The 141,522-nt window shown below is 40.8% G+C and overlaps 2 protein-coding genes across 2 annotated transcripts; one reads left to right on the top strand and one right to left on the bottom strand.

The window, feature by feature from the left end:
- The first annotated feature begins 3,731 nt into the window (after positions 1–3,731).
- On the top strand, positions 3,732–76,505 carry ncor2 (nuclear receptor corepressor 2). Its single transcript, XM_088299804.1, has 46 exons — positions 3,732–3,994; positions 21,481–21,682; positions 22,243–22,358; positions 25,179–25,356; positions 26,549–26,731; positions 29,951–30,064; positions 33,303–33,359; positions 33,839–33,891; positions 35,393–35,459; positions 36,633–36,805; positions 36,918–37,011; positions 40,916–41,094; positions 42,220–42,274; positions 42,359–42,457; positions 43,778–43,935; positions 45,245–45,405; positions 47,172–47,234; positions 51,383–51,525; positions 51,631–51,769; positions 54,854–55,277; positions 58,842–58,962; positions 59,574–59,835; positions 60,332–60,496; positions 60,591–60,727; positions 60,999–61,098; positions 61,238–61,342; positions 61,750–61,841; positions 63,769–63,919; positions 65,183–65,332; positions 65,425–65,517; positions 65,719–65,936; positions 66,033–66,378; positions 66,567–66,767; positions 67,038–67,286; positions 67,802–67,954; positions 68,047–68,271; positions 68,366–68,540; positions 68,660–69,027; positions 71,002–71,132; positions 71,222–71,400; positions 71,615–71,749; positions 71,921–72,063; positions 72,137–72,190; positions 72,735–72,941; positions 73,880–74,059; positions 74,412–76,505. Exons 2-46 carry the CDS (start codon positions 21,578–21,580, stop codon positions 74,600–74,602), a joined length of 7,092 nt encoding a protein of 2,363 aa, XP_088155930.1. The 5' UTR covers positions 3,732–3,994; positions 21,481–21,577; the 3' UTR covers positions 74,603–76,505.
- A 2,577-nt stretch (positions 76,506–79,082) lies between these two features.
- rflna (refilin A) lies at positions 79,083–88,846 on the bottom strand. The gene is made up of 4 exons (XM_088299814.1): positions 88,696–88,846; positions 88,270–88,625; positions 80,390–80,499; positions 79,083–80,319 (listed from the first exon to the last, which is right to left on the bottom strand). The coding sequence occupies exons 2-4, from the start codon at positions 88,492–88,494 to the stop codon at positions 79,986–79,988; spliced, it is 669 nt and encodes a 222-aa protein (XP_088155940.1). The 5' UTR covers positions 88,495–88,625; positions 88,696–88,846; the 3' UTR covers positions 79,083–79,985.
- Between the last annotated feature and the right edge of the window lie 52,676 nt (positions 88,847–141,522).

Consider the following 141,522-nt stretch of genomic DNA (forward strand, 5'->3'; position numbering starts at 1 on the left):
TAATAAAAGCAAGGGGAAAAAATGACGGAAGAGCACACGCTGGCTGCCAGCCAGGTGCAGACAGACTCAGGAAGTTAAGCCGGAATTCCAACAATGCAGGCAGTTGTTGGACTTTCATACATTCACTGCTCTCAGAGATGTCTTTATTGAGGTAAGGTGGCAGAGAGATGAAGTCCAAGTGCTAGCAAATATATCGTGGCCCTGACTGCAGAGGAAACCTTGACCCAATTTGATATGACTTGCATCCCCCTTGCTGCATCTGATATGTAAACTAATCTTCTTGGATCACTTGACTCAAGCCTGCGTTTGACAGTAACAAATGCCAGTGTCGGTAGAGTGTATTATATAGCCGCTAAAATATACAACACAGCCAGAGCAAGAACTTGGCATGTAATTAAACCGGTATTATAAATGGCATATTGTTCCAGTTAAGCTCGATGACTTTCATACAAACACCAAGCTCATATATGGGATCAATTAGTTCTTTTATGAATGAATTATACATTGATTTTTAGCTCTTGGATTTTACAGTGAATCAAATTCAATGACATTGCGCCGATACTAGCCATGAAGAAAACAATGGAGTTTCATCCACAATTTGGTTTTTATCAGCCACATGTATTAAATGTGACCATGGCAAAGACGCTATGGAATGTGGCACTATTTAATTTGAAATCAAAGCCAATCAGTCTCATAAACTCCATTAATCTGCGACACCCTTTTAAGATTCCTGTTTTGATTAGGATGTTCCCTCCAGCCATCTCAATGTTCAGAGAGATTTTCGGCTTTTTTCCCTTGTCAGAACTATAATGAGTGTGAGCGATACACATATCAACCGGCAGCCTTTGAAATCTCTGTTGACTGCTTAGATGCTGCCGTCGAATGCTCAGAGGCTCCTTTTTATTTTTAACACAAGACTCCGGTGGAACACATCGTGAGAAACATTTGTGTCTTATCATCGAGTTGACAATTTACCGTTGCAGCAATGTGGGATCGATTATTCTGAAATGAGCTGTTGTTTTTGCTGCCTTGCGACGGCTGGATGAAGAGAAGGCGGATGCGCTGATGGTTAGAGGGGGTCTCCCAAACCACAGAGCAGAAAGAAAAACACAGAGAAGAAAAACAATCCCTGACATCACAGTCAGGTCTGCCGCACCAAAATTTCGGTCATGATATATGGCCTGCCGGAAATTTGTCATCGTTTCATTGTAAAGCCAGTTGGCCAAAGTTATAAACACCAACACAAAACAAAATCATTCTGCCATTCTCATTGGATAGTTTGAGATGTCATTATCTGCAACGTGTGTGGTGTTTTTGGGAGTGTGACACGGAATGGTTTCACACCATTTAGTGGCACACTCATCAACTATGTACACAGCATGTGGCGCTCTGTCTGATCTCCAAAATACATCCTTCAATGTTAAGTCGCTGTAGTCACAGCTTGTACTTCTCAGTGGGCATCAAGCAGCACAGATGTATGCACCCTGGCCTAAAAGGGCTTGTTTTGAACCCCTTTTGGAACCTCGTGTTCAGACTGTTGTGAGAGTAAATACACAGGGAGGTGAACCAAAGACTGGGTCACTGATTGTCAGAGTAAATGATGTAAAACTGTTTTATTGATGCGCCCGCAAGCGCACATTTTCACTGCAAACATTTTTTTTTTTACAAATAAATGTGTGTCAAATTGTCAGATTATATTTATTGTCCTGTAATAAATTATTTTGTGACGTCAGAAAAATTAATATCCCCAAATAGCAAGTCCTCAGTTTTTGACTATCATACAGTTTTTTTTTAAAGTTACATGTGGCAGTGGCAGGTGGACATGGTGGGGTTGGCCCACAGGAGATGCGGAGAAGGACAGATTTGAAAACAATACATGACTGTGTAAATGTTTAAAGTCAGAATTCGATTTGAGGATTTATTTAACACGGAACACAAACATATAAATAGAAATATATAGACAATGTATAAAGTGTACACAAAACTGCATGCAAAAAAATAATAAAATCACTGCGCGACCGTAAACTCCCCTTCTACCTGCATTGACACAAGATACATTGGAATACATTTAATTATTAACTGAGGCAAATGACATGACTTTGACTCACAGCACAGTAACTGTTAGCTCCCAAATACTTATGAAGTCACGGGGATTACATTTTGGAATATGTGACTAAATTGGGTGAAGGAAAATATTACTCAATGACCTCTAAATCAAATACCGAACAAAGTAATATGAAAGTGTGAATACTTTTAAGTCAGGATTAAAACCTATACTCTTCCTCATGCCTGTGATGAAGGTGATTTTTTTAGTTGTTTTTTTTTCGTAATTTCAAGCATACCTAAAAATGAAAAGTTTACATCTGTATTTTGTTTTTAAGCATCTTTTTTTCTTTGCTTTTTGAGGGAAAGTCACCCCTCCCCCAAAAATATATATTTGCAACTATATGTTCTATGTAAAGGACCTTAGAGTGTTAATTCAAGTATAAAGTTCACTTTAAAACCCACTACATCTTTATGTGACCGCCCAGGAGCTTCACGTGCAATGCGGACTAATTCACAAGCTATTATTGATTTACATGGATGGGACTTTCTGCTGTAAGATGACAGAACGGCTGAGTTAGTTGATGTTTTTATCAGTTAATTTTAGATCAATCAGCATAAATTTCAAATCAAACAGTCAAAATCATATCAACAAAAGGAATTAATAGCGGACTGAAAAGGGTTACGACTGAAGCATTGAAGCATCAATTTAAACTCAATTATGAATAGAATGTATATTTTTCTTACAAAAATACAAAATGAGCCCATGATTTATAGTGAGCCATTTTCAAATATTTCATTCTTGAGCTTTCATTTGAAACTTTCAAGACTTTTACTTTCTTCGATGGCCACTAATAAACAATTCCATAAACTGATAACGCCTGCTTTCCAATGTAGTACGAAATTTTAGTTAAAAAATTTATTTCTTCCTTAAATTGTTAAATTTCATTCATCAGAGTTTTTTTTTTTTTAGTTTTTTTTAATTCAACCAAATCATTTAGAGGATCTTAACAACATTTTAGGGATGCTTCAGCCACCCCCCCCCCCTTAAAAAAGGCCTGATCACGCCACTTGTCAATTTAAGTATGAATGCTGGAATAATGATGCTCTCATCGTGATTTCAAGACAATGGACTTCCTCTGTGTCTAATCCGGGCCTGTGCTCTTTAGAATAACGACATTCGATCTATACAATAGAACTTTATTATGTAGCACACACACAAACCCCTATACACAATATAGTGCGGCACAACCAGTTCAGGGTGTCCCCCGCCTACTCCCCAAAGATAGCTGGGATAGGCTCCAGCACCCCCCCGCGACCATTCTTCAAGGATAGGCACATCTTAAACCATGCTGAAGTATATTGCACACTGCAACTGAGTGACGTCAAGCTGAAAACAATACGGCCCACTGTTTGAAGGCTTAAGACATGGTCATGACTTGATAATTATCAGCTTGTTTGTGTTGTGTGTGCGTGTGACTGTCTGTATACACATACAAATGGGACCATTTAAGTGTACAGTACATGTAAGTGGAACTCTAATGACGAGTGACATGAGGACACCATCACTCGCTATCACATTTTGCTCGGATGCGCTCAGAGGAGGGGAGAGAGAGCATGCGGCTTTATTGAGAGAGCAAGCCAGAGAAAGGGAGAGAGAGAGGGGGTGGGGGGTAGAGGGAGGCGGTTCATTCCCTGCGTGGTGTGTCGGCCGCAGGGAGCAGCAGATCGGCGCATTGTGCAGGACCAGGCACGACATAGCTCAACCTTCAGCGGAACAAATGACAAGGAAAACTACTCTTTGGTGTGGAGTAATTCAAGGGGGACGCGCACCATCGAAGCGAGAAGCGCTCTAAAAGCGACACCGGACCGCGTTGACGCGGATTGGGACGTTCGCCGACTGTACAACAACGCCATTGAACGGACGGTCCCCGTTTACTCCGCCGCTGAGGTTAGTTAGCCTCCATTGCTCTGCTCTCAGTCCGCGGGTTTGGGGGTGGTCTGTCTCTTGTGTTGTTGGGCGACAGGGTCGAGCCATTCTTTGGAGGAGAAACCTACATAGCAGAATTGACCTTTTCCACGCAACGTAAACATCGCAGCTACTCGTTTTAGCAAACGATTGAGGGCGAGGGGGCGTCGCGTCGGTCTGCTTTCTAACGTCACCGCGGCATTCTCACTTAGCCGGCCATTGTCAGATCCAGTTGATTATTTTATAATTCACAAACACGTGCTACATGGCTAGGCTAAGCCTGCTAGTGGCTAAAGGTGCTAGCGGACCAAGCTAGCTGTCAGAGCTGCGCAGTGGCTCGTTAACGTCAGCTTTAGCCCACTAAATACGTTCTTCAACCATGTGTCCGATTTGGAAATCACGGCGGCACACGGCATTCTTCAAGGACAGGCACATTTTGAACCATGCTCACCATTTATCTTCCGTCTGTGCCATTGTGTTTGTCTAACTTTGCTAGCCTGCTCATAACTACTGTAAGCACAAAGCTCCCGGTTTGCGTATGTAAACACTGCTTTGAAATACGGCGTGTAATATATTAGTTATAACATGCCGTTTACAGAATGCAGTTTACAAATAAACCAACATACTGTGAGTTGAATGTTCACTTTGAGACACAAATAATCTAGACTGTATAGTCTAGTGGCAGCGATTATAGTATTTACGTAACATTTGGACTTGACTCAAACTAGGTTGTTGGGTGAGCTGTAATGTTGTATTGCCGTTGCCAGGCATGCTACATGTGGTTTGAACGTGATCGTTTTACTGCTATCTCATCATCTCTATTGGAAGACTGTGTGCTACCGTGTGCTTCCAATGACTTGTCCAAATACAGTGAATAAGCACAATATATTGGTCATAACAGCCTGTGAGATTCTTTAAAGATGTGTTCAGGTTTCTCAGTGTAACAAGGTAGTAATTAATGATGATTGAATGCCAGATCTTAAATCTAGAAAGTCTCATGATTGCATTTTGCTGAAGGATTTATTTACGAAAGATTTACAATTCAGTTGACGGTATTGTCACTGTACCATATATTCAATGTCAAGTCTATGTACTAGAAATGTACAGTATACCAAAACCTTGAATTTATATAACATTATGCTCTGTAACACACTTGGAACTTTTTAACAGTTTAGCAAAATTCATAAAAAGGTAATTGAATACATATTGCACTTAATAATTTAGGTGTAATATGGGCTCATCGTAATTAAATTTAAGTAGTCAACATGTAGGGTGACGACTGGTTAGGACGATGGCCTCACAGTGCAGAGGTTGTGGGTTCGATTCCGGCTCCAGCCTTCCTGTGTGGAGTTTGCATGTTCTCCTCCTGCCTGTGTGGGTTTCCTCTCACCTTCCCAAAACATGCATGACAGGTTGATTGGACACTCTAAATTGCCCCTAGGTATGAGTGTGAGCGCGCATGGTAGTTTGTCTCTATATGCCCTGCGATTGACTGCCCGAAGATGGCTGGGATAGGCTCCAGCACCCCCGCGACCCTTGTGAGGACAAGCGGTTAAGATAATGGATGGATAGTCAACATGTTTTTGAGCCTCAATATAGCTATAAACATTTGTTAGAATTGACTGTCCATCTATGACTTCAAAATTGCAGTGTACTGAATTGATTACGTTTCCTTACGCATAGGTAAACTTCCAACTTGGTTTGACACAATCATTGTGGCCCAAAAAACAAAGCAGTATTTTCTGATGGGAGCAAACTGACAAAAACAACACGCACACGGACGCACGTACACGCACACACACACACACACATACACATCCTTCTTCAAAGGTCTTAAACTTGTATAGTATATTAAGAGTGATCAAGAGCAATATGGTAATATGGTGCCACCTCACACTCCTCCCAGCTGATGTACGCCATAACATAACGTAATTCGTTTCTGGTTTCTGTCCTGTTTAGCTGTGTTGCGTAATGTATAATTTTCTTTCCCGACACTTGAGTTGCCTGCTGTTTGCTGCTTAAAGTTGTATATTCTCCGCTTCAACAAGGTTCCAGCGGTTTTAATGGTTGCAAAAAATGTTTTCTTGTCGTAATTGTGTAACATATTCAAAACTTCCTTGCGTAGTGGTTAAAATAGTTGTAGCTGTGTGTAGTAGGCCTGCAGCTATCACATATTTTGGGATTTTGATATCCTACTGACAATTCTCTTGAAAAAAAAAAAGTTATTCGGATTTAAAAAAACAATCTTGGTTCTGTTCCGTACTGAAGACCAAAAAACATTTCCACTTAATGAACGACCAACTGGCTTTATTTTTAGATATTCAACATTTTCTGCTTTAATTTAAACTGCATCGCGGCACACCATTTTCCTTTCTAGAAACATTGGTGAGATTTTAGACAAATCTCTCCCTATATTTTTTGGGGTATTAGCCGCAGTCTCTTCAGAACCACAGTAGCAATTTATTGCGGCTAAAATAAACCCTCCAGCCAGCCTGGTTTTCTTAAAAAGTGATCGGTTGGAGGGGCGACTACGTCCGACTTTCAGCATCAAAGTGTGCATAGTCATTTTCGTCTACTGCCTTTGGAAACTAATCAGATGGCTCTCGCCAGCCTATATGGGGCACTTGAGTGCTGCTCGCGCTTGCTCGTGCTGTTAGTGCTTGTTACTCAGCCGTTCTGCCACGACACGCTGATGGGAACAACTTCCAAATAAAAGCAGACCAAGATATTGATGTCCATATACTTTTATTTGGTAAGATAAGGTTTATTATGAAGTGTTACTGTCATGCAGCGCATGAACGGTTGTGGTGCGGTTTTCTTGTCTACTTCTTCATGCCCATATTCATTTGAAAATAAGCAGGTACTCGAGGCAGAGAAAATGCCTCGGGCATTTTTTTGTAACCTAGGTATTCAATTTACTCGAAGATTAGTTTAAGCACTAATATACATCCAAATCAGGTGAAAGTGTACCTCCACCTTTTTAAATCACTAAAGGGAATTGGACAATTGGCTACTCAGCTGTTCTATGGCCAGGTATGTGTCATTCCCTCATTGTTTCGCTTACAAGGAGCAGATAAAAGGCCAAAAGTTTATTTCAAGCGTAATATATTCATTTTCAATATGGAGTCGAAGCAAACCAAGAACTTAATTAAAAAAACGTTTTTTTTGCTTTTACTACTTTTTAAAAGGCTGAACTGTATTCGTATTCGGCTTTTGACCTGAAATGCAAATGTCTTCAATATACAAGAAAAACAAAAGAATTTACCTTGCTCAATACTCTTAGAGGAAACTATATTTTGGTTCTCAACTTGTCCAAGGCGTCAAGACAAAATCCCTCTTTAAGTTTGGCTCGTGTTAATGCGAAAAGATGATGCAAGGTCTACTTGCAACATTTTCAATGCTTAAATGTCATCAGGGGGAGGGGTGATAATGTCAATGTGTTGAAATAGAGATTTGCGATCCAACGATATACAGTATATTGTAGTGTTATATAAAAGTCATACAACATAATTCTCTCCTACCAGGAGATTGTGCTATCTGTCCTGGGATGTTGAAATCACGGTGAAAAGTCACTAGAAATCATCAATTAATCTGTACCGTGTAATCCAATGTTGATTAAATCCACACGATTATAGTATCCAGCAACGCAAGTGAAAATACAATTAAAAATGCAAAATAGCAACTCTTGTCGTCCAAGCTTTCTGGAGGCTGCCAGAAGCAGGCTGCCCCCGAGGTGGTGCCACGGTCATCGAGCCAGGCCGTAATAACTGCGCATCTCGCTTAAGTGAATAAGACGTGCTGCATGCATGCGTGAACATTTTTATCCCAAGTATCAATATTCCTAATACATTTTAAAATCTGGGAATTTTAGGCTGGTTGTATGTAATCACCATATATTTTTTTTTAAGTTGCCACAAACTTACACGCAGCCTAGATCCCTAGTTCAAATAAACCATTTTGTGAAAACTAAATAAGCCGTGTTAGTCCCAAGGCATTGTCAGACCAGCAGTCCCTCAGGTTTGAGGATAGCTCTTGTGACAGGTCAACCAGCAGTGGGTCAGACACAGCAACTTTTAACAGTACGTGATCATCTAATGCCGGGGGAGGGACAGTTTTACATCAAAACCTAAACTATCACCCAACATCAACTGAATAGCATACTAGCAATCAATGAAACAACCAAAACAAGGAACAAAGAAATACACAAAACATGTATGTCATGCCATTCATATCCCAATTGCTGCAAAGCATTCTGGTCGTGCAATGGTCAAAAATTTGCCTTTTTTCTGACGTGGACCAAACGAGTAACTAAATCACAATCAGTCAAATCAATCAGTCTTTATGTAGCCATTACACAAACAAAATCTTTGTAGACTTGATTATGCTATGGAGTATTCTTTCGATTAATCGAGTAATCTGTGTTAATTTACTTAAAAACACCAATCACAGACTCTGTTGTTGTTACCTCGAGCAGCGAAGAGCAGCTGCTGGCTCGTTGTCATGCGGGTCACATCCCGTGTTCAAGTCTCCAATCTCAGCCAGCGCCGCTTTGCAGTCATGTATAAATCCATAATTTTCTCCCTTTTCAGTCAATAAGGACCACAAACCTTTGGCATCTTCATCTCTTTGAACATATGTTGCCAGAAGACAGTGTCGAGCCGTCTACTACTACAAATGTTCGCATGGAAACTCGAAAGTGGTCAAGCGTGCTGCAAAAAAAAGACTAACAGTTTTGATGCGTGTATTTTTGTTTCGACTCATTTTTGTGTCTGACACAACCAAATATGTCCACTTTTTTCCCTTACTCCTAAGGATCATTATTTGCAGCTGTACTATAAATAACTTGTAAGTGGTGTAGTTGAATCTCAAGTAATAGAAGCCCTTCATATTAGTCATTGCCCAAGTATTTCTCACTTTCAAAAACATTGTTCAATGCGTCACTCCATCGTGTGGGAGATTGCTTAATTGCTGTTTATTTTTTATTTATTTCATCACTAAACAATATCAAATAAACAACACGGACTCCTCCCTAAGCCCACTTTGAGTAATGCCTCTCACGCTAAGCGCTGGACTCACCTCTCATTGTAAAAATGTTTCTTAAACAAGGAAGTCTATAAGCCGCTAGACGTAATATTCTTTCCACATGATCCTATCTATTTTGTGAAGTGCACCCGTCCTTCCTGTAGCAAAACAACAATGGGATGTTGTTCTCAGGCTTGAAATCTTTCCCCATTTCTTCTAAATGTAATGACGCTCATTATGGCGAAACAGTTCAATTTTAATTTCGCCAGACCACAGGTCATGCCTTCAAAAATTAAGATCTTTGTCTCTGTGTGCATTTGTAATCTGGCTTTTTGTGTCTTCTGGAGTAATTGATTTATCATGGCAGAGTGACCTTTCATCCCATGTCAGGAAAATACTTGTTTTCACTGTGGATGGCGACAAACTTTTCCCAGCTTCAGCCAGCAACCTCACAAGATCTTTGAATTTGGCTCTTATTTGTAGAAGTGGTTGTCAAGAGCCCGACCCTAACAGATCAATCAGTCTTGAATGTACATTAGATGAGAACACGTGAAATTCATTTGCCTTCCATGTCACAGCACTGTCAAACTGACTCTGGATGACTACTGCCGTCAGACTATTGTGCATGTGTGTATATATATATATATATATATATATATATATATATATATATATATATATATATATATATATATATATATATATATATATATATATATATGATAATTGACAATCTTGATATAAATCACACTGGGCAGTACTTACTTTCGGATCAGCAATACAGTCTTGCTGTTGAAGTATATAATAGGGTTATATATGATGTCATTTTCAAAGAAAAAAATAAGGCGTAGTAAAGACATTTTTTTTTCTTCATTTGAAACACTATCAAAGTATCGAAATACATGTTAAGACCGGTACAGATACCAAAATGTTGGCATTGTAACAACCCATTGTGTTAGCGGAACTTCCGGCTGAAACACGACTGCTATTTTCTGCGGCAGGAGACATCGTTTTATGTGCGTTTCTGGGGCGTTTACAGGCAACCATAATCTTTAAATCATTCTGAAGTCTAATTAAAAGTAAAATAAGGGGGGGGGGGACCAATGATGGGTAAATTGCGCGGGACGCACAGCACTGATCCGTCCGCTCATCCTTGCTGAGACGGTTGACATAATGAAACACAAAACTTTTGTGCGTAACTTTAAAAGTTCATAAAATTATCGTTTGTTATTTGAGGTTTCACTGTCTTAATATATAGTGTATGTAAACCTCTGGGTTCCACTGTATATATGCCCGACTACTGTTTTGAGAATCGATTAATCTTTAAAGACATTGTTTAGCTTAATATTGTCCACGTCCTATGAATTATAGCCTCTCATTTGTAAATGTTTTTGCGTTTTTGTAGTCATCCATGAAAGCAGACTGTCATCTAAATTTGTTTGTTTTGCCTATTTTCTGATATTTTGGACTAAACCTGTCATGGGCAAGAGTACAACCTGACCGCAGACCCCGCCCCATAGTAATTGTTGGCAGTCAGTTTCATGGTCCACAATCTACTGGTAGCACAACAGGAAAACGATGTGATGTCATTCAAGCACATCATCCAACAGCCACGGTGACAGGTAAACAGAAATCAGGAGAGGCCAAGGCAGAATTCAAAGTTGGGAAGAGAAAGCTTAGGTGGCGGATGTTAGTTTTCACCAATTGGATCTGCTAGATTCGTACCAGTGGTACCTCACGACTGACGACGTGCAATGACTGCAAAGTGATAGTCCATATTTGTTACCAAAATGTTATGTCTAATTATGCACACACAACAGTTGCGTGCTAACCGGAACTTACAGTAAGTCATGAATCATAGAAGTTGTTTGCTACAGCACACACCTACATCTCGACTGTTTGCTTTGTCACAGGCCGGCCCGTGTGTGTGTGTGCGAATTTTCAAAAAAGAGAACTGGTCCCAAATTATTCTGTCACTCTACACATTGTAATTCCCCAAGTAAAAATGCAGAAACTAAAGAAGGAAATATGAGGCTGTGTCATGGATAAATGAGCACAGCTAACTCATCTTTCTTACCGATTGAGAAAGAGCAGCCGTCTATTTTTTGCAGAGCTCCGAGTGGATTGTTTCTGTTTTGGTTTGAGAGCGTTTCCTCTAACTTCCGTGTGGTAACATTTTATGGATTACTCACAGTCAAAGTTCCATTGAAATGGGCATTATCCCACTTGGCTTTCTTTGGCTATGATCTGGCCAAGTTTTAGCACTTTCCTATTTTCAAGGATTACCCAATGGAAGAAACAGTCACTGTTGTTGAAAACATCTGTTCTCAGATTTCCATGACCGCTAAGCAAAGTGACCATACTTGTAGTTGAAAACTAACTTTGAATGGTGTCCTCTTTAGGGATTTCCCCCCGAGTCCTAGTCCGAGTCTCCTCTTCAAAACACAATATTGGACAATCGGACATTACACTAGGCTGCAATATCGGTACTGGCTCGAAAGTGGAAAATGTTGTATTGGGACATCCCTAGTTCTGGGGGGCCTACTTTGTGATCGTGGGCATCGTGGTGTGGTGGATTATTTGACACTTACACAAAACAACACAACACAATAGGATGATTTTATATTATCATTCTAAACAGTAAACTAAAAATAGTTAACTTGTTGAAGCAGAAGGGACTTAGATTTCGCCACGATTAAACTGTTACGTGAGGCCCACATTACAGTGGTATTTGGTTTATCTTTCACACAAAGCTTTCTATTGTGATGTTCTTGCCTGTGAATTTCAGTTGCCGTTAAAACCAGTCACCCCTTTTTAGGAGAGCAGACAGCGCATTAGCAGGGATTAGAAATGGCTCTGTGGTAAGTGATTCACTTGACTCTGTTGCGCAACACAGATGACAGCATGTTATAGGACATTACTCTCATTTGTGTCCATGCTGCAGCTGTGGGTGGCAGTTGCAATGTATTTATTGCATTTGATTAGCTGGACTTTTCTGCTTGGAATGTGTTTTACAGCATGGGTTGTATGTTATACTGTTCAAGGCACGTGTTTAAGGGCAGTCCAGGACATGGCAGTAATCTCTCGTTTATCATGGTTAATGGTGACTAGAACTCCCCCGCCACCAAAAGGTGAAAAAGTGCAATGTTGAGGTTGAATTTCTATTATTTATTTATTTTTTAATTAGAGGCTGTGAGAGAAATCATGATCTACAAGCCTAGCTTGCTGAAGCTAGCTATAACTTTATTCATAGCGGAAAACGCCATAATAACTTGGCCTTGAGTGATTTCCCTGACAAAATGCAGAAAAGCTATAACATTTTGCATCTTTGCAGCTGCCTTTTTTTCTCCTCAAACCTCAATTACTCACTTCTTCAACTCAACAAAATTAAAGTGGATATTGTAAACTTCAGCAAATTTCATACCCTGCAATTGAATATACCACACACCCCTAGCGTCAAGACATCATAAAGAAAAATAAAAAGCATGGAATTGCCTATCATTAGGCCTCTTCCAAATATGGATACAAATATGAGTCATATTGAATATGCCTATGTGACTGCAGCGTAAATAGATTGGATATACCCGGTTAATGCAAGCTTGTCATAATCAAAATGCACAGATCGGTGACGCATACCCAGCAGCATCTGCCCAAACAACACAAATTAGACATTAAAATTCATGCGCTGTCAATCTAATCTGCCGCCAAGGCACACAGTTCTTTATATAGTACAGATTTGTCATCAACTAAATACAGTGGAACCTTGATTTGACACAACCGGAACCAACTCGCTCCAGATTTAAAAGACAGAACACAGTGTCCAGTTCACTCAAAACATCCCTTTTGTACAGTCGTTGTCAAAGTCTGGCGCTCTGTCTTTAATCAACAGACAGACCGGTACATATTTCCTGCTTGTGCTGCTCATAGATATACAGTCGTCAAGAGCAGGCCCACAGACTTGCCTATGTGGTGGCCATGTCAGCACGGCCAACTGTCCCATCAAAGGTAATGGAATGCGTGGGCGTGATGGTAGTGACGCAGCGCAAAAAGCAGTGTGTCATATCTTCCAATTCATATCTATGGCTGTTGTTTATTGGAGTGAGTTCTCGTTTTGTAGTACGTGTACACGTCTCCCGAACATGCTATTTTTGGTTCAGTATACACTACAGTTGTTTTGTTGTCAACAAGCCCTTATCTGTGAAATCCAATCTTAACAGAGGTGAGCGCACAGACATCGTGGCTGGATTACAAAACCTTTTTTATAGAAGTAGTTCCCATCATTTTGTACTGCAGTGGGCATTTCTAGGCCACCAAAAAGTACAAAACGATAATGTTGTACTATATTGGGTGTTTTTCTGGCTAAAAAAAAGTACAGTACTTCAATTTAATGGACAATCTAGCGGACAAGCCCTCTCCTCAATTAGTCCATTAAATCAAGGTTCCACTGCACCAGTCAAGTAAAGGACAATAGCAGCCAGTTGATGAATGTGTTGGTTGCCCTCAATTAAATTAATAGCAAAAGAGCCAGACCAAGCTCGCTCTGATGTTGTCCCATCAGTGGTCGCCATTCGCATCATTTGTAATACTTAATTATTTATTATTGCTTTCTTGTTAATTGTAAATGTGTGGCGTTGACACTTGTGGAGTTATGTATGTACGATTTGAACCCTTCACAAAGAAATCTTTCCTGTGTTTTGTGAATGGAAACAGCCGTTATCGACTACGTGTGATTTGAAACGTACATGTAAAACAGAAATTCATAAAAAATAATTTGGATATTACTGGAAAAATCAGAATTGGGCTCTTGGATCTTCTGTTTAAACTCAGCCCTCCAAACACATTGCGCACACTCGAAGCCTCTTATGCTTAAATAGAATAACAGCGAGGCTGCTTCAAGAGGGGCAAATAACCACTCGGGTTGCATGCTTCCACACAAGAACATTTCAAAGCTCCTGAATAATTAAGTAGCATGAAGAGGAACTAGGTCAGCCCAGAAGACAAGTGCACCCCTCAGTTTTAATTCCTGCTACTTGACTTAAAAGCTTGAGTTGCAGGTGGGCTTTCATAACTCTGCTAATATGCAAAGGGAAGCTCTCATCATTTGAGACCGCAATTTTCAGCGTGTTTTCACACCAGGTCTTCAGGGGGGGGTCAGACTATTATGCATGCAATTTTGTGCCTCACTATTTCACAAGTAGCCACAATGAAATGACTATTACATTCTGGAGTTAAATATAGAAAATGAGCCCAGTGAAAGAAATATTTTATAATATACTTTATTACAGTTGGATTTTGTCTCCTGTGGGGACGACCATGAACGAATGTTTTTTTTATGCTTTGGTCAAGCTAAAATTCAATTAATTGATTTGGGTGCAGCAACATGCAGCAGCGCAGCACTCTTTAGGTTTCGCAGCTTTTTTTGTTTGGTTTTAGCAGTCACACAATCTACCTGATGCCTGGGCCGACCGGCTCTTGATTCAGGTGAGCAGCAACGACTGTACCCTGAGGTCTCTGCTGCTACTTTATGATAATATGCACCTTGATGTAGAATCATTTTGGATAAAAGTAATGGGGTAAAAGCTATGTTAAACTGTCGTCACAGTAGTTTGTTGTCATGTAGTGCCTCCATGGCTATAGGGAGTTGTCCTTTGAGACTCATACAGAAGGGGAGGGTTGAGTCTTGTAATTTCACCGTGTTGGCTGCAAAAGAAGCGGCAGGAAATGCAAGAGCTACTCTGCCGTCCACTACCATCTCTGAAATCCTTTCTATGCTTTAGAAAACATGAGACGCTAAATCTGAAGTAATCATAAACATTTATTGTATTACAAGACTCGAAATAAGCAGTTTTGCATTGCAGTTTGCGAGTTTGAGTTTCCATTGGGCACCTCATCAAAACACAATGAATGGCAAAACCGAGAAGCACACATTTATGTTTTTACGATTAAGGAACAGCAGCGACTGTCCCAAAAGCTTCACTGGGCCAGACATACTGTACGCGCTACTTACGTTGCTGCAGCTAGCTAGCAACACGCTTCGGCTGACAACTACTTCCACTAAACATGTTGCAAAGTCGCTCCAAAAACCATAATCATCGCCTCCACGGCTGCGATTAAGCAACACTTCTGACTGTATTTGTTCTCACGACGAGATGAGAAAGACATCGTAATTCACAGAGGACCAGCCATGATAATTGCTAAGATAACCGAAGATTGACATATAATCTTTTAGCACTGAAAATAATTGTTTTGGTGATTGAGTAAAACTTTTCACAGAAGTCAGGGGGCTTTTTGTGCCACTAATCACGGAAGTGTCAGCGTGCCCCTTTCTTCTTAAATAACGCTCGTTCGAACTATAACAAAAAGTGAATTTCATACACTAAAGCTACATTTTGGACATTAGTAACTCGTAACTGGTGGCGTTCCCTCCACCGTTCACCCACTAGGAATTTTAACCCGCTCCACCACCACATAACTAGCTTGGAAGCGGATCACACAGATTTATTAGCTCAGTGGCCAGGACTCCTTTTGAAGGGTCTAATGTTATACGACCAAGTAGTATTGGCAAATGGCGGATAAGAGTCAGTATCACCGTTATTGGCCAAGTATGTAAAACACACAACTAATTTGTTGCTACCAGTATGAGCTGCACTTGAATTACAGTTACAAGCAACTACGAAAACCAAAAACATGACATATAAGGAAAGAAAGTCTTCCTGTAACGCAAGGGTACCATTGTGCAGTATTACCACTCAGTGATTTGGAGAGTCATAAGAGCAGACTGATCAGTGGCGCAGTACTGACAATACTATGACTGTTGTGCATATGATGCAGATAAACGTTGCACCGTTTTTAAGTGACCAGTAGCAGGACATGTAATGCAATTTTGGGTGTGCTTTAAAGTGTCAGTGCTGTGGAATATGATCGACAGTCATCCGCTTATGTAGAGAGCTGAAGTTACAATGATCTGTACCCGAATAATAATGCCCACGGGGGTGATCAAAGTTGCAACATTTGCAAAGTGTCATTATAGCGTTTGAGTCAACGGTTGAGGAGTAAATGGCAAGAGGGAGGAAGCTGTTTGAATGACACAGTTTGGATAGAGACAGAGACATATATGCGTGCATATAAGTCCGCCCGTCTGGCGCGCAAATCACCGTTAATACACAAGCGGAGGTCAACAAAATAACCATGGCGATACTCACGGAGCCGCACGATTTCAGAACGTGGAGAAAAAGGACAGCTTTATATCTGTGGTGACTGACATGAATATAATGCGGTTGTGTTGTTGTGTTTAAAGTAGTGCTGTCAAGTGATTACATTTCTTAACTCATAAATCACAAAGAATTCCCATGATTTATTGCAATTAATCACATTTTTCCACTACTATTTTTTGTGAAACTGTTACAAATATTTACTCGAATGATATCTTGGGATATATGCAAAATCACCAAATGTAAAGTATATTTAATTCAAAGACTAAATAATAGAATATGTATATAATAATAATATAGTAATAAAAAAATAAATAACAAAGTATCGTAATGAGCTAATCTTTGATTCATGAATACGATCTAAACGGAGAAATTTGTACAGGCATTTTTCTTCTAAACATTTCCCAAAATTGCCCGCAAGCACCACACTCCAGCAGCGTTGGTTTGCAAACCCGAATGGTGACTTGAGCACAGAGTTTTGTTCTGAAATGATTTGCTAAAGATGTATTGCTAATATGGTGCAATTTTTAAAGTAAATCAAACTGAGTTAACTGAGTTCAAATATTTAACTGTGTTAATTTTTTTTTAGATTAATCTCCAGAGTAAATGCTTTATTTTGACAGCCCTAGTTTGAAGTAACGCGAATTATGTCCTTTTGCGTCACAACATTGTCCATGTGTCGCTGTTGCTTTACTAACTTAGTCCGCTCGAGCATTTAGTACGATTATGTTTCCGGATGTTTCAGAAACCGGAATTTTGACCTTAACCCGAATATTGACTGCATGTAAACATATTTACTGTATGAGTCACAGAAAGGAATACTAGTGGACGTCCATAGAAATGTTTTGTTGATGAACAAACCACTTGTTGTGAATTTTTCCTTTCAGTTTGTTTGTAGAGAACAAGTTGTGCAAAAACAAATATATAAGAGGAAAATACGATCATTAATTAATACTTAGCGGTTTGACCTTATGTCATGTTTTTTTTTTTGTTAAACCATTTCATGCAAATTCCATCTTTTATGGTTTGAATGTATTTTATTTTATTTACACTTGAAAGCCTTTTTGGGACGTTTTTGAAGTGCAAACAAGACACCGTTCTTATTTGTAAACAGAAAAAACAAGCCTTAGCTCCTTCACCTACTGTGCGCACCCCCCACTTGTATTACCTCGGCCATTCGACAATCGATTGTGAAGGTTGCATTGGTGGCGATGAGGTCTTGACAACTGAAGACCAAAGCCCACTCCAGTCTGCGAAGAGCCCCCAGAAGTGGCTAAGTAAAGCGTGCTAGAGTGAGAGAGTGAGGTGACTGAGTTCATCCTCAATGTTGGCTGTGAGCCAGCGGCTTGCCTGTGGGTGTTTGTAGCAGTGCCAGTGCATGTGTTGAGCCTCTCGTCTGGAAGGCCCCATTCGCTTCAGAGTTGATGTCAAAGACCTTTCATTGTGCTGGTCCCTTTTCTTGATTCAGGTTTGTTGTGCTCGGCAGCTCTTGTGACTGACGTTCTTATTTTTGTCCTTCTGGAATCTCTGTGGAATCGCCATGCATCAAATACTGTTTGGTTCATTTAAACCTGATTTTGCTGGGCCTTTTAATATCTTAGGAAGCTCTTTTAATATTATGCATTTCAACAACAGCAGATTCATTCCAGGACTTTTGAGTACCCGTCTAAGGAGGTACAGCTGTACTAGTTATTTTCAAGATGCAGTATGAGTTCTTGGACTAATAAAGGACATCTTATCTTATCTTATCTTATATTTGAGCTTTTATAATATTGAGCTTCAATGATAGTTAATGCCATTTTGATAAAAATGTGTTTTCTTTTAATCAAATTGCTCAAAAACACACAAGCAAACTCTGTGAAGCTTACGTTTCTCTCAAATGTAACTTTTTAATGTGCACAACCAAACGTTGTTGAAAACGCAAACTTTTATTGCCCATGATGCTTCACTCAAATATAGCAATCCGTTTACATACGATAAAATTTTGTTTAAAAACATAAACCACAAACAACAACTTGGAATACATTTCATTCAAATATATTACTTAATGGTGAAGTTTGGAGTTTTACATCCTACTAGCAAGCTTTGAATGTAGCCTTACTTTAAATAAACAAAATATTGATTGCCATTGATATAGAAATAGTGATTGATTGATTTTGTGAAGGGAAGTTGACATGGTGATTTTGGGTGTGCCAGCTGCATGCATCACGGACTGATCTGCACACAAATTGACAAGTATATTTGTTGGCTTGATGAAGTGCTTACTCAACAAGTCAAAATACAATTGATGACGTCTTGGGGGCTTGCATTTGTTCGCACTCACTTTTTACACTCTGGGCTCACAAACTAGCTGTGTCCTTAGTCATCATCATTGTAATGAAAGCTCGTTACGTCGTTAGAATAAACTAATTTCCAGCGCTAAAAAAATCATGGTCCACCTAATCTTTAAAATATTTTTTCCAGTTACATACCACATTTTAAATGTGTAGATTATATCATGCATACCAGAGAAGCAAAACAAAATGTTTTGTATTAAGGTTAAATTAAAAACAAAATTCTAAATAAATTTAGGTGGTTATTTTAGTTCTGTTTAGGACAGGACATTTCCCCATTTTTACTCGTGTGATTTACTCCCTTCTGTATTAAAAAGCCCAAGAAAAGTGAAATATGTTTATAAGTCTTTCTTTTAGTATTTATAGGTAGTTTCGTAGTATTAGTGCAACTCATCATAGTGTATAGTTATTTGTTCCATTTAAAATGCATTAAACATTTACTCGCTTGCACAAAACATTGTTTGTGATGACTGCAGCACCTCATGAAGGCTCAGACAAACATGGTAGCAATTAAAAGAATGTAATCAAATTGAAATCGGAAACTAAAAATAGAGAATCGAATCGTTACATGCCTAGCGGAACTGAATTAACTTCTTCTCTCTTTATATATTTTCATAAGAATGTAGTAACAATGCTCCTTTGAAAATATTATGAGACCAAAAATTAATACTTGCATAAGCGTGGAAACTTGTTTTGACTAGATCAAATGCGACCAAAAGCATGTTAACTCAATTATGTTCTCTTTTTCTCTGCAATTGGCCTCAGAAATCTCAGCTTTCAACTGCACAACATCAAGAATATATTTCATTATAAAAGAATCTTAGTTAAACGCTTCCCAACCCTTATTGGCTTTGCGTACCCCTGAACCTTTTTGTTATAAAGAAAAAAAATGGGAATCAAAATAGGAAAAAAAGTTCCTTTGTTATATGTCACTCATCCTCACGAGAGTCAATTAGCCACATAAAACGGGCGCTCCTTTGAATAAGTTCCCTTTAAACAGGCATTTCAACTTTAGATATCAGTAAATAAAACATCAGACCCACTATAGCAGTTTTAGTTGCTTTTCATCCGCCATCTGCACTTATATGAGACTTGAGCTTGTGATTTTGGCGTGGCTGTGCCACAGGTTATTAATCTTGGACAGAAATTATTGAATTGTTCATGTACCTCTTGCAAAGTGCTCAAGGATCGCGAGGGGTACTCATCCCCAAGGCTTTGAAAAACCGCTCTCGAGGATCTAGTCTGAATCAGTGCTTAGGGACCAGACTTGATTGATTATGATGCTAGGGAGGATGTGGGGCTGTTGTTTTCCCAGGTGTAGAGAGTTAGGAAGCCCCATTATAAGAGTTGGCCCACAAGTTGAACAAAATAATATTTACATGAAAGCAAAACAGATTTTTTCCCCCTCTTTTGTCTTCATTTAGTATTATCTCAAATAATGGACCTGTTTTTTCAGCCACTATTGCAAACTTTTAAATTAAAATATTTTTGCAATTATTATTTCTGAAGTCACTGTCAATCGTTATGTAATACAAAACAACGCTATGCCATTTTAAACAACTATCCATAAGCAAATATGATCAAGTTGTACCTCCTCAAAAAAGGGTGCGACCAAATCTTGTGCGGTGCAACCAATTGAAAAAGTTGGTCACACCAGTGCTACCAGTATAAAACTTAGTGTAAAGCCCCGTTTGTCATTTCTACTTAAAACAAATTATCCGCAAAGTGTCACACGTCTGTGACGTGTACACGGTGCGCGTGTACACACTTGCTCGTGTCCTATGCGGGAGCAGCAGCCAGCCAATCCTATTGTAGCAGGTAGTGTTTAACTCAAATACAAAGGGTACATTTGGAGAGGCGTCATTATTGCCGAATGCATCCTGTGTTAGAACCAATCATCAGTTCGTGCTTGAACTGTTTCCATCTGTACTGCCTGATGCACTGGGCGCCCTTCGGCCCACTTTGAATCGGGAGTGTGCAGGAGGAGGAGACTGGCTGAAAAAGATGGCGTGTGTCAACTATGTTGTAAACAGTGAGACTGCAGAATGAGCATAAAAGCATGCACTCGCGCTGTGACCGGTTAAAATATTTACCCGCGCACACTGAAAAATTGTGAGCATTTTTGGCTGCAATCTGCAGTCCAGTATGATGTGAATAGTAAACTTAAACACAGACAAACTCCGTCTGACATTTTATAGCTGCCAGAGTGTACACTGCCTGTCAAGCACATCCCAACCTGGCCAACTTCACGATGTTCTGTGTTTGGGTTAGATATGATTTGTTGCATGAACTCTCACTCAGGCCATTGAAAAGTTATAGAGGAGGAACCTGCAGTTACTGTCTCCAAATTTGTAAATGACAATCTCCTGGTAAAATCCTTGCTGCGAAAAAACTGAAAAATGTTCTTGCACTTTACCTGGAGCTATCCACGACACTCGCTGATCCCATGGTGCACACACAACTCACAGCATTCTCAACAACCTTAACCTTTTCACATTGTTCTTTTCTGTAGACGCATACCATCATGGGGAAGACCTATAATGGTCATACCTTAAACTGAGCTGTAAATAATTCGTGTGACGCAACGACTCAAATGCTGCCAAAAGTATTTAAACATACTCTCGCTTGCGGTGGAGTGTTTTGCCATTGAAGTGCATGAGGGATTTTCATAGCAACAAGTGATAGATTTCTTTGCTATTTAAGCGTTCCAGTACGCATTAATGTTTTCATTTCACATTAAATAAAATTAAAGCTGCAGTTACATATACTTGCGTTATTTGCCATGTTCATCATAAATAATTGTTCGTATTTTTCTCTTTCATCCTTGGTATGTTATTTTTTTCAGCTGCTGTATTTGAAATGATCTATATTGGCTACATATTTTTTTTTCTTCCCTTTACAGTGTGCTGGCTTAAAGGAAGACCCCATAATGCACATAAAAGCCATCTGCTTTGCAACCACACCTACTTCCTGTCTGTAGAGGAAGAGGCTGTGCCAGGATGTCCTCACATCCCCAGTCTGTGCCACCAGGCCGGAGGACCATGGACACACGCCACCTGCCAAACCCTGCCACCTTACCATTGCAGCTCCAGCGGGCACACACAGTAAGAAACCTGCCACAAAATGCATTTCATGCCATTTCATCCCATCCTTATCTTTGCAAGATAAACCTAAATAAAGGATTTATGACTATTGTGTTTGATACTTGCTGCTTGATGGACATCTTATTATAATAGTTTAGTCATTACTCTAACCTGTTGGAGAGTCCACGACCCCAGCGACCCCCACTTGTGGTTTTCTTTAGAAACAATGTTGTGCGCACAGCTCAGTGTCCTCATTAGTTGTTTGAAGTTCATGTTGTCGTTGTAAAGAGGATGGTGTCCACCCACACCCCGTAATTATCAAGATTATGTCATAGATATCAGAGGCGCAATAACCCGTAGTGTTTCTCTATTTGTACTTCTACGTTGGGGTAAGGCAGTTTTTTTCCCCCACATATTTGCACCTGTGGTTAATCCTTAGTTTTTGTCTTGACATTTTTGATAAATTGTGTTCACATGTAGTAAGGGCTTGTTATGGCAAGATATTATTCATCATTTTACTTGGTGAATAAATAAATAATAATAATGACTAAATAAAGCATTTGTTGGATTTCCTTCACTAGGAAGTTGGAATGGTTGACTACCACTCCCATCATGCTAGAGACTACAGCTCGCACTTGGCTCAGCCTCATCGCCGTCGGCCCTCCTTGCTTTCCGAGTTTCAACCTGGAAATGAAAGGTAAGGTTAGCATGATAAACTTACAAATAAATGACATGGTATAAATGAGGGAGCTGACTGGTTATTTCTGGGGGGATGAAGTCTTTTTTTAAATCGACTTTTTCCTTATGAACTTTAATATAAATTTCTCGAAGGTCAATTTCTAACCAGTATATCATGAATCCCATGTACTTATTTTTTTCCCCAAGAGAGCTTTTTGAGAACCTCAAGAAAATACAATATTACAGCAGATACTAAAAACATGCTACTGAACACCTGCTGATGGCCTAATTTGGAGTTGATGTTTGCATTTGAAGGAGACGCAGCAAAAACGTATATCTAATTTAAGCAGTCTACAAAAACATGCCTATATGTGCTTCATGTATCTATGCTATGGACTGGATATTAACAAACCATGAGCATTTGTGTGAGACACACTGTTTTAATTCCAATTTAACTTGTTGGCTTAAAGTTGGCATATGACATATTTTACTGGTTTACTTTAGTCTGACTTTGGTGTGATATCAGGCGGAGGAATCGGAGCTCAAGCAAGAGACAGCACAGGAAGGTCAAAGACGGGAAACTCTATCAACTTTATTTTGTGTATCCGGAAGTGTTTCATCATATTTGAGTTGCAACCTCCTTTTCATGATATTATTGTGTGGCACATGTTCCACTGAGCAGAAGAGTGGTCTCCCCCCATAAATCCTCCACCCCCACCCCACCCCACACTTTTAGTAAGCAGCCTCTGTGCCTTGTGCTGTTCTGGAGCTGTTCCCCTTTCGAGTAGCAAAGACATTGGCAGGCACACAAACATTGTCGTGCTTTCACAGTCACGGGCTGCTATCGGCACACATAATCTCTATTCTTGCCCTAATCAGAGCCAAGCCAGTGCGAATCTAATGGAGCTGGTAGTTAGGTGTTGGTGTTGGTGTTGTTTTGCACTCTCTCCTCCCCCATGCCTACACGCATCTCGTTCTCTCATCCTCCAGACAAATCCTCCCCAGAGATCAGATTATTCTGCACGCTCACCAGAGGAAGAAGGAAAATAGGGACAGAGAAATGGGTGTGTGTGTGTGTGGGGGGGGACTTGAGCTTGATGTGATTATGTAAGTGCCAGCCATCTATGAAGATGAACAAGAATGGGAATGGATGCGGGGGGGGTGCTAGGGGAAGTTTAACCATCTGGCCATGTGGCGATGAATTTTGGTCGTGTTTTTTTTCAGCAGTGGTTAGATAAGAGTGATAAATGTCCAACCTTAATTGTTCTTTCTCAATTTATACATTTCAAGTTGCAATTTGTAGGCTTGGCAGAGGATAGTGTTGATCGCACCACCCCACTTGCACCCATCATGGGATGTCGACTGTGGGTATATGAAGCCCTTTGGGACTTTCTGTGATTGAGGGCTGTACAAATAAATTTGACTTGACTAGACGGAGAGAATCCACACTTCTTGGTATGTACACAAACCACACACTAGGCCATTGTGGGCCTAGGCCATCAATTATGGTTGTGTATTCCCCTATGCTCTTCAAAAGCCACTTCCATTTTGACACTGGCAGCAAAGTTACTCACATTCTGACATCTGAGAGTAGGCCAGATTTGAGGTCATATTTTGTTAAAGAATTGGAAGTGCAGTGGGTATGTGTGTGCATATACGCACACATACTGTATACTTTACTGATGTACTTAGCTACTGATGGGTTGCTTTCCTTCAGAGCATAGGTGTCAAACTACCTGCTACAACACACCTGATTCAAATGAGCAGGAGCCAGAGCTTGCTGATGAGCGGTTTATTTGTGTTGCGGTAGGGAGAGACGGAAAACAAGCAGAAAAGTTGCCCGCCAGGACCCGGCTTTAGAGTAATCACAAACTTTGAAATTGTTACGCATTCCAAGACAGAATATGTTGTTTCCTGGGCAATTTTGAGGTCTAAGGTTTTATTGTTGTTTTCATGTCTTGTCAATTCCCCACTTAGAGTAGATTCAGAATGCAGGCAAATGTAACCCAAATCTGCATTTAGTTGTTTTTTTGTTTATTTAGCACAATTTAAAAACATTGCTATGAGGGAATGAAGCAAAAATGGCTTGTATGTGATTCTACTCCAGTTCAAACAAATCAAATGAAATTTTTTTTGGGGTGAATAGTACAAGCGAGAAGACAAATTAAAATAAGTAGATAAATACAGAACACTGAGATTTCATTCTAATGTCAATGAAAAGGAAAAAAAAATACAAACGAAAACTTAAGATAAGATTACCTGCAGTGTCAGTGACTGAGCTGTATAAGAGGATATAGATCCTAAATCCAAGTTGTTCTGAAGTTTAGGGTTTCTGAAAGAAATAAACTGATGGCAAGATGTCCGACAAAAAGCTAAATGAAAATTGTGATCATGCCTAGCTGGGTACTTATGAAAGGATGGGTGAAATTGCAAAGAAACTTTGAAATGTGCCATGGAGATCTTACATTTGTACTTATGCATAAAGAAGTAGGAATGGTAAGAATTGATCTTATATAAGGATAATATTGAATATTTACTTAAATAAATGAATAAATAAATTGACAAATAAAAGGCGAAGAAGAATCACATGTGCCATATGAAGAAATCACCCTCAAAAATCTCCCATCTCAAGGGTCATGTTGCGAGATGAGTTTGAAATTTTAATGAAGTGTTTGGGAAACGTACATTGTGGTGCGGGTTAACTCAAACGTGATGAAGTTAATTATAACCATTTTTTGGGGGGGAGCTGTTTAGTGGGAATTGTAGGTTTATCCTTTTGTCTTTCCTTAGTTTAAAGCTATTTTCATTTTTGTTTTACATAATTGTGTTGCTGTTGCAGAGGACAAGAGCAGCATATCCGCTACGAGCACATCTACTTACCGGAGCCAAGCAGTCATTCAGAGATGGACTTTGGAGAGATCAAACGGCCTCGTTTGGAGATGGGACCAGATTCTCTGATTAGACCCTCATCCCATCGACCACAGTTCCCTCTTGGAGGACCGGAGGAGCTTGCTAAGGTCAGTAGCCTCTGTGAAATAAACAATTTTGTAAACTCTCACATCTCACTTGATCACATCTCAATTTGTTACAATAATCAGTAGCTACAACAATTCTTCTTTGAAAGCCCTTTTCTAAGTACCTGTAATTGCACGCTGTATGTCTATTATATATATATCTCCTTTATGGTGGACGAATTAACATTACCTAGCCATTACCAGTAAAGGCTGGAAAATCCTATATTTTATGTAATTGTTTTTGTTTTGGACTATAGCCGACCTTGTCACTTGGGTGAGCTTCATGGTTGTCCACTCGACATACTTGTAATAAAACATGCTGGGTTATTCTCCTTAATTATCTTCCATCCCAAAATTGAAAAATAATAAATAAATGGGTTTCCCTACTCTATACACACGTCAGTCCTAATAGACTCAGTCACTCAGGCCTGATTGTAATTCCTTCGGTAGCGTCACAAGATTCAAGTCAAATTTTCTTCTTGCCTTTCTCTTTTTCTTTCATCGCATCTTTCGCCTTCAAAACAACAGATAATAATTGTATTAGACATACCCCACGAGGAATCATAAAATCGGAATCTCCGTCATATTATATGTAAAACTGTAGTCCGTGTATTCTCAGGCTCAAGGAGCTGGGAAACATTAATTAATTAATAATAGACATGACCTAAATTCCAAAAGGCTGGGGATGAAACTGTAGATCAAAACATCCCACGTGCACTGTACTGTAGAATTGCTAATTCTGTGGTATTCCTGACACCAGTTTCCAAGTTACCCAGATGTATGAACTTGAATCACAAGTACCAGCAAATAACGAACAATTTAGAGTTGTCAGTAATGAATGTCAGAGCAATGCAGGGTGTAAAGTCAATGCGCAAGTTCTGTCAAATACAATCACTAGTTGAAGTGCACAATTGATGGTGGACTAAAGGGGGCCAGCATAAGGAAGACAAGTGTAAAACAAAATAAAGGGGTGTGATTTGAGATCTGTACTGAAAAGACAAACAAAACATGTAGGTACAGTAAATTAACAAAATTTTACTGTGCACCCTTTGCTAACATATGACACAATTTGTCATGCATGGAAATATACACAGGAGAAAGCAAAGCTCATTTGAGAGCAAACATCAGCAAAATATAAATTAATATTATTTTTTCAAATCCTTTTTTTTACACTTAACTATGTTCCTTTTTATAGGATCGTGGAAATGCCATGGGGAAGCTAGAGCCAATCTCCCCTGTGAGCCCTGTACACATGGATCCTGATTTGGATCTTGTGCCAGCCCGTTTTTCCAAGGAAGAACTGATCCAGAACATGGACCGTGTCGACAGGGAGATCACTATGGTGGAACAGCAGATCTGCAAGCTTCGCAAAAAACAGGTTGGCACTTGAATGTAACTGGACTTTCACTTTGGTAGCTCTTTTCTACCTACAAGGTACTGAAAGCGCTTTACAATTATTGTGCTGTTCGTGTCAAGAAGTGTTTGGTCTCTTAAAGGGGCACTTAACCACCCCAACTGGTTATAGTTTGGACATTTAACTACGCTAATCTTTCGTTAAGTGGGAGGAGGCAGCCAGGCATCCATGTTTCCACCTCCCACGGGTTACAAAAGTATGTTCTTAATTAGCTTTTGGTAGCTTAACAGATGACGTTAGCACAACAAATTTATCTTTGTACTGGCGACTTGGTGCTGGGGGTCGCGTCCACCACTGCTTGCAGCCAATTCATGTAGCTGTCAGCGTGAAATTGGCGCGATTTCGGATAAACTCCGAATTCCATAAAACTTGGGGGTGGTCTTCTTGAACGGTGCGCATCGCAGGGCCGCTTCGGGAGCGTCAGTGTTCGGCGAACAAAAAGTTCCTGCAAGACTACGCATAGCCCGGAAATATTACGTTCCAAAGAATAAAACGGCGCATTGTTGCGTCGCCTAAGGTTGAAAAAAAAATCATTATCCAAATAAATGTGCATGTCTAACTCCGTCCCACGTCCCACTTCAGTATCTGTAAATCTCCCGATTTGTGCGTACTCACCATGATCAGCAAAGAAGAAGTGTGCAGCGTCCTAACAGCATAATCTACGTACATCTGCTCATTTCTGCATTTTCTCATTCTCATTTAAATCAGACACTGAGAGGTTAATCCTTTTGATATGTTGACGTGGTCACAGGTAGGGATGCCCACATGAATTTTGGTGCCAATTTATCACCGTTTTTGGACGTTATAAGCAATGAAAGTACGATGATTTCCAATGGAGAGTTCGTAATCTGTCCCTTTACTGACTCTTGTAGTACCGTGGGGGGAGCGGAGGAGGGCGCGGCCATATTCCTCATTTAAAGTTGGCGTTTTACAAGATGACATTTATTTGCTAATTTCTCCAAAATGAATAGATAAAAAAAGAATGATTACTAGTTTCAGTGTCCTGATTAAAAAAATTACAAACTTAGCTAGTTAGTGAAAAATTGGCCATCTTGGGTATGTCCTCCTTTCTTGTTTTAGTCGCTTATAATATTATTGAGGTTGAAGCTATGTCACAAAGCATATTTCGAGACCGGTTGTGACAGAGGTGTTTATGAATAAATTATACATGCATGTATAAATGTTACTATTGAATTTAATGAACACCTAATTAGCTAGGGAGTCAACACCTCTGTACTGTCACTGCAGTCTCACATCTCTTTCTTGTTTGCATACTTGCATGTGATGTGATGAATTGTTTTGGTGTGAGATGTAAGCATGCACAAAAATATCCAGCACGGTGCTGAAAATTGATCTTTTCAGTACTAAAACAGTATTCTTGGATTTAAAATGTGAAGTGTGTTTGAACCCTGTCTTCAAATGAATAACGTTTGACGAACCTGCGACTTTGGCTTGGTTCTCACGTCAAGGCCGCGATGCAAGAAAAATGTGACTTCTTATGTGAACGGAATGCCTTCCTGATGTGACACGCTTACGCGCAAAGCACAGCGCCTAGAGACGTGCGCCCACCCCCCCCACACAAAAAAAAAGAAAAGCTGTCATGAGGCACAGTGCTTACAAAAGTTAATATGTTGAATGGATTGTTGTTCATGCTGCAGGCGTATCGGTTACATATCAGATATTTACGTACGAAAGAGGCTCTGGGTCTGATTTGGGGGAAAAAAAATCTGAATTGTATTGTTCACACTGCATAAAACAAGCTTTGAGTTAAGTTTGGTTGCTGGTTCAGTCCACACAGTCCCTCAGGCAGCTACATTCCTTTCTGCTTCTGTCTTAACTTTTTATTTAGGAGAAGCGTAGGTTAAAAATACATACAGCTATAAATAACATCTTCCCCAGGGGAGGGGTTGGATTATGGCAGAGGTTTTGGGACTGTTAACACACTCTCATCCCTTCCACTCTGTCTTCCTTTTGGCTGCCTGCCATGTTTCGTAGAGAAACGGTATGGCCGACTTAGGCATGCCAACATACTGTGTCCTATTTTTCACCTCATGCAAATCGCACAAAATTTCTTTCCCTCAGTTACCATTTTTGAGCAGCACATTGTGTCCACCCTTGTCGGTCAGGTGGTTTTTGATTTGTACTTGGGCTGCCACAAATCGGATCATATGTAAATTGTGGCTTGTCGCTCCAGCAAGCGGCTGCTCTTATATAACAATAATTAGTTTATAACTTGAATTCTTTAAGGTATATTTAAATTAATAGGATGATCCAACATTTGACTTTGATTAAACTTTGCATTTTGTACCAGCATTTCTGAGTTACAGTTGTATGCTATCCTGAATACATAACACCGGTAGATGTATTTCCTTAAACACGACCGTGGCCCAGAAGTCCTCTTTCGTCCGTTCACGGCAAAATAATGTGAGCAAGAGAGCAAGTTGATGGTCATTCAAAATAACCACTGCATTCATTTTATTATCAATTATGATAAATTTTTCCAAGGACGTTTACCAAACCGCCTGGGACTTATCGATACTGGTAGTATTACCAGGGCTTGGTACACATCCCTAGCTAGCAATATATAAACTTGAGCCATTCGACCCAAAAGACACACGCAATTAGATTAATTGCCAAAGATGAATACGAATTTCTCCAGTTATAGTTAGTTTTAGTTAGTTTTCTAAACATAAACTGTAAATTTTATTTTGTTAATGAAAATGTTTTTTCAATTTTAGTTTTTGTTATTTTGTTAATTTTTGTTACGTAACTAAAATAACCTCGAGGGGCTTGACATGCATATCTATCCATACTGTATCTGTTGGCTTGAGTGTTGACAGCCGAAACTGTTAGCAACGTTAGAGAACTTCTCTTTATGCAACAAATGTTTGTCTAAACACAAGAAATATGTAGTATATAGTATGCTGATAATACTTAAAATTTTAAACATGTAATACATGAGTATAAATGAAAATCTGCTTTTGAAGGTAAGATTCCAGTGTGTGTCAGTATTTTGAAATTATGGAATTTGGTTGACAAAGCTCTGGAGAGTTCATTGGTGCCAGAGACATCTGGTTTGTAACAGGCGCTCACATCTGAATTTTTCACCCTCTGAAAATCACAGGTTTTATGTTTTCGTATTGTTTAACTTTTTTTTTTTTTTTTGGTGTGTGTTTGTTACAGCAACAGCTGGAGGAGGAGGCTGCCAAACCTCACGAGCCTGAGCGGCCTATTTCCCCTCCACCAAGCGAGGCCAAGCACCGCAGCTTGGTGCAGATCATCTATGATGAGAACAGGGTCAGTAGAATAAACACCGCCATTACGTAACACCAAAAGTGAGAGAGTAGGCTTGGTTATTGATAGTGCGTGTGTCTCTTTGTATGCATGCAGATACGCATTAATAATCCATTCTATTGTTAAAATGTGATTAAGTCAATAGTAGATGCCAAATGATTCTTTGATCGTTTGACTATCCCATTAACAAGCTGTCCAAACTGGTTCAAGTTATATTTAAAGTCAAGTTTTGCGTTTCAAATAAGGTTTGAAATCAGTGAATAAACCTTTTCAGTTATTTCAATAATTTCAATACCAATAAAAATAATTTTGATTAGTATTATTTTTTCCATAATCGCCAAGCCCTAGCAATGATTTGGGACGAGCAGATAGGCTGAGTCAGCAGTGGGTCTTCTCCTCTAGTAGTTTTTTTCGGTTGAAAAAAAAGTCGTAGTCCAGGTTTTAGCCACATCCTGTAAATCACAACACCTGGCTCTAAATAAGTCCATATTAAAACATGTGTTTAACCAGTTGACCCACATGTTCCATGACTGTGCTCCCAGCAGTTTATTAATTCCTGTCCAGTATTGGGAGTGTGAGTGCCTACATGACTTCAGTACCCTCCCGCTGCACTCATTGAAATCACTGCACTTCAGTGGAAACTATGGATTGCTTCAGATTTATCTGAGATGATGGCGGGTGTAACACTATTGTTGTATTTTGACCTTTATAACACTTTACACTTCCCTTTTTTTTCATATCCAAGATACATTGTGGCCTAATGTCTCTCGTCACGGTGTATCCAAACGAGCCACGGCTCACGCCCCACTACTACAGCTATATTAAGGGATTCTAACATCTGTAATGTTTAATTCTCAAAAGGTACTGTTTATGGTGTTATTCGAGATTTTTGGATACTCTGAAACTTCCTCCCAGGGAGGAGGGAGTAAACCCCTCCGCATATCCAAACTGCAAGTGAGTTAGTTGTACTTACGCAAAGCCAGCGCAGGCTAATTTCCCCAAACAATTCCCCATTCCATCTATGGATCAAAGTGAAACATTTATGACGATTAAAAAGCAAGAACCTGTAAATATTCACTTGTATTTCCATTTGTGGAGGCAGCGCTAGACTTTCAAGCCGTTGATTTACGCTCGTCAATTAGTGTAGCATGTGTGCATTGTGCATATGGCTCATTCAGAGGACGCATCGCCAAACACAAATGACCCCCCGTCCTCACATCCAAAACGTAGTCGAACATTCATATTCAGGACTCTGATCGCCGTTTGAAATGTCACATCTTTGCCAAGCCAACTATTAAGTCATGAGACTATCATTTCACACACTTAATTGGAAATACAAAATTAATGAATCTTGACTTGATTGTAGGGCTGCAACTAACAATTACTTAAAGAATTTTTTCTTCTATCCATTGGTTGATGTATCAAATAAAATGTTTTAATTTCCATCCCTTTCTTCGAAAACAGGCAAATGTCTCAAATTAACAGTGGAGAAAAAAACTGACAAAACAAATTTATGATTCAATTACTGGTTTGGTCTGCAACATGTCAGAAAATAGTCAAAAATATTTTTCAAAACAAAAGCAGATGTTTGCAGAGGTCTCATTTTGAGTCAACACAAAGATTATCAGGTTTTCAGAAATATGTCTACTAGAGGCTGAAATTCTGGATTTAAAATCAAACAAGGTCTCTAAATGATTAATTGATTTTTAAAGTAATTATTGAATAATTAATGTGGGGTTGTCGATGTATTTAGCTATTTTAACGAGCTGAAATTTAGCAGTACCGTACGTTATTGTCGTTGTGTTAGAGTTCATTTTTTTCATGGACTCTGGGTGGTTAGTTGGTGATGGGGGGTCGAAAAGGAAAGGTTGATGTTCACATGTAGTGGCAGGTCTTTGTTCTTACCTTGCCTCACCTCGCTCCTAAAATATCTCTCACGGAGTGTGAACTCTTTTTCCTTTTCATCATTTACATGAACCATCATGTTACTCCTAATATTTTGGTTTCCTCATTAGCTACCTGAGCTACACAATATTAAACGCAGCTCTCAGAATGAAACATTACAGTTCTACACATTATATATTCTTAATAAAAATATTAAAGTGCCAATCAAAGCTAGCATTAATTTTTGAAGGCAGAATTTTTGATACATTTGGAGGCAATCATGAAATCGTGGCCAGTCAGTCAGTGCATTTATAAAAAGGAATGCAAATCACTTTTGCGTTCACCGAGGGTGAAATAACAAGAAGCTTCCTTTTGCAATGGTTTTTCAAAGGCTAGTTAAGTCTTTCCGGCGACACTAAAGGAGACTTTTTCCTTCCACTCTGTTGATTACAGGAAATGCCTCATCCATTAATCTATTTCATTGATGTAAAATAATTCTACAGTGGAAATAAAACAGGTCACATAAACCATTAATAGCCAGAAAACGAAAGTTTATGTACACGCTCATATAGTATCAAAAACAATTGACAGAATCAAGATCCCATTTCCTTTCAGACAAAACTCAGCAACATAACATGCCACAATCAGATAATTTGATGCATTGGTGTTAAACACACAATACTATACAAAGAGTTTGTTGCAAAACAACAGGGCAGGAGAAGTGAGTGTTAACATTTTCGCCCTTGTCTTGGCATTGTCAATTTTCCTTACACATAGATGGATTCCCGCCTTTGACACTACCTCTGAAAAAGGTACATTTAAAAATGTGGGTTTCCTTCATTTCCCCATTCTGTCAGTCCTTTTATGCAAAACAGTGATACGGAAAGAAATATTTCTCACTTCTACAGGCAGTGTAGTAGGAGTTTCTGAGTTTCATGTGTTGTAGATATATATCTTAATATTGCTATCATTCATCAGCAGGCTCTTATGAAGACAACAAAACCCTTTTAAAGGAAGCCTTCCCCCCGCCTGCTGCTTTTATTTGACTCTTTCGACTCCCACAAGCTCTTCTGCCCGCGTGTAACCTCCTCCCTCTCTGCTCTGGAAAAGTCAGCCTTATTTTTTTTTCTTCCCTGTCAGAGGAGTGATGGGCTAAGGCAAGGAACTATGGCCCAGCTTGGGCTAAAAGCTCTAATAATAGTCAGTGTATCCATCTCTCCATCGTTGCTTCCAGTCACCCAGCCGGCTCTAGTGGAGTCTAAGCGTTCAAGTGAGCGTGCTCACTGTGTTGTCATGGTGATGACTGAGGTGCAGGCAGCCGGCTAATCTAGTACTTCTGGTTGTGTTTTCTTTCCAGAAAAAGGCAGAAGAGGCACACAGGATACTGGAGGGACTTGGACCCAGGGTAGAACTGGTGAGTTGTATCTGTCATATACCTGTTTCTATATTATTATTTTATTGCTTTTTTGTTTTTGATTTTTCTTTTTAAATGCGTGAATAAGAAAAGGTAATTGAATTGCATCATTCTTGACGATCAAGGCACAAGCGGTTGTCCAGTTGTAAAGAGGCTCTCCAAAGCTACGCGATGAAATTCAAAATCAAACACATTAGATCTTTTCTGCCAAATAGTTTGAAAATGCAATTTCTCTTGTTCCTATTTCGGTATTTAATTTTTTTTCTGAGCAGAATCTATTGTTCATGCATATTCTACTGAACATCCATCCATCTGCATCAGTCTCATACATTTGGGGAACTATAATGCTGTGTCCCTACTTTTTTTTAATTAAGTCTCTCATCTATTTACAGCAAGGCAACAGATCGATCCTGGTTTATTCTGATGCTTTCATGTTGCTGCAGAACTGAACGCTGTGAAACTGTTTTATTTTCTTTCAGCCACTGTACAATCAGCCCTCTGATACCAAGCAGTACCATGAGAACATCAAAATGTAAGTCAACCCTTGTGCATACGCCTTTTTTTTTTTTTTTTGCAAAAATCTGTTACCTTTTCTTTGAAATGCTGAGGACTTCACTATATATATATATATATATATATATATATATATATATATATATATATATATACTCCTTAACTTGTGTATTTTTCAACAGTTAATCTTGATTACAACAATATACCATTTCATCATTAAACATCTGTTTTGTTTCGAAACAGTTGAATTCATCGTCTTAATATTTGACTGCTTGACGATTGCACAGATGCGTTTTGATTTGTCGGTGCTCAAGTAGAAGTAGAAGCGTTTCTATGTGTGTGCTCAAACTTAGAACACTGTAAATCAAAGTCTAGCCTTTACAACTGCGGCACACATCTGACAGCCATCAGAGACTTCCTCACACACACGGCCCATTTTGTCTTCCCCACACGTGGGACGTTATAACCATTCAAGGTGTGCGTGTGTGTGTGTATATGTATATGCATGTATGTATGTATGTATCTGTGTTAAAGTACGTAAAATGTTGCGTCCTGTCCCTTAAGATATGTTCGAGCTGTGCCGGCAGCCCAGAATTTTAGATCATTGGTCAGCTCTCTGCACTCCCAAACCTGAAACGGGATGGCAGCACGAGTTCGATCTCTGAGTTGGCTGAATGCCCCTAGAGTAAAATGCCACCGATTAAACAGATCCGCTGTCAATAATGGATGAATAACCAACAACCTACCAGCACCAGTCTGTTGACACAAAATGGTCGATTGCGGGAGATTGACTGACTGAAAAATACATCTTGGGCCAAAAACGGTTGGGGACCGCTGCGTGTTTCTGTACCTCTGGGATTTATTGCCTCATTTTAAGTCTTAATGCAAGATTATGGCAGCTGTTGGTATCTGTCGAGCTGTACCTAGATTAATTCGTCATAGTGTTTGCTTGTGTGTTTGGTAATTTTATTCATGTTTATGTGTGCTTTGGGTAAGGTCTTTGGGATTTCTCAAGTCGTATTGCAGATATCTTGTGAAATGGAGAAATTATTGTCTTCTGTTTATTTTTTCAGAATTATATAATGTCATTTTGCTGTTGCGATAGTAACACCCTTTGTAGTCTCCTTTCCTTGCTTGTAACACCGCCGCTCAGTTAAATTGACTAATGTGGAATAAGATTACATTAATCAGCGGCAAGTGTAACCTTACAACTGACAGATTAAGTGTCAAGAATAAAACTCTGTCTTGCAGCAAAGAAAGAGACTAACTGAGCGGCTGCCTAAGGAGATTACTGGCCCTGACCTTTGTTTGAAGAACTGCGAGACAAATTTATTCTCTTGCTCCCCATGCTGTCCTTTCAATCCGAAAGCATCGACAAAGAAAGTTTTTTTTGTGTGTGTTGTAGGGTAATCCAGAACCTATAAATTTAGTGAGAAATCAAGTGGCATTATTGTATTTTGTTTTTTATCCTCTGCATTATTATTATATTTTCCTAATCCCTGTTTGTTCAACCTTTTTAGAAACCAGGCGATGAGGAAAAAACTCATCTTATACTTCAAGAGACGAAATCATGCTCGTAAGCAATGGGTAAGTGTTGAGAACTCAGTATGTTTTTACCCTGCTGGGACTCAGCCAATGAGGGATGATGAGTGTGAAACTGGGTCAGCAGCTCCTTAAAGTGAGTGGCCATTTTAGGATGACCATATATGAGACAGGGCTTGGGTGTCATCCGTTTCAATATAGTTAGTGTCCTGCCGGATGATTATGGTTTTATAAAGAAACAATATTGATCAGCCTAATTGTGAGGTATTTTTTTCCAGTCAGAAATTAATCTTGAGGATTTCTGTTGTTCAGCCTTACACTCAGAGCAACAGAGCCAACTATCTTAGATATTAGTTAAGCAGGGACCAATGGGGTGTGCCCTGTAGTATTGGTAGCTGAAATCTTAAATTCAATTGACTTTGCGTAAAAAAAAAAAAAAAACAAGTGTAAAATTTGGCTCTAAATTTGATTGCATATAAATGTTTCCATCTTAAATGGTAATGACGGCAGAATGTAAATATAATGTCCGAACGAACAGTTTTTGTGTGTGTAGTATGGGCTTTGCATTGAAAATTCAAGTTAAACGTTAACATCTGCACTACAATTCTGGCTTCCAAACAATTCAACTGCATTCGGTCTGTATTTTCCAGACTATAAGGCGCACCTGTATATAAACCGCAGCAATTATTTAAAGAAAAAATAAAACAGTGTCTTTTAACATGGAAACAACTTTGCTAATTAAAACAGAACAGACCCAAGAGAAATAAAATCAAGATTTATTTAGCGTATTTTCTGAACTATAGAGCACCCCTACCGGTGAAAGAAAAATCCACAGAAAACCCGCACCGTTGTATTAGCCCCATGGTTCAAAATCTACGAAATAATTTGCGGCCTATAGTCGGGAAAATACGGTATATAAAATTGAAAAGCAATTCCTGAACTATTAACTCATACTTTTTTCTAAGCTTTTCGGGCCAGTATGTTTGTAAATAGAGATACTTGAAAATGTCTCATTAGAGCATCATGAGCTGAGCTGTAAGCGCATGGGCTTTGGGATGAAATGGTTGTGCTCCATGCATGTCTGCTTGTGCGTTATTTGGCTCTTTGTGTGTGTTGTGCAACAAAATATATACAGCACCTAACAGAGTATGTTATTAAATAAAATTATGGAGTTTTTAATTAAAAATAAAATGCCTGCCTTTTTGTGTGACCATAAAGGAGCAGAAATTCTGCCAGCGTTATGACCAACTGATGGAAGCCTGGGAGAAGAAGGTTGACCGCATTGAAAACAATCCTCGGCGCCGAGCCAAGGAAAGCAAGGTACGGGAGTACTACGAAAAACAGTTCCCCGAGATTCGTAAGCAGAGAGAGATGCAGGAACGAATTCAGAGGTGAGCTTCATGGTTTCAATCCCAGTGACTACAACTGTCTTATTCCCCTGATGTTATAATTACTGTAAGAACTCAAATGGTGGAATAAGTTATGTATTATTTGTTTTTGTAGCCGCGTTGGGCAGCGAGGGGGTGGATTGAGCTCTTCTGCTGCCCGTAGCGAACATGAGGTCTCCGAGATCATTGACGGAATATCAGAGCATGAGGTAATCTTTTCTGTCAAAATTACGTGTTCCATGCCTCACTCTATGTTCTCTGTTTAATTATCCAAGAATCAGTCGCGGCTCGTCAATAGAGAACACCAGGGTCCAGCCCTCTCGCCCAGCTAAATCACAGTGAAAGGCACAAAAATTAAATATTGAACATTTTATATTGCAACAAAAATACACCAAACATATCCATTATCTTTACCGCTTCTCCTCACTAGGGTCGCGGGGGTGCTGGAGCCTATCCCAGCAATTTTCGGGCAGTAGGCAGGGTACACTCTGAACTGGTTGCCAGCCAATCGCAGGGCACACATAGACAACCATCCGCGCTCACACTCATACCTAGGGGCAATTTAGAGTGTTCAATCAACCTGCCATGCATGTTTTTGGAATGTGGGAGAAAACCGGAGTACCCGGAGGAAACCCACGCGGGCACGGGGAGAACATGCAAACTCTGCACAGGAAGACCGGGGCCGGAAATAAACCCACAACCTCAGCTCTGTGAGGCCATCGTGCAAACCAGACATCCACCGTGCCACCCGACCAGATATATGTACCGTATATCTGTTCTTTATATGAGCAGGTTAAAAATTATACATCTATTGATGAATAAAATTAATTCTCTGGCATCTCAAACGATGACGTACTTCCAGTTTGGGTGCTCAGAACATTGTGGCTACACCTTCATAAAAGTCTTCAGATGCATAGTGGGTCCTCATGTAATACGCACGTATTTTGCATTGTTTGGCGCTGAATTCCACCGCCCACAGCCAATAACGTTTAAACGGAGTTACCGTTAAAGCCATCATTTCCTGTCCGTCTCCTGCCGATCTCTTTGACGGGAACTTGTCCCATCCAAAAATTTATGCGGGTCAGCCAGGCGTCTCAAGTATTCAAGGAATTTTATTGTCATACCAACACACATCGCCACATGATATGAGGCAAAATAGGATACCCATGTTCAACAAAACAACTTATCTAGTTATGTCTTCATATTCAACTCAGTGACTCTCGTAAACGTGTTTTGAGAGGAGAATGTGAAGCCTGGGCCAAATTGGTAAGAAAAGGTATGGTAGCTTTATGAACTTTATGAAATGTTTCGCAACAAAATTGGAGACATGCTACTGAGAGGATTACCTGTCAGTCTTACTGGCTGTCTTGAGAAGGCATTGGCTGGGTATTGTGTATAGTAGGGGTACCTCACTTTTCCTCACTCAAGATCAACATTTCATTTCATTGCGGCATCCATGGATCGAACCTGCACTTCCAACAACTTCCCCGGTTTTGGAGCGCTTAACTAAAATTCCAGGCAGCCGGCCGAGCATAGCATATTTGAAGGGATAGGAAGTAAGATTGACGTTTTTTTGTTTGTTTTTTATGTGGGCTATAGCATAATAGGGTGGGCAGGTCGTAGCGTTCACTAGAGCTGGCTGATATTACAATATATATCGCAACAACGTGTCATTTTTATCGTGTCTATCGCCATTTGTCATCTGCAGCAAACTGCGTGTAATAAGAACGTCAGTGGAACCTTGATTTGATAAGCAAAATCTTTCACTTATCACGCTTATGCCAATTAGCTGCCACCAGATGGCAGACTGAGCATCATTACCGGAATGTGAATTATACACGGTCATCCTACATTACCAATTTACGGTGCAAATTTAGATTAGCAGTCAATGAAAATGAATTAATAATGAGGTGTATAAATGCAAACCATGAATATGACTACTTTGGGACAGAATAAACATGTTCTTATTAATAACTATTTACAGGAAAAAAAACCAAGGCATGCTGGGTAGTGTGTACTCATCGCTCCACACACACACACATAAAATGTTCATTTTGAACATCACAAAGAATAACAAAACTGAGAATTACATGTAATTTTTCCAATACTGAAAGCTTTGTTGGAGTGCTTTTGTCACCTATAGCCGCAAAGTCGGCTGGTCGAGGGAAGATGCACCGCAGCTAGCAATGGCAAATTTAGCACTGAGCTTTGTCAGGCTGCTAAACATGTTGCGGTTACGCTCCTAGCTCAGTAATCGCAGCCTCCGTCATCTCGCCTCCATGGCAGTGAATAAGCTACACTTCTTACAAATATCATTCTCACGAAGGGATTACTGGAATAATTAACGTCATGTCATCGGGAAAGACCGGAGCTAAAAGTACTTCGTGACTGAGTACCAGTCATAGAGGTCTCACTGGAACACCGTTAAAGCGTATCCATTATGATAAAACATGTAGGCTACTTTGCTTCTGCTTACATTTGATGAATGATTTGATAAATAGCAGCACTACTGGATGCATTCCTCATTTAATACAGATCTGTTGAATGTATTTTGAAAATGAAGTGAGAAAAGGTAAGCAGTCATAGTTCATTCATTATCCAAGCCACTTGTCTTCACCAGCGTGCTTGAGCCTATCCCAGCTGTCTTTGGGCATCATACTTAGTGACAATTTAGAGTGTTAAATTAAAAATTAATCCGGAGTACCCGGAGAAAACACACACAGGCACGAGGAGAACATGCTATCATGATATAAAATGGCAGTCAAGGGTGCTGATTTTTCTGGCGTGAGTTTGAGCCTCAGCCAGATGAACATTGCGTTTACATTTGGCTTTTTAAAAAAGAAACATGTCGTTTTAATAATTGAATAATTTATAACTCAGCTCAACTTTATTTATACAGCACTGCACAACAACCACGGCTGTAAGAAAGTGCTAAGGCAGCAATTAAAATAATAAGGCTAATGTAAATAACTAAATAAAACGTTATCTTTTAAATTAATCTAGCCATTTTGAATGGGAAAATAAAAATGAATTGCTTACCATAAAAAGCAGAATGGTTGAAAGTGAAGAGAGTGAGGTTTCATAGTTTGGCAAAGTATGATATGTGTGTATTATGTCACAATGCATACGTGTAGTTGTGTGCACACGTGGCATCTTTTGCTTTTACATGCTCACATATATGAACATGAATCAGGGCTGTATTTACTTTAGAGTGTAGTCTTCAATTGTGAAAATATTTCGTTGAATGTAATTTTCTCCTGAAATCAGGTTCTGGATCAGTTCATTGATCTAGAAAATGCCTTGGAACGCCAACCCCTACTTCTAGAATCACTACATTAGGATTCACTTTATCAAAGATGTGAACAAAGTATAATGCTCAATTTCACTCAGGAACAGAATGAACAGACTTACAGACGGCTTTTTTTTTTGCACAGAACTCACAATAACACCATTCACTCTTTCCCCTCATTGCTCCTCCTTGTTCATTAAGAAATATCTGCTCCACTTCTTCATTACATGAGTGCCTGGTTGCCATTTAAACTGCAAATTTAAATTTTCTTACTTAACTATCCAATAGTATGACACAGCTGCCATTTTGCAGAAAAGGTGTGCCTTACTGCAATTTGCAATGCACAATTTATATTGCTTGCATATTTCATTCATTTTTCTGCACTATTTTTCCTTTCTTGAAACAACCCTGAGAATAACACCCCAATTACGGTATATATATGGTTGTATATGGACAACAAAGATTTTCTGTTCTGTTCTACACGTGGCAGTAATTTGTTCAGGTATTGCATGTAACTTTAGATGGACCTTTAATCACTGTCCCTGCTGTGTAGAATTATTGACTAAAAAGTCAGAGGTAAATGTGTGTAGAGTTCACATTTGGTGTGGAATTTGTCTGCAACAGCTGACATTTCTGAGGAAGCTTAACTTCCTATTCTGCCTGCTGACCTCTGTAGTGCTTTAAAACAGCTGTAACATTACTTCTTCATGACAACTATAAGCTCAGTCTTAGCTCCCTTCCCGTTTGTCTCATTCCTGGATGCTGATATATGTTCACTTGTGTTTGTGTGCGTGTGTCTTTTGTGTGGCACGTGTGAACATCAGAACACAGAAAAGCAAATGCGACAGCTGGCAGTTATCCCCCCAATGCTGTTTGATGCTGAGCAGCAACGCATTAAGTTCATCAACATGAATGGATTGATGGATGACCCTATGAAGGTGTACAAGGACCGGCAGGTCATGAACATGTGGAGCGAGCAAGAGAAGGACACTTTCAGAGAGAAGTAAGGTCAAGTTAGCATGGTGAATGGGGGTACACATATTTGGCACATTTTGGTGAAATGCTTGACAGTGTTGCATTGTCTCTCATTCATTCATTTACTGTTGGTGGAGGTTACCATGAAATGTGCCAGCCATCAAATCCTGGGCTAACCAGGTTTTAGTATCTTACGCAATTATGTAGAACAGTGTTCCTAGGGTCACTTGGGGCCAAAGCAATAACTAAAAATATGGCCACTATAACACCCAAGCATTGTGTCCTCGTGGCCCACAGCTCGTCATTACTGTTTTTTCGCAATTTCATTGATTAAAAGAAACTATCCAACTGAGGGGCAAACATTTGCAATTGTTGGCAAAGGTAGCAAAATGCGCGTTTGCATCAGAGCCAACAGTTTGGATGTTAACATCAACGTATACTGATGAGAACGCAACATTTGCTCTGCATTAATTGCCAAGCATGACCATCATTTAAGAATTCTCAGCTTCTTCTCAATCTGAAAACATGACACTAAAAACATTCCGATGACAAAACGGCACTGATGAAACTGTGTCAAATCAAGATACAGACACGGCATTGTTCCTAAATTCAGACAGCGTCTGAAATTAATCTTAACTAATTGCCAAAAATTACCGTAATCAATTGCGATTAATCACATTTTTCATTTACTATTTTTTTGTGAAGCTTGTTACAGATGTTTACTTGAATAATATCTTGGAATTAATGTAAAATCACCTAAAATGAAGTACATATTAATTCAAAGACTGTTCTAATAGCTTCCTTTGATCCTTCAATATGATCTAAACGGAGTCATCTTTTCAGGCATTTTTCTTAGAAACAATTCTCAAAACTTATACAGAACATTTAATTCTGCCCACAAGCACCACACTCCAACAGTGTTGGTTTGCAAGGCCCAGTGGTAACTTGAGCCGGGTGTTTTGGCTTTGCAAAGTATGCAAATTATTTTTGAAGTAAATAAAACTGAGTTAATTGAGTTAAAAAAAAAAAAAAAAAAAAAAAATATATATATATATATATATGTATATATACTTTTTGTGATACGCTTAGGTTTTAGAGCTCAGTGCTTAATGCAAATAATATTTAACATATTTCTTATGTTCTGCTTCCACAGATTCATCCAACATCCTAAAAACTTTGGCCTGATCGCCTCTTTTCTCGAAAGAAAGGTATGGCTCTTGTGTTGAACTGAGTAATCCAGTCTTCTCTGGACCTACCTTTTTCAGGAGAATCACATTTATTTTGTTTTGCAGACGGTGGCAGAATGTGTGCTCTTTTATTATTTGACCAAAAAGAATGAGAACTATAAGAACATTGTTCGAAGAAACTACAGACGCCGAGGAAGAAGCCAGGTATTGTCAGCTTTCAAGCTTTAACACTCTCAATCATGTCCTCTGCTCTTTCAAATAACACGTGTTATCTCAATGACAATATTACCTTTAGCTGATTACAGTTTCTGAGGTTGTAGTAGTCACGCACTGGGCAAAATGCCAGAACCTCTTGCTGAAACACGTCAGGCAGGAATAACCTATGCTAACCCTTCCTCTACTTTCTTTATTTATATTGAATGTTGCAATATCTTGTTTTATTTTTGAACATAACATTTTAAGATGATGAAACATTGAACAAAACTTGTCAAAATGTGGTTAATGTGAGGGTGGTACAAAGTGTCCCATAATGATCGCAATTATCACCCCTGCCACTGTCACAGCTGTATTGGGTTATCTCAGCAGTCAGTGTGTGTGATATTGATTGATAAATTGGCAAAATTGACACAATCTGGCAGTACGTTATTGTCACTGACTACAAAACTATCATATTAATGAAGACAGCTACACACAGAAATAGAAGCGCTGTTGCTCTCCAATTGAAGTGTGTATGATGACTTATTAGAATGTGTTTCCTCAATACACAGTAGGGGGTGTATGCTCAAAGTTCGGCCCATGAGGTATCGATAAAACATTTTTGGACCTCTCATCAAAATTGCTTATCCCTTACGTCATCTTTTTAACTCTGCCGTGTATTTCCTGACTGCCTCTAACACTTATTGTCAGTCCAGCTCGCACATTAAAGCTCCTGTATTGAGATCATCATCATAAAATGAATGTGTTGCTTTGGCCTAAGGCAGTAATGTCAAATGCATCACAAGTAGCAGTGGGTTGTCATTAGTGCAAGCATAGTTGTCAGCCTGGAGGTCTGTACTCATCTGAACTCTCACCCTGAAGCCCAGACAGGCAAGGCAATGGTGAGGAAGTAGTACTGTTTGCTTAAAAACTAAACGATATACAGAGCAGAACAGTTATTCTGTGGTTTCTGAACTTTCGTATCCTGTTTTGTTTTGCTTTGGCAGGCATTCTTTGTAGTTACGTGAAATTCAGTGAAACCAGATTACTTTGTGTGTGTTAGATAAACAATGGTGTTATCAAATAGATCTGTTTGCCATTTGTTGATGTCTGTAAAAGTGTATTTTATCTCAATTATGTTGTGTTGTCGCAGGTCAGTTTAGGAGTATTTCGACACCAAAAAAATTAAATGATAGGATTTTGAAATATGTAAATTATGATTTTGCCAAATTACTTAGCGAGAAAATTTTTTGGGCACTTGTCATTTCACTAATTACAAACTCAGACATGGAAGCTTCAAATGACAACTCTGACATTGATTCTCCATAGCATGGCCAGCAACAGCAGCAACAGCAGCAACAGCAACAACAGCAGCAGCAACAAGTCAATCGAAACAGCCAGGAAGACAAAGAAAAGGAGGAGAAGGACAAGGAAGGAGAGAGGGAGGAGGATAAACCGGAGGCTGAAGACAAAGAGGATGGAATGAAGTAAGTCCAAGCGACTATTAATTCAACAGAGAGAGCATTAAGTCAGCAATCGACTTTAGAGTCATCATCTTTATTACAGTATATGAAAAACTTTTGAAGAAGCAAATCTTTGTAACTTGCTTTTTTAAAATGTATTTATTTATATATTTATTATGCATTCGGGTGACGTTACTTCCATTCCTTGCTTTCTGTGTCAAACGACGGGGTGAAAGTATGTTTTAGAGAGAGAAAGTTCATCTGGAAATCCTATTGCTCTTTAAACTTAAGGCCTGGTGTCTCACCTCCAGCCAAACTTTCCACCAATGACAAGTTGGAATTGATTCGCTTTATTAAAACAGCTGTTTTCCTTGGAAACACCTTTGGAGGGCTCTTCTGTTCTATGGTATTGCTATTAACAATCTAAACGGATTATGTCTGTTTATGTGTGGGTGGATGGCTTTGTGCAATATTGTCAAACAGTAACGGATAAAAAACAGTTGGAATACCACTCTTTCTGTTCTTGGAAATCAATAGGTGAATGCACACAATATGTGTAGGCAGGCACTCTTATGATCTAATCTGAGGTTGTACTTTGAATTGTAGATGCAATGTACATTCTTGAGCATTTGTGTCAGACATGAAAATGCTGACAAGGCATTACCTCTTTTCTGTCTGTGCTGAGACATTGCCGGGTGATTCCAAGCAGACCCCGCTGTCTCACGGTCCTCTTTCGTACAGCAACAGATCAGCAAATTTGAATTGACAGTGTTTGCGTTCACATTTCAGTGTGTGGTATTCTGTAAAGTTCCAGTTCTCATGCTGCCCAAATTTGCCCAAGATTTGTTCTTTTTAGCCCCATTTCCATCTAGCAGTATTGATGCATTCTGTTTTCGAATTTTTTGGAATATTGTTTTCCGCTTAACAAATCAAATTACCATTTAACAATGCATTTTATTTACTTGGATTATCTTTGTCTTAATCTACATTTGTTTGATGATCGTAAACATTAAAGTGGGCAGACTGCAAAAAAAACATAAAAGAGAGAATTCGAGAAGGAGGCAAATACTATTTCATCACTCTCAACTACCATCTTAAGTAGACTCCCGGTGGTGGAAACAAAACCCGGATAATGGTTTACTATTACATATTGTGCAGTGGCAAACTCTGCTAAACTTGGAAACGTGACTTGTAATTGAATTAACTGAGCACAGACTGTATGTCAATATTTGTGGATCCATTGAACCATCTCCTACTTTTACCACTTATTATACATCACAATTTGTTTTTTTAAATGTTGTTTGAAAACACAATGCCATTTCTAAATTTGCAGAGATGAAACTTCTGGGGAGGATGCAGAGGACAAAGAACCTGCAGTGGCTGTCAAGGGTCGACGAACTGCCAACAGCCAAGGCCGGCGTAAGGGCCGAATCACCCGTTCAATGACCAGTGAGGTGGAGGAGACGACCACACCGCCTGCCAACAGTGAACTCGGTCAGTCTTGGTGGTTTAATATCAAATCACTTAAGCTAAGGTTGTGGGGTGATGGTAGCTCATCTGTTAGGTCTTTGCACCAAAGGGCCATAGTGGACGACAATGAATGAATTGCATTTCTCCATGTCATCCATCCATCCGTCCACCCATCCATTATCCAAATCTTTTCTCCTCACGAGGGTCGCGGACGTTCTGGAACTTATGCCAGCTGTCCTCTGACAGTAGGCTGGGTACACCCTTAAGTGGTTGCCAGACAATTGCAGGGTGCACATAGACAAACAAACATTCACACTCACAATCACACCGAAGGTCAATTATGAGTCTTCAATTAACCTACCATGCATGCATTTTGAAATGTGGGAGAAAACCGGAGTCCCCGGAGAAAATTTCTCCATTTCATCATTAATGTTTATTTGGAAGCCACATTAATGTTGTTCATTGTCCATTTAAAGATATTGTTACATCAATGCCCGTGAATTAATAAACAGTCGTTAATTGGGTCAGAAATAAAAAGATGAATACTGGTTTAAATCAAGGTTTACTTCCAATTTTGACATTGAAGTGGTTGGCCATTATTGTATTCAGCACATTTTTTAAAGTTGGGCCCCAGTAGTTCTGCATGTTACTTTTAGTGAATGTAGAAATGATCAGTAATTAATCGTCTTGGACAAACTATTAAAAGATTTGACAGGTGTTTGGACTTTAAGACCATGGTTGAACTAAACCAGGGGTAGGAAACTCTGGTTCCTGTTTAACCATATCCTGGCCGTTTTAAATCTCTCCCTGCTCAACACACCTGATTGAAATGATCAGGATCGTTTAACACCTCAACAAAGCTCGATGTTGCTGATTGTTTGAACCAGGTGTTTTTGGAGTAGCGAGATATCTAAAACAGGCAGGATATGGCTCTCAAGGAACCGAAGTTCCCTACCTCTGAACTAAACATTCAGCGGCAGCCATTGGGCGGCAGACATAACATTTTAACATATATTTTAAACATCACCCACCTGCAATATGACAAAAAAATAGCCAACTGTTGTCGGTGACTCACTTGCACTCCAAATAATGATATCTTGTCCCATACCACCAGAGTGCACTGTTGGCCCTTTAGTCCTCGTCACACTCAGTTATTGAAGGGCCTGCTCTCTCCCCATATGGAGTCCTTGCTCGTTGTCAGTTAGTTGTACTCACACCATTAATTCTGCTATTGATTAAATATATCACCTGTTGTGCGTACAGTATATTCTGCATGTTGCATTTGCAGTCACTTTAGTCACACAGACTTCCTCAGTGAGTCAAGCTGCTGGGACTGTGCACAGCCTCCCTCTTTCCTTGTGCTGTTGCTTAGAGCAATGCTTGGCTGGCTGCTTTGTCCTTCACATGTCCATATAGAGGACATACAAGTACAAGATCCAACTTCTCTGCGATGGGCAGGGCCAGGGTCACTCTGGCTAATAACTCGTGCAGTGAGGGAAAAGGCAGTTGTTGTCTATAATCATTAACTGACTTCTCTCCTTCGATTTCCTGCTTCCTCCATCTAAAACAAACAGTCCCTGGCGACCTAGGCAACGGTGCCTTTTTAGCAAGCTGCAAAAATACCCTCCCCCCACAGATACTTTTTTTTCTTCTCCAATTTGTCTTCGCTTTCTTCTTGTCAGTCACTCCCTAACTGACGTTGTCACTTGCAACTGCCCACTCCCCCTCCCTCCTTTTTCTTGCTTGTGTGTGGGTGTGTGTTTGTGTGTGTGTGTGTGTATCTGAGACAGCCAATCTAGAGATGAACGAGAGTTCTCGCTGGACTGAAGAAGAGATGGAAACTGCCAAAAAAGGTAACAAGCAACAAACTTTTCTTTCCTCTGTGGCTTTGTTTGCAGCATTATCGTTCATTATAGAGATGCCACACGTGGCTTTAAAAGCACACCAGACAAATGATGAGGATGTGCCTTCCTGTTAGTGCGGCAGCAATTGCCACATGCTTCGAAGTTTTCTCTGCGTGTATCAAGTGTGGACCGTGGCTGCTGCTCTTACTAGCCATTTCCTTTCTCCGGGTCAAGGCAGCCTTTCTTCTTATCGTGGTGGCTGTAAAGTCTGCCCCTTATCAGTTGACCTCTGCAAAATTGTAGCAGTCATTAACCTGCATGTGTATTATCTCTGACAGAAGATTACCCATCAGCCCATGGCTGATTCACATAGGTCTCTGATAGTGTGCTCACTGTCTTCACACTTTTACAATTGTAAGTGTTGTGCAAAGTACATGATTCTCATTAAGTGTGTCACTCGCAGTGGTTTATTTCTCACTCTTCGCAAGGGATTCCCCACAGATCATTAACACCAGTTTGACAAGCTTGCTGATATTATATTTTAAGAATGAGTAATCAGTGTTGCAGATATTGAAATGTTGTCGTGCATTCATACAAATGTAATTGCTAAGGGCTGTCTTTATATACGACTTGCTGTCTGCATAAAGATGATTTGGGTCAACTTAATGTGGCTTAATGTGATTTAACTTTTCATTCTTCCTTTCATCCTTCCTTTTAATCATAGTTGATTTGGGGCTATTTTTTCTAGTGCCCAATATGACCCCTGTAACCTCTTGGCTACATGTGCTTTGGCCCCAGCAATCTGGAGGTTTATTTGTACATAATTTGTCTGTTAAGGGGTTATTTTTCAATATCTGGCACTGCTTGTTTTGAACACAGGCCTGTGTAGTAATCCTGGTTAATGTCTTCAGTTCCATTCTCCTGCGGTGGGATTAGTGGGGTGCTCCATCCCAGAGGATTAGCCTGGTAGTTCAGTGGATGCAGGGCTTCTATGAAGTGCTTATGTAACCACAGAACCCCGGCGACAGCAGCCAGAGCTGAAGGACTAGTCTTTCCATTTTTCAGAAATTATAACAGCCCATCCCCCCACCCAAAAAAAAGCATCTCACCCTCCTGTCCTAAATGCACGAGAGTATTGGCCCAATTTGTTTAACCCCCACAACTACTATTGTACAACTTCATCAAGGTGCTCACCGCTCTTGGGTTCTTGACGTGTATCTGTTTGAGGCTTGGATGTCCACAATCTTAATTTGTTCTTCTTTAGTTAAACAGATCTAAAAATGACATTTTGCCACCATAGCATCAGCATAGTATCGCAACAATAACTTGTCTTCATTCCTGCTCAAACACCCGTAGCGCATACAAGAGTTGTTCTAAGGCTGCTTTTTAAATCCACTTACTCAACCTCTTTGTGTGGGCCTGTTTGTTAGATAGATGTCTTGTAAAGGTTGTATCGCTTGGATCTTGATCCAAGTTGTGTGTTTTGATGCGCACACTTCTTGGCTAGCTAGCATTCATGGAAGTGCAATAATCTGTAAGGCTTTGTCAGAGTGCAAGCAGCCACCTGGATAAAGGTCTCTTCCCTACTTGCTGGAATAACCCACACAAAGGAGCTGCAGGTAGAAAACCACAGATCAGCTTTCTTTTCCACTGTTGCTCGGTCTTTGCTTCTCTCCCCGTCCACTTTTCGGTTTGAGAGATGGCACCAGCCCAAGTTGGCAAGAGCTGTGGAAGATTTGGCAAGTGAGGGAACCCCTCCGCCCCTCCCTCCCCCAACCCCCCCACTTGCTCGCTCTCCTTACTCTGTTTTATTATAGACTGGAGAGGTCACATTCAAGATGAAAAGCAGGTCAGTTAGGAAAATTTGAACGCCTTGATGCTTTCTCATGGTATCAACATCAACTCTGTTGCCTCCCCTGTCCCCCCATCTCTTTTTGCTTACTCTCCACTTCTTTATCCCCTACTCAGACTCCTCTCTCTCTCTCTCTCTCTCTCTCTCTCTCTCTCTCTCTCTCTCTCTCTCTCTCTCTCTCTCCTCCCCCTTTCCTTACTTCCCTCCCCCTCCTCTCCACTCCCTCTGTGTTTACACTTGGGCTGCCTGAGTGTGTGTTTGTGTCTGTGTGTTAAAGTATTAACAGGAGAGAGAGAGGGATCGAGAGGGCTCGAGTTAGTGTGTACTCATGCATTTGTGTGTGCACTGGTCGATGGTGCCTGCTGGCAGAGTGAGGTAGGGGGAGGGATAGGCTGACGGAGAGAGGGAGGGGAAAGAGAGAGAGATAGAGGAAAGATCAGATGAGGGAGAGTGAGAAAGAGAAGAGTGAGTGAGCACAGAGCACAGCCTCATAGTCCCACTTTCCTGTGGAAGTCTTCCTTGACGGCCGCCATTGAAGAGAGACGCAGCAGAAGAACAAAGCTGCAATAACTGAAGCATGTGGAATAGCTGAGAGATGGGGAACGACCAGGAGCATGTGCTGTTTTGGAGCATGTCAACCTGACCCCAACTCAAGTATCAAGCCAGCTGGACGTAAGAGCGGAGAGATTGAGCTGTTTTCATCTGTGATCCGGATCTGAAGGCCCAGTGTTGACGAGCATTCCAGGCTCTCGCTGCAGAGATCAGATAGCCTGATCGTGTGATCCAGAAGGGCCACAAGACGACGGCTGAAGTAACAGGCATGTGACACAGTGACAACCACGTTCTGGCTACACCAGCTATTGATTGGACTTCTCTGGGTGGTGCTGAAGGCCTTTCAGGGTCCTGATTGGATGTGACGCAACCACCTGCTTCTGTATTGCTGCTGCTGATTGGATGTTTGTTGCACGTGTTCTCTCTGCCTCTAAGGCTTTGAGTGAACTGCAGCTACTTTGCAATGCGCTTTGTACACTCGCATAGAAGGATTAAACTAGGTATTGATATTTGTCATTACGTTTCATTCTGAGGAATTGCTTTCTTAAAACTTTGAATTCATGGAGTGCTTTTATAGGTTTTCTAAAATGGTGACTGACTGCAGTCATAGTCTTACCACTTAAAGTCCACAGGTTGTCCTGCAGTTTTTATATGAAGACAGGTCAGCTGTTGCTTGTTTAGTGTTGTCATTAATGTATGCTTATAAAGAGGAATACAAGTGTGGTGTTCTTTAACTTGCTAGATGATGCATGAGCTGCTTTGTATATGGAAGATTAGTTTTTAGTAGATTTCTTTTTAGAATCTCTGCCATTTACAGCTATATTTGTCAAAGGTGCATTGTTACTCGGAGAGATGTCAATGAATGAGTTTTAAGTATCAAGTATCATGACCACAATCTCAAAGTGTGTCTGCTTGTTGGCTTCCTTTCCTCATTGAATAACGAGATGCAAAGACCTCTGAACTATTGTATAAGGTTACCCCCTCTAGGTGTTGGCGCCGCACTTGTTCTAAACAACCCCCAAAACCCTCAGAGAGAGTGCCTTGCCAGGATCTGTCATACTGGCACAGGAAACAAGTGGGTGGTGTAGGTTAAGCCTCTTAGAACACACGCTGAAGGGGAACCACCACAGTAAATTCTACACTATCTGTCTTTGGGCCTCTCTTGCACAAACACGCTGACCGCTCCCTACAACAATTCTTTGAGCACATGTGATATGTGAATTTCATGACCGCTTTTTCTATCCTTCTCTGGTCTGGCGGGTGCATGTCAACTCTTGTGAAAGGCACAATCATGTGGTTGACTGAGTAAAGGACCAGGATTTCTTGGAACTGGGTCACATCAAAGTTAGTTAGAATATAACAGAGTGTGACCTCAGTGAGGGAGAGTTAGTGATGTCATTGACATAAGGGGTGGTTCAGCTGCCACATTACCACTCCTCTTACCATTTCTATGGTTTGCGCATTTCAGAATATAATGTCAGCTTGCCAATGCTCCTTTTACCCCCAGTGTCTATGATACTGTGGAGTCAAGTCCTAGTTGTAATATAGTTGAGGAAGGACAGCTATTAAGAGACACTTACATGTTATTGCTGATAAATATTATTTGACTGGCTGTTCTCTCAAAGTGTTAATCATACATACATTGGAATTTTTACAAGGCTACGCTAATATGTGTATTTTTTTTCTTGACTGCATTTGGGCTGGTGACAAGAATGTTACCTTGAATTTAAACATCACTGGGTCGTTGTTGCAGGTCTTCTTCAGTATGGTAGGAACTGGTCTGCCATTGCCAAGATGGTGGGATCAAAAACTGTGTCACAGTGTAAGAACTTCTATTTCAACTACAAGAAGAGGCAAAAACTGGATGAGATTTTGCAGCAACATAAAATGAAATCGGTAAGCAAAAAAAAAAAAAACTGGCAGAGGTTTTCAGAGATCACAAAGTTGTGGCCTATTTTGTGTTTATTTAAATAATGTTTTGTGTGTTTGATCTTAACCTAGGAGAAGGAACGAAAGGCTCGCCGCAGGGGCAAAACGCTTCAAAATGAAGAGACAACTGCACAGTTCACTGCAGAGGAAGAAGAGTTGGAAGGCTCAGGGGCGAGTGGCAATGAAGAGGAGGCACCTGAAGATGGAGAAGGTAGACTTAATTTAGAGAACGAATAAAAGTTTTAAGATAATATTGGCAATGTGACATTAGTTCCCAAAAATGAAACCACCACTTAAGGTGGAATGGCCACTTCAACCTGTGCGCTAGGAATATCGAAAATCGAGCGATGGGCTTGAAAAAATGTATTCATTTTTTTTCTGTGTTGGAAAAATATGACCTTTTTGAGGATTGCTTTTGTGTGACATCACTCATAGAGTATCTGGGCGAAAAAAACAACTTAATCTCTTCAACCCTTTCATTTCCTTTTCTACTCGATAACCACATTTTTTGTCTGGCTGGCATGGCCAGTACAAAATCATGGACTTCAGCTGTCACTTGTTGCCAATTACTTATGGAGGATTTGATTTTAAAGGCATTTGAAGTGTGCCTAGCATGTTATTTATTTATTTATTTGGAAAATTTCACAAATAATGGCTTGTCAAATTCCTAATAATTATACATTAGGTATGGGCACTATACTCCATTTCCTTGATTTGGATAATTGGTAACAGTAGATATTGATTAGCTTTACTTATTTTCCTTTTTTCCAACAATTTGTTTGTATTAATGATATATATTTATTATTAAGCCATACAATTGGGTCTCGACAAGTCCAGATTGTCCCCAGCCTATTGTACAAAGTCAGCGTGGGTAGGCACCAGCTCACCCGTGACCCTTGTGAGGACAAGCGGAACAGAAAATGGATGGATGGATGAATGTTGTTCTCTGAAGGAGCTTTGCCATTGGAGAGGCCCGCATTGAATTCAACTTCCCTTATCGCACGTCATTGTCTTGGTGACAGTAAATTAGTGACAGAATCAACAGCACCTATGCTGGCTGCAGCAAAATATTGTAGTGCATTCAATTTTGCTTTCATTGCTTTAGGATATGACTCATTATTTTCATACAATCAATCAATTTCTAGCCATGTGCTCATCAATAATTTTCATTAATACACCACATGCCTTCAAAAGTATTTATACCGCTTTAATTTTTTTTTTTACATTTTGTGAGCTTAACAATGACAAACTTGAATTCCTTTTGTTGACATTTTAGACTGACACAAAGTAGCACATAGTCGTAAAGTGGATGGAAAATGATATACGGTTTTCAAAAATGTAAGTCAATATAAATCTAAAAAGTGTGGATTGCGTTTGTATTCAGCCCCTTGTACTCTGATACCCCGAAATCCAATAGAGTGCACTGCTGTGTGGAAGAAAGGGCTTGGTTAGACCACGTTTATTATTTTAGGTATTTGTCTAAATGCAAGTAACAACTAACACTGCTCATCCACTCTGTGAAACATGATGTGGCAACATTGTTTTGGGGATGTTTTTTTATTCATCTCACAAAAACGGTTAAATGTGAAAAAAGTTCAAGAGATATGAACACTCGTTCAAGCCAGGCACTGCACTTACAGTATTCTTTTAAGATTGTTTTACCTCAGTCACACGATAGGTAAAACTATGTCGTTTTTACTTTTCTGGATATGACTAATTAGGCATACACAACAACTGTTTTTTTTCCCCCACTAATACTGATAATCAATAAATTATGCTTCTCGAAACCCATACCATTAATTGTTAGCATTTTTGGCAGGGTACTTGACTACAAATATATCTGTTGTTGCAGCTAAAAAGGATAAAACATTTCAATTCTGCTTCTTACTAATGTAGCGGGGTCAGAAGATGATGTAAAAAAGTGGTCAGCAGCAACGTACAGTGGCAAGTTTTGTTACATTTTGACCTCTTGCCACTTCAGACGATGAGGCGATGAGCAATCTCACAAGCTCAGAAGGGTATCGTTACTCACAAAGTTATTATTATTTTCTTATCTGTGACTTTTCAACAATGCACGTTACTCACAAATAAAGGCAAGCCCCCAAACATTTTAGCAGTACTGACTATTTTGCGAAGACATTTTGAACAACCAAAATTAAAAACAAATCATTAAAAATATCACTCCACATAGCTGCAATTCAATGAGCAGTCGCCCTTTTTATTCCTACAAGTATTAATTACTATTATGACAGAAGAACATAGTGCGGGGTCAGCATTTATTATCCATCCATTCATTTTCTGAACCACTTGTTGGCCATTAGCATTTCTTGGCTCAGTTGCCCCACTTTTGTTTACGTTGTCTCTGCTGCCAGACCCGACAACATTCTATAGATATTCCCACTGGTCGCACCATCTCGTCCGGTATGTTGAAAATGCGGTGAGAGACTTCGGCTTTGTGTACGTGTACAACTTAAAAAATATAAATAAATCAGTCGCCGCATCGTGAAATTTGGAACAATCACCAGACCAGTGTTGGTGTAAGTGAGGGGGCTTTCAATACCGGCCTAATTTATTGATACTGATCCGATACAAGTGATGTGATTTTTCTTTTCCTAATATCGGTCCAATAGTTATCATGCATCCCTAATTAAAATCTTTCACTTCATCTCCTCATAGAGCTTCATTGTTTCTCCCAATTTACCCTCCAGCGAGGCGCGCGTATTCTTCTTGTCAGAGGACATGAGATTGTTCTGTGGATGCCCAATTTTTATTTTTTGTGAACGTTGAAACATCTAGCAGCTTTTTCTTCATGTTGCTCTGCAGTGACGACAGCTGTAGCGTTCCCACCCTCTTTCCTTAATACTGTACCTTTCAGATCCTACCAGAAATGTCGATGTGAAATAAGGTTTTGTTTTTGAATAATTAAGAGAAATTTGGATATACTGCTTTTTTAATATCTGATTTGTCAATATAATCAAGCAGCTTATCCATGTGAGTGGCAGTGGAATAGGTACCGGCCGATTTGACTGAAGAAGGGTCAGTGTCTGAATAGTCAGCATAAAACCATGACTGAAACACCCCTAAGTTACAGGTAATAGATTTTAAAGGGTGGCACCGCATGATATTTCTGTTCCTGAGGGTGAAAAATGACGTCTCTGTTTGAATTACGGTCAGCATTATTGTATTCAAGTGGATGACAAATTCTAGCTGAGGCCACAATTTGACAAAAGTATTAACATTCCTGATTCTGTTTCACACCAACTCTCTCACAATTCACTGGCTTTTCTTCTGGTAGGTGGTGCCAACAACAGCTCAGACACCGAGAGTTTGCCATCACCACATTCGGCTGACGATACCAAGGCCAAGGAAGAGGGTTCTAATAAGTCGAAGGCTGGCTTTAATTCTGGAGATAAAGAGGTAGCTGGAGCAGACACAGAGCAAGCTGGAGATTTGAAATCTCCAGTAAAAGAAGATGCAGAGGTCTCCATCAAGCAGGAGATAAAGACTGAAACAGGAGAGCCGAACAAGGAACTGACTCAACCATCACAGAGCAGTGATGCAACAGACAAGAAACCTTTTACAGTAGAGGCTGAGGATGTCAAGACTTCAAAGAGTTCAAAGAAGGACCATGGGGCCAAAGTAGGTTCCCATGGGGACAGCGACTCCAGTGCCACTTGCAGTGCTGATGAAGTGGAAGAGGACAACACAGAAAAGAACAGGTAAAAAACACACAACAGGTTTTTAGAATTCATATATGCATATTCTAATTTGCCAATATATTTCAATGCATTGAACAGGAATCAAGAATAAATGTGGCCTACATTTTTACACCCCCCCACCAAAAAGAATTCTAACATGAATCCATGCTGCCTGTGTTCATTAAAGTCAATTCTAGGTGCTTAGTATTCGCTCTACAATACATCTTCATTTATATAGCTGCGGCTCTAAAATATGCTTATATTCGCTGCTACAAAGCCACGTAACGCTACGCACACATACATCCGCATTTCTCAGACGGGCCACATGTGTGTTCCAATTGCAATGGCTGATGAATCCGCTGTAATCTGTTCACTATTTTCATTGGTCAGATGCGACGAGGCTTTGGGTAAAGCGATTGATGGCTTGAAGCTTTTCAGTAAAAAATCAAAAATTGATACATGCATTAAAAGCCGCATGAGTCAAACATCAAAGTGTTTGAAAAAGTAGCGGCTAATATTCTGGTAAATACTATATCTGTTTTTGGGTGACTAGGAAAAATAATATACAGTTATTGATGAACAAAATTGATTCATTTATATCTGGCATCTCAAATGATGTTGTACTTCCAGTTTGGGTGCACAGAACACGGCTGATCAACTGAATAGACTCGTGTGACATGCGCCGTAAGATCCTCGTGCACTACACATGTATTAGGCACCACAGAGCGCTGAATTCCACTGCGCCCAGTCGGAACATTTAAACTGAGTTACCGTTCAAATCATTTTCTTTTCGCTCGTGAGTGGCCTCCACGTTCGTCCAGAACCACATTCAACATGGCTACCTCACCACCTTGGTATCAGGCATGTCGATGTGGTGGCCATATTGGATGTAGCTCAGCCAGGATGCTAAATTTTATTGTACCCAGTTTTGCCTTCAACTGTCTACTCGGTGAAGTCACTTAACAATATTTCAAGAGGGGAACGTGGAGACCAGACCACATGGATAAAAACAGATGTGGTGGCTTTATGGACTTAATCATAAGTTTCTCAACAACGTTACAGACACATAAGTGCAACTACTTCAGCAGTGAAGGGCTATGATTTTTCTGGTGGGAGTTCAATCCAAATTTCAATCCAAACTGTTTACTTTTGACTTAAAAAAATTGACATGCCTTTCTTCATTCAAATGTTATTTAATGGTTTAGTCAAAAGTGAACGCAGGTTTATTTATACAGCATGCACAGCTGTAAGAAACTGCTATACATAAATGATAATAGACAATAATTAAAATAATAATTAAAAAATTGATAACTAAGCAAATGTTATCTTCTAATTAAAATGTACTATACAATAATAACTCCCTCGGGGTGCAGTTTTATTCCCTCTTGTAGGACCTTTTTAGGGTGGGGTTGGACTTCTTTAGCAAGTCTTGAAAAATATGGGGGGGGCAATGAATTATATATGTGTGTATATTTTATATATATATAAAAATATATATATATATATATTTGCTGAAATATTTGACCGCTGCAGACCAACATTCAACTAATTTCCCTATTTTTATTGTTTTTAAAACAAGTAAGAATTACAAAATTGCTCCTCTAATGAATTCAAGTAAAGAATTCTTAACATATTTCTATATGGTTCTCAGATCAATCAGCCACAGATGGTGATCGGCAGATTTCCATCACCTTTCCTTAACAGTGCACATTTCTGACCAAACCAGTAACTGAGTCATGATGTGTGCTTTTGCTGCATTTTTAAATTATGTCCCTTTTGTGTAAGTTTGCATGGATGTTTTTTTTTCATCTGACTCATCAATTAATCAAAATAAATAATTGACAATTTAATCACTTCATAAAATAATTTTTGGTGCGCAATTCAAAAATGTGCAACTAATCTATGTGATCAGTAGTGTTATTGTCTTATCTCACTCATGGAGGATTACAACCCAGAGTGGAACTTTATTCTATATATGTATATGTTTTTTTCTCTTTAATAGCCCCCCCACATCCTCCACACACTCACAACAACCTAAGCCCCAGCCCCCCATCCTTGTGAAATGTCCACCAGTCACCACTCGTTGCATGTACTTGCATACTTGGCCTCGTCTGTCAGTGAAATAGTTTCAGTGGCACTTAATGCCTATAATGTGCATTTTTAAGTGTAATTTTTCTATGTGCGTGCCTGTGAATGAGGCCACAAGAAATGGGTGTCAAAGTGCGTGGGAGGAATGATTAGTCGTGTTTGTGCTGTATTTGTTTTTTATTTTCCATGAGTGCCGATTGAACGCGCTGGCAGAGCTGAGAAAATTGCTGCCCTCTGCCAAAGAAAACAAAGAGATGTGTGTGTGTGGGTTTTCTCACTTGTGCTATTGTCTTTCTGCCACTTCATACTGAGTACAGTGGTCCCTCATTTTTCGCGGGGGTTCTGTTCCAAAAACTACCTGAAATAGTAATTCTAGTAAGTAGAGGTCCATTTTTTTTGGGGTCCATGCCTCTACTAAGATATTATGAGCTCCAATACATAGTTCCCACCCTTCTAAATACTTGCGACACGTAATAAATCTAACAATTAAAATGTGAAATGAAGAATAAATACCATGCTGCTAAACTACTAATCTGACCGGAGCGTGCTCGGCACTACAGCAGCGGATGACACAAAGACGACGAAACGTCAGCTAGTTTGTTCTTCTTTTCATCTTAAAATGGCTTAAATGCTCTCCTAAGCATCTGGCTTGTACGTGTATGGTCCAAAGAACAAGATATAAACACGCTCCACTTCCTCCAACTCTTCAAATACCTGGATCCCCTCAGATATGTTTGAGGTTTCGCTTTATGAGTGAATTTCTGACAGGCTTATTACACTTTCTATGTTGAGCTCCGCAATAGGTGTCTTGGAAGGACGTCACACTTTCGGGTTTGTCGCTCGGTAGAATCTAACTTTGGGTAAACTATTATTTTGTCAAATATACCAAATATTTTTTTTCATGCTTTATTATTTTTATTTTGTGTATTTCCTTTACACACTAGGTCTTTAACCTAACCAGAATCCCGCATCGCATTGTGGTCAAAAGTACAATCCTGGTGGCTTAATGCGCGTTGTCAATTGTTGTACAAACAAAGTTAGTTGCCTGTCTACCGTTGCTTCTTATTCGGTGGCGGCATCTTCTTCAGCTGCTGCGTCATTTAAACAAGACAAATAACCAATCACTGTTGTTTATTCTGTATTTAATAAAAAAACTAACCAACAAAACAATATCTCGAGAGGTATTGAGGTCTGATTTCGATGGAAAAAAAATAGCAAGAAAACCTGCCAGAAAGGTAAAACTGCAATAGATTAAATTATTATCAAAAAAGACAACCCACGTTAGATTGAAACTGCAATAACTGAACCGGGAAGTAGCGAGGGAACACTGTCCATATAAATTTTTCAGCTGTAGTTTAATAGTTATGCAGTCTTTTGTTATATTGTTTTCTGTGGCTATACATCCGTTTCTAAGTTTCCAATGAATTATTTTTGTGTTGTTATGTTCTAAGGCCAAACGCCTCTAATATTTTCGTGTTCTTTTAAATATCTCTATAGAATGACTTCTCCCCGTCCAAGCCTACTGAACTACACTCATGATGGGGTCATTTCATCCCCTCTGCAGAAGCCCATGGACCTTAAACAGCTCAAACAGCGGGCGGCTGCCATCCCGCCTATTGTGAGTCACTCTTTCTCCAACCTCCATGTTTCTGTTTGCGGCCGTCCATCAAAGCAGTGTTATCAAAATAGCAAAGTACTTTTCTGACTCAATCATTGGAGTTTTAATAATGCACAAATGAAATGTTTGGAAACCTGTGCATAAAGCCTTTCTTGCTTTCACCTTGATTTCTTCATAAGAATCTTTCATATCGTATGCCAGACAAACAAAAAATATCAGCTCGCATAAGCTTTAAAATCTTTAAATGACTTGAAATTTTATTTGATTATTAAAAAGTTGCATGAACCTTGAGCAGGTGCAATTGTATGCTTTAGTTTATAGAGATTAAAGCAAGATAATGTAACACTCTATTTCCTGGGGGGTGGTGAGTGTTATTCCGAAATCGGAGTTGTGGGAGAAAGAACGGCACACGGAGAGGGAATCGCTCCACATACGACTTTTATTCAGTCGGCTCACTCCACCTAACATAATGTATTTCAGTATATACATAATCATCAAGATGTTGCATATAGTTGCTAATCATATGTTGAATACATAAAGGACGATTTATGTTTTGTGTGCAAGTTCATACTTAACATAGAACATTTAATTCCCTCTCATCCTGTGTGTAGATACCAGAAGCGTCAGTGCAAGGCAATCAACGGAGTGGGGTTTCCAAGGCTGTATTGCCGCCTCATGCTTTGGCACTGTACCAGCAGCAGATCACCATGGCTCATGGGGAGTCGTCTCAGGAGGTCAAACAACAGCAGCAGCTTTCAGGCCAGCCGGGCAAACAGCAGCCTTATTCCCAACAAACAGAAAGGGACTGGGAGGCTCCTCATAGCAGCAGCCCTCGCATCCGCTCACGCAGTCCTTCCACTGGTGACAAGGATGGTACGCCTCTTTTATTGCCTACTGGATACTCAATGTTTAACTTGCCAAGCAGTACAAGCTTTTTGGCGAACAAATTGATAGTAAACTGTCACGTCACAACACTTTTTGGGCCCATTTATTTACAGCTGTGTTGGTGTGCACAGAATCATGCATGATGCTTGGCAGTTTATTAAACACATTTAAGAGTGTTTGAACAAAATTTTCATAGTTGGCTGCTGACCTTGAGTCTGTGTTCTCTAGTTTGTTCTTTGGTGTACTCATGTGTTTCTGGGACACTGGCAAAGAGGGAGCTGATAAATGATTGTATCCCTACTGACCCAGAAGAGACTCTATAGGCTTTTTTAGTGCACTTGACTGTGAGCTTGTTGCATGGGAGTTGCAGATCAGTCATGTCTTTGAAAACCCAACTTTTATATTTATGGATTTTCAAAACAGCATTAAAACAAAACATGTAGCAGAAATGCATGATGACGGAGAGTATGTGTTGCTTTTGTAGAAAAGTCGCAGGCTTTCTCTTTACATGGTGAAGTCAAGAGGCCCGCACTGGGCCCGGATGACCTGCGGTCCACTAACTTGGGTCGACCAGTTTTGTCCCCGTTCCCCATGTCCCCACGAGACTTGACCAAGATCAGTCACGACCAGCACCTGCTCCAATTTAACGGTAAACACTCTTGTTTATTTCCTCAGACCCATTTTTTTTTGTATCATCACGCTATTTCTCTGCTCATTATTTCATTATTTCTGCTGCCTCTCAGCATTCCAGCAAGTGGGCCACCCAGTGCTTCCAGGTTTACAACAGGATAGTGTCAGGCAAGCTGCAGTGAGACCCCTCATTATGCCAGAACCACCACCTCTCATTTCTTCAACCAAACCAGGGGGCTCTATCACACAGGTATAATACAACACAGTTGCATGCTCTGAAGAGTATGAATGATTCAAATTAGAAAGCAACACAGGGGTCCAACTCCAGTCCTCCAGTGCCACTATCCTGCATGATTTCGATCAGGAGCCTGATAACGATCTTGATCATTTGAATCAGGTGTGTGGAACTAGGAAACATGCAGGATTGTGGCCATGGAGGACCAGAATTTGACACCTGTGGTATAAAGCAAAGATATGCTCAAGTATTGCGGATACTATTAATTAAGTGAATTATTTTCCAGGGAACTCCTGTCCAGCTGCACAGCCCAGCTCACGGATTTGAACATGGAAAAATGCCTTCTACTCAGATGAGTTTGTCTTGGATTGATCAGAGGAAAGTTGGTGAGTGAATTTTTCTGGATAATCACATTTACTTCTTGCCCCTGACTAAATGGATAGCAAAATCCATCTTTAGGGTAGAAATCAAGTTTCGTTTTTCTTTTTCTTTGCTTTCTTTTACCAAATTGCTGTGGGTTTATAGGTGGTCCATTCCCTGTGGTAAAGCAAGAACAGTTATCCCCCCGCAGCTCTTCTTTGCAAGCTGAAAACCCATCTACCCAAGGCACACTTCATGATGGTGGAAGGGGTAGGTTTTGGACTTCATTGTTTTGTTTTTTTATTAATAATCAAAACAATAATAATCCTGCTTGTCTGAACAAACACGGCCCCCACTACCAAGTATTTCGGATTATAAATCACACTTTTTCATACTTTGGATGGTCCTGTGCAACTAAAATTAGAGCTCACTGGCACCCAAAATCCCAGTTCAACAAATACTTTTATTAACCCAAAACTGCCAACCCAAAAGAAAGAAGACAAGTAGAAGCAAACTTTACCGCCTTTATAGCAGAGGCTTTCTACAGAATGTTAATTTTCTCTATTGACATCATCGAAATCTTAAAGCTCCTACACAAATCATTTATTGTAAGTATACGCCACTTCTTTTGCTTCTTCTGTCAGAAACCTGTCTTACCTTTGTGACTTCAATTCTAGCTGTACAAGGAGGTAGCATTACGAAGGGTATCCCAGGGACCAGAATGCATCCAGATTCCTCAATCTCCTACAGAGGTGGCTCCATCACTCAGGTGAGCTTCGATTGGTGGCCAAGAGAATCACAAATTGGCTGACGAAAAGATCTCTGGCTCGAAACAAAAGCAGGGGGCAAGGTGATTACCCAAACCATCAATGGGAAAATTGATAATTGGTTCTAAAACGATTATGATGTTAATGATTTCTCAAAATAATAGGGAAAAAATGCCACACTAAATCTTTTCTATTGTTTACAATTTCAAATGGTCAGTTATACAACATTCCTAGAAAATCACAATGCTCCATCATGAGTGATGATATTAATTTTTCCCTTGATGTTTTTTTTTGTTTTAGTTTTTTCATTGCCCTCCTGCGGGTCAAGATGAGGGGAATGTTGTTAATACATGTCAACTGTCGACATGTGAAGCGCTTGAAAAGTTTTTAGTGAATTAGATTTGCTCACCATGGTCAAAACAGGATGGTCGTAAAACAACGCAGGGGTACGAGATGGGAAAATGATACAGGCTGTGATTGCCGTGCATATCTGATTGACAACAGCCAACTAGGTTTCTCATCCACACCATGACTGCATAGCAAATGTTTTAACACCTTACAAATCCTGTCAGGCGTCTGTGGCAATCCTCTCCCCCTCACATTGTCACAGGATCATCCTGTTTTGTACAAGGTAAGCTAAAACGTGGATGTCGGGCGCAAAGTGTAAATGTAGCTTTAGAATACAATGATTGCTCCAGGCGTTATACCGTTGGCGCAAATGTGTTCCGCAGCTGCCCTTTGTCTGTGTTTTACCCGTAGAAAGTGAAAGAATGCGGAAAAACGTGTCTGACCTTAATCAGAATGTGAGAAACATGAGTGCAGCAGCAACTGGATTTCCCAGCAGCTGTGACATAACCACAGCTATGACGGGTCGTAGTCACCCTAGCAATCAGGACATGATGTGCTGTGTCTGTATCTATAAATTCTAACCAAGCCACCGTAATGTAATATCCAATGGCCTGATTCAGTCTTTGGAGACAGATTAGTAAAGAAAAAGTGAGCGGTGCACACGCTGTTGTCTTGTGGCAGATCAGTTATTTGCTATCATTCATAGATTAATTTTAATTTTCTTGCGAGGAAGTAGATAAACAAATCAAGCACTCACAACTCCACCCCTCAGCCACTATCCAAAAAGATTCATGAAACTCCTGGACAAGCTGAAATGTGTTCTCGGTTCACCCATCCTGATGTGGATCTGTCTACTTATTTCTATAAAAAAATATTAGCCTTACTCAGGGTAAGTGCATGTTTTGAACAAACTTTGACGTGGTCACATAAGTTCATGTTGACAGTAATAATTGAAAGTAGGAGTAGTAGAATGCAATTTTTAAATCGCAACGGCTCCAGTGTTGAAGGGAAAAGATCAACCTCAATTTTATTTCAGTCGCACTCCAGATTAGAGTTCAGTATTAAACCACAGATTTTTTTTTTTGTATTATTTACAGTTTGTATTCTGATTTAGGTTTACACCAGCTTGAATGGTCGAATGTCTTGAAATTGTCATGGTGAATGCTGAAAAGACCAAGTCAAAGTGTTTAGAATGTTAACAACACTATTTGAAGTTGATAAACGGTCTTAGTGTCTCTCATGTTCAACTAACACACAGGACCAAAACATTTACAGTATGTGTAATAAATCTGATATTACTTTGATATAGATCAATAATTGATTTAACTCTGTTGTTTGTTTAAAAAATATATGGGAAGAGGACGTTTTGAAAAAAATAATCTTATATTAAATTGTGATCGCAAAATTCAGGGGGATTTAAAAAACAAAAATTAAATCACCAAGCACTCGCTGAAAGTCAAGATTAAGTTTTGCTATCTCAACCAAATTATTATTCGACATTTGAGTTTCACCTCATCAGTTCAACCATCTGTTTCCCAGTAAAATAATAAGTATGGCTCTTTTTTCTCACTGTGTCCACAGGGGACACCGGCTGATGTTCTGTATAAGGGAACTATAACCCGTCTGATCACAGAGGACAGCGCTAGCCGTGCTGACAGAGAGCGGGAGGACGCATTGTCGAAAGGTCATGTGGTCTATGAAGGAATAAGTGGGCACATCCTCACATATGACCGTGAGTATTTTCAACACAGAGTATTTAAGGCCTCAATACTGAACACATGTGCACTGAACAAAGATGTAGTTTTTGCTCTCATTTTTATTCATACTAAATTCAAAGGTCTAAGACTTTATTATTTCTCTGTCAAGGTCCATGTAAGTGACCATATCTCCTTTGCCAAGCATCCACCTCAAATGTGTGGCATATCAAGATGCTAATCAGACCGCATAATTATTGCACAGGCATGCCGCAGGTTGCCCATAATGAAACGCCACTCTAAAACGTCCATTTTTACTGTTGTCAGGGCACGGGACAATGCCCCTAACCCCCATCCAATTGGCAATTAACTTTCTGAGTGTGATGTCCGCCGTCCACTTCTATAGTGTCATGTCCACCATAGCAAGATTCATTTGTAAAGAGAAAACCTCTCCAAAGTGCAAGTCTTGCACTTGTATACTTAGAGTATGTAAAATGATGCCTGTTGTCTAGTACCACAACAAAATTCACAGCCACTAGTTTAACTGCAAGACATTAAATGTGAGTATTTGCCCCCTCAAGCCGATTACAACCACCTATAGGAGTCAGGTCCAGACTCAAATGAGAATGACGAGCCTGCAGATCAACTTCCCTGGAACTGTTTTTTAGTTTGGGCGCAATTTCTTTCTTTCTTTTTTCTTTTTTTTAACCTTTATTAGCAAAGTACAATAGGCCACAATTTGTTTGTTTATACAAAACTGATTGTTGCAGCAGTTGTCTGAGTGGCTGGTGTTGGTCGATCTTGAGGTGAAGATTTACAGTTGCACTTGGTCTTCATTGTGAGGCCGGCTGGATGTGCTGCCAAATTCTCTGGAATGCCTTCGGAAACTGCTTATGGTAGAGAAATGAACATTCCATTCACAGGCCACAGCTCCAGTACATTCCAGCATTCAGGTTGCCAATCGCACGCTCCTGCAACACTTGCAACATCTGCGGCATTGTGTTGTGTGATGAAACTGCACATTTTTGGAGGCCTTTTATTATTGGCAGCCTAAATACACCAAAAATCAGCATTTTGATATGCCACGCCTGCATGGTTGACGGATTATCTTGGCAAAGGAGAAGTGCTCATTAAAACGCATAACAGATTAATGAACAATGTTTGAGAGACATGCCTTTTCTCTGCATAGATGTCTTGGAGTCAGCAAATGAAAAATAGGAGCAAAAACGGAAATATTGTTGATATTTCTGTTGCGTGTACGTAAATAGAACAGAATCGTAACTTCTCTTTTGAATGTGTAGGTCCACTTTCTCAAACCTCTAAAGATGAGGGTAGAGGGTCAGGCCAACCTGGTGAAATTCTTGGCGTTAAGCGTCCTTATGATGTTATGGAGGGAGGCATCTCCCGAGGTCTGCCGATGAGGGATTCACTGTCTGCCTCCAACTGTGAAGGTAACAGCTTCTAGATCTGGTTTTGTTTAACTTTGGATTTTTCAGGGTCCACCCTTAGTACGAAAATCATTTTGCCACTTGTCCAATCTTAGGTCTTATTGGTCGAGCCATGCCTCATGACAGGGACAGTCCACACCACACACCTTATAAAGATGCTCACCACATCCGTGGTTCCATCTCACAAGGTAAAATAATAAATAATTGATTGCTCTACTCCAATCGTTCTTAACACCAAGGTCCTTTTCTCTATATATGCCATGTGTTTGTGAGGATAACCGAAGATGATGATGATGGGTGCATGGGTGGAAAACTAACAATAAAATGATTATGTGATCAATGATTATCAACATAATCTGTCAGTAAATTCCATTTTCTCATGGTGTTAGGTATACCACGTCATCTAGACCCTCAGGATAGCTACTTGAGAAGGGAGGCGAAGCAAATGAAAAGAGAGAACTCGCCGCCACGTGGGGCCACTTCACTGTCGGACCCGATGAAGGGCAGGGAGGCTATGGTGCCAACAGTCAAGGAGGCTGGGCGCTCCATCCACCTCATTCCCAGGGAGGAGCTCAGACAGACAGCCAAGGAGGGCATTCTAACACCGGTGCGCACACAACATTAAAATGCATCCAAGTACATTGTAAACCAGACTTTTTCTTCCAATACCTGATTGAATGTTCCTGTTATTACCTATCTTCAGGGAACACCCATGAAGCAGGAAGCTGCTGGCTCAGGTAAACGACATGATGTCCGCTCCATCATAGCCAGTTCACCACGTTCCTACCATAACACGCCCCCACACCTGGAGATGCGGGCAGAGAGGGCACGCTATGAAGAGGCACCCAAAGGACGTCCTAGTGCAGTGGTCAGCACCGCCAGCCCCATAGCACGCTCTTCTCCCCTTACACTCGCGTCAGAGCAGGGGGGTAAATCCCATCATAGCCCAGTGGGCTACGATGACAAAGGCACCTTAAGAAACCCTTACCCTGGACCATCACATCGTGGCTCACCTCTTTCAAGGGAGGCAAGTCAAAGGCAACATGATGGTGAGGACATTTATATTTTTACAACCACCTCTGGAGGGCTAACTCAAAAATGACTTACCAATTTCAATTTCTGTAAGAAATTGCATTAATACTTTGTTTTGTTCTTTTGTCTACAAAATGAAGTCATATTTCACATTCAATATTTTATCCTTATTGTTAGTTTCATATATCTGTTTTGTTCTCTCCAGGCTGTAGTAAGAAAGAACCTCAGGAGCGTAAAGCCACACCGACCCCAAGGGAGATGAGTTCTACCAAATCCCCTCTCCCGGGGGTTCCTGACCAACAGACCTATGAGCGTTTGTTGCAGGGCCGTGGAGCTGATGTTTACAGACAAATTCCTTTGTCCTTTGATCATTCAGCTCTGCCTCGTGGCATCCCCATTGACCCAGGTAGAGTCACAGCAATTGCATTGTACACCACACGTATGATGATGGAATGAGTTAAGGAGGAATGATTGAATCAGAAGAGTTACTGGACAATATCAAACCTCCTCATTATAGATTTTAAATGACTTTATTGTGTGTGTACTTTACAAGCCTGCCTAAGATGAAATGGCTAACTTCACTTCCACTTCTCCGGAAATCATAACAAAACGTGTGATGTTTCATTTGATGATTCTTAGCCCTTTCTGAAGAGGTATTTCTCTTTCCTTATTCCAGCTTACTACTTGCCTCGCCATCTGGCCCCCAACCCGGCGTACCCTCATCCCTATCCCTACCTCATCCGGGGCTTTCCAGACACAGCAGCCCTCGAGAACCGTCAGACATTGCTCAATGACTACATTACTTCCCAGCAAATGCACCAGTGGCCTGCAGCAGCTGCTATGGCTGCCCAGCGCTCAGACATGCTCAGGGGCCTTACTCCACGAGATCAGCCCCTTCCTCTGCCTTACTCTGCAGCCCCTCGTGGTAAGACCACTTTGTTGGTGTTCGTTGGCTAAGAGATTAAGGGCACTCCAGCAGTTTGTACACTAATGAGTCCTAATGTACACAAAAACTAGGTTTGGTTTAAACGAAAGCATATTATGTATGACCTAGTGAATTGTTAAATTTGAGCCTCTATACCGGCACCTTCCACAAATCTTTGAGAAATTGACATATTTCAACTTTTGCTCATTAGCCTATTAATTTCCACATTTAGAAATTATAAACAATCACACAGGCCTACACCAACTGTGGCAAAACGTATGCTTGATGTGCAGTTGAATTAATGAAAAGGTTGATTTGGGAACTATTTAGGTGGATTTGAAAATGTCATGACGACACATTGACCATGCAGTGCATCTTTAATTTAGTTGCTGAGGCCAATCATAATGCTGATGTGAATCAAGTTTAAATGAGTTTGACCCCCTCTGCTTTAAAACATCATGACCATTTGCCATTAAAAAAAATTCGCTCTTCTCTTCTTTCCTCCTCTATTTTAGGAATCATTGATCTATCTCAGGTGCCGCACTTACCTGTCCTAGTCCCTCCCTCTGCAGGGACAGCCAGCTCCCCAATGGATCGTATCACCTACATTCCTGGGGGAAGCACCACCTTCCCTGGCAGGCCTTACACCACTCCCCCAATCTCACCCGGTATGATGAGTCATATCAGTAACTGTTACCTGTCACACCAATAAGACTAGTTCATGTAAATATTGCTTCTCTTTTTTTTTTTTTTTGCCAAGTTGGCTCCTCGCACATGAACAAGATGCAGGGCTCTTCTTCAGAACGCGATCGAGAAAGAGACCGGGATCGGGAGAGAGATCGAGAGCGGGAGAGAGAACGGGAGCGGGAACGAGAACGGGAGAGAGAACGAGAGAGAGATCGCGAGAGGGATCGTGACAGGGATAGAGAACGGGACAGAGAAAAGGGTGGAACGAATGTGGAGCATGCCCCCATTTGGCGACCAGGTGTGGAGCATATTGTGAATTTTATTTATTCGTAGAAATCCAAGTAGAATGAATAATGTATCTGTGAATGTGTGTCTTCCTTTTTGTGCCTCAGGTACAGAGCACAGCTTAGCAAGTAGTAGCAGTGTGAGACCTTCTCAGCCATACAGCCATCAACATTCGCCAGTGTCCCCTCGCACCCAAGAGAATGTGCAGCAAAGGCCAAGCGTCCTGCACAATACTGGAAGCAAGAATCTCTCAACTGAACACTCCAATTCCTCCGTGTTACGGTAAACTGCTTTTTAGAATTTCAGGCTTTCAAACAAACATGGAAATTAAGATTGAACTAAATGCACAGAGACATTCACAACAAGAATTTCATTGTTTTTTGTTTTTTTTCCCTTCTCAGATCCATCCCCTCAGGAGCCTCTCGATACCAAGGTTACCATAGTCATCTTCAAAGGACTGGTTTGCCCCCTGAGGCCTATGCACCTGCACTGGAGTCAAGCATGGCCAAAGAGCAGAGTCGTGAAGGCAAAAACAGGGGACTCCCTAAGCAAGTCCAAGACCAGCATGGGCCCACTGGCAAATCAGACCCCAAGCTTTCCAGTCCCAGTCCAGGAGGAATGTACCCAGGTCCTTATTCCTCGATGTCAGGACGACCACCACACCTACAGATGGATAACCCTCCTGGCCGTGGGGAAAGCGGTACACCTAGTAGGGAAAAGACTCTAAACAAACCGATGTCCATTCAGGAACAAGAACTCAGAGCACTCGGTAAGACCACTATGACTGCGGACAACTTCACAAACGCGATTATTATGCGTCAAATTTCTTGTGAAACGGGGATGGTAGAGACGGGCTCGCTTGTTGCCAGCAGCGCCACTGATGGTAAGATGCTGTGGATCCTACGGTGCCGTTATCACCCAGACACGCCCCCGTCAGTCTGTGGCCTTTTGCACGCTGTGGTAGTTGGCATTATCAAATCAGCCCTATTCATTTACTTTTTTGTTTTCTTTAATTGTTATACGATATTCTTTCCAAAAAAATGTTTGCAAACTCAAAGACCACCAAGGGTCTCTCCTCTTGCATACCTATATTGCATCAAACTGGATAAGATTATTAAATGAAGAGTTTGATTGAGAACTGATTGAATCTAAAATTGAGGAAGAACAATATCCCAGGTGTCCTTTAAGGTATCAGCTTCAAATCGTGATTGATAATCAGACATCAAGTCAGAAGATCTCTTCATTGTCTTTGCATCAAAGATTTGTCGAAAAATTCACACGTAGACGCCCCTCCTCCCTCGCTTTTGGCTCCACACTTCAAGCATGCTCATTTCAAAGTGGCACTAAGATTAAATTTAAATTTCGATTGGGATTCTTTGCCTCAGATATTCTGTCGGCCCACAAATCTATATTTAGCATGATGCATGTGTCGCTTGACTAAAGAGTTCTAAATAACGTGGTACTAAAATCAAATGCTGTTACTCCAAGTGAGAGTGACAGAAGCGCCACGTGCTGAAAGCTATGCCAGCCACCAAGGAGACCACTGTTGTTGCGCATAGTCTGTGACTCAAGCAGCTTGAAACCTGTCAGAGGGAGTTGGTGTACGACTCATTCCTGCCCTCTAAATCTTTGCATCCTCCTTGTTTCGGCATAATTTACTCCCGAGCTATCCTCCTGCGTCCACCCTCCCCCAACACACACGCACACACACGCGATCAATCCATATTCTTGAAGTGTCTTCACCATTTTAAATGTGCTTTTGTTACTGTTGCGTCTTAAAATCTGGCTGTTGAGGTCTTTATTAATTACAGTACTTTTGCTTTTTTTTTTTTACTCTAAGAATATTCACTTTGCGCTTCAGTGACCTTTTCATATAACAGTACCCAATATCCTGACGCAGCTGTTGTGCGCCACTAAATTTTAACTTAAAATGAAGTTTTCCTACGCAGATACACCTACTTATTAGAAGCAGTATACCAACATCTGTGTTACCTGAAATTGTGAAGCGCAATTGCTGCTTTTATTAAGAATGTTGAAAATAAATCAACATGGACATCAATACCATTGGTGATTCTGATGCTGTTAATTGGCTTTCCACCAACAAGTAGAAAAGTCTAGAGGGAGAAAGGCCGGCTGGTTTAAGCTGTTGTTTAGATAAATTCTTGTTATTCATTACTTGCAAACAGAAGCCAAAACAACTGTCCCTTTGGAGGATGTGTCCTCTGAGGGATTCCATGCAATCATTGCAATCCCCTGCGCACAACTTGCGTCATCATCCTCTTGCATTCATTCTGTTGGAGAGATGCATTTTATTGCCACCTTCATAAATAATTTTTCTCACGATGCCCTGCTTAGTGCGTAATAAAAGCTAGCTCTTGGTTGGACATAATCTACAGAAGTCATCCAGTACGTGTTTCATTAGTAGAATTTTAATAGCATCCGTTGAAAATTCATTTCAAATGAAAAGTTTTTCTGAGGGATTTTAAAATAAAGCCTGACTATGTGTTCGTGTTTTAATGCTGTATTAATGTTGTTGAAAAGAAATATTAATTTGCACCTACGCTTTCCTAATCACGCGACATTTTTAAATGTGACATCCACCAAATATAAAGATTGTTTTTAATCCTGCATGTTTCATTAGCACATTTGTCACATTTGATTGGACATACAAAGCACATGACTTACGTTTAGATGTGGTTTATTTATTTATTTTTACCTCAATGCTTTTGTTTTTCACCCTCAGCTCAACAAAAGATGGAGCCTCATGTTCTATACCGTCCTCCATCTGAGGAGAGGCTGTCCCCAGGTCAAAAGCCGCCTTCTCCTTGTGTGAAAGGTAGCCAAAGGGTCGTCACCCTGGCTCAGCACATCAGTGTAAGTCCAACAACAACATTTTCGGAACTGTTTGTATTGTGTTGACTTGAGCCCGTGACATCTTTCTCAATGCTTTTTTGCGGCAACAGGAGGTGATAACGAAAGATTACAGGCAGAGTCAGCAGCAGCATCAGCAAGGTTACCATGGCTCGCCCATCCTGGACTTGACCCGTCCTTCCAGTGCCTCACAGCCCCAGCCCACATCCCAGGAGTCTCCCCAAGTGAGCCGCTATCCCGAGGGCCTTGGGGGAGATCGCAACAGAGACCGGTAAGAGTAACTACAAAGCAGGATCACCGGCAGCAAACATGATCAACTGTTTGTGGTTGTGCAAGGAGAGCCGGCATGACCCCTTACCGGTTTATTTCTGACTTATAATAAATGTATTAATAGGCTACAAGTACTCATGTTTCATGGACACATGAGTCTATGTGAAGAGGGACTTATGTCTACAAAAGGTCACTTATCCGTGTGCGTTCTACAGGTCTCCACCTCAGTCCAAGTCTTCTCCGATCAGTGTTTCCAATGACTGTATTGAACCGGTATCTCCGGCTGGAGCTAATTCGGAGCCTGAAATCCAGGGAGGAGTGTCCTATGCTAATGAACAAGGAGAGCAAACGTAAGACTTTGTTGCTGTGGCTCTCTTTACAAAGGAAATATTTATTTGCAGTCCTTTGTTCGTATTCCACCTAATTTCGAGTTATACTTTTCTTTTGAGTGTCTGATTCGCCAGACTTCGTGTGTGGTTCAAGTTTGCTTTCTGTTGACAAAGGCTTTCTCCCTCCCACAGAATGGGCTCCCGTTCGCCTCCTAACGCCTCCCAGCCTCCAGCTTTCTTCAGCAAACTCACTGAGAACACCTCCGCTATTGTGAAATCAAAGAAGCAGGAAATGATCAAGAAGATGACAGTTGTGGGAAATGACAGTGATTTTAGTGAGTATTACTCAAGCATAGCAACTTTAACAGCACGTGAACAATTTCTAAGTGTACATACTTACACTTTCAGATGCAGGTCAGCCTGGAACAGAAATCTTCAATATGCCAGCATCTACAACAGCAGGTCACTTGTTTTTCTTGTTTTGGCCTCACTACACAAACAAAACTAATAACCTGAAGACACTTTCTCAATTTTTTCTTGACCAAAGATGTCTTTACGACTTTCTCAGGTTTTTGAACAATCTCAAACAGAAAATCAGTCTCATTTAAAAGATGCAAGTGCATCGAATAGAACTGAATCGTAACGTTCCACTTTAAAAGATATCAATCCATTGCATCATACCCCTTTGAACTGAGCTCTACCATATCAAACTAAATCGAATCATTGCCCTTTAAAATCGACCCATTGTCTTACACTGCATGTATTGAAATAGGTATCGAATTGTCTTTTGTTGTAGATATGCAAACCCCTACATGGCATGTTGGTTGGCGCCGTTTCCTGATACCTTACAGTTTTTGCTTACTTTGTCTTTATCCAATAAGTTTCAGTGTTAAGATTCCATGAGTCAGCATCTTCTCTCATCCACTATTTACTATTTGAGTTGATTGTTTATTTGATTAAAAAAAAAAACACGCACAAGATGAATGAACCACCCCCTCTTCAACAGGATCTGTGAGTGTCCGCAGCCACCCAGCTCCAGAGACACCTGGCAGCTCCATAGGTCTGGAGGCCATTATAAGAAAGGCTTTAATGGGAAAATACGATGATCAGCCTGAGGAACGCTCCCCAGCCAATGCTGCTAACCCACTCACGTCTGGTCTGTCTGTTGCTATGAGCGGAACTGATGGACGACCTGAGGACAGTTTCTCACAAGGTGATGAGTTTCTCCAAAAGTACAAAAGACATCAAAATCTGCTAAAGTGGCTAGCGATCGAAAGGCACGTCAATCAAAAGTAATCAAACTCCAGTTTATTTTTCCACTTGGTGCAGTCTGTTTCTACTGGTGTGAAAGCAGTTATTGAACTTAGTGCGCTGCAACAGACAAATAAATCAGATTTGACCAAACGTTTCCAGTATAACATGTAGAACACGTGTTTAGCATCTTTTCAAGCATCAGGATGTCATATTTTTACTGCATAAGATGGAAAATTCACTCACGATGTCTACCAGGGAAGAAAAGGACAACTTTTGTAAATGCATCAACTGATCTGCTGGCAAAGGCACCTTGACGTTTGCATTAAATGAGCCTTCAAACTAGCAGGCTTGACTCTGTAGTTCCTATGGGTGCGGTATAGGGAACATTTTGAATTATTGCTTTGACTGAGAAATATTCCCTTCAGGTTTGGGGAAAGAAAATGATGCTGGTAGTCAGCAACAATGGCGCTACTTTGTCTACTATAGTATTTGGCAAAACAAGACTGGGTACCTGGACTGGTCGCCACTGTTTGGCAAAGTATAAAGATAAACAACCGTTTACTCGTACTTTCACGCTGATGGACAATTTACAGTCTATAGTTAACCGAAGAGCCATGTTTTTGGAATATGGGCAGAAAGTGAAAACACCCTTTGCAGAAGAAAAAACTAAATAAGATAACTGGAAGAACATGGGAGGGCCTCTGCCAACATTCACGCCCAGGACCTCTCAACTGTAAGGCAGGTGGGAAAATTACTAAACTGAAAAGGTCCTATGTAAAAAAAGGATATGTTAAAAAATTTTAAAAGAAAAAACATGGCTGGATGTGCACAATTAGCGGCATCTGTTATGGATTGAAATGCTCTCTCAGGTTCAAGCTCCATCATCTCTCTTTGTAGGTGGTGGGAAGGCCTCAAAGGGCGGCGGGCGTTCAAATGGGCGCAAGGCCAAGTCTCCGGGACCCGGGCTGTCAGGGGGCGAAAGGCCATCCTCGGTGTCCTCAGTCCACTCAGAAGGAGACTGCAACAGAAGAACGCCACTGACCAACCGAGTCTGGGAGGACCGACCCTCCTCCACAGGTGATTGTTGCCACCTCTAAAAAGGATAAGAATTGCCTGAGGATTGGTCAAACGACTTTTATCTCAGTGAAAATTCCTCACTTCAGTTCAACATAGATGGAGGCAAATCACTACTTTTGTCTAAATAAAGCTTCAACGTAGTTCCTTGGTACCAAAGTACCACGGGACAGTGCCGAAGTAATACTTTGAAATGTTTTGGCCTTGAGCACAAAACAGTGAATGGGTGGGTGGAGGAGAATGTTGTTTTTAAGAAATACAATAAATTTACAATGAGGTGAATGTGTGTGGATTCACCGTAGGTTGCACAAAGACTGCCCTCCCGCAAATAATTATCGCCATGTTCTTCTTTCAGGTTCAACGCCAACTCCCTTCCCGTGCAACCCGTTGATTATGCGTTTCCCTAGCGGGACGGTTTCAGTTCCCTCCCCATCGTCGGGGCAACCGGTCGGCCACGTGCCCGGTCAGGGACCGGGCCGCACCTGGGAGGAGGAGCCCAAGCCGCTGCTCATGTCTCAGTACGAATCCCTGTCTGACAGCGAGTGACCCGCAATGCCACCCTAGTGCACATAGGCGACACATCCCGCACCATTCTACCCTGCGTTTCCTTCTTCAGTTCACATGCTCACTCCAGGATTATCTGAACAACTGCTCCTCTTTTTTCAAACCGTGTTGCACTGGCCTTATTAACTCGGGCACGTTAACCTTCATCTCCCTCAAGTGCTTACGCTTTCTTTGAAGGATGGAATTCTTGGCTACATCAGTTAGTTCCCAAGTGTGATGGCTGCTTCTCCTGTCTTAAGCGAAGCAGCGCATTGAGCAAGAGGCCCCGCCTACATTTCTTTACAGTGTCCATACTGTTGCAAATGCTCAAGTGTATGCAAGGGATGGGACAAAACTTACTTGCTATTTTTTCCCTTGATTCTTGGTTCTTTTTCATTAAACTCACTCAGTCCAGCCTTGCGATTAGACAACGATTGCAGACAAGTTCGTTTTAATGGTGAAGGTTCTGTGGTTATAATCTGTGTGGTCCTCGATCTGCAATGAAGAATGGTTTTAGGGGAGGGGGGTGGGGGAGGTGTTTGAGCACAGGAAGGTCATATCATTGGTTTACAGGGTAAACATGCTGTTCATTGCTGATGTCGTCATATTTTTGTGAGGGTCCAGAGGGACAGCCGAGGCCTGCTGATATCAGGTGTCCCATGAGACGTTTAGCCACAGGATGGCACGCAGACAAGTGACACTTTTCTCGCTGTTTTTATAATTAACCGCATCTGTGTTTGTTGAAATGGTTTTTGGATATGAAGCACTTAGTTGTTGGCCTGTTCACATTGGCATTGTGGAGAATCCGGTGACAAATGGACCTGAGAACAGCATGGCAGCCCGTGATGGAAGGTATCCCCGAGCTCCACCGGTTTAACTTTGTTCTCACCACCAGTGATTTCAAATAACACAAGCGACAATCACATGGGAGTGAAGGAGAGGTCAAGCTGCTTCTTCACGTTGACAAGGCGTGCTTCAGTCCTTTGCATTGTCTTCAGCTGGCCTGCCAGAATCTCATCTTGGAGCTTTTGTCACAGTCTGACCATTGACCTTGTACTGTATAGAGGAAGACCCTTAGCTTCTCTTCTGTGCAGCTTTTGTACATTATAATATATTCTTAGTGTTAAGTGCCATTTATTTTACACGCACAGTACTGAAGTTACCAAGTGACGCACAATTGCTTTTTGTTTTTGGCCCCTCCCTTGCCAGGGTTTCTACTGTCCATGCTGGGAATTGTGCTAATTTTGTTTGTGCAGTTGTCAATCACATACGACACTCGCTGAGCTTTGAAACCACAGTCGGAAGCAATCAGTCCTGCATTCAATGTTTTTCTGTGACGGTCGACTTCACTGCGCCCTCATTTGCCCGGCTTCAAGTTAGTTGAGGGGGAACGGTTTAAAAACACACAAAGTGTCATGTTGTTCTACTCTGTGTCAAGTGTCCAAGGTTGTATGCCATCGTGCAAGTGTGGAGTTTCCTCCAACTTGTTTATTTGAGCACAGCAAAGTTCATGTGTTGACTGTTTTCGGACTACCTCCCCTTCCTCCTCCATCCTGCCTGTTGATGGTGAAGCATGTCACGCCTGCACAATGCTCATCCCAGCCATTTCTTAGGTGGGATTGGGGTGGTTTTTCCCAGGTGAAGACACGTGGGGGTTGTCATTTCAACACATGCTGTACAGTATAACTGTCTCCACGTTTATGTCATGAAATCCATTGATGAAGTTGAAGAATGTGACCTGTAAACAGACTAAGCCATATCTAGCTGTTGCTTTAACAGATGACAGACTAATCCATTGATTTTAAAAAGTATACTAAATTGAATTTTAACATGCGTTCTTTTTGCCTTTGCTCACAGTTTTGTCCAACCACCGTTTCTTTACATCTCAAAATATCTGATGTGGTCCCTGGAGGAAGGGAGGGAGGGAGGGAGGCAGGTCAGGCTTGTGGGGAGGGAATTATAACATTGTTCAAACATTTTGTTCATAATGTTTTTTATATAATTATAACCCACTGTATAATAGCAAGGATTGTATATAAAACTAAATAGATGTAAATATTTATGTGGCTTGCTTCTAGGTTGGTATTACAACAAAAAAACAAACACATGGTTAAATTCTACATGCCCACCAGCAAGCTTTGTGGATAGCAGTGTACAAATGGAAAACAAATAAGACACTGCCTTAATGTTTAAATAAAAAGCTTATTGCCATTCAGTCTTGGAGTCACTTTATTATGAGGCCTTACGTGGACCGCAATTGAAGGTCATGTGCCACTAGGTGGTGTCATAAGTCTGCGTTTGCGTGTTTCGACTTTGTCACTGGCAGGTGATTCTTGGATTGTACAGGTTCCACCCTTAGGACACAGTTGGAAAATGTCAGGCCCGGCTCAACAACAACATGTCTTGGTTGGTTCATACTACTTGTGGTTGAGGTCAAGGTTCTCATTCGTTTTCACCCAACCCAACCAAGTGCCTTTCTAAAAGCAGACACTGCCTTGCAAAGGTATGAGCAACCCACGCCCATCCCATGAGTACTGTGAGAGACACGAGAACACGCAAACCCCACACAGGAAGGCCGGAGCCGGAATCGAATGCACTTTGTGCTAACCAGTCATCCACCATGCAAGGTGAAGTACCTAAATTCCTTGGAATTGTATCTTAGGGCTATTCTCACGCAATTGTTCATAAAGAGGCAAACCTCATCCCATCATTGCTTGTGAATATCAAAGCAATTCAGAGGAACTCCATTTATATCCAATCATGGCACCCACCCGCTGCCAATTGGCCTGTTCACCTGTGGGATGTTCCAATGTATGTTGATGAGCATACCTTAACATTTTGAATTTTCTTTGTACAAATAAAAACGTTTTTCGCTTCAAACGTCACTGAAGAATTAATGCCATTTTCAAAATGACCAAGTTTTACCAGCATGGTCTGCAACGGTACTGGGTTTGACTATTAACTTGAGCCTTACTGTGGGGGCTTTGGATGTGCTCCTCCAAGGTACTCTTGGCTTCCTCCTGCATTCCAAAAAACATACATTTCAATTGTGCTGTCAGCTCGGACAGCTCACCTGTGATCCCAATGAGGAAGAAATATGGAAATGATCTGTTTCACTATTATCTTATGTGTTGATTAGTACACATTAAATTATTTCCATTGGTATTTACAAAAAGAAACTTAACAATAGCGAAGTCTGGAAGGAAACTTCTTTTGTTGTGTTACCTTTATGGTGTTCATTTTTCCAAACTCTCAAGAAAATGACATCTAGTCCAAAGCGTTGATACTTTTTTTTAATTCAATTACAATATACATCTTTAAATTAGATCAGAACAGGAACAACGGCTGACGTACAAAAATATAAAGAGAATTATGAAGTGCCTCACGTCCACATATACATCAGGAAACTATTTTACAGTAAGAAAATCAAGTGTTGGGAAACACACACTTGAACTCACAGACCAGCAAAGGACTAACAAGTTCACATCTAACCAGCTCTTCCCATCCTTCTCATGACACTTCACTCACCATCAACACATGACTGCTCCATGCACAATCTTTGCACACTCATTAATTTCCACAGCTGAATATCAGATTCAGAGTAACTGTTGAAACTGCCATCTCTTTAATCCCGACATACTGTTCCCTCGGTTAATCTGGGCACGCATTCACCACTCGTACGGCTTCCTCACACTTGAAGGCTTTTTTTTCCCAAGTGACTTAACTGACAGGTAAAGGTCCAAAAATCAGATGTGTTGTACACATTTGGAAATGCAATCGAACATTTGATTATTTCAATCGCTTCGTACCACAATGATTGCAAAAAATCAGATTTAAGTCAAGTAGTTTTGACTTACAGATTCACTATGTGAGATGTGTTAAGGGCTCTTTACTTTTAATTGTTGGCTTTGCCCCTTGGAGCCTGATTCACCAAATTTCCAAATAGTGGGCTCAAAATTGCATGTTCACTTCTTGTAACCGATTGTGTGCGCTCTCTCTTTCCCATTCTACGTGACATTGCATTTCCAATTTGGGACAGCACACCGGGAAAAACTGGTCAAGACCAGTATATGTCCAGTCACCTCAGAAGACTGAAATGACCCAGTCGCAAAGATTTGGAAGAGTTGATGCAGTTTTGTTATAGGTTACATGACTCCTTCTTGTGACTCCAGTCAGGCCCTAAATCATTCACCAGCTCCAGGATTGCTTTGCTCAATAGACGGTCAATTGTTGTATCTGGAATATCAAAAAGTTCTGCCTGCTACCTGTTCAACGCTATTAACACTGTATGCACATCTTAAATGCATTTTTTTCCACGTAAAATCCTTTAATAAATCACGCTCTATTTTAATTGGTTTGATAACAAATTGCAAAAGGAAAAAAAATGTTGTCAACCTTATCCATATCCAATAAAGCCATATATTCATCCAGTTAAAAACTTGGGTTTTGCATTAGGCGATGCAGTTCGCGACATGCCACATTTTCGTGTCCACCTGGAGTCAAGCCAGGCCCCCACACTTTCATTTTACCTTCATGATCACAACAAAAGTTGACACTGGCTTTAAAAAAAGGGCTCTCTAAGTGTTACATATCCTGAAATTATTTTTGATTCATAATTGTACAAAGGAGTATTAGACCACACTCATGGCAATACAATATTTGAGTTTTCAACACAAACAGCAACCGATTTCTCTCAATAGACCTGCCATCCATTCATATCTGGGAAATATGAAATGTTTGGTGAAAACACATCTAGATCATGAAATTATCCCAATACGAGATTTCAGTCACTGCTTCTCTCAGCCACATTTTTTTGTTTTCTTTTTCAGTGTGGCACTAATACTGCAGCGTAGAATTGGAATAATTGAGTAAATAGCATGCCTTGTTAAAATTGAGTCAGCTATAAATACGGTGAGAAAATGGTATGGTAAACCAATGTGCAGCTTGTGTGGCTGTTAACTGACTTTGGTCCAATCGTTCACACACGCACACACACAGGATGCTTTTCGTAATAAGGAAACAAGTGCATTGAAGCTGTAATTAGAAAGTCTGCACCAGCTTGCATTATTAAATCGTCAGCGCTTCGTTGTGAAATTTTTGTCCTCACTCGAATGACTGTTTTCACCGCGGTCCATCCTGCACGAGCGAAGGCGCTTTGTCAGCTCTTGTTCTCTTGAAATAGTAAGACATTAGCCAATGTGGTGCAACAAGAGCAACTCCCTTGTTAAAAACGGCACCAGTAAAACGTTGAAAGATTTCCTCAGGGGCGAGTTGAGATGAGCTAAAGAAAAAAAGGGGGGGGACACACCTCCAGTTAAATTGTCTTGCCCTTCTAATATTCTGTCCTCAAGTCCTAAAAAACACAACAACAAGCTCATGTGTGGGCCTACAAGTCCTCTGTGTAGATGATACAGGGACTCGAATCTTCGCTGGACTCCAGACGCACTCTTGAGACAAACCAGCGACGTGCAACCGCAGCCTTGTAGGTGAGCGTGGTGCGGTAAATGTTCTTGGCGTGTTTGGGGTACACAATGGTGGTGCTCTGGTAGCTGATGGGCTTCTGCCGCGGCTCCAGGTACACTTGGGATTTGTAGCTCCTCCAGGTGCAGTTGGGCAGCGCCACCACCGTCTCGCTGTACGAAGTCGCCGTGGGGACAGGGACGCAGTACACCCGGTCTTGGTAGTGCTTGTCTGAATCGTAGCGGACCGCTGAAGTGCACCTGTAGGAGATGTTACACATGAGTAAAGGCAGATTAGGACAAATCTCATCTTTTCCTGTATGTTTCTTACTTGACTTGTTGCTGCGGCTTTGGGTCAACCTCGATGCTCTCCCCATAGAAGACAGGATACATGCGAGTCCTGGGGTCTGTTCCTGTGTTGTTGAGCAGCAGGTAAGGCAGCTGGGAAGAGGAAAGAGTCAGTATCACAACTAGGAAAGAAAGAATTTTGAGCAGATTTGGGCGCTTCTAACATGTCCACTGTCAGAGCTCAGTAATGCTTGGGGGCTTTAGCGGAGCCAACAACCTTAAGAAAAAAAAAGGCTGCAGATCCCACTGTGTTCAGTTTTCATTGTAGTTAAAAAGGGGAGCAACATTTCTGGAAAAAGCAAAGATAGTTCCCTCGGTATGCGTATGAGCGCGGATGGTTGTTTGTCTATGTGTGCCCTGCAATTGGCCGGCAATCAGTCCAGGGTATATACCTTGCCTACTGCCCGAAGACAGCTGGGTTAGGCTCTTGAACACTTTATGAGGAGAAGCAGCTTAGATAATGAAAAGATGGATGGGCTTCACCGTGTCATAAGCATTGTAAAAATCTTCTGTGCACATGGAGGAATGCACGTTGCATGTAACAATTGCTTAGCAGTAAGCAATGTGCTACATGCATGTGTTTGAGGATTAGCAAATTCAACTTAAGCTGCATGGAATCAGGTTTTACAAATATACTCCCGACCATATTTAAATTCCCTATTCAGAGCCAAATTTCAATTATTCTCATCCCATTTATTCCCAAAGAATGTTTCCAAATGTGTGCCCTTTTACCTTTAGTCGTCATTACAGCTGTGCCAGACAAAGAGCCCCGCCCACATCTATAAGCCAATATGCGTTACAGATGTTGAGTCCACACACAATCTCATCTAAGAGCAGCTGGAGTGGAGATGGTGCTCGTGTGAAGTGGGGAATCAATACTGGAGGAGAGGTTTGGAGTAGAATTTTAGCAGCTGCAGACTGCAGCTTTGCTTACATTGCTCTGTGCTCACATGGCCGCCAGCTCCGGACTAGATATGAAGAGACATTTTGAATGACTCCTAATTACACACGGCACATCACTGCAATGTATGATCTAATGTAACCTTCCCTTTCCGCAAACAAAATGGCCCAAGTCTGTTCCTTGCTTTTTTTTGTTCAAAAAAGAAGCTGAAGATAAAAAGTTCCTTGAACTTATTACAAATCAATCATCTGCCATATTTGAAATGCATAGTTTGGTTCTTTGCTGGATGAGATCTAATCTCAATAGTTTGCTGTTTGGTTATGTATTATCTCTAGTAATGCATGGACATGGAGTACATTGTACTAAGCGTGCTTATGTTTTTTTTTTTTGTTGTTAGACTTTCTCTAGATCATACTGTAGATTCATTTGAATGAAAAAGTTTTTTTTTTTAAAGTATTAGTGCTGTGACTATTGAATATTTTTGGAATCAATTAGTCTATGGATTATTCCATTGCATAATCAGATAGAATTTTATTTTGCATTAAAGTATATGAGAAAATAAAGTTTTCCCTGATGACTCAACATGTTTTTTTTTTCATTATTAGTTTTTAACCAAGGTATTCAACTCTGTCTGATCTTGGAAATGGTTGATGTTTAAAACAATCATAACTTATACTATATATACATTAGATGGATATACGTGTATTAAATACGTAGTTAAGGTATTAATACTTTGGGAAATTGGAAACATGAATTTCCTACGACACCATTTTCATCTTTTGCTAACTGGGGCTTTTAGGTAAAAAATATAGCCATCTACCAAACAAAAATATGAACTTGAACTGTTTTGCCAGAGTATGACTGAATCTGGGCTTTATTTTATGCCACATATTCTTTTTCTTCTGACTTCCCACTTTTGAGTGAGTATTATCCATCGATGTTCATTCCCTGATCATCCAAACATTCACTTATACATTCAAAAAAGTCATGCTTGTCAGCCAAGAAGTAGGATATCTGCTCAAATGACTGAGTAAGAATCTGTACATGTTGAACTCAGTCTAATACGGAGCATTTTGTAATCCACTAGCAACCTCCGCCGTCACAGACGCTGCAGCCAGACTTGTGATCGATGGCCGCCTTCGAATGTGGACCTGATAGGGCCATGTGAAGCGTGCGCTTGCCCGGCCCCGGCTCCTCTCACATTCCAGTGGGAGGCGGTCACATGCTGCGGTGTCTTAAGCGCACATGCCAGGACGGGGAACGGGCGAGAGGGGGCCAAGGGCACGGCAGATCAGTGCTTCAGGCTCGTCTTACCTATCCAATGCCAATTGTTGGAACCAGCAGCTGTGTTTAATGTTCATGGGCACACTTCTTAGAATTTTTACAACTGAACGGTCATCATTGCGACAGTGAACCTCGGCTAAAGTGAGATTCAATGTTCGCACCTCCATGACATCACGTATTTTTAAATGTTAGTTTTTTTAAATAGGTTTTCACAGTATACAGGCAAGTCGGAATTGAAAGTTGTACAGCATCAGTAGAGTTTTGACGCAACGTGGCCGGTAGCACTAAGGAGCCCCAAATTTTTCAGAGGGGTGTCCATAAACGTGCGCACACATCATGTCATGGAGAGGTCATTATTTATCACACCATCCACAGTCGGGGTTTCATAAGATAATACGTACACATCCACAGAACCTTTCCCAATACATTCACAACACAAGCACAAAAATGTCTACATAAAAAGCAACATTTTGATGAACTTTATTTATTAGATCACGTCATTTTCTTTGCCAAGATTGACATGTGTGTGCCCTTTATTCCCTGACTGTGGATGGGATGATAAACAATGCCTTCTCAGCAATGTTGTTCACTTATGGTTATTTAAAAAGTAAAATTTTGAACAAATTATTTTGATAGTGATCTCTTTATTATATCTTTCCAATTCCCATTTAAATTGATTCGTCAGCATGTGTATTCTTAAAATACGCAGTTGCAAGAAGTGGCAGAAAAGCTCAGCAATAGTCATTCCCACATTTAGCATCTTTGTATGCATTGTTGCTACATGTGTTAAAGTAAAAGTTGGCTTAAGGTTTAAATTACCATAACATCTACGCTAATTTCTGTTAGCCCATTTATGGGATTCTGCATTATGTTTGCATTAAGCTAACATAATTTTCCTAGTAGAAATTATAACATTCGGTTGAACAGTTAAGTTTAGAAATGGACATACTTTTCATTTAATGTGTGAGTTTCACAACAAACTTCAAATGGGAGTTTAAAATAAACTTGAAAAATTAACTTGTTTGGATAATGTCGAGTGTGAACGTGTCGTCCTGTGATAGTTTTCTGTTTCTTGACAACTTGTGAGTGAGAACAGGCCCAAAGAAATACTTGAACATGTGGGGTTTAAAGCATGTGGGAGGGATAAAAACGAGCAAGTTATTTTTATATGGTCTCTATATGGCAGAATTTCTTCTAAGGCAGGTGGGTGTGGAACATGTGTCTTATGATAAATGGGGATTCACTGTACTTCTAGAATGTGTGTGCTCTACATCCTGTGCAAAGTAAACACCTGAGTGGAGGTTAGGAGGCCTCCAGGAAGAAGCCGAGGTATGCACACAAAGAATCAACCCATCCTGGAAGAAGCACATTGATGCCCAGGAAAACAGTGTGCTGCTGACAAAGCCACACAGTGTCCAAAGAACAACGGCGAGCCGCTGACAGTCGACAAGCCAACTCAAACATTTCCCACCTGCAGCCTCGAGACATTTATGTGAACATCAGCGGGTACACGGCGAGAACACTGCTGCATGTCGCGTCCCTGTCAAGTCGTGTGCCGGCATGCAGACAGACCGACAGACAGGCGGTCTGAGCATTTTGCCCGTGTTGCATTTAGAAATGAGGGCTCATCCAACGCTTATGCAACAGCCTCTAACAAGCCGCCGCGCCTCAAAATAGAGCTTGACGATTGTTCTTAGGTGGCATAGAAAAACAACTCAAAAATAGATTTGGAAAGGGGGCGAAAACATCAGCGCCAGTGTACATAAAGCCCCCCCTCATTGTGCTGCAAGACATACACTCGGGCCCTGATTGAAGGGAATGTTTTCTGTTGGAAAACTGTCATTCTTTCCACACTTTAAGCCGGAGACAAGCAACGATCAGGAATCCGCTTAAAAATGGAAACCACAAAGCAAAAACATTCAACAAGTTTGAACCTCAAGAGGATTAGTGGATCTGTGTGTGCATGCGTGAGCTTGCGTGTGATTGAGAGAGAGTGTATCTCAGGCTCATGTAGAAGAGCATTTCTGAGGCCTCCATTAGCCATTTTAAAGGCCACATCAACCTGAACAGACATCTCCTCTGGATTTTTGGATACTAGGACTGACCTGGAGATGATTTTTGATCAAATATGTCTGGCGAGGGGGGGCGGGAGGGGAATCGGAATGTTTGGTATCGTTTGGCTGTAAAAGAAATATGCACTAAGGTTATTGGTGTCGTCAAATAGGCTGCTCATGTTTTTAGAAGTGATTATCCTATTGGATATTTCAGTAAACACTCCCTGACCTGCACATCCCTTAGTCAACGAACGCTTTTTGTTTTTTACTTCATTTTTGAGAATGTTCCCCGTGATAAGCTCACCTCTGCAAATAAAAAAATACCCAGCCGCGACTATCATGCCCACCTGCTCTTTATTTAGTTGTCATACACAGGCCATCACTGTTTAGCAATGTGTTGATTCGAGACACAGGCAGGAAGTGATGCTAAGCTAAGTTAGCTGGTGAAGCGTCAATTTGCACCCAGGTGAGTTTAACCGGGCTTTACAATTTAACTCATTTACTCCCATTGACGGCTAAAGACGTCCATTTTTTTTTGTGTTGTGTTTTATGTGCACTGCGATTGGCCCACCACTTGCCTAAATTAGATGGGAAAGGATTCTAATTCGGAAGCCAGAGTACCTGGAAGAAACCCAAAGACAAAGAAAACTAGCGACAGATGAACCCAGACCCCGCAGCTGTGTGACAGATGTTCAAAGCAATAAATACGTAATTCCACACTGCCCTAGACAAAACATCTCAGACTCAATTGTCATTTTTCATTTTCACGTATCCCTGCGCAGAGGCGAGGTAGACTTGATGTTGGTAAATTCGCAGAGGAGCGCAAGCAAGCGGATCTGTTCGAAGGAAAGCTGCGGCACAGTGGGAGTGCACATAGCTGACTTCAATCATGGCCAATAAAAGTGGATCCTTGAATTCCACAGCTGTTCACACATTTATCAAAGCAATGCATACATCTGCCATCCACCATACTTTTCCACGGAGCTCAGAATCTGTTTGCCTGTGACCCGATCAAATTTACAAAACTCACGTTAGACCAGCTGCGCAAGTATTTAGACGTGGTCTGAGTAGACCTAAGTTTAGAATGACTTTCTGTCACCAAATTGTCCCTCCAGCCGGTGCCCTTGTACCTGCAATGACACGCAGCCAATCAGCTCACGGGATAAATCCACTCGTGCTCTCATTGATGCGCCAGGAAACCTTGTATGAGTGCCCCGTGTGTTTGTACAAAGCCTACAAGTCAATTCTCTTTGAAGCAATGCGTCTTGTGTGTGTGAGCGTACAAGGGCGGCATGGTGAGCGACTAGTTAGCAAGTCCGCCTCACAGTACTGAGTTTCTGCGTTCGGCTCCGGCCTTCCTGTGTGCCGTTTTCTTCCCGTGCCAGCGTGACTTGTTGGCTGTACGACATATTTTTTTATAATCATTTTAGTACATTAAAAATTAAAACCAAATGAATACTTCTTTTTAATAATAAAAAATGCAGACACTACATAACTGGTGAGCAGTCCAGGGTGTATTCCAATTCCACCACCCGTTCACACTCCCATTGACATCTATACTGAGTGGGAACTGAATTCAGGCCTTCTGCACTGAAGGTAAGCAAATGTGCTGCTATACTGTGACTTATGGACAATGACACTGTGTGCCAAACTGGTGAAGACAGACCTGACCAATTGCCAGCAAGTCTGCTGGTGGCCACGTAAAGACAGACGGCAACGACGGCTTGGCTATCTGCAACTGATACAGCACATTATGAACCTGTAGGGGGTTACTGGGTCCCACTTTGGATCCCCCATAAAACCAGTTAAGTCAGATGCAGTAAGTCATGCAGGCATTTAACTTCGAAGGATTCCTGAGCAAGTGGCATCGTCAACATGAGAAGGGGGAGGTGTTAGGGAGAGAGAGCTTCCAGATGGAAGATCTTTTTCTGGCTGGGCAATCAACGATTACACATGACACGTTTTGGATGCTAATTTCATCCAGTGCTTTAAACTCATAAAAGTATCACACAATCTCAACCATGCAATTGTAAAATCCATCAACTCTATTCAAAAATAGCACAAATTTATGCAACAATCATTTCGAGCAGTTCAAAATCAACATTGATTGACGGCAATGCTGCATGTCACATGTTTTGCTCTGAACGGCCAATCAGATGATGGTAAAGTGCTGATGAAATTGAAGGCGAGCACGATCTGTTCCCTTATATACAGTAGTTTAAATTACATTGGCCAGCGCTAACAATTCGGAATGGTTGATTGAATTAACATGGCAGCACAGCGGCTGAGATCTGATTAAACAAAAACTATATACATACGTATATGGGTGGTTCTCAGAAAATATGGAACAACCGGATGTTTAAACACTAACCCTCTTCGAGAGTTATTATTTTCTTCCCGTTACAATCTTTCACCACATTTCATAGCTTACAATATTGCGAACAGACTGCAGAGATAAAATCAAGAAATTAAATCAACAATCAACCGTCGTTTGTGTGTGAGTGGCTCTTTGTGACATCCCAACACATCAATGGAATTAAGCCCTTGATAGTCTCAAAATGAATCAGTTTCAAAAACAGTTTGCCATTAAACTAGCAGAATGTAAATGCATCACAGTATCATGTAATAGAGTGCCACGCTTTCCATTGTGTGATAACATGTCGATAAAAAATGTTAAGTTTGTCTCATTGCGTATCCACGAGGTGGCTCCCACGATCTACGACTGTAATGTATTTTATACTTCCACCGAAACAACTTTAGTAAGTTGAACCAGAGGTTCAATGGGTTCCTTGCAAAATGCAATGTTAAATTTTCAAAACTTTTTTTAATGCGATCATGACTGAGTATGTTATGTGTCAAATGTGGGTCCAGTTTTACTTGTGACGCAAATTCAATAAAATAGCTTGTCAATAAAATAGCTTGAGACTTTATTTCATGCTCGTTGCACGAACTACACTCTTGTATCCCTGGGTGTGAGGACAGAGGATCGTGCACGTTAACTGTAGGCGTAAACTAAGAAGCCAACGCCGATCATTTGATGGTGTCTATTGGGCCTCGAAAGTAATGAGGCTAACATGACGCCCATTGGCCTTCCGAATGAATCTTCAACTATAATTAGTCATTTGAATCAATTTTTCAACTGAATATCTTTTGTATGAAGATCATGACGCAGTCTAAGTGTAAAAATTGTAAAATATATATTTTTTTTACCTAAGTTCTCAATGTTTGGAAGTACTTCAATGGAGCATACCACGACATTCAACAATCTCTTACTAACAAAGGGTAAACAGAAATATATTAATTTACTTGTAGGGCACTGCAGGAAGGTTTAATTTCCCCAAATAATATCATTTTGACCTGGTTTTGAATGAGTTTATTTTGGGCTCACATGTCACACTCCTGGACCATATTTTGAGAATCACATATATGTATGTATGTATATGTATATGTATGTATATATATATATATATATATATATAGGGAGTAAATGAATAATTAATAATAAGTCAATTGAATTGAATTATAATTAAATTGAATGATTTAGGTTATAAATGTAGGTCTGAGGAAGCCTTGCTTGCCCTGACTGCTCACCGCTCCAAGCAAAGGATGATGGCTGCATCTTACCAGTTTGCCTTCCCGACTCGCCTGCTTCTTCCATGCCGCTTGCTGCTGGCACTCCACGGGCGTCGCACAGCTGCTGGAGCGCGACTCGATGAGAGCGGGAGAGAGGGAACAGAAGGGTGGACTGGGGCTGGGAGGCAGTCCCGAGTCCGGGCTGTCGAGCAGCCCTTCCCGGTTCTTTCCTTTCAGACTTTCATCCATCGCTTGCAAGTGGAGGTGGCCCACCATTTCTGGGGACGAATTCAGGCGAGGAAAGAGGCAAAGTCGCACTGAAGGAAAAAAAACTCTCCCCACTTTCTCTCGTTGAGATTCAGCGTCGAAATGTACTAATCCGCAGACAATTCCTTCCTGGGGGACTCCTGGAAGAAAATGAAAAGTTAAATTATACGTTTACTTACTTTTTAAAAATCCAAGAAGATGAACTCCTACCTGTGGCGTTAAGTAGCCAAGTGAGCACTCCACTAAAATGCTCAAACTTGGCTTCCCAGCCTCAACCGTGCAAAAGTTACATCGATATTAATGGAAATGTCACACGTATCGCTCGACACAAAGCAGACGTGCGCCTGACGCAGGTCTGGAGGAAAGCTCCTCTGTGGGGCTCGTCACTGCTCACACTCCAGTAGAGGAGTGCGCGTCACCTAGTGTGTGCGCGCGCGGCGCTTGTGTGTGCGCGTGAGTGTATGGGCTGGTTCCACACATGGCCAGCAGGGGGAGAATGTAGCAGCGTGTTCTGATTCTCTGTGCAAGTCATTGCAACGTCGCGGTTCTCATCCTTTTCACATTTTTTTATTGCTGCAAAAAGCAAATGTTTTCCCATACAGTGAGTAAACAATTGAGCTCCTGAAAAGGTAATAAGAGTATTTTGACTCGTGGAGGCAGAAGTACATACATACCAGACATTCCCAACCAATTTTCTGTAGGAAATGATTAACTGCGGAAAAGCGGTTCAGACTCTGAAGTACAGGTTCGATGCATTTTGCGAAGTAGTCAACTAACTGAGTATTTACTTGGTTGTTTAAATGTTGTTTAAATTATACTTAATGTGTGAGCAGGCACCCCACAGACCCAAAGGCTTGTATACCAGGAACTACAGAACATTTTCAATATGTCTGCTATAAATTATATATATATATATAGCTGAGGGTCAATTTATTCATTTGGTTTTTGATTTTTAATGTACTGAAATGATTTATTGTGACAAAGAAAACAAAAGACATGATTGGAACATTCAAAACACTGTTTGCCAAGAAAAAGATAGTCCTCATCAATATAACTGATTGGAGGTTTTCACTCTGCTGTATTTAAAAAAACGCTTTCTTCTTTAAAAAAAAAAAACATGTTGAAATGAAACACAAGTCACACAGAAGACACAAATGCATTACAATTGTCATTTTTAGCCACCGATAACATCAAATTGAATATTAACATTAACACAGAAGCGAGAACTGTTTAACTGAGCGTTTATACCACAGTTTCTAGCACATCTTCTCTTTTAACAACATTGAGATATGAGTTATTGGTTATTCAATTGTTACCAAGCTTCCCCTTTTAAAATAAATTAAAGAATTGTTGAATGAAAAAATTACTGCCTGGCTTTCCAACAATTTGTTATGTGTATGTGATAACGTTTAGAATCCATAAGAAATGCCTTAGCATTAAAGCATTGTATCTCATTCAATGCAAAGCATTTGGTATTATAGAGTGATTTTGATATAATTGCAAAGGTAGTAAGATTGTTCAGTGCAGTGAGGGAAATAAACAATCAATAACTGTTAATACGGTACTGGAAGGATCGGTACAGATACACTTCGTAAGGCTGGTGAATGCACGTGTGCGTGTGTGTGTGCATGTGTGTGTGAGTGTGTGCGTGTGCGTAAACAGCCTGCTGGTGTATTTCAGGAATGGGTGGAGGTGGGTGGGAAAGCTTTGCATCCATCCCTTGCTGAATGAGTAAATGTTTCACGCATGCACTGAGAAAGAATTGAATGTCTGTAGCTGCTTTCCTCGCACATCATGTTTGGCCTCTCTGTTGGTGCTCTTACAAACAGCAGCTCTGCCAGAAAGGAAATCAAAAGGAAAATAAGAGCCTGGCTATGTTGAGGCCACTGTGTGATGGTCCAGCAGCTCTCCATGGTGATGAACACACGATTGCTAGGAAATCATGCGTGATGTTTGTTCACTTCTCATTACACATGTGCAAGATACACTTAATGGCTCCGAACCTTTTACTGGGCTGCCCTTTCCCTCTCTTGCGTTATTGTTTGAGATTCGCATCAGCAAGTGGCGGAGAGGGTGTCAGATGTGTTTTGGGTCCATCACGTGTGTCCTAAAGAGTCCAGCATGTTGATCTTACGCATTCGGGGAATTAAAGCTGAGTTCTGCACCAGATTACCCAGAAGACATTGAGATACACATGGTGTGTGTTTGTGGGTGTAGTGGGCGTGTCTGTGGGTGACCCAATTGCAGCTTCAAGGAGAAAGAATGGCAAGAGGGAGAGCTACGATGATCGTAAAGACATGCATGGAAATCTGCAGCATAATTGAGTGTTAGTAACTTTTCACAGGGTATTTATTGAAACAATTTTCTATTGACATTTCAACCATTTGACTTTTTCCATTTGTTCTTATAAATTGTATATTTTATATATTGTACACATATTATACAACATGTTTATATAATGCATTTTATATTTTGCTAGTACTGACTGTCACATGTCAATTATATTCAGCATGAAACCAATACAGTTCTTTGTTCTTTCTTCTTTTATTTATATGTTACCAACATGATCATCAACAGACAAAAACATCCATACAATCGAAAATGACACGAAACACCAAAACCAATACGTTTCTTTGCAGCAAGTGTTTTGACTATAAATATTTATATATTAAGTTTTTACTCCAATTAACCCATTCCGCTTTCAACTTTATTGAGTCATAGCACAGTTTTTCATTGAACTAAACCACTGAGGAGTATTATCATTACTTGCCAATGGTCGCCTGTTTTGTTTCTTCAGTTAATACACTGTTACTGAAACCTTTGACCTTTTCCATAATGGATTGTGGATGTGAGACATTGCGGAACAAACACTTTCCACTTGGCCGAGAGACTGCCTCCATTATGTAGGAGTTGATGGAAGAGTTCTGCAATCAGGATTGTGTTCTTGAGCACTTTGAGGTCCCACAAGACTTTAAGCGAGACGCATGCTGAGAGTGGAAGACAAGTTGTCCGCTGATCATTCATTTTCTGTGCTTCATATTGGACTCTCATGCTCACCTCAGCTGCAGAAACGTGAAAGAAAGGAGAAGAATTTTATTTATCTTTTTTGTCTAAAATGAGGTGCTTTTCTGAGGCACTCATGTGCTGTCTGGCCTGACTCTAATGTAAACAAACCACAGAGAGGCCCGGCTTGGCAGGCAGGAAGGTTGTTTTGAGTCGGCTGGGACGTCAGCTGTGGTTTCCACACACATAACGTTCTTCTTCAGCCTTCCAGGCAATCTTTCTCAACATCTCGCAGCTAGGTGAACATTCTCCACTTTGCTTTTCACACAATATACACATCAACACTGGACACTTGTTAGCTGACATCCTGGACGTGCACCTCTGCTTTAGGATTATGGGAATATTTTTGACGGATGACACTGGTAGGGTTCAACCTCAGAGTTTGATCCATAATTCAACGAATCTATTTGCATCTGGTTTTAAGGGATCGGAGCCCCAGTTGAAGAGAGGGGACTTTGGGTCCTACGTTCGTTCCTGGCAGGAAGCGCAGTCGAACTATGCACATGGGCGGAGTTTTCTTTCTTTTGGTATTGACTTTTGTATGACATCGGGACATAAAACTGCAATATCTCCCCATTCAGGTGAACGGTTCGTGTGACGTGCAATTGGAGACTGCCTTGCACGTCCCGACCGTGCGTCTTTGGGTGCTATTATATTTTTAAGACGCAACTGATTATAATTCTTTCATGAATTTATTTATGCAATAATTCACAACAAATTGTCCAACTCTGGTGTCATATTTATGAATTAAATAGCATGAGGTCCACAGCACACACAAATCTGTGTGCCTGCACCTGACCACCGGTAAAAAAAAAATGTAAAATTGAGTATCTTGAATAATTGAGAATCCGCTCGAGTTTTTGTTGTTCCACTGCAGCCATCAGGATAAACCTTTCCTTGCTTTGCATAAATGCCAGTTTGAGCAGTTACGTTAAAAATGTGTGTTTCTAACCTTAATATTTTATTCATTCTTGTCTCAAGTTGGTGAAAATGAGTAAAGCTATCATATACTATTCTGACACTGACTAATATTATTACCACTTGCAATATGTGGTTGTAGTTTGCAGTGCTATGGAATTGCAACGCATAATAATAAGAGCCCAAATATTAGGAACATCTCTTTGTAATGCTGTAGTAGTTGTACACCACTGCAAACTGCAACAACAATAATAAACATTTTGTTAAAGTGTCAGTCAAAAAAAAAAAGTTCCAACATGACCTTTGTAAAGGAAAACTATTTGTTACAGCTCTTGTATCGATTATGATATTGTGCAAGTGGTCATCATTTTGTTGCTGTCTATTGTATTGTTCCCCTTTATTGTGAACCAGTTGTGCAGGCAAAAGCTGCAACTATGTCATATTGCTAGATAAAATCTTTCCAATTTGGCTTTTCTGTTACTGTGTCAGCAGGATTACACAAAAGCAACTAACCACAAACTTTGTTGAGAGATGGAGGACGGATCAAGCAAGGAAATAATAAACCTCGGGGTTGATCGCAATAGAGGTACAGGTCCAGGAAAGTTTTTTGTTTTTTTTGTCCACGTTTATGAACTGTGGTCTGTGCACGGTAAAGAGTGATCAAATGTTTTTTGTGCAACCTGACACACCACACACACCACATATTCACATTTATACAAACATACACAAAAACAACAAACAATATTTTACCATTGTTAATAGTTTGGCCTTGGCATGGGTAGAACAGAATGGAGGAAGATGGTTATTTTTAATTACATTAATTAACATCAAAACCTCCATCAACTTTATTGCCATATTGAAGACATCTAATTCCCCACATGAACATGCAGAATGCAATGAAGTACACGTAACTTCCGGCATTCTCTCATCCAGTATCCGTGCATGTTGTTAACAGCTCCTACACTTCACCTAACCTCACATTTCACTTCCTCCTGGATTCATGTGAACAGTCAATAGTTAAACATGAAAATTGATTTGGGTTAATGTGTAGGCATGTAAACAATCAAACATGTAAGACAATCTTTAGTGATATGGTTGGCAGCACTGATTTGTCCATTGATTTTTTGGGGAGTGGGGGATCAGATATTTTGATTGATTTTTTTTCTTCACATTGCACACAGAAAGGGTTTGAGACGTTACAAAAAAGGCAACATTTTAAAATAGGAAATGTATGTTTTTTCAGTAGGTGAAAATATTATCTCCATCAAAATAAAGGGACGGCAGAAAGGAAGCATCATTCTGCACCTAATTTAAATTCATACCACAATTAACAATTGAGAAATGGAAAAAGCCAGTTGTCTAAGCGTATTAACAAGTAGAAAAGCATTGCAGAGAAATTTAACATTAAATAAGGTAGAAAGATGGAGAGAAGGGATACAATAATAATAATGAACTGTTTGCTAGCCAATCGCAGGGCACATGAAGACAAAGAAACCATCCGCGCTCACGCTCATTCCTAGGGACAACTTAGAGTCCTCAATGAACCTACCGTGCATGATTTTGGAATGTGGGAGGAAACCCACGCAGGCACGGGAGAACACGCAAACTCCACACGGGAAACCCTGCACCACTGATCGTGCTAACCAGTCGACCATCGTGCCGCCCCTGATAATAATATAAATGGGTAAATAGATAAACAAAATAGTGTATCCCACCCGTGCGTAGATTCAGACTGCGCCTTGTGCCAGACTACCGATGGGCAAGAAATTAGAGCCCTCAGAATTGGTGCACAGTGCTAATTGGCAAAGAATGTACAGGATTAAGTATCTGTTCCCACTTTGGCCGGAGACTTTAATCTTGAGGCCCTGGTTCTCGACAGCTCCCAAAGAGTTGAGTGTGCTTGAGTTTATAGTGTTTCAGTTTTTATCTGAAGGAATAAATATGACTCTACGCTGACCAAGACAGTGAGGAAAATAGTGAGTGCCCAAAAAGCCCAGAAGGAAGTGCACAGAACTGTCAGTGACATCTTTTGTAGGGAAGTCCCTCGGGAACCACAGGGACACTACAGAGAGCCCTCTTAAAGTGTTCCAAAAAGGGTGACTGTGCCAACCAAACCTGGTGGCACACCTGAACCAGGAAGGACAATCCACGCCTGTGGTCCCTAAACAAGAGGGCAACGGTTTGAAGAGCCGAGTCACTAAAGGACACCACAGCCTTCATATCACCCCCCCTGCAGCACAACAAAGAGAGCAAACAAAGGATGAGCCAAGGAGTTACCGATATGACACGCACACGCATCATAGTTATAGGACCTCATAAGAAGGTTGTCAGTGCACCTGACATTGAGGTTTTTCTGTAACCTGGCGCCTGGTGTGCAAAGAATAAATATCATGTAAGCCCACTTGTTAATGCCAATGCTCAAAAGCTAAAACAGCTGTTATATGCTTCACTCCATCTAAAAAAGCAGATTTAGATTCTACAGTCAAACGTGTCTTCAAACAGTTGATCTGTTCTGACTATTGTATGTGTCAGTACTGTGCTCCATAACAATTATGTACTTTTAAATTGAAATTATCCTAAATTCTCATGACAACATGTGGAAGTGAGAATAACAGGGGACAGCACTTTGAACAGTTTTGACGCAACAAACGTGGCGATAGATGCAAACTGTGCTTCGTGTTGGTGTGGTGATACTTGGTGTTATTTATTGAGTGAACAATGCGCACAGTTTTTACTGGGTGGGTGAGGCCGAGCTGAGGAGAAAGCAGCTGAATGCAGGGAAAGGTCACAGTGGGGTACTGGACGGAGAGATAAGAATTGTTTATATTTCTTGTCCCATTCATCTCACTTCAAACCCATTTGTTTGGACATTGGAGAGAAAAGGGCACCTTGACACATTCTGTGTTTTTTTTTTTGTGGGTAAACAAGCATCACTCTGAACTGCAGCTTGGCCCATGAATTACTGTACTTTTGTTGTGCTTGTGGTAGCAACAACAGGAATATGATTTAAAATATACAGCAGAATTATAAATAAGCATTCACTTGACCTGCAAAAATCGGTGAAAGCACATGAGAATGTATTTCAGTCAGTGTAATCGTGGTGATGTCAGGCACTACGTATGGCCGGTAAATACACTCTGTGAAAATTTCAAATGTCAAAGCATGCTTGATAGGTAGAACGCATGGAAATTCTGTTGGTATGCGTATGTATGCATAATAGTCCTGGTGCATACAATTATATTAGTATTGGAATATTAACATTTTGTTGTGGCACTTTTAATGATATTAAACATCCCGTTTTATTATGGACCTATGATGACAGCGCTATTGTTTAAAGATGACATCAAATTGACTGTATTTTAGTGTGGTACTAGTTTCAAACATGCACCGGTAGTACAAGCAAGTTGATGTACTTCACAGTGACTTTTATAATCTCCTATTTAATGTCATCACGTCAAGCGTTTTACAGTCGGTTTGACGTCAAGCCAAAAGATACACACCACAGCTCTTATTTTCACTGGAAGTCATTGCAAGTTCATCATTTCATGCGTTGACTTCTTCCAGTCTGACAGCACCTCCAAGCACTCTGCATTCAGGGAAGGTTTCCCATGAGGCTTCGTGTTTGCTTCCTTGCCTGCAGGGATATTATAATGGCAAGCAAGGACCACCCATGTCTGTTTTACTCTAGATGTCATTAAAGAACTTCCCTTTGCTTCTCTATGGGCGTAAAGCAGAAAAAGAAAATCTATTTGATCCTTTACTTTAAAAGGTTGGCAAGGAATGCAATCATATTTGCTTGTGCCATTTGAACTGCATAAAACACAAAAAAGCCTTTATTCATAAAATGAATATGAGTTTCATCTATCACCAAATTATGCTATCCAGTGGTATGCAGCACTTTCCTTGCAGAGAAGGATTAGATCCAAACGAGTGTTCCCTCGCTAAGAGCCAGCCCTATAGGTGGGAGGGCTGGAACTAACTGGAAGTAACTTGGAGCAAAACCAGACGCGGAGCATGTGGGCGGCAATGCTATTGGTGTAGACTGCTGGCCTCAGTCTGTCACTGTGGGAACCGCACAAACTCCACTCTATAGGGGAGGTTGGGGGGACTCCAGAGCCCAGCCGAGAAGGTTCTCATGGAGGTGATATGGCCCAACAGTGCAGCCCCATCTCAACTAAATAACCAGACGTCCACTTTCTATACCATTTATTTAGATGGAGTCCATTCCATCTGACTTGGGGGGGGGGGCAGCCTGCAACATGGACTGATTATCTGTCGATCATTTGGTGATTGTAAATGAGCGATTAAGTGGGAACTGATTCCAGATAAGGGTGCCAAAGGGTGCGATGGAACAAAAGATTCCATTTTTTTTAAGCTTGGAAACATTTCAAGTTGGACAGTTCTGATTGTTGATGAGAAGTCGTAATGTTTTTGTCCAGGTAGTCCGGTTTCCTCCTATATTCCAAAAACATTCAGAGTAGGGCTGGGAAAAACAATCGCTCCACTCAGTTGTGTCGACCACAAAAATTAGTCGAAGCAAAAATGCATGCCTCGAGTACACAAACACACGGATGGCGGATCTCCCTTTCTAATCTTTATTGTTTTGCTTTTAATCTGTGTATTGTCCCCACTGACTGGACATTATACTAATTCAGGCCTACGAGACATTGGATCGCACTACAAATTGACCGTCTCTACCAACTTTCACTGCTCTTCCAACATCAAGGAGCTAGTGCGTCCGCATGGATTGTTGTCTGAGCTGCAGACAAAGCGTGGCTGCTGAGTGGGGCTAACGGCTGGATAAAGAAACAGCCACTCATTCCTTTGTTTCGGAGCCTCTACCTTTCCAAATCCAGATCTCTGACTCACAAGACGGACGATTTGAAACTACAGCTGGTGGGGAATCTCCACGTTCAAGACTGAGGCAACTTATTAACTACGCAAACTTGGCTTCACACCAAGATTACTGTGCAGCTAGTGCGTCGGATGCTACATAGAGTGGACAGGAACATTGACTCTGGTAAGAAAAGGAGGAAGGCTCTGTATCTAAATGCATGAAGGCTGGTGTAACAACAGCACAGTGTTGGAGACACATTGTTCCCTGGACCTGGACTACATTGTCGGTCCTACCCAATCAGCTGACTATCGTGATAATCACGTCTGTCAACATCCCTATGGATGTTACTGTAATGACAGCACTCTGCTCCAAGACACCATCAACAAGCACCAAGGAGCTCACCCTGATGGAGTCCACATCATAGAGGGAAACTTCAACAAGGCAAATCCGAAAACTGCATTGCTAAACTTCCACCAGCATTTTAGCTGTCCGACTAGAGGGGAAAATTTTGGGGCTCATGTTTATTTCAACATCAAGCATGGATACTGAGCCACTTCCCTCCCCCACCTGGGATTGTGACCACCTCTCCCTGCTTTTCACCCCAGTTTACAACAGAACAGAGCCCCTAATGCAGACTGTTACCACCTGGCCTGTGGATGCCCTCCCCCAACTACAGAACTGCTTTGAGGTTACAGAGTGGGACGCCATTCACCATGACGACCTGGTTGTATTCGCAGAGACTATACTGGATTACATCAAGTACTGCATTGGGAACTTCATCGTGGAAAAGACCATCCTGCAATGCCCAAACCAGAAACCTTGGATGACGAGCCAGGCCCGTGCACTCCTCCAGGCACTCAAAACAGCTTTCAGTTCTGGCGACAAAGCCTTCGACACCACCAGGGAGGCCAAGGCTGACTGAAACAGAGGAACACCCTGACAGGTGTGGCAGGGCATTCAGACCATCACCAATTACAGGACCCGTACCGTAACAACAGGAGTTCCAGGTGCACGGCTTAAAGAACTGAATTCTTTGCACGCTTTGAGTCAATGTGTGCCCTGTGATTGGCTGGGAACCAGTTCAGGGTGTACTCTGCTTACTGCCCGAAGATGGCTGGGATAAGCCCCAGCACCCCCACGGCTTGTGAGGAGAAGCGGTTCAAATAATGGATAGATGCTTGATGTGGCACTTAGTTAAGGGGGCGTTTGCACTCCCTGCAGGATGGGAACTGCCACTGATCATTCGTTTACAATGCATAATAAACACAAACGTTATATCAAATCTGATTAAATGCATATAATGCTGAAAAGTGTTTTTTCTTAAATCCTCAAGCATTTCTTATAGAACAAAGCAAGAAAGTGCTGACTCTTCACCAACTGTTCATTTTTAATGTTTTGGACATCAGAATAAAGACTAAATGATGTTGGCTGAGGTGAAACGCATCTTTCATTTGATTCCGTGATATATTTTTTTCCTCCACTAATGTCTTTGTTCTATTGCATTTTATTGCATGTTTTGTTCCTCTCCCCACACACAATTTTCCATTTCAGTGAGGTGTCGACCTTTCACCTGACTGAAATGGAGCTCTTTTCCACTGGATGATGCTTCCTCACACGCTCTCTTCCTTCCTGTGTGGGGGAAGGGGGGATGCTTATTAGGAGACCTCCGCTTGTCCATCTGTGTTTTTTGGCACATGCGTCACCTCAAACCGCTTGTTTGGAGACTCATGTTTATGTGTGGAGAGGATACACCAGTTGGCAACAAACCAAAGCCCTGTTTTACATCTTGGACTGTCTGGAAAAGCCTCGCCTGCCAAGTGAGAACATGAAAAGAAAAGAAATTCCAGACATTTTTCCTTTTCCATTGTCAGCTCCAGTATGAAAAAAATGCAACCAGCTAGAATTACTAATAGCGACTGAGAACATGTATTACATTAATGCGTACAGTTTAGAATCAGAATCAGAATCAGCTAATGTTATGTAAAGACATTAATCATTTATGAAATGCTGTGGATTGTAATTGTTTGGTTTGTCAAAGTCTTGCTGACGGTAGCTCTTGTTTTCTTCCGCCGTTGTCTGGCCTCAGGCTTCCCCAACTGACTCATACGCGCACACACACGCGCGCGCACACCTCAGAATGCTTCCTGCAGGTAAACAGGCCTTGTTTAGATACCCGTCTCAACCTGCACACACACAGACACGCAAAAGGCAACAAACACATGGAAGGTGGGAGTGTGTCTTAAGGTGCCACACCACACACTCTTGCCACGACGTGTTCGACAGAGTAAACATACATTCTCAGACGTTTGCCAAAGAAAAAGAAGGAAAGAAATCATGTAGACATTTTTACCCAGCTCCTGAACCACTCTCCAAACATCTGACCCGGAGTAGTGGTAAGAACATGCAAGATTAAATATCCTGTATTAATCCACAGTCAATGTCAGTCCTGCAAACATAAACATAGCAGTGGACATGGCTTGTAAATCGCAAGCATTGTGCTGCTGACTGCTCAAGAATCCTGCTGAGAGATACTGGAGTAAAATATGATGACATTCACATATGTAGCAGTAACAGCCTCCAGTTGACACCCACTATTCATTCCCGCATTCCCCTTGGGAAAACATCTTGCAGCCGCCAGGTGTAACATTTGCTTTTATCTGGATCGCTGCATGGACACAGCTTTATAATGATACATATATCATATGAGAAAATACTCAGGGAATCTCAGGAATGTGGCTATTGTTATCCATCCAGCCATTATCTGAGCCGCTTCTCCTCACACGGGTCACGGGTGTGCTGGACCCTATCCTATCCTGTCAACACATCTGAACAAAAAAATAAAAGTTGGGCTTGCTAATCTTTGTAGAAAAAGATACATTATTGTCGATGGTCTTCATTTGCAGATCGGTCAGTTCGTCAAGTTTGTCACAAAAGTCAGCGAGGATAGATTCCAGCTCACCCTCAACACTAATGAGGAATAGCGAAAACGGCTGGATGGTTATTAGTTGTGCAGTATTACAATTACAAAGAGGGTTAGCATCAGTTCATGTCATGTCACACTCTGGGCCAAAGAGGCTGCCCTGAAAGCAGTTGCATGTTTGCCTTTGCATTGAGAGTTCTTTCCTGAAAGCAGGTCAGTGAGTGTGGCCCACAGCTGCTGACAACAGTGCCCGCCGAGACCCACTGTGGAAGCAACATTCACACCATGCTTTTCATCTGGTGCTAATATCGGCCAGAGATGGGCTGGGGAGCATTGCATAAACAGTTTGGAGTGAAGCGTGCTAAATTAATGGATAGTATATCAAATACTTGACATCAAGTTTGCAGCTCAAAACCATCTGGTGGTAGTAGTAAAAAAAAAAAAAATAACACAAGTCTGATATTGTGCAAATGTTGGGTTAGAACCTGACCGGGTTGCTCTGTCTAGGCAGACCACAATTACGGATTGTTTGCATAAAATGTCAAAGCTATTGTGGTCCGTTTTACACAGGCTAGGAGTGACAAACTTTGCTAGAGTCTGCTTTTGGCAGCTGTGTGTTACTGGGCTAATGTCAAGTCCGAACCGCTGTCCCGACTGACCACGTCGACCCCGAATGACACGCCATAAGCAGCCAAGAGCAGCTGCTGCATTCAGTCTGCGAAAGTCTGAAAACAAGCCACCAAGCAGCCTTATATACGTTATTTTCAAAGAGCCTCACCTTCATCTTTCAACTATTGGGCCCTATTCCTTTGGCAAGGTGAGACTTTGGGGTTGATTTGCTGCTATTGGCTGCGCTGGGATGATCATTTTCCCTATCCATTTACACAGGCTGCGTTCGTCAATCATGGAGCCAAAATACCACAAAGAAAATGATCCGGTCAGTCCGTGTGGGTAATTAATGAAATGAAAGATGACCTATTTTGTCCAAGATTGGAAAAAAAAGAAAAAAGGTTGTGTTCTAGCGATATTCGTCCTCCTCGTGGTTACAATAGCAAATTCGTCTGTCTGATGTGACGCATTGCTGGTGAAATATTGCGTTTAGGTTGCAACATGAAGGTAGCTTGGGGCAGCTAAGTGACAGATTGAGAGTTTGCATTGGTCTTGGGTTTTTAGATGAGATGTTTATGGCAGCAGCAAATTCCCGCTGTCATTCATTAGGCTGACAACGCAGTATTTTCTATACACGCTCGCACACCCACGCACACCCACATGTCCATTTGCAAAGATTGATGATGGCAACATGTATATGTATGTGTGTTACATGCAGCATCTATCACTTGAACCTAAAATTGTGATTATACACTACAGGACACTCACTGTTTATTGGAGGTCACAGATTATATAGTGGATTATTTACTTCACTTCCATGGCTTTAGTTCCCATTCAGTGACAGTTTAAATACAAGTACGAATGGTTGTTTTTGTCCATATTGACCTGTTCGGGATTTAGTCCGCCTTTAGCTCAAGGTCTGCTGGGATTGGCTCCAGAGAGCTTGAACTGGAAAAGTGCCAGTGGTATAGAAAATGGATGGATGCAGAGTTTTTAATGCATAGGGGATGATTATGTGACCATAAATCATTGTTGCAAACTGCGTGATGCATTTCTTCAGTCTATTACCGAGAGTTAGGGCCTTATTCTCTCTCGGCATAAAAACGGGTGCATCTTCAATTGATTTTTGTGTGTATCGCTTTTCGGCAATTTATGAATATGGTAGACAGTGCAATGCCTCAATAGGGGTTCCGGCATATTTGATGACAAGCCTCTTTGTTGGTGACCAACTGGGGTGGTACCCCACAATTCAGGATTTGTTGTTTTTGTTTTTGTTTTGTTTTAATCATGTTACGTTTTTTTCTGGCCTTGGTGGAGTGTTTCTGTGCTATACTCAGCTCGAAAGCTCTACTCAATTCTATTCTTGTTGTGGTTGTACTTGGCAGGGTGTAGGTACCCTAAAATGTACTCTAATATTCTGTCCCTCTCATTTAGCTAAATGTGGTAACCAAACACCTCTTGGCGTTATGCAGCGCAGTTTCTCACCATCATATATACCTCTCAGAGAGTGCCATTCAAAATAGAATTGCATGACACTTAGTGGTGTTTCTAATTTTTGGTATTTGTTATCCATAAATATTTTTAAAAAATGAATAAATTAATTAATGATGCAGTTTAGTTCGACATGACTGTTGAATTCGTATTCATCTGAGAGTTTATGCGAAATGATAATTGTTGATGTTTACCTTCTATTGAATTTCATTAGATGGTGCAAGAAGCAGTGTGGATGAGTTTGTTTTGAGGAGCACACACACAACCATACACACCTGCACAACTGAGCTGGATGACGTCCCAGATTCATGATGACTCTCAGCTGTGTGTCAAACTAAACGGGCTCAGCTTTCTAATGATTCCTCCAAATGTGACAGCATGTGGCTCCATTTAACGAGAGACACATAAAACTACAAGCATGACGCTTAAAAGTGTGCAAACTTGCTTCTCTTTTAAGGGGCACATACCAGCACCCACGAAGAAAATTCTTGGGTCGAACCTCCTTTTCTATGTGGAGTTTGTATGTTCTCTCCATTCTTGCATGGATTTTCTCCAAGCCCTCAGCTGCTAAGTCCATTTAAGCCTCAATATTGTTAATGGGTGTGAACGTGAGCACAGAGGGTTGCCTGAATCTATCTATCTAGGATAGATTGTGATGTTCTCTGGTGGACCAGATTTGGAATGTCAAAATTCTCAGAAGTGAGTTTTGAACCAACTGCAATTTGACCCAGCCATGTGCAGTGCAGTGGATATTTTTCATTTGGCTCAAGAGGAGCGTTAACAGGACTCCCTCATTGGTAAACAGTCATAAAGAGTTCAGGATTCAGTTGCACAAACACAAATAGCTGACTATTGATAGCACCAAGCAGAGCGTCCAGGGACACCAGCACGCCATGAGACTCATTGCTGCCAATCTCGGACCTTTGGAATCAATCATTTGTGGATTTTGGTATGGGAGTAAAAGGGTTTCAATACAACCACCTCTTTCTGGACTCTTTGTTGTCATTTTGTTCCATTCACTTTGTCTTGGCATATTCCCCCCAATGTGCAGTTGGAGGAGAGCAGAGTGTATTGTGGAGCTATCAAGTGTGTCACAGTCAGGTGTTGTTTTCATAGTGAGAAATTAACTTGCAATTACCTCCCACAAACCACAGCAGGGGGTGTGTAATTTAACATTGCAATGATTGATTGGTCTGTTTACATTTGACTTTGGCCTGACAGGAGTTTCCCAAGTTCAAGTCTCAAACTCCTAGCAGATGGACCAGCCAGTCCTTTGAAGGAAAACCGTAATTAACCTTTGCAGGAGAATAACAAACTGGAACACGGGAACGCTGCGGCTTGGCTGGGGCGCTTTGATGTGGTTTCTGGGTTTGCTCCATCGTGCTCCGGATGGAGGTAAACTTTAGGGAACTGGTCTGCCGAGGGGCATGTCTCACTCCATGGGTCCACTGGCAAGCAGTCCAATCAACAAGGAAAAATCAGGGCCTGCCTATTTCCTATGGAGTTTGGTCAGATAGCCTTATTTGCACATGAGATAGCATCAGTTATAGATTGAAGATTCCAAATTAAAATATGTCTGCTTTTTTTCCCCTTTACATTTATTGTATATCCCGAAAAAAAAAACACCAAATGCAAAGGAATTGTGGAATGTAGTCTCAATCACTCTTACGCACATACTTGCATGATCAAGTATAGCTACTTGCTCACCTTAAAGGGGAAGTCAAAACCTAAAAATGATTTGCAATAAAATGTTCTATGCGTCTTCACTTGGATTAATATTGTGTTTGAGGATATATGAGTAATGCAGCAAAAGCTCAGGTAACGATCAATCATGACTCACCTGTTTTGAAGCCGTCTGATGATTGCTTGTTACCTGAGCCCTGTGCATCTGTGATGTCATTCAGTTGACAGCAAGTGGCAAAATGGCCTTGTGACTTTATTTTGTTTGTTTGTTTGTTTGTTTTATTTGATTGATATTCAAGAATGATGCACAGTTAGTGCTGGTTGTAAGATTTTTTGGGGGGATGACGTGCTAATGTTAAATAAAGTTAAGGCAAAAAAAAAAATGGCCCTGTGACTGGCTGGCTGCCAATTTGGGGTGCACCCCACCTACTGCCCAAAGGTAGCTCGGATGGGCTCCAGGACGCCCGCGACCCTCCTGAGGAAAAGCGGTTTAAATAATGGATGGAAATTTTTGGATTGACTTCCCCTTAAAAGTAAACTGATGACAGTAGGATTGCTGAGCCGGGCAGCACATGCTACAGAGCTACCATGTTATGATGCGTTATCAGGCGAAAGAGCCCAAGTACCATCATTTGAAATGTTTTTAAAAGGAAGCATGACACATGCTCCTGTCCCAGCGTTTTGGAATGTTTTACAGGTATCAATTCCAAAATGAGTGAATATTTGCAAAAAAAACCCCCCAAAAAACGCTGTTTTTCAATTTCAAAATTATTTTCATAATGTATTCAATTGAATGTAGGGTGAAAATAATTTGCATATCATTGTATTCTGCTGTGCTCAAAATGTGGCTGCTTGGTGTAAATTCTCAATGAAGGCTGTATTTCCTGTTCCATAATCCTTATAATTAAATATTTCATTTTTGCTGACAATGATCGTGATCTGGATTGCATAATCAATGGATGCAATAGTATTTGTGAGAAAAGAAGTGTAAAACCATACAACACTCGAGCTATGCCTGCAAGATTATCACTTTGTACCTTTAAAATTCATGTGAAGTCCTCTCATGCCACATTATCGGTGCAAATTTACTGCAACTGCAATTGTCAGATTAAAGAGTGCACACTCCAAAAGACTTCATCAAGCAGTAGGCGCTGCAGGCAATTTTGACTCTCGGTGGTAGCTTTTAATTTGTTGGATTTTTGTGGGAGCTCCATCACCAGCAGACCGTAGAAAATGCAATGCTGGTTCTCTGCTCATTAGCCCTGCGGTGCAGCTTTCCACACGCCGGCCTGAAATGCTGCAGTGCATTGCAGACACCTTCTTTGCGCTCTGTATTGATGACCTCAACGTTTCTCACATTCACTCACTGGATTGGTGCTTTAATTGTCAGAAGTTTATTGTTCAGGTCATAGAAAAAACCAGAGTGGGCGGTACCTTGTATGATATGTACTTCTGAGCGAGTTAAATGCTTTGAAGCAGATACATGCTGTTGAAATCGATCCGTTGTGGACAAATAACATGTCAAATTCATACCTTGTCTTAACATGAAAGCACATTGTGCCACGAATATGTGACAAATTCTTGTGGAGTTAATGCTCAACAAACCATGACCGCTTGAAATCTTTCCACTTGCTTGTTTTGCTTCTTACTTAAAACTGAATGTTATGTCAATGCCGTAGAATTAAGATATTAAACGGCCTCAGGTTTGTGCCAACGCTCTCTGCTTTTCCAAGGAAAAAGTAATAAATGTTTTTTACTAACTACTAATTAGTACTCCTTAAAAATATTTTTATGGTTTATAGAATAGCGATAGTTTAGTTCTTTATGCAGGAAAGGGTAATTTTTTTTCTTAAGATGTTATCTAGCAGCAGCTTTTAGTCTCACCCACAGAGCTACAGTATTTTCCTCCCTTCGACAACATCTCCATGTGCATTTTTAACAGGCTGAAGGAACAATGTGGGCCTTGTGAGGGCTTTTCATGAGTTTTTTTGCTAAGGACGTGGCATTTCAGAGAAACGGCTTCCTTTCACTGCTTCACAATGGAAATGGATTTTATGTGTCAACACAGTGCTGAAGAGGAAACACACATTCTCTTCAATTTGATTCACACATACGACGAGACTGACAACTTTTGACAATTTGTATGTACGTACTTCCTTCCTTTAGTTTTAGTGTTAAAGTCTTTGAAAAGATTGGGGTGGAGAGCACTGGTTGGAACCTGTGGACAGACTGCTGCTTCTATTTGCTGTATATAGCTCACATTTTCACTCAATGAGCCATTTCAACACCTCAACACCCAACCCACACGGGGTTCAGTCGCTCTGTCATCTCATCACGCTCTGATTTCTTTGCCGCTACAAAAATAAACACATTTTGAACTCCACTTGGTTTGTTTTTATCTGTGGTCAGCAGTGTTGTACCTGAACAAGTTCAATGAATGAAAGTTCATGAACTCATTCATATTTTGGGCCAATGTGAACTGAACATAGTGCATTTTTGCTTCATGAACGTTTTTATGAACGAGCTCATTCTGGGGCCAGGGAATGGTGCCGGACTGCCAGGTATTAGCGACAGAAAACCCGCCCTAACATACTGTGAGCAAGCCTTAATTAGAAAAAAAAAAAAAAAGATTCACAACAGCACTATTAGCAACCCCACTTCCGCAAATGATCAGATATCTTCTTACAGTTATATTTAAAAAATATATAAAGAGAAAACCAGTGAGAATTCAGGTGGAAAATAAACCTGATATTTTATGTAAGATTTGCCCATCTGGTTAAAAAAAGCAAAAACACACCAACGACTTCAAAGGCCTTGTCTACACATAGGCAGGCTTAATTAAAACTGAATATTTCCCCCCGCCTCCACACCAAACCGCAAACGTACGTTTTTTTCAGTGCATTTACTAGCACGTGTGTAGACAAGGCCAGCCTTTGAATAGAATCCCTGGCATTCATAAAATTATTTAAGGGCTTGCAATCTGGTTGTTTGGGCCAACAAGTCAGGAAATAATAAAAAAATAAATAAAAGGGACTTAAAGGAAATATGTTACTTTAAATCAGGGGTGCCCATTAAGTGACCTGCTAGTAGCTCGCAAAGTGTGTGTCTGTAGCGTAATCACTGCCAGCACTCCCAATTTTATGCTATTGATATAGCTGCCTGTCAATGGCAATGAGTGAGTTAAAAAAAAAAAGAATAAAGGCGACACCCACCTATCATCATGTGAAATTTAAATCTAATGAGTGGTGAGCATTTTGTAGTGTAGCATCTGTACTTTTGTATATATCCATGACCTTCACTCCAGTCTTCAGGAGGTTGATCCTGATGTCACTAACAGCTGTATTGGGGTAGTTCTTTACAGCTATCAACATTTTTCCATGGTCGACTGCTCTTTTCTTCCAAGGTCTACCCTTCACGACATCTGTTACTTAGTATACAAGTGATTTGTTTGTTGTTCAGGACATGTCAAATGGTAGTACAACATTGGCTGACATGGCGTTGATTGATTTTCATACGTTCTCTCAGCTTCAATTGCTTGCTTTTCACACTTTGACAGCATCGGACCAGTATAAATGTTATTCACAATGGCAAACCCAAATCTGAAATGGAGTTGTCGCGCATGTTCATATTTGGATTTCAAATTGAAATTCTTTAGGACTACAACAAAAAGGAAGGCTTCATTAGTTCAAAACCTTTGGAGGAAAGTACTGTACCTATGCAATTCCCCTGTTCACTTTAAAAGTTGTGTACTTAGTATTAAATGCAACAAGTGACTATAAGTGCAATGAGGGACCATTCATTTATTTGTCAAGTGTTACATTCAAATAGAGTGCTACATGAATAAGAGGCTCTTTTATTTTAATTTTTTTTTTTTTTGCCTCCTGGTCTGCTTGCCAGGTTGTGCATGTTGCCCTGTAGCGAGACAAGTTCCCACCTGAGCAGTTATTCCGCTATGTACAATAACACGCAATAGAATTTATAGCTGAAAGGCTCAGTTGTAATCAAGTGGAATTTTTCCTTAAAGTGATGACGGTTTTAGTTTAATACAAACATGTCAAGTCGTTTAGAGGCCAAGGGGTGATATCACATCCTCTGCAGAATAATTGTGTAATTATAACATAGAACGAGAAATAAAAGTGCCATGTTCTATTGATGCAATGTCCAGCGCTCTCAACTGATTAAAAATATATTACTTTCCAAAGATGAATGCATGTTTAAAGTTTGCATTGTGAACAACAGTGTCGAGTATAAAACACAATAGTTCATATCATCTGTTAACTGTGCACAAGACAATGAATTCAACACTTCAGTGTGAGTCAACAAACATTCAATTAACACTAATTTCCACCAGACTGGGCACTGAGCTACTTAATGGAGGCCAGTACATAAAAATGAATGTCCAGGTCATTGTGGATGGATGGAACAATTTAAAGATGGATAGATAAGACACAAAAACAACCCATGATTAATTACTGTCTGAAAGATAAAAATGACCTGTACAAGGCAAATCTTCATTCACCAAATTTGATGGTTATATTGTGATGTATAATGGAGCCTTCCTCCAAGAGCGTGAAAGTAAACTCTTGTTGTTGTTTAAATCTTTCAGTAGACCAAAAAAAAGGACAAACGCACCCTGCTTGCTGAGTCTGTGCATCTTATGAGTGAAGCTAAGACAGATGGATTGCTGGCATGGAAAGACCCGTTCTGGTTCCCCATTTTGACCGGCCTCTGTTGGCAGGACTCAGGTTCTGTATCATTCATGTTGACCTGCTAAATCAGCAGACCATCTCTACCCGTGCGTGAGCTAACACTGATGCAGAAAATAATCCATCACCACACTGACGGCAACAACAACCGTGAATGGCCAAACCACTGGTGCGCTGTCTTCACAGCCACCTCATCTCTCTATTTGTGTCTTTTAACATCTCCTTTTCCAGAATCACTCATTGCAATCATGCCTTTTCTCCTCATCACGCACTTCTCATGTGCCACTGTGTGTATTATGGGAATCCGTAGCATGACTTTACTGAAACTGAATCCTCCGAAGAGGACCAGCAGAGGTTTATGGTAGGTCATGGTCACCAGCACATATCAAACAGATAGATATGTGTTCTGATCATGTGCCGCCACTGCTGCTCCAGCAGGTGCCCTTGAAGAATTTCTTACGTTATGTAAGGACCACACATATGGGCCAGCCCGGTGTGGCAGTTCTGCCTGCAGGTGTGACCTGCTGTCCCACCTCAATCTTGTAATGACAGACCATCGGGATGGCGGTGGGGCATTTGAGCCTTGCTTAGAAGGTGACTCCTGGTGCCAGTGTTGAATTTCAAACTCGACTTACAAAGAGAGAAGCCATGCGCTGAAGCTGTCAGACCCGCGAGGACGATACAGAGGGTGATGGAAAGGGCTCGAAAAGAAAACAGAGAAAGAAAGAGAAGCTCACACTTTATAAGCCCCCCTGCTGTTGATGTTCATGCTGAGAAATGCTGTCTTTCATCAGAGAACCCAGTCGTCGTCGCCAGGAATGTTGATGGTAATATGTTGTTTTGTGCAAGTGCCAGGAGTGTTGTGTCCCAAATGAGAAGGCAACATATTCTGGAAAAGGTGCCATTGTCACCAGTGATCTTTTATTTCAGTAATGATAACATTAAACACTGACAACGCCAACTGCAAACATAAAAACCAGATGCAATATGTGCTGATTTGTTACGCTCCTAAGAATAAAACGTCACATTGTACTTACGTCGCCTCGAGTCAAAAAATCCTCATCCAAATAAATGCGCATGCCTACTCATTACCACTTCAGTCTCTGTAAATTTCCCGACTGGTGCTTTTATGCCATGTGTCCTCTCACCGTGATCAGCAAAGAAGTGTTCAGCGTCCAAACAGCATAATCTATGTACCCGTGCTCACTTCCACAGTTCCCCATTCTCATATAAATCAGCCACGGAGAGGTTAATTCTTTTAACATCTTGACGTGGTCAAAGGTCGGGATGTCCACATAAATTTTGGCGCCAATTGATCACCGTATTTGGACGTTCTAAGCAATGAAAATAAATGATTTCCAATGGGGGGTTTGGAATTGGTCCCTTTACTGACGCTTGTAGTACCATGTGTAGAGCGGAAGAGGGGTTATGGCCATATTCCTTATCAACAAATTCTGTTGTTTCAGTTCGAATAATGATTTAATTCATTATAATGAAAACATTCCATTTGTAATCATCAGCTCAACAGCAAGCTCTGCAGAGGCTGAAGAACAATCCTGATCATTTGAATCAGGTGTGTTGTAGGACAGAGACCTCTACAACAGGCAGGACAGCGGCCCTCGAGGACCCGTCTAGACAGGTTAGTGGGGTGCATATTAGTCACATTGTCCATTTATAAACAGCAAAGAGAAAGAGACAGGGATATGGTCGTGTGATAAATTGCTGCTGGTGACAGATTGGATGACAACACTCTGCCACCTCTATTGCCTGGCCACCCACTCCCCGCGGGAGTTGCCGGCTCAACTGGGCTAAACTTAACTCCAAGCGCAGTCTGAATTGTGGACGTTCATTACCACACCCTTCCTTGCCAGTGCCGCCGCCTTCTTCCCAAACACGTGCATTTCTGTGCTCGCAGCCAAAGCAAAGAAGCAGCTGCCAACCTGCTGTTGCTGTCTGATGGTGAGTCTTGACACGTACAGAACCGAAGAGAAGAACATGCCATGTAAAAGTGAATTCTAAATAGGGCCCGTCTATAAATAAATAGCACCAACTAGGAGACCAGTGGCACCATCCCGAAATATACTGTATTGTTATTGATGAGGACTGTAACCTTCCCTATTGGACTGGGTGTTTGTGTGGGTGTGAAGGTGGAAACAGGGCCTGGTTTCTTGTGATCTATGCAAACAAGTTGGACGGTTTTCACAGAGGTTTGAATGAAAGGAACTTTGCAACCAACTTTGACAAAATTCTTCATTCTTTCACTTTTTAGATCTTAGCTCTGATTTTACAAAACATTAACATTTCACTGTTTAGCAGTTGAGTAACTGGGGAAGAATGGAGTCATGCTTTTGTGTTTTTTAACTGCATGATCCAGAATACAATTTGTTACCCAAACGCTCTCTGTGGGTTTCTAAATGCCAAGTATTTCATCCTAAATCTTACACTTCAATCATCTGAACATTATTTCATTTTAAGCTTATGACTGGTGTGGTAGCCTCAAAGGTAGCCTCAATACTACTGCTTGTTTGCCCTTCATACTTAAAGGGACACATTTATGAGCTTAACATTACCACTTATATAATAGGATTGCTGCTCCTGCTCCCTTCCTGTTCACCCTCTACACCTCGGACTACAAATACAATTCCACAACCTGTCACCTGCAGAAGTTCTCTGATGACTCTGCGATTGTCGGCCTCATCACTGACGATGACGATCGGGAGTACAGAGGGGTTACGCAGGGGTTCGTGGACTGGTGTCAGCAGAACCGCCTCCAAATCAACGCTGGGAAATCCAAAGAGCTGGTGGTGGATTTCCGCAAGCGTCGGCACTCTCCACCTGCACCAGTGAATATCCAGGGAACAGACGTTGAGAGGGTCTCAACTTACAAGTACCTGGGTGTTCATCTGAACAATAAACTGGACTGGAGCGACAACACAGACGCTCTCTATAGGAAGGGTCAGAGCAGACTCTTCCTACTCAGGCGGCTGAGGTCCTTTGGCGTTCGGGGAACACTCCTCAGGAACTTCTATGACTCGGTGGTTTCATCAGTCATCTTCTATGGAGTGGTCTCCTGGGCAGGAGGCATCTCGGGCCGAGACAAAAAGAGACTGGACAAACTGGTGAGGAGGGCCAGCTCTGTCCTGGGCTGCTCCCTGGACTCTGTGGACTCAGTGGGGGGCAGAAGGATGACGGCAAAACTGTCATCAATGCTGGACAAACCAGCCCACCCATTCAATGACACTCTGAGAACACTTTACAGCTCCTTCAGTGACAGACTTTTACACCCTCGCTGTACCAAAGAGAGATTTCGCCGCTCCTTCCTGCCAACTGCTGTCAGACTTTTTAACAAGAACATTGGGTCAGGCCTACAAACGGGAGGGCATTAGTGCAATTGTGCAGTCCTAGGATGCAATATTAACTACTACTGTACTTTCAGCCAAGGGTGTACTTAAATATTGACCAATGATGTATTCTGTTTACCATTACAGTATTCTTATTACAATACTTCTATCACTGTAGTATTTCTACCACTGCAGGATGTTCACTATTACAGTACTTTTATCATTGCAGTACTTTCATCATTGCAGTATTTTTCTATCGTTGCAGTACTTTTACTATTACAGTACTTTTACCATTGCAGTATTTTCTATCATGCAGTACTTTTCTATCATTTCAGTACTCTTACCATTACAGTACTTTTATCATTGCAATATTTTTATGATTGCAGTATTTTCAATCATTCAGTAGTTTTTATCATTACAGCGTTTCCCCCTCCGTATAATGGACAAACATTAGGAGTGTTTCCTTACACTTAGATACGTTTATACTGTGTATATTTGCATGCTTTTTCTGAATGTCTGCTGCTAATGTTATACATTAACGGCTACATTACGCCGCCGACTCTGTGTGATCTATATCTTTGCTGCTGTAACACCTCAAATTTCCCCATTGTGGGACTAATAAAGGACATCTTATCTTATCTTATCTTATCTTATCTTATCTTATGAGCTTAACATTACCACTTATATAATAGGATTGCATGTAAAAATTACATCAGAACTAAAAATGCCCCCCCTTAAAGATTGTAGTGATTTAAGTTTTTTTTTTTTTTTTGGGGGGCGTGATGAGATTTATGACAAATTGGCATGCCCCCTTTTGGAGCTTGGCTTGTTATTTTTTTCCGGTTTCAGCGTCTATGTTACAGCAGGGAGGCAAGCAAGGTTATATTGCTCGCTTTGTGTGTGTTATTGTCTAAAATGGTGACCAAAATGCAAATGCCTATTACTACTCTTGTCCACTTCAGCCTGTGAAAGTAGAAACGGGTTCTGCTCAATCGTTTGGATTTATTGACATCAAACATGAGCTCATGTGAACACCTCCACAACATCAAAAATACTGCGCAAATCAATTGTCCACTTACACAGGTTGAAGTGGCCAAGAGCAAGAATGCGCACACGAACCCCAACTGGATTTAGCTACACTACAGTTGTGTTAACTCTCTAGAGACAAACGTCAGCTGACAGTGACCAGCAGGCGGGCATGGATATTTATCACCCCCCCCCCTTCCTTCCCCGGGTAACAGTAGGATAAGGTCTAATAACAATTAGCTTCAGGCCGTTAAAACTTCATGTCAAGGGGTTGCCTCCCAAGCAGTCGCATGCGTCGTCCGACATCGCGTGCAGTTGCCAGCTTCGGCATGAGAGCGAGTGGGCGTCGATTTCAGATAAAGACCTCTTCTTGAATGATGCACATCGTGGAGCGGCATGTGCTTTTAGCCGATCCCGCTTTGGGAGCGTCAATGTTCAAAGAAGCAATATACGCTCCTCCCAGCAGAATTCTATGTAGCGCTGCTCACTTCCCCAGCTCCTCATCCTCATATAAATCAGCCACGGTGAGGTTAATCCTTTTGATTTGTTGAAGTGGTCATAGGTATGGACGTCCACATGAATTTGTTTTTGGATGTTGTAGGCAATGAAAGTCCAATGATTTCCATTGGAGCGTTTGTAATCTGTCCCTTTCGTGACTTTCCCAGAGACTTGGCGAGAGTGCAGGGGATCTGCAAACACCAAACCAAAAACACTTTAGCATACATATGCTAGGACTGTCGTTGTAAAGAAACACTACACACATGCGCACCAGCTGCGTGTCCTCCCGCTGTGATATGTGTGACATTTCAATGAAGACTTCGGTAAGTAATGTTCCTTCACTGGCTACAGATGCGCTGCAGTAAATCTTTCCTGGAGATGCACAAATGCTATTACAGCCCTGTCTTCCACCATTAGTGCTTTGTCTGACACTTAATACGCACAAATCGCATCAGTGAGATGAATGATGATGTTGACGATGTTCACTTGGTAAATGACCAAATGATTGAAAACCAATCGTCCCCTGACTATTTTCTTCTTAAATCTCATGATTGGGCAATTATTAAAATACTTCAATGCTAAACTACCAAATGTTAAAGGAGAATTGTATTTTTTTCCCCTCCACAATTTAAAAGGATTCCCAGGTGTCCCAATAATAGGATGTCTGTGACACGCTTTTGTCAAACTACTCCAAAGATGAATACAGTAATTATAGCCATGGGGCCTGATTTACTAAGATCCCAAACATCTGCCACTAAAATGCGTGTCCACTCTCTCTAACAAATCGTGACAACAGCAGGTGGAAAAGTGGTGGAGACCAAATGTATTTTCAAGAGGTTCTGTGCTTTAGGTAGCGCTGCATTTTTTTTTTATTTTTTTTTTTTACATATTACAGAGTTACAGATAAATACATCAGTACAATAATTTGGAGAATTTATTTTGACCTAAAGATAAAAGCAAAGATATCACTGGTCAACAAATTAATATTTTTTTTAAATCAGGGATGCAAGAAATGTTTTCTCCGACCTAATTTTTTTCTCTAACACATTAGGTTGTAATAATAATAATAATAATAATAATATTTTTTAATATTTAGGAATTAAGGATTAGGTTCAGCAACCGCTGGAATTTTTTCGGTGACTTCATAGGTATAAATTACAATTAAGTTTAAGTTTTTTCAAGGCCAACTTTAAACCCCAAATAATGAATGAAAGTCCTAGAAAAATAAATATATTTAAAATGAGCATCAGAAACATATTACGGGACTCATAAAGCCATGTCTGATTAAAATTTTCTGTTGACGATGATGCAAATCACAATTTCAACATTGAATAAAAAAATAACAAGTGCTGTAAAATGAATACCTCTCTGGCAGTGACAGTAATATTATCTTTGGAAAGGCAGAATTCTTGACTCAGCTCTTGTTTTAGATCTCATTAGATTAAGCAGCCTGAAGAGATATTAGCACTCACGTAATCCCATTACCAAGTGTTTTAGTGTTAACACCAGATCTTAATAATACCTCCTGTTGATGGAAGTAGTCATGCAATTTCTTTTCTATGAATTTGAGCTGCTTTTCTATTTTCAAAACATCGACTGAGCTCCCAATGAGAGCAACCTCAGCTTCCTTTGTCAACAAGGTTTGTCCGGTCCAACCATGAGAACGGACGTCCGCCGGACAAGTCAAACGGTGGTCACGGAGTGTACCCCTTACTCGACTTGCACTACGGAGAAGAAGCTTGGCTACCTGGAAGCTTCTGTGATGTTATTCCCCTGCAGTGGGTGTCTGAGAACTGGAGACAGATTGAGAAAGCAAGCAGCTGTGAAAACATCGATTGCAGCAGGTTTGAAACAGATGTAGGTTCGATTGCGCATCGGAGATCTTTGCTACCTAATGCTCACTGGCCTGATTAAATGCTCTCCCAGACTGTGTGGGCACGGATTTAATCAAAGTATGGGGAAGTAACTTTTACTTAAATGGCTGATGGCTGCGTGAATATAGGAGAGCCTCTTAATGTTCCTTGTTTGGAGGTTTTGATACCTCAAGAAACTGGTCTACCATACATTCACATGTATGAAAATGGCTACTTTCTGCAACATATTTAAAAGGCGAACAGGATGAGCCCAGGTGCAATCAAATATGCACGAAGAAAAAAAAAAACTCTCCGGCATTTTCCTTTTGCTGATTGCCAGATTAACTGTGGTCACCACGGTGCACATTTTCCCTTTAATCATTCCCATGCATGCTCCTGGGACTGAGAAAATTACTGTCATAAGAGGTATACAGAAATATTCTGCCCACATGTTAAAGTAAACACAGGGGAAACTCACTCTCTTTGCTTTTCCACTCAGCAAACAAATACTGCAATATCCATAATCAAATCATGGTGAAAGTGCAAATGATTGTTGAACAAAAGATTTTTGTTATTGTTGTAAATGTAGGTGAAAAAACAAAACAAAACAAAAGATTAGTCAGAGGAGTGCCTCGTTCTCGCTTCCTGCATTTTCCTCTCTTTTCAAGCTGCTCATCTGTGCAGCCTCTCGTTTCCCCATGGCCATTAATTAGCGCACACTTATAGGAAACATATGACTTAATAGATTAGAGGCATGTTTCAAATTGCTTTAGTACCTCCATTGTGGTTCTCAAGCAGAAACAAGAAAGCATTCCTCGGCCCATGGGCCACAATTCACAGGGATTGAAGAGTGACAGGACAGCTGCGCTCGGCCTTGTGGACACGTTCAAAAACACAGCCGTCCACACCGCAGTTTGACATCCTGCTTCTTTTTTTTTCCAGGCACAGAACTGTGTTGTCCCACTCACACAGGCTAATTCACGGCATAAAAATAATCAGCGTCTTTACCTAAAGAAGTTCCCCCTAACCTTTTCTGATGTGATACTGTAACTTCACTTACCTTACTTTACTCCCTGCACTTAACTTCTTGCAAACATTCTGTAGTTTCATCTCAGGTTCTGCACTTCAAGGAGATTTTCCTGATTAGTGTCACAGAGCCCGGTGGATGACATGCCTGACATTTTCCTCCCCTTCAGCCCCCGTGCAGCTCAAGCCTTGTGGTCTTCCATCATATACTGTACATATACAGGATTAGTCACGCATGGCTTGCCCTATTTTGGCCCCGACAAGGAGCAATACAAACGCAGCTTTAATCCTCCTCGAAGACTATCGATGTTATGTGCACTGCTCGAGTCGTAAACAACCCCACTCACTGTCTTTCATTCTGCTGCTGTACTTGCGCTTCCACTAATATTGCCTCTGTCAAGCCCAACATCACACAAGTGGACTGTTTTGATGGTTTGTTTGCTGGTTGTTTAGTTACTTAGCTACTAACCACCCCCGCCTCAGTGGAAATGATATAACCTTCAATCATTTGTACCGTTTTATGTCACTCTTTATGAACAAAGAAGCAGCCAGCTGAGATGATTATCTAGCACAAGAAAAAGAGGACTTTTGAGAAATGTATTTTCAATTTTGGCCATCCACCAACCACAGTATCAAGTTATACAAGACACTGAAAGAAACATTGGAACAAATATTGGACCCTCCAAAACATTCTCATTTAAAGACCAAGTGTTAACTTAACATGGCCAACCCCCTTTTGAGTAATACTAAAGGCTAAAACTATTCTGCCATTTTTTCAATGCTACAGACCCAGATTCATAATTAGACCCATTCAACACGCAAAAATGCTCATGTTAGTCAGTCTCGACTAATGACTGTCAGCCATTCTACTGCATTGTTGATCGTTCCATTAACTGCTCTTTGCCATTGTTCTGGTCCTTTTTGGAGAAACACCTCAACGCTGTGAGGCAATGCATTTTTCACATTCAAACCAACTGTTGTTTGAGCGGCCAAAAGGTAAGAATAGGGCACCAGTTTTAATTGACCAGTTGCGAGAATAAATAGACCGGCATCGTGCAAACAATAGTGTGAAGCTGATAATCGCAGCTTCTCACCATTCTTCCAATCTCGATGGGTCTCGTCACCACTCCATGTCTGGTCGTTAGGGACCAACATTTTTGGAATTCTGAGCATGGTCCAACATACATCATGCCAACAACTTTGTCTTCCTCCAACTCTTCAAACATCTAACTCTACTCAGATAAGTATGAAATATCGTTTTCTGAGTCAATTTTTTACTTGCTTTGTACACTTCCCATTGTTGTTCTTCAACATCACACTTGAGTGTTTGTCGCTTGCAAGGATCTCACTTCCAAAAATTGATTACTTTGATGCCACATAAGAATGACTTTTTTCATACGTTATTTTTTCATATTTTTGTTTAATTACTTTACTTTGATTTCATTAGACATTTTATCACAATTACTTCACACTTGATCTTTAAGTTAAGGTAATCTATTTTTCTTTATACTATTTGAGTCATGATGGAACCATTACTCCTCCCCAGATTAGAAAAAAAAAATCCATTCTCATCATTCTGCAGGGAAAATTTGAATTGAAACAAACAAGCAATTTGAGTCTTGAAATTATTGCCTCTGTAATACTATCATGAATAAAAGCAGTATATATGAACTATAGATTTAGAATATAAACACAAATGTAAAGTAGAACATACTGAAAATAATACAGAATGTGTATTAGTGCAATATAGTAGGAATGCAATGTTTTTATGGAACATAGTGAACAGCAACAGAAGAGAGCCAAATTGTGTGAATTTTCAGAGCCACATGCAGTAATCGTGATACAAGTGAAGTGGGCAAAATAATGGTAAAGTGAACTTCTGAGTCACTTATTTAAAAAGCTAATGGCAAGTGGGAAGAAGCTGTTGAGACTTGTTGTGCTTTTCGTTTGACGTTTCAAACTTGGTGGCGGTCTGCCCGCTCCGATCTTTACTGCACTTGGTCACTTTCAGCACTGGTGACACTTTTTTTTCTAATTCAAATAATACAGATAATTTCTTGGCACAGGTTGCATGTGGTTACACTTTCTTCTCGGCCACCTTTGGGCCCCAGTTTTTGCCATTTGAAAATACCACAAACCATTGGAATTACCTTTAAATGCTTGCGTCATTAACATTTGATTTGGTTTACAAACTATTATAGAAGCTTCTCCTTTTTCCTATTTCTCGGTGCCGTGTGAATCAACAGCTTCTTTACGTTTATGACCCTCCATATGTTCTTCATTAAGGTAATTGAAGTTCAAACTGTGTATTTAAAACATATTCAAGATTAATATTAATTATCTCACCTCCTCTATGTGCGCTCACAGAACTGACGCTGGTAGCTAGGCTGATGTTTTTGTTATTGGTGGTTCTTACCAAAATGATTGCTTCATTTACCCTGTAAAAATGCAAATATGTGTTAACAAGTGATCTCTAAATGTAGCTGAAGTAAGTTATGTGAACTTAATCACTATCAGCTGGCATGCTAATGTAAAAAAATGAAAAGGAAAACGATCCAGGATCGACTGTCAGTCTCGCCTGGTCTTTATTAATTTTTCTTACACATTTCCCACAATAATCACATCACGTTACACTAAAAGTCCATCACTGTTTAAGCAATGTAGCTTCGGAGCAAGCTATGCTAAAATAAATTCGCGAGTGAAGTTTGAACAAGAATTCCTGGATTGATAATTTGTTGCCAGAAGAGTGTTGCCGGAAACGACCGCTGCAACAAATGGCTTAAACACTGGCACATTGGCTCCAAGTTTCGCAAAAGTAATTTAAAAGATAATAATAATTAATTGACAAATAGTTTCGAGGCACACATTTTTGTTTCAACCAATTTTCATGGTCGACACAACCGAGTTGGTCCACTTTTCGCAGCCCCACCGTGCCCCCCCATGTACTGTACTTGTGGGCCACTGGCCAAATTGAAAACCAGCAGGCTGGTTCTTGTCAACACTCTCCTCTTCTGCCTAGCTTCTACTTGCGGAAGCAGCACGCCCTCGACAGTAAAGCATTTTTGGGATGCATGGATGATTTACTCGGTTGTTTAATTCAACTCTCGATGGGTAAGCAGGAGCTTCTGAGACCCTGTTAATAAGCAAACAGCACAACAGTTCAGTTAAAGAACAGAGAAGTTCATCTCTGCTAGCTCTCCCCTTTCATTTATTTTTTCTTTCTTTCTTTTTTTCAAAGAATCGGGAATCGTTTGGAACCGGAATCCATTCAGAATGGCCCAAATTCAAACAACGCCCAAGCCTACATAAAAGAGTGCACAATGCGCAATTACAGGAACAGGAACAAGCCCAGTCCTCCAACTCTTCCTCTCCCTTTGATCTTCACATTGAATCTTGGCAGCCTCACAGTGAGCCAATATTCCAGCCAATCTACTCCTGCTTTGTTTCCTATCCCTTCCCGTGAACCTTCTCTGACTCTGATGTCCTTCACGTTGCACTCAATGTCTTTTGTGCTTCAACTTTGCAGCTAGCACAATAAACACCTCACGAATGGGTCCAAACATTGAGAGGTTGCGCTTCCTGACAGCACAAGGTACTGCAAAGAAAGAACAGAGGAATGACAGGGAATGGAACAAAAGTAGATGAGGTAGTATTAATGTAAAAGGAGAAAATGGAGCTAGCAGAGAAGGCGCTCGGAGGCAAAGACACGATTAATTAATGTCTCTGAAAGATTATCCTGCACAGTAAATTTAGTTGATTACAGTTTACTCTAAAAAGACAATATTTGTTACCAGTAAGCAGTAAAATTTGAAAGTAAAATATGCAGCGTAAAATTATCAGAGTAAATTATAGCATATTGTCTTTATATAATATAATTGTTCCTCCCAAGTCATTCACCACAAGAAAAATGACTTGACAAGTTAAAAGAGTTTTTCGAAAGTCTATGTGACTTTACAAAAACTCAATTCTCTCCTGCTGTGGTCTTGTCAGGCCGTCATTACATCGCAAGCAAGGTTTTGGTTTTTGTGCGATTCCATTGCCATATACTGATGATGCCGGTCAAGAAAGGAGAAGCCATTTTTTTCTTAAAGGGAGCAACCAACCGTTTTTCATTAACAACATCAATTCACGTTTTTATCAGGGAAAATGACATTAGATTGCATTTTCAATGTTATCAATTTGTTTTGGTGAAATCTATACAAAGCTAAGAAGTTTGAAAACGCCTCTTGGTAATGAACGATATGGCCACGCCCCCCTCCATGTCTCGGTGGGAGTCACGGGAGGGACAGATCACAATTTGTCCGTTCAAAGAAAAGAGCAGCCTACTTGCACCTTACGAGCTTTTTCTGTCACGTCTGTCGTTTTCGGTCACCAAGATACTCAAACACAATGTGTTCCGAGAGGCTTTTTGTAAGCTGAATTTCTCATAGGTCATTATAGAATGTTTCTTGAGCTCTTATTGAATGCTCTTCGGCTGGCTGTCACCAAAATTTCTACTATTGTCCGCTCCAGCCTGTAAACATAATTAAAAAAATAAATCTGCACAATATTTTTTATTATGTGGATTGATAGTGGCTTTTCTTCATAGGAGCTCACATTTGATGTCAATAAATCCAAAAGATTGTGCAGCTGGCTTTTACATTTTCACGGGCTTAAATGGACAAGGGTAGGAATGTGAATATGATTTTTTGCAATAATTAATCACTATTACAGACACTAGATGACAACAGAACGTGACAAACCAAGTGGTGTTATAATGGTTGTCTCCCCGCTTTGATATAGACAGCCTGAGATGAAAGAAAAAAAAACTACGCACCAAAAGGGGGTGTGACAATCTGCGGCTTTAGTCGTGACAAAAAAAGCCCTTAAATCAATGCAGATTCTTTTAGGAGGGTGAATTATAGAGCTGACATCGTTTTTACATACAGACCCGATTATATAAGGGCCAATGTTCATCCCAATCAAATGTCCTTTTAAGACTTTGATAAGAATGAGTCATGAACATGTGTTAATCGCACACTTCAGAGAGAATTTTCAAGGCAGCCACCAGACATATGTAATATAATGGCTTGCGACATTTAAGAAGTGGTGCTTTGTGCCACTGAAGATCTGAATGCAAATTATTGCAACAAAAAAAATCCACATCAATACCTTTCAGGAAATATAACTCTTTTTTCTTTTTTTTTATCTGCAACAATCATTGTGACACAGACTTACGAAACACCCGCATAGTTACCAGATTTGTATGCTAGAAGTTAGGCTAGCTTGTTCTATTTCTATTTGCACTGACGCATTTTTTGTTGTTGTTGTTGTATTTTCTTAAAGTCTGGAAGCCCGGTGGCACCTTGCTGCCTCTCACAGTTCAGTTCAATATCAATCGTGATTGTCGATGGAAACATCAGTACAATACACTGTGATGGTCTTTTTGAAAGCAGAAACCGCTTGTTTTATCATGGGTGCATTTTTGAAATGTTAAAAATTGGAATGCATGCACCCTGCTGCAGGGACATGCATTGGCATCACATAAAGGAGATATGTGCAGTAGCTTGGTACCCTCCCAATCGTATGATGTTCACTCCAAATAAGTTGCAGTTCTATTTGCCAAGCATCATACTTGGAAGCCTGATCACATTTTACAACTCAGTGTTGTCTGATGAGATATCAGGTAAAGATGTGCTGTAAAGTCTGGCTACTATATAAACCATCCATCATCTGTACCGCTTGTCCTCACAAGGGTCACAGGGGGTGCTTTGAGCCTATCCCAGCTGTCTCCGAGCGGTAGGCGGAATACACCCTGAACTGGTTGCCAGCCAATCGCAGGGCACACATAGACAAACAACTATATGCACTCACACTCACACAGAGGGGCAATTTTAGAGTGTCCGATCAACCTGCCATGCATTTTTTTAGACTGTGCCCTTACTATATCAACATTTTGCTTTTGATTTGGTATTTATGCTTCAATAAAGCCTTACATCTTTAACAGTGAGGAAGTGTTCAAAGTAGATTGGTGGTATTACTTTGAACAAAATTAAATACTGTTTTCTGTCATCCAAGCATGAAGACTGCTGAAGATGTCCTCACAAATTCACCTACCTGACATCTATTTTGCCATGTTTATTTTTAGACTGAGGATCAAGAATGAGGATCACTGATGATCACAGCGCATGCTTTTCAGGATTTACGATGCCAAGACTATGCAGGGCTGTATGTTGACTCCCTCTCGTCTATGAAATCTCTGCGCACATCTTTAAGATTCCATTACTAGGCAGGCAAAGCAGGGAAACCCCAGCACTGGAATAAAGCAGTCAGCAGTCTGAGGTCAGACAAGCTCATATCAGCTCTTCAGTTCCTGCCAAGAGATGAGGTCCAGACGAATGACAGGCCTGGTGTGGAGAGAGTTCATTTCATTATCGTAGAAACTAGATGTGTTTGTGTGTGTGAGTGCATACAATGCGTGCGTGTGTGTGTGTGTGTGTGTGTTTGACTGACAGCAAGGCAGTTCCAGCTGTTGTGTGCTTCATAGGCTATTAGCTCTAATCAGCTTTCGGAGCACGCTGGGTGTTCTGAAAAACCTCCACACGCTGGCACTCCTCAGGATATCATTCAACACACACCCACACACGCACACCCCCACACGCACTCACAAGCACTGGGTTTTACCTCGAAAATAGCTAGCAATATGAATAGGCAATGTATCAATTTCCTGTGGTTGATGAAAATTTGGGAGAGCATGAAGTTTTGTGCTAATGTGTGTGTGTGCGCGCGTGTGTGTTTGCGTGTGGGAGTGTGTGCATTAGAATGTGGTTGTTTGTAGCCTGGTTTGAGCAGGCTATCCAGGCTGTGGCTCTTACTGTGTTCAAGCCTCAGCATGTGTTGCACACATGTTTCCAGGCCTGTGAATCAGTCTTTGTGCAGCGCTGCATCCTTTACAGCAGTTAGTGTATTTCCTCCGATTACAAACCTGCCTGGATGAAAGCATTTTGAGCCCTTTATGGGTCCATGTGTATGCTAACAAACCTTGAACAGGGAAACAGGTTGGGACGCTCACAGATGCATACAGAAAAACACACACACGGACACGTGTATGCAGACATATGCACATGCGCACATGCACTGATCCTCAACCAACTTGGACAGTGACTGATCCACATGGGTCGTTGGGGGCTTGTAAGCTGGCCATGACACCTCTCATTCCCTCTGTGTGTGGGCCCATTCAGCCTGCTGAGTCTTCCCCAGCAGACGTGAACCACTGCTGCACTGCAACAGCTGTCCAGAAAAGTTGGAGCTTAGGAATTCCACTCCAACTTCAAAAGAAATAATAATAATAAAAAAGATTCAATTACGACCATTTTGATTGTGCATTGAATAGCACACGTTATTTTCTTAAAGGGAATGCCAAGTCAAAAATTTTCTCTACATATATGTTCGATGCGCCCTCACTAGTCTAATCATGGCATTTTGATCAATATTGCTTTTGTGAAATATGAAATAATATCTCAGGGGTTGGCCATTTTGCCAATTGCTGTTGAGTGAAAATTAAATCACAGTTGCTCAGGATTCACGGACAGTTGTAAAACAGATGAGCTAGGTTTGTAAAGACATTTTATTTACTTGCCTCGCACTTTCGGTGGGTTAACAAGTCTGTCTTACAGTACGGACGTTCAGGGTTTGATTCCAGGCCCGCACCTACTGCCCGAAGGCAGCTAAGATAAGCTCTAGCATGCCCGTGACCCTCATGAGGATCAGCGGCTCGGATAATGGATGGAAGAACTTCCCCTTTAAAAAAAAAAAAAAAAATATATATATATATATATATATATATATATATATATATATATATATATATATATATCTCCATAATCCATCTATCCATTATCAGTCTATCATCCATTTATCCTCGCGAGCCTCGCGGGCATGCTGGGGCCTATCTCAGCTGTCTTCGGGCAGTAGGCGGGGTACACCCTGAATTGGTTGCCAGCCAATTGCAGGAATCCAAAATTGAGGCAAGGTTTTATATAATGGTTTATGGAAAGAAAAAAACCCCACAGATAATCATTGTAAATTTTATTGATTAATTACACATTTTTTATTAAATACCCTGTTTAATTAATAAACGAAACATTTAATTAATTAATGACAATTTTAATTCAACATTTCACGGTGCATTTGATTTAGGCACTTTCAGTCCTCCATATATGTGCAGCCAAGTTCTGCCTTCAATGAAACAGGTTAGACTAATATTAAAGAGAATTTTTTTTAAAATGAAAACCGGATTGATAATTTGCACATTGTCACGACACTAAAAAAAATACAGCTCACCCATCTGATCACCAGTCTGCTCAATTTAACCGAGCATTTGGCACCTCCACTGTGAGAAAGGCATTTTTTACACCACAGCCACAGTATACAATATTAAATAAAATTTGCCAAAACCTAAACCTATTCACCACACATCGAGAGTTATCCATAAGGATCAAAGATGATCTGTCGCACCAGCCAACTAAAGTTGCGGTATCGCTTACCACAGCTGCACTGGGCGGGTCTTGGATGCTGTTAATGTCAAGTCCTGCTGTCAACCTATCCGCACATGCACAATTGATCTAAATGGAAACGTTAGAGGAAAGAGGCAGTGCAAACAGTCTTTCCGAGGAAGATAAGGAAGGGGCTTGATGTCTTGCTCAAGAATAAACTAGCATTTCTCCAGCCGTCGCTCCCAATTTCCATGCTTGGACTACAATGAGTCTTTGGCTTTTTCCCTCCAAGATGAGCGAGCCAAGTCCTTACAGACTGAGCTACTGCCCTAAAGATACAATCAGAAAAGAATGTCTCTATCGAATTTGAAGTGATTCATTGTTTGCTTAAAAGACACCTGCTACCATGGCAACAACGACTCAAAGTGTCGTTCTGTGACAGCCACAACCTAGATGTAGTGCTTTCTGAAGAGCAAGTTCACTAGTTACTTTTAATTAGCAGCAGCAAACAACGTCCACAACGTGAGAGCCTCGTCTCACATCGCCTACTTCTCTTCACATAAACATGCTGTTCCAGCTGACTCACCCTAAGATCCCCTCACACACATCTACACACTCTCATACATAAACATACACACAAGCCATGCACACAGCGACTCTTGGCCAGGGCGCAGCTCAGCACATTCTTGCGGGGCATGTTGACACCCCGACAGGCAGGATCTATGAGTACTTTCTGGCATGGGGAGAATTTTGTTATTCCAACAAATACTGACTCCCATAGTTTACAGCCGCAGAGCAAACGAAGAAACAGATGAGTTTTTCTGTGGCACCGCACGCAACATTGGTGGCTATTGATACGTGTGATGATGTTTCTGAGTCGGAAAGCTTCATTTCTTATTTAGTCACAGAGGTCTCTGCAGACCACGTGAAGAGAGGCAGATAAACAAAGATTCCCCAACGCTTTCAGGCCAATAAAAACAAACAATAATTTCAATGCGAATCAATTATACATAATCAAATGCAATTGTGAAATGTAGCACATTTTTTGAGTTGTTATTGGAATTTTCCTTTTGTCACAGTGTAGTTGTCTGTGGGCACATTCAAACCGAATGCATATTTTGACAAAGCTGGCTAACATTGTAATGTAATCATTCTCTTTTATATTATCCAGAGAAATATATCGAAGGGAAAAACGTTTTCCCATAATCAATAAGGTGTCTTGTCAGTATTGTAAATGAACAATATCTGAAGTATTTCAGATCGCTGGTGTCATGATCCATGTTTTTGTTGATTTGGTTATGATTTGCTTTAGTTTTAGCACGTTCACGCTCTGCCATATTTTTTCAATGTTTGGTGCGTCTGCGTGTTCTTGTCAGCCCCATCCCTTGTGTCTTCCAATCAGCTCCCTCAGCCACTCGTGTCGTGTCCAGGTGTTCCTCATTGTCTCGTTAATTTGCCTGTATTGAGTTCTCTGGTTTCTTTGTCTTTGTCAGGTCATTGTGTTTGCGGTCTAAGTCCCCGTCAGCAGGAATGGCTCAAAGATTTTTTTTCCTCTCCTGAGGCTAAAGTGGGGCTTTACCGATACGTAGAGGAGGGCTGGAAAAAATATAAAATAAAATTCTGGAAGTGCTTAATTAAGTCTACAAAGATTTCTGACACCCCCTCGGCCTGGTCTAGTGCCATCCTTGCCTGTCAGTCATCATGTCGTCAAATTATTTCAAGTCTTATCCTTTTGTTTTGGACTTTTGCCAATTCAGTAGTTTTCATTCATTCTCTGACCTTGTTTGCCTTTTTGTTCTTTTGATATACCCGTCCTGCTATGACTCCTGTCTAGCCTCCCTGCTTCCTGCACTTGGGTCCTCAATCACACACATCCATAACAGAGGCATTCAAAAGCAATATCATCCGTGACAATCTCTGGTTTAGGGAAGAAAAAAATTCCAAACTTAATCTGCTTGACAGCTTTCACTACACCTTCTGCTCTAACATGCAATGTACCAATTATCTTGCTGTGGTCTTTTCTGCTTTCATAAATATACTTTCTTCTGCCTGAGGCTCCTTTTCAGGCTCTTTTAATGATCACAGGATGTCTATTCTGATGTGGAGCACAGGACTGCTAATGCTGAACACATGCGCTGAGGGCTTTACAGTGAAGACGGCTCTTCTTTTAAGTGATAATTATTTGAGTCCTTCTCTGCTTCACGCAACATGTGCCTTACATGTGAGTGAGGCTGCAAGACAAGTGTAAAATGTTGGAACACTTTCAAAGCCACAAGTACGCGTGTCTATTATTTCTTGGAGATTAAGAGAATCGCACCTTTCTTCATTTATTCCGCCCTTATTATTGACAGTTTTCCTTCACCTTGTGTGTGTCTATGTGTGTGTACAGCCCACTTGTTCTTGGCACGCTGAGCTCTGGCTGGAACATGACTCAGATGCCACTGGAGCAGGGTGCATCTCCCTTTGCCAACTGCACATATTTTCAAAGTCAAGATTTGCAAAGGCTGATCAGAGTTGTTTGCAAGGTGACGATCATTAAACAAAAGACATTAGTGCTTGAGCACGAACTGCAATATTTAAATTAACGATATTATTATTTTGCGTGAGGTAAATGCAAACGAGAGCTCAAAAGGCCACTGAACATTGCAAAGACTGATTCTCAGGCCTTGTGTGCCTCCAGCCCAAGTCCTGCCTAATTCTTCACTTCCCACGCAGTTTTCCTGCCTTTGAAGCCGGTGGCCTTTTCTTTTCAGCAGCCAGACAGGATGGCCCACATCCTGCAAGAGACAGGAAAGAGCCCTTTCCGCACAGCTCTCTGGATGACCAGCACAGGTAACAAATTCAAGGCCTCATTTTGAAAGCAACCCCGTGGGTCTACTTCATGTTTCTTGCGCAAATCTGTCCCAAAATTGCAAATTGAGACATTAAATGTCTAATTTCACTGGCATCTGATTTCAGAACTAGTTATCCATTCATTTGTTGAGCACCGTATGGGGAGTAAAATTATAGATTTTATAATTAGACATTAGTAAGGTTTTACTCGTCATAATGACCCTCTGATCGGAACCAGAACTATAATGTGGACCATGACAAAATTTAGTTTAACACTCAGACCTACTGCAAGAATGACCTTATAAAAATAAACATTATTGAAGGCTCTTTTTAATATTTGTAAGACTTGCGCAGTTTATGGCTGACCTGTTACTGGTGCATTTTAAATCAGCAAGGATCATAACAGCTCACACCGGTTTGTTTCATTGAACACAGGCCAAACCTTCACGTTCATATGGAAAGCTGCTTGATCACAAGCAGTTATAAATTTAGATATCATTTTCCCCAAAGCTTTCATCAATGCACGTCTGACATAACATATGAGCATCGCATTATAGATTCAATTATTATTTCTAGACACCATTTAAAGGAGACACTAATATACACACTGCAATGGTGAGCTGGATGGTTTCAAAGCGAAAGATGGAACAGGAGACTTTATTTTTAATCAGGTTATGCATTTAGATTTTACTACCAAATTTGATATGCACTCTCCATACTCATTCTTCACCATCATTAACCCAGCTATCATTTTACTACGCCCTACATTAGTGTCTGCGTTCCCATCCGTCTGCAGTATGATGTTAAAAGGACCAAGCTTTAGGGCGCAATTCCTGCCAAACCCTTTTCATGCCCAACTGTTGCTTTTTTGGACATGCAGGCATGCCACTTTGCCAGATTATTGCTTTTCAGTGTCATGAAAGCAGGCACCCGTCCAAAATGCTTGGCCTCCATCCAGAAAGCAAGAGTGACAGTGGCTGTTGTGTGCGCTAATAGTTCCACAGTTGAGGCCAAAACTCTTACCATGTATTCTGCAGCAGGAGTTCCACCTCTGGCAATATGCAGCACAAATCAGACTTTCTGCCCAGTCAGCGGCCAAGTTTTAGAACCTGTCTCTGCCAAAAATACAGCCTTAAATTAGACTTTCAATATACAGGACAGCCCTTTTGGAGCTGCAGCACCGCAAATAGAGGCAGAGATTCATAAAGAAAGAAACAAAGTTAGAGGTAAGTATCAGCAAGTTTATAAATATTATATATATATATATATATATATATATATATATATATATATATATATATATATATATATATATATATATATATATATTAGTGCTGTCAAGCGATTAAAATATTTAATCATGATTAATCACATTTTTTCATAGTTAACTCGTAGTTAATCGGACATTTTATTTATTGTAAAAAAAAATCCCTCACATTTTTGGGAATATTATGAATATAATTCATTCCTTTAATATATGAAAAGTGATTTTTTTGTTTTTATGCAAATACTTTTTTTTTAATTGGAAAAAAAAAACATTGGATCCGACTCACACAAACAAAGTCACACAAAACAGCATCTCAACAGCCTTTCTAAGGGATCAAATTGGAGGAATATAAGAAATATAAAATGCCAACAAAGTGCAAATGAAATGGGTCAAAATAATGGGCTGTAACACCGAGGTAGTTGTGGTTACTGAGAGAAGTCCAGTAATCACCGGTGAGCGCGAATGCTTCCGCCTTCTCCACTTCCTGCAAGTCTTGAATGCGGGTTGCAATGGTGTATCTTGAGGACAATTTTAAGTGCAAGTATTTAATGTTTTGTTTTTGTTTTTTGCAAATATATACTCGTGCAACAAGTTCCAATAAAAGCTGGGGCAGTGATAACAAAATATTTGGAAAGTTGAGCAAAGCTAAAAAAAAACAAACACCTGTCAGCAAGTAAGAGAATTCTCTTGTCACTGGAAAAATCATTTTTGTCTGAAAAAATGAAACTTCAAAGTTGTTTGGAACATTCCACAAATCAGTATTAGAGGAGCATCCCCGAAAGGCTCAGTTGTTCACAAGCAAGGATGGGGCGAGGTTTTCGACATTGTGAACAACTCAGCAAGCAAATAGTCCAAAAGTTTAATGTTTCTGAAACATTGCAAGGAATTGAGGGAGTTCATCACCTATGTTCCGTAATATCGTCAAAAAGATTCTGAGAATTTAGAAACATACTTTTAAGAAAGCTTCTAGGCTGAAAATGAACATTGAATGCCCGTGACCTTCGACCCCTCCGGCACTCACTCTTATTTGGGTTTTGGGTTAGTGTACTACCTATTACAACACTTGCCATAATATGCATTATTTGCAGTTCTAATTTCTGTCTTTACAACGGGGTACACTGCTTGAACACATTGAAGTCCTGAGCAATTACATCTGTTGCATTTTGTTGACAGTGCAGAACAACAGCTCAGAGCCCACTGTGCGTGTACAGTTTAGAAACGACAAGAGCCCCCTTGTGGCAGTGGTCAGCTTGTGATTATGTAGCGCTACCTAGTGCCCATGAACAGAAATTGTTTGTCAAAATCTGGATTTGATTTTTTGTGGGATTAAATATTATGACGCTAGTGAACCAACAGGCCTGCGGGTAAATACTGCAGGACACGCTGACTTGAATCGCTACTTTGGAAAGACACAAGTAGACGGAAAAGGCTTCTGGTCTGGAAACTGTGCAGTTCATACTGTCGCCACAATACAATACAATACAATGTATGATGTGGTGCAGATTGTCCAAGAATGCATCCTTATGAGAAAGGAGCATTGAAATGTATGAAATAACTGGCAGTGCAAACTCAAGCAAAGTCAAGAGTTTTTCCAGAAAGTTGCTGGGAATTGGCAATGAAAGTTAAACACCTGAGGGGGTTTCAGGAAACAAGGCAAAGTGTTGCAAACGTTTTGTTTGCCAAGTTGAGGTTGCAGTGGAGACGTCGGGGTTGAACGGACTGAGAAAGTGTGGATGGGTGTGTGGATCCAGTGATCCTCTTCCTGGCACTTGTCACTGCACGCCCCAGTGAGGAATATGACTAGAACAGCTGAGTGACTAATAAAGCAGGATTTGGCCATGTGTGTTGTTTTTGGAAGGCAACATTATATGTTCACTCTTTTAGGTATGTCGATCATATGGTTTGTTTTACGAGGGGAGGAAATTATATTCATCAAAACTGAACTTCAAAAGATAAACCCTCCTCTTCACTTGCTATCGATGTTATGTCCTGCCAATGAAAACTGATTATTTTTAAAAAAAATCACAAGATGGGGAAAAAAATATCTGCATGTTCTCCCCGTGCTTGTGTGGCTTTTCTCCGGGTAATCCGTTTTCCTCCCAAAATCCAAAAAACATGCATAGTAGGTTAATTGAGCATGCACTCTAAATTGTCTCTAGTGATTGTGAGTCTGCAATTGGCTGGCAACCAGTTCAGGGTGTACCTCACTTATGTGTACGAAGCCATCTGGGATAGTTGAGGATTAACGGTTAATGATTATCTATCTATCTGTCTATTTCTTTTTCTTCAAATATATTATCAAAAATTTCAAATAAACTTTTTTTTCACTTCCATTATGGAGTGTTGTCTGTAAACTGTAATTGACGACTCAGTGGTTCTGTTGAAGATCTATGGAGTTAGCAGGGACAGAATACAAATATTTTACACCAAAAATCATCCATTTTGTTTTGCTACTTTTCCACAATTTGACGTAATCTGGGCACATGTTACTACTATGTTAATTAATAAAATTGGCATAGATTAATGAAATATTAACATTCTATACTCCAGGGGTCAACAACAGGGTGCCCTCGGGCCACTTAGTAGCCCGCGGGCATGTTTTAAAAATAGCTCACCCCTGAGATGATCTAAATGTTGCCATTATAAAAAATGTGAGTCATGCCATTTACATATAAGATGCATTTTTTTCATACCTTTGATTAAGGTTGTAATTCAAGAAAACAACTTGTATTTCTTTACTTTCATTTGAAATGTGTTTAAAGTTAAATGTTGTCGATGTACGTTCCTTTATTTCTTTCTAATTTTGTTAAGCTATTTTTGTTTTCTCAGCTTTGCTCCCGTGTTTGTTAATACTTTTCGGTGTTGTCTCTGTGAGGTTCATTGAGTTGCCTTGTGTATGAAATGTTCTATATAAATAAAGCTGAATTGCCTTTTAAAACTGTATATTAGTATTGCATAATTAAACCATTTCTTTTGTGTAGACAACAACGATGAGATTTACGCCATTTGAGGATTTAGGAATATGTTGCGTTATCAGATTCTCATGAAGTTGGGGCCCTCCAGCCGTACTGTATGCCTTCATTAGGGTACAGGGTGAACTGGAGCTAATGCTTATCCCGGCAGCCAACACACATGACTGGTTGCCAGCCAACTGAAGGGAACACAACATTTCTTTTTTTTTTTTAAGAACACATGATGCCTCATTGAATCCTGACAGGACCACATTTTGAAAACATTTGTATACCTCAATACATTTGAAATACAAACAGAAGCATATAAATATCTGGAGCATGCAATGAATCAATGAGCACAGAGAAAGGTGACAAGGAGCCATTTGTTGCTCTGGCTTAGAGTCTCAAGAAAGTGGCAGCAGTGCCCGAATGCCAAACAGTGCTCCAAGTGGGCCGATGCTCAATCACACAGTGCCTGTATGATTTACGCGCTACATAATAAGTGCACCTGTGCAAACATTCAGAAGGAGAGGCTGCAGAGGCATTGCCCCCTTTGAGTAAACCGTGTTTTGCACACAATCATACTCTATCTTTCTTTTCCTTCTCTTTAGTTGTGGCAACAAATCTGAATAAAATAGTCAATAGTGGCTGCTTTATGGGTGCTAAATTAAATTATAATTTGTCAATGGGCGATGTAGACTAATCTCATTAAATTGCTATCTGACTGGGAAGATGAACTTCTTCCTATCATGACTGCCAAGACTACAGCAATTTATTTTATAGCCTCATTTGCATCCTCCGGTTTATGTTCTTTGTATTTTATGGTTGGCAGACTAGTATAGGTTTCGGTGACTCAGCCCCTCTAAAAAAAAAAAAAATGTTTAAAAGATGCTGATGCCAAAGCACTGCGGTGTGAGTGATTGTATGTTTAGGCGTGTCCAGAAGGACCAGGGTGTTATTTTATGTCAAAGGTCTCTCCATTGATGGATGCAGAATAGCCTCAATTAACCAGAGCCAAAGGTTTCTTTTATAACTTAAAGGGGTGGAGGCTTCATACAAAACACCATTATTTTATTCTAGAAACAACAAAAAACAAATGTAAAATTTAATGTAAACGGAACAAATGGAACGTCTGACAATTGTAGTGTTCTCTGGCGAAGGCAAACTGGACCGCATGCCCGGCTGTGAACACTGCAGGCCGTACTTGTTGATGTCAGACCTGGAGTCTGTTTCTAAAAATTTGGACTAGTTGTTGCCGTTGTCAGTGCCCGGGGCTTCTACTGTAGAATCAGCTAGTCTCTTATGTGTCTCTCTTTCATCGCCACTCATTTAAGACAGTTCATAAGGATGGGCCATTATTGACACTTTTTTTTTTTTTGGAAGGCGGGGGCTGTATATGAACTATGGACTTCAGCAAAAATGTATGGTTGATTATATTTTCAAGGAATAAATAGACAAATAAAGCCCAAAAACGTTTTGGGTCGAAGCTTGATAAATTCCAGACATAACAAACGATGAAGACCAGCAAGTGTCACTGTTAAGTCTGCAATTCTGGATAGGGTCAAAATGGGGGCGGTCATATTCAAGTCGCTGCGGTCTTTCAATAAGGTCGCTCTGAATTGATTTTGATATAACTGGGTGGGACCTGCGTGTGTTTGACACAAATTGCGCATGTTTGAACACACCTCTATTTTCATATGCTTTATTTCTATTTATATCGATCTGTCCATATAAGAAAATGTACATAAAAATTGGGCAAAGAATGTTTCCAGAGGTTTAAAAGTGGTGGAAATATAATGAACTCCATCTAGTTTATAGAGAAATCAATAGCTTTACATCAGTGTGTCAATATTTACAGAATACAACATTATTGGAAGTGCCACTTTCATGGTTAAGCAGTATGTATGAAGAAATGACTTAACAATTGTAAAATTGAACAACTTTGTTTCTCATTTGCGCTTTGGCTCGCATTCAGTGTGGAAAATGTGCCATGGTGGTTCGCTTGTTATGAATGTACGTGTGCTCATAAACATCGTTTTTTTTCTGCTGAATTTTTCCAAGGGCTAGACTCTTGGGCCAAACTTGCCAACCCGTCATTGCGGGAAGTGGACGTCTTAAAAAGTGGTTAATTAAAAGTGTTTATAACTCCAAGTACATTAGGTAGCCTTTTATTGAAAACCACATGTAATTATTTTTTTTCAACCACACCATAGCATAAAATGGAGAATGAAGCCAGAGTAAAACAAGATGTTGTGCTGGTGAGGGTGATTTTTTATTCTGATTTGATAGTTTCTCTATATACTGAAAGTTTTCTACCACTTACATTCGAAATCCTGAATAAGCAGGGGGCGGGGGATATAAAGAAGGCTTGTTCACCCGACCAAACAGCTGCTGAACAAACAGCCGTTTGTGTTATAATTTTGGTTTCCCCATCCCCACTTTTTGAGAAAGAAAGGTAAATATACCGCTTCAGGCTATAAGCTGCACCTGAAACAGCCCAGGGCAAGCGACTGTTCTCCAGTTCATTGCAGCAAGAAATCTGGCAGGTAATACTCAGCTCACAACATGATGGAAATGCCATTTTAGCATACACAGGCCCTGAAATTCACCAAAATGCCGGTCGCATATCGCATATCCATAAAGATCTTCAATATGCTGTTGATCAGAAGCATGACTAACACACGTTGATACATTGTTTTCTGCGTTGGCAGACGCAGCCCTTCATTTTGAAAACTAATAATAATAATAAGCGAGTTCACATGCTGCAATCATCAGCTATGTGTCTGCATGGCCGCTGCAGGTGTGTCATCTCTGCCCTTGGTGGCTTTGTACTGTGGGAACATTGAAAACCTGTCTGATGATGTGCTTTCAAGAAGACCCCCGACAAACATTATGTGACTTCAAAGTATAGAACGTAGGGAAAGTTTCATTGTCGTTACTCCTCAGATCTACATTATGTTGAAAATGTTTTGTACAAGAAGATGAAATTGCATGTATATACAATTTATTTACTTTTTTTAATAGCACTACAAAGGCTGACAATTACACATAATTTTGCTGCCACTGTTGATTTTTAGGTCAATTTCCTCAAGTCAAAATCAGATACACTTTTAGTATTCATAGTGATGAAATACTCCAAGTTCACCCCAATAAGATAATCCAAACGTACTTGAATGGATGTAGTCTGTAGTTACAAGAGGCCTCAGAATTCCTTACAAAATGCGCATGAAATTAGGCCCTAAATTAAAAGTATGTGGCTTAAATAGTTCTGCATTCAGTAGTGTGCTGCGTGTGTTGGACTGACAATATACAATATCCATCCATCCATTATCCAAGCCACTTATCCTGACAGTTGTCGGACAGTAGGCGGGGTTCACCCTGAACTGGTTGCCAGACAATCGCATGTAGGGCAAACACAGACAAACAACCATTGACACTCACAATCATACCGAGGACAATTTTGAGTGGTCAATCAACCTACCGTGCAGGTCTTTGAAATGTGGGAGGAAACTGCAGTACCTGGAGAAAACCCAAACAGGCGCAAGGAGAATATGCAAACTACCACACTGGAATCGAACATCGCACCTCTGTACTGTGAGGCCATCGTGCTAACCAGTCGTCTACCGTGCCATCACAATATACAGTACAGAAAAGGAATTCATCTGATTGTGTAATTGAATCGGGTTGATTTTCTGTTGTGGATTTTGCATAATCCCAGTCTATCATCCAGATTTTCCATTGTCCCATTGAGTCGTTCGCAATCCACCAGTAGCTCGCGAAAGGGGTGTCTGTCGGTCGATTAACTCAGTCACTCCCAGCCCCGCCTGCATAAAGGGGCGCTAACTGGCAAAACTAGCCGTTTGCATTTTGTTTCATCTATTTTCAACTTAATAATAAAGTAAAAGAACGATTAGAAGACCAAGTAGGCCAAGTATTTCCATACAGAGTGAGAGGATATTTGTGATGCAGGGGCATCTCGGATTTGCTGCGGGAAGAGCAGAGGGTCAGTTTCCCCGGCGCTAGGGAATGACCTGCAGGATGAATCAGCCGTCCTCCCAAACACCGGCACAAGTCCGGATGCCTTCTGTTCGTGTCGCAGCTGTCGACTGGCGTGATGGTGCTGGAGCTGTCTTATTTTGATATATATAATCCGACCTGTTTTTGTAAAACACTTCACAATATTTTCGTTGATTTAGAAGTGTCCCCCCTCCAACGCACCTGATTCAAATGATTGACTCATCAGCAAACCCTGAGGAGCCTGATTACAATAATGATCAATTACTTTGCACACACATAAAGTCAATCATCAATAAACTTTTTTTTTTTTTTTTTTTTTTTTTTTTGGTCATTTTAGCGCCTGGAATAGCAAGAAACTCGAACCAAAGCAACTCACCATAGTGTACCGCCATTAATGTGGGGCCATGATGAGGCCCGACTAAGTGGCTTCTGCTTATTTATGTATGAAAAATACTGGAATATATACAGGCTGGTCTACAGACACACAGGCGCTGTAGACCTCCTCTGCCCAATGGCAATGAAATCAACCGGGCCAAAGAAACTCTGACACCACAGCTTTATTTTTAGCCGAGTGTACTCATTCATGCTCATGCAGTAGCTAATATTTCTGTCAGTGAAAGAAATAAATCATGACATTTACGACTTTAATGCTTGCTATACAATCCTGCGCGTATTGTATTTAACTCAGGCATGTGTGCACGTGTGCATGTGTGTCAACTAAATGGTGAATCCTCAAAGGGGAATACTGCATACCGGTTTAAGAGAAGAACGTTAAGGCCAATCCTGAAGCCTCTTCATAAAGTATCCTGTGAAAAACAAGAGCTCTGCTATTTCAACAACATTAGAACATTCTTCAGTGGCATTAGAAAATATTTGGAGAAACCCAAGACATGAGCCTGTGGTGCTGGGAGAGCTATCGGGCATGAGCTGCCAGGAGATGTGGCTTCGAGGAATGTGCACAAACACACAATTGCTCCTTTGCTACATTATAACTGCGCCTTTCTTGATGTGTCTGGATTTGTACTTTTCAAATTAGATTCACCAACTTTACTAACAGAATCAACCTTTCACCACAACCTACGCTTTTGGTGTTGTTAAAATGAAATGATCCCAATTATGACGCCCTAAACACGTTTTGATATGCCAACATTAATAACACTAAGAAAATCTGCAGTTTACAGATACTATATATCATTATGCAAGGAGAAATTCAATTGGCATTTTTCTGTATATTTTGCATTGCACTTCACGCAAAGAACCAAATCACACAGACGCACGCACGCACGCAGGCTTGCAAGGAGAGATACCAGAGTGAAGGGGTGTGCAAACAATGCTCGAGTGGGAAGCTCGCTGTCTAGCTCAAAAGCACCTCTGCAGTTGTCAGAAAGCAGCTTTGTTTCCTTTTTTTGGTCCACAACTGGCATGAAAAGTGACACTCAGATTTCAAAGTTATCGCAGATAAGTTGCTGGCCCCTTCTTTTTCTTTTTTAAAAAATTAATGCAGATGAATTTTTATAAAGATAAAGATAAAGATGTCCTTTATTAGTCCCACAATGGGGAAATTTGAGGTGTTACAGCAGCAAAGATATAGATCACACAGAGTCGGCGGCGTAATGTAGCCGTTAATGTATAACATTAGCAGCAGACATTCAGAAAAAGCATGCAAATATACACAGTATAAACTGTGTAAGGAAACACTCCTAATGCCTGTCCATTATACAGAGGGGGAAACGCTGTAATGATAAAAACTACTGAATGATTGAAAATACTGCAATGATAAAAATATTGCAATGATAAAAGTACTGTAATGGTAAGAGTACTCCAATGATAGAAAATACTGCAATGATAAAGGTACTGCAATGGTAAAAGTACTGTAATAGTAAAAGTACTGCAATGATAGGAAATACTGCAATGATAAAAGTACTGTAATAGTGAACGTCCTGCAATGGTAGAAATACTGCAGTGATAGAAGTACTGTAATAAGAATACTGTAATGGTAAACAAAATACATAATTGGTCAATATTTAAGTACACCATTGGCTGAAAGTACAGTAGTAGTGTATATTGCATCCTAGGACTGCACAATTGGACTAATGCCCTCCCGTTTGTAGGCCTGACCCAATGTTCTTGTTAAAAAGTCTGACAGCAGCCGGCAGGAAGGAGCGGCGAAATCTCTCTTTGGTACAGCGAGGGTGTAACAGTCTATCACTGAAGGAGCTGTGGAGTGTTCTCAGAGTGTCATTGAGTGGGTGGGCTGGGTTGTCCAGCATTGATGACAGTTTTGCCGTCATCCTCCTGCCCCCCACTGAGTCCACAGAGTCCAGGGAGCAGCCCAGGACAGAGCTGGCCCTCCTCACTAGTTCAGGGAAGGCTTTTTTCTGTTCTTGCATGACTCTACCACAAATCTGGAACGTGAATGTTTGATGTGGAAGAACTTGAAAGCCCTGACCTCAACCCTGTGAAACACCTTTTATGTGACGAACTAAAGATTGTGATCGAGCCCCTCTTTTCCAACATTAGCCACCATCCCTTTTTGGCCATATTTTGTTAAGGCAAGATGTCCCAATACTTTTAGCCATGTAGTATTGTTAAAGACCACAAAATTATTTTTGGTCACCTCCCAATTAGGCCTTTCTTACTATTTTGAGGAGAGATGATGGCTTGCGGTTGTTGTTTCTGGCCCTTTTCACTTCACCCTGTCAGGTCACCAGCTGCCCTCTCAGCAGTTGAGGCGGGGTCAACAAGCAGACAGCAACTGTGTTTACACAACCTCCAACTCCAACATTTTCATCTGTCAAGTCTGTGTAAATGAGTCAGTGCGAGTCAACCTTGACGGCAGTTTTTTTCTTCTTTGCACACCACGGTTACATGCTGGATTGTGCGCACACAGAATCCTACCTTTGTGGAGTCACACATGATGTACCGTGCACTTTGCCATGTGCTACGTGGTGGGTCTTGTTTTTGTGACTGCTGCACCATTTTGATGCAGCATTATTATCCAGATTGCAGAATTGTCAGAGCACTTTGTGAGGCATATGTGCACTGAAAAGATTATTGACGCATGTGTGAAATATGTGAAAATGCTGCTTTAGATTTTGTTTTTGATTAATAGAAGCTTTTAGTAGTTCTGGCAAGGTGTCAGTCATGGTAATATGTTGGAGTGAGTGGCAGATAAAGGTTCTTTTCACTGCACACCTGGAGGGATTTGTAAATTGAATTTCAAGGCAAAGCTGTGCCCTTGCATCAATGAAAATATAGCACGGAAGGAATTTCCTGAAAAAGAAACTCAATGTTATTTGCCACTGAACAGCATATGCCCTGCAGGAATCATTAGCATACGGTAGCATGAGGCTTGAGGTTTCTGCAATATCGAAAGTAACAAAAGTAGTTGGGACAGTTTGCATTAAAAGTGTTGTTTCTTAGACAACGCAGATCCTTCGACTTTGGCGTCAACAGGCAGTCAAGGATGTCAGCGGCTTCGCTGACGATGGCTGAGGAAAAAGAGTAAGTAATCCATGGCTTTCCTGTGCGGGTGAGTCTCATGGAGCACAGCTGGTGTTGAGTTTCCATTCAAGCAGCTGGGCCAGGGTGTTGTTTCGTGCATGGTCGTCTTCAGCCTTCTTTTGAAAGAGGATAGTCAAGCATGGATCCTTCTGTGAGGCCCTTAGGACTCGACCACCTCAGTCCCCAAATCCCTGTTGTGGACACAGGACCTGTGATCTTGGGGCTAATGTGGGAACACAAGACGGTGTCAAGGCGGTTGAGGTGTGTTGAAGGAAGACAAGGCGATGACAATAAATGTTCTCAGCTCAGACAGAGTGTGGTGTACGAAGCTGTGAAGTAGCTGTCCTGCTGGTAGAAGAGCTTCACACTGACCCCTAAATGATTAAGATGAACTTTGACGATGTGTTGATGGGAATTTCCCCAACCTGGGAAAACTTCAGGATCACATTTTTTCCCTTGTATTTTGTCTGGACACACATAGTAGAAAGTAATTCTGAATTTGGCTTTGTTTGGCAGGCCTCTTCTGTTTTATTTGGAGCCGTGAACTAAAGGATGAGTAGCGCAGTTAGACCAGACGGAGCCCCGAGACCACTGGAGATCTCAGAGGCACTATAAATCCAATGTGAGACGTATAAACAGTCAGCCTTTGTTTATTTGCAGCATTTGATCCTCCGGTGCACCCGAGAGTTCTACCATTGGCGGTTCTAGTGGACAAAGGGGTGCAGCATCCCCCTAAACTCAGTGTCTGGTCGCCCTTGAGCCCCCCTCAGAAATCCCCTGATAGTAATTTAGTAACACTCATGCACAACTCAAATACGGTTCGGGTATAAAAGTCCACACACAAGTGTTTCAATCAAAATCAAAGTGCATGTGCACTTTAAGAAGTAAGGAAGTAATCAATCATCATAACACATGATAGAGTACATCCAATATGAAATGATGTAATAGTTTCTTAAAATAATGTTGTGTAAATGCTGTCAAGTAAAAAAATAATAAGGATGAAATGAAAACTTTCTTGGGACAGCAAATGGTTTTGTTATTTGAATGTTCTTTCTGAGTTTGAACTTCACCTGGAGAATGGTATCGTCATCTTGTGAAAGTCATCATTTTCCAGTTTGACACTGAACATTAAATCCACCAGCTCAAGTTGATAGCCAGCAGTCAGAAGGGAAAACAAATTGCTGTAGAAGAGTGGTTGCTGTTGAGAAAGTGCACTTCTCCATCTCATTTATTCTTCAGGCTGTCAAGGATGTAAATCATTGACAGGAAGAATAAGTGAGGTTGAGGCTGTAGGTAGGCCACATGCCAGACACACTAAAAGAAAGACACTCGAAGAATTTAAAAACTACCACAAACTAATGCTATAGCAGGAAGAATTCCAACCGTTTTTCCTCCAACAATATTTCGGCAAGTGGACAATCACTATATTTAATGATTATATGGCTGGTTTCATGTTTTAAAAAAATTATTACTAGGATGAGGAAGCTAACCATTTTGTTTTGGTGTGTATCGTTTCTGATACTGGGTACTGTTTAAAGGAGGACAAGATCCAAGATGGCCCATTTTTCACTAACAAGTTCGGTTCATGCATTTATTGATCAAGAAACTGGAATTAGTTATCATTTGCTTTTTCATCTATTCATTTTGGAATGGAGAAACTAGGAAATAAGTGGCGGCTTGAAAAACGCCTACTTTTAATGAGGAATATGGCCACGCCCCCCTCCGCTTTCTCCATGTTACAGTCAGAGTCATTGAAGGGATCGATTACAAACTCTCCAATGGATATCATTGTACTTTCATTGGTGATAACGTCCCAAAACGGTGATCAATTGGCGCCAGAATTCATGTGGACATCCCTACCTATGAACACTTCAACGTATCAAAAGGATCAACCTTTCCGTAGACGTGAGCAGAGGTTCATAGATGAGACTGGGAGGAGTGAACACTCGCATACACAACCCTCAACACGTTGTCCAGTCTGAAACGTAACAGCGGAAATTATATGTTCCAATTCGGCCACA

Source organism: Idiotropiscis lumnitzeri, chromosome 1 (assembly GCF_059441095.1).
Source record: "Idiotropiscis lumnitzeri isolate Australia: NSW breed Sydney's pygmy pipehorse chromosome 1, RoL_Ilum_1.0, whole genome shotgun sequence".
Lineage (NCBI taxonomy): Eukaryota > Metazoa > Chordata > Actinopteri > Syngnathiformes > Syngnathidae > Idiotropiscis > Idiotropiscis lumnitzeri.

What these genes read in the sequence shown, in the direction of transcription:
- ncor2 (XM_088299804.1), top strand. Translation starts at nt 21,578, where the DNA reads ATGTCCTCACATCCCCAGTCTGTGCCACCAGGCCGGAGGACCATGGAC. An exon ending in ACTTCATGATGGTGGAAGGG is followed by an intron (nt 61,343 to 61,749) that starts GTAGGTTTTGGA and finishes CTTCAATTCTAG; the next exon opens with CTGTACAAGGAGGTAGCATT. An exon ending in GGAGATCGCAACAGAGACCG is followed by an intron (nt 71,401 to 71,614) that starts GTAAGAGTAACT and finishes TGCGTTCTACAG; the next exon opens with GTCTCCACCTCAGTCCAAGT.
- rflna (XM_088299814.1), bottom strand. Translation starts at nt 88,494, where the DNA reads ATGGTGGGCCACCTCCACTTGCAAGCGATGGATGAAAGTCTGAAAGGA. An exon ending in CGAGTCGGGAAGGCAAACTG is followed by an intron (nt 80,500 to 88,269) that starts GTAAGATGCAGC and finishes TCCTCTTCCCAG; the next exon opens with CTGCCTTACCTGCTGCTCAA. An exon ending in AAGCCGCAGCAACAAGTCAA is followed by an intron (nt 80,320 to 80,389) that starts GTAAGAAACATA and finishes CATCTCCTACAG; the next exon opens with GTGCACTTCAGCGGTCCGCT.